Below are 109,630 nucleotides of genomic sequence, written 5' to 3' on the forward strand. Positions count from 1 at the left end.
TGGAATGAGTAGTCTTTTTATTACCCACCTTATCCATTTGTAGCTGTGCCAGTTCTACCGAAAGAGACTGGAGCAGCTTGTCACACCCACATAACCGTGTCAACACAACCTGTAGGGAAAATACAAATAAAAACATCTTATAAGATGATGAATAACTGCACCATATTCTGGTGACAGTTAAGAGCCATATGGCAACTCTGTGAATACTCACGTCTGCATCACTTTCAAGAGGCCTGATTGGTGGGGCTTCCCTGAGATCAGGCTTTGGGGCCTGAAATGCATCAAGGTTAAAATGTTGTTAAATAGTGTTATTTTGATATTGCTTCTTCCTGTTCACCTTTTGTCATTGTGTGATTGTAAATGCAATCATTTTTTAATGTTATTTATTACGTAAGCCATCGCGCTGAATGCTTCAATATTAGACTAAGCTGTTGTCTTTCAAATAAGTAAAGCACAACCTTCAGCCCTGTGCTAAATATCTGTTTCGTAAAGCACAAGATATACTAGACTAAACAATGAGCACTACATGATGTATTAATCACAAATAAAAACTGATAAATGAAGCAGTGATTTTACACATACCATATTACAATGTCTACAAAAACACTGTTGCTCACATAAACCAAGTAGTCCCCATGGTTAGATGTAACATTATTACAATGCAACATGTTCGAGGAGGCATACAAACAACACATTGCAGGTTTAAACATGAATCACAGGACGCCATATGGAACACAGAGCGCAACAGCGAGTGCTGTACCATGACTGGCGGGAGCACACAAACAGATAAATTGCTGCGGTGATGGTGATGATGGTGGTGATGGTGGTGGTGTGGGTGTTGGGGCGCATGTGCAGCTCTCGATGAGGGGGGCAAAGGGGGCAGTAAGTCTGCAGGTGCCCCTGTGGAGCTCTGAAGGAAGAGACCGTATGTAGACGATAAGAGCAGAGAACACATGGCGTTATACAACAGGAACAATGCTACTTTACACTGCTGTTCTTAACACTATTCTGGATGTTTTCCATAAATATATTGGTTGTACTATAATCACCTTTCCTAAATGTCGTCTCCCACTCGATATATGATGGACAGACCCATAGGTAGGTGTAGGCTGTAAACAATCAAAAAGATTAGGTTTGAGTAACATGAGATGTTTGGTGATACAACATTTTATTAAAGAGCTACTGCAGTAATTATGTATCACACTTCAACAGACACATTATGATAATAATTAACCTTGATAACATATCAGGGCTATTGGAGCATAGTTTATGATTAAGATTAACAAAACACCTTGCATAGGTTTGGCCACCTCTCTGTGACTGGAGTATTTGGGGTGGATTTGAACTCCAGTTTAGGTGATGCAGGTGCGTAGTACAGGGTGTGTGGCGCCATGGCCGAGTCATCGTGAGGTCGAATGTCTACCCTTCCCACTGGTGTGTGAGGTCGTGACCCCAGCTGACCTCTTGAGCTCAAAGAACCTGTTCCTATCATTTCTGTCTGCATAGGTGGTGTGTGTTGGCCAGGCAGATAACCTTCCTCTTGGTGTGGACCACAAGCTCGTCTTCTGCTAAAATCAAGAGGGCTGGGTGTTCTATTGGAAGAGAAAACAGAACAGAATTTCAAAGCTGGGACCTTTCTGGTGAGGATTTTCCCTTCAAGTAAACCTCTGGGATGAAATATGTGTCATTCACACACAGAGATGAATTGACGACCTGCTGTTTCTCTGACGCACACTCCGCCTCCCCCTCGGCTCTGAGCGAGTTGTCTCCATCCTCCCGCCAGTGAGATAACTCGGTTCGCTCAGAGTCCTGTTGATGTGTTTGTGTCTTTGGGAGGGACCCTCTCCATCAGAGGGGGGTTTAGGGAAGTCCACTGACTCACTGCTGCCACCTATGTGTGTGAAATCCTGATAACTCGAGCAACGCCTGCAATTATAAGAGATGCAGAAAATAAAGTTAAAAACATATTTGATATTTACTGCACAACACCTCGTGCCCATAGTAAAGTGTTGTACCTGTTTAGTGAGTTGTTTGGCTCCATTGCAGCAGACTGACTGAGGGCTCGGACCCAACCCAACATGTCCTCCTGAGTGTCAGCACTGAAGAAATAAGAGCGCATTCCCTGGTGCACTACCTAGTTTACAGAAATCATTCACAGTGTTACAGTTCATTATTCTCATGATGAACCATCCTTATATTATCCTTGAACTGAATAGAATGCATTAGATAAAACTGAGTTAAAATAAAAAATCTTGCTTGAATTAATTAGAAAAATGATGCACAGGAGTGTAGGGCGGGTAGATTGCTTTTTTAAATTATATGACTTTCGTCTCTCGTAATATTACAACGTTTTCCCTCAAAATATTACTTTATTCTCGACTTCTTAAAGTATTTTTTTGCCTGTCCCTTTTCAAAACTGTTTCCTGGTATTATTGAATTATCCGATGGTTATGTATAACAAACCATCTGCCAGTTTCTGGCCTTTGAAGATGTATTGTAAAATTCCATACATTTAGCAATAGGTGAATAGGGTAATTAAAACAAATACATATCACCATTAAACATTTGTATTACAAGTTTTAGGAAATTTTGTTTATAAATCCAAATGAGGCATTATCTATTGCTATCTTTTGGTGAATTTGGGAGCAATTTACAAATGCAAATAGACAAAGTGTAGTGAAAATGAAACCCTCAATGAATATTTTGTATGTTTACTTTCCGCGAGTCTAAAAGAAGATGTTATGGAAGCAAAAAAGCACAAAACTCCAAATTGACCAGTGCATGAAAAACCCTGTTGGGGTGTCTCCCCTTAATTTGACCTGATTAGATGGGTGTCAGTAAATATTGAGACGCCTTTGGTTTGTTCAGTGAAGTAAACATAATTCCTGTATAAAAAGTGTATTTTTAATGATCAACAACAGGTTTAAAATGTAAGACTTAAAATTAAATGTTTCCAATGCATTTATTGATTGGACGAGTAACCAAATGATGATACCTTGAAGGTGAACTTTCTATTCTTGCATTCTCGTGGTGTGCAGAACAGGATTTTGTAACTCGGGAGCGGGATGCTGCCCATCACAGATTCTTCTCTACTGTCTGGCGGGGGACAGAAAAGAAATGGACAAAAGAAGAGATGCATTGTTCAGTCAGAGCACATGAAAGGATTTCATTGAAGAAAAGCTGCTGGGCTAAAAGCTGTGTACCTTTATAGTAAAACAGACAGTAGTTGGAGAGGACAAACCACCTTCTCTTCCAAAGCTTCAAACCAGAGCTGTCCTGCAGAAAGGAGATCCATTAGGAGCCGCTCTTTGCTTTACTCAGTCAATCTTCTGCATGAACTGATGAAGTAATTAATTGTTAAGCAGGCTATGTTTGAAAAATTACTTTTTTGTTGAGCCATCCTCTGATGACGACAGGACAATTGGGGTCTCTCTTGGAAGCCATACTTCTTTTCCCAAATGTTTGCACCTTTCCATCACTTTCCTGTCACCCGAAGAGAGAATAATACATTAGTATGCATTAACAGTATCGCAGTAAGTCATCCTTACTGCGACACAACATGTGCAAAATGGAAAATGCTAACTTAAAACAAACCTGTATGACAGGAAAGTAGGAAATGGTGGCCAAACTGGATGTTTGGCTGACTCTGTCCTGGTCATCCATTCTGCAGTGGAAACGCAAATACATGTAGATTAAAGCTGAAAACAGCCAGATAGATTCTGGAAAGAAGGATGAGGTATTTAGAAGAGGATCACAGTCGTAAACATGTGTGAGAGACTTGAGGTGGATGCAAATGTCACAAAATGTCAGTGCTTGCACCCAAACTGACGTGAACTTTAACCAGGGTATTTCATGTGTGTTTATAAGAAATTATTTCTTCATTCAAGGTCATACAGTATTTACTTAGTGGTACACACACATATGGCACATACACATACACCAGAATACACAAAATATCTACTGGATTTTTTAATAAAAGCTCAACCAAGTAAATAAAACACATAATAAAAAGATCTACACAGTTAACATATATCCCAAGCTCTGAACACACAATTCCTCAATGCCATACACTTTCCGTAAACAGTACTGAACAAGACTGATACCTCTACACATATACATAAACTGGCTGCTCTGAGTGAGGCTAAGACATTAGGCCTTACCAAAACAGTTTGAACCAGAGTCTCCCTCTGTAGAGCAGTCAGTCACTTCCATGAACAGCACCCTGTAATCTCCGAGCACACAAATGCCACATTCCGGTATAGTTGAGATTTTTCCCCAGTCAACTGTTCATCCTCTCAGATACTTGGTGTTGGGCTCTCCCACTTCCAGTGAAAAACTCTCCCACAATTCTATTCTGAGCCACAACAGGCCGATGCGCATCCCCACCACGAAACTGACAGGTGACAGCTGCATCGCCGTGGTAGCAGGGAGGGGCCCCGGGACTGTGTGAAAACCAATCTGGCAGACGGGACAGGCTGGTATGAGAGACAAGATTTGGAATGTGTCCCGAACTGCAGAAATGCAGAACTACAGCGTGGACTGCTGAAGACATAAAACCCAAATAAAAGCGTGTGGAGTGGGGAAAATAAAATAGCCTGTTGAAGGCAAATGCGTAGGGTGGAGTCCATTGTGTTACAGGTTTGTGGGAGTCATACGGTCTTGTTTATGACCTCAGGTCAACTGGTAGCATGTTTTGTTGCACCTGCACATCTACTGAGCAACCCAGTGTTTTATACAATCAACTTTGTTATTGTTACATGTGTGCTCTGTTGTTCAATTATAACTCACATGTTTGTGTCAGTTTATGTCATTTAGATGCTTGGCCAATATTTTCTCCATGTACAATAGAAATCTACATATATGAATATATATATATATATATATATATATATATATATATATATATATATATATATACATATATATATATATACATATACATATATATGTATATATGCATAACATTAAACAATGATTTTCTTCCCTAATGCAATATATATGTATATATATATATATATATATATATATATATATATATATATATATATATATATACATATATATATATATATATATATATATATATATATATATATATATATATATATATATATTCTTAAATTCCTTCCATGTCTGTTATCAATTACAACTAGAACTAAAATGCCATGTTTTTCACGAATTACAACAAATTAGATTTCTCTACAATTTCTCATTTTATTTTTTATAAATGTATTTAGAAAGATAAATATACTTATAAAATATAAGTTCTTCTAGAATTTAAATTTGTATTTTTGTTACATTTCTATGTTATGAAAATCATATTGTTTTATGTATTTATGTGATATTTATTTAATTAAAATGTGTGCATTATCATATACGTATAAGACATGTTATTTACAATGTTGTATGCTAAATTTGCGTGTATTTGAGTGTATGCATTTGCTGTATTTGTAGTTAGAAGTATGTGTAATAACTTAGAAGTATGTATAATATGTATGCATGTATAATAAAATAACGTAATCACTCACTTTTCCACTGAAAACTCTCCTCATTTAGATTTCAAAACTGTTTGCTGTAAGTTACACCTGCTGTAGCTGCCTGAAATAAGCTTTACAGTGTTTAAATGTAGAATAATTGTTGACCCTCATAGTACAGATGAACTTGAAGATAAAAATTCATGAGAAACATCTCACAAGCACTCGTGGGTGACCCAGAGGTTTGAAATGGTTTAGCTGCCGCAGTCTATGCCGGTGTAAACCACAATCCTCGACAAGAGAGATACGGAGTAAACGAGAGAAAAACAATCAAGTCTTTGTAAGAGATGAGAGCAGAGACAACCTCAGAGCCGCTGGAGGTTACGTGGGTGTTGTGAAATATTTGGAAAATCTCCTCCTTAATCAGCGGGGGTCACTTGCTCGGGGAGGAGAAGACTTAAAATGCTAAAGAGGGATGGAAGAGAGGACAAATGGTGGGTCTGTGTACCACACAGAGTGCGCTTTGTGGTGCCCAAGGACTCTGGAGCATCATGTGAAGTTGGACACAGAGCATGTTGAATAAAATATCCTCCCTCTCTATCAACAAAAACATTTGCATGTCTTCAACATTCCCATGTATTTTAATGTCAACAAAAGAATCACTATGAGTTTGACCTTGATACATAATGTAGTGACATCACTGTCGCAACTAACTGAGAAGATTGCCCCATGAGGAAACTGGATATTTCTTATGACTCTACACATTTAAGTTGGACTAGAGGAGGCTCAACAGTTGCAGGGAAATACAGCTGAAATATATCAGCTTGACAAAGCCCTCGGAGCCCTCAAAGTACTCCAGTGGGCCTTTAATAGTTCAGCCACAGATAACACATGAGAGGACCTGATTCACAATACTGTCAACCTTAAGCAGCAGTATCTTTGTTAAATGTATAACAAACTATACTGTTAATTTATCAAATAAATGAAAATACAGGATTGATAAAGCAATACTAAAATACACTCATAGTTCTATAGCAACAGTTTTTATTGTAAAGTCTACAGACAATACAATTAGACATAAATCATAATAAAGATGCCATATTGCCGTACCTGACTAAATGTGCCCGCCTGCTGGCGGCTTCAAGCTCCATCACTTGGCAGTCTTCCTCACAGCATCTCCTCAGGCTCGGCTGCCCTCTTCCTGGTTTCCAAAGCTCCTGTTGCCCAAACAGTCACGACCCTCTCCCGCTGTATACTCTGCTTCTCTGCTCGCCCGTGTGAACCTCTCGATCTGTTTCTAACTCCTTCTCTCCGTTCTGCCTGGTAGCTGCAGTGTTTTGTGCGGTGATCTACCTACGCTGGCTGTTAACACTCTTCTGTCCTAACAGTGCACTCTCTGTGAGCCCCTTCCCCCCTTTCTCTTCACTGTCCCTCCCTCACCCTGCCCTTGACAGCCTCTCTGTCTTTTGCTGAGTGTGGGTTTGTGACTTTGGAATTTACTCACAAAAAACAGCTGTTGCATTAGTTACATTTCATTTCTCGGCTGTATAAATCTAACTTCATGACGATTGAAGACTTCGGATGCCAGCCTTGAATCATCACCCTTGAACTAGAAATAAATCAGTTTCATTCACGTATTTGCATTCAGTCAGCTCTTACTTCGATGTTGATCTAAATCACAAGAAATATGAAGGAAAGCAGAACAGAGACCGTTTTGTAAATGCAGGTGAGGTCCTTTATTGAGTGAGGAGATCCAGAGGGAAATTGGTCAAAGTCAACTTTGTTGAGTCTGATCTGCTAGAGTCTGATGAGTCAGAGTGCTCTCTCTAAATATATTATATATTCAAGCTGGTACCTGGCACAACTCTACCACAAAGCAGATAGTTCAGCTGTTTCAGTGTCAATGTAGATCCAGGTTCCTGAACATCACTACTGGAGTCATTGGATCTTCTTCTCTGGATCTCCTCACTCAATAAAAGACTTCACCTGCATTTACAACGCTTATAGTCTCTGTTTTGCTTTCCTTCATATTTCTTTTAATTTATCTTCTGTTGTACAGCATCATACTAGATCAATATCAAAGTAAGAGCTGAAACTTGTTAAGCATCACAAGAAGGTCCACCCTCAGTCTCCCCAAAGACGGAAGAGTCTGCTCCCTCGACCTCGTGCCTTGGATCCTTCATAAAGAGGAGCAGGGAAGAGAGCTACCCAGAGCGTACGTACGAAGAGGCAGAGGCGGAAATATGAGAACAATCATGAGGACTCACCACACCCTCAACCTCGGGCCTCGGTTTCTGCACACAGGTCATACCGGACAGGTCCTTTTCATTCCCTGGGATGGATTGATGACAGCGACTCTGATTAGGACTGGCATCCATGTTTGCTGCAGGATTTGTAGGTCCTTGCTTCTGGCAAGGCTAACACAGTCTTTGGTAGCATCTTGCACCAGCCCCTATCTGGAGATGGTGGCAGGCTTGTAAACTGGATGGCTGGCAAAGACCCAGGTTGCCTTCTCTCATGTCCGGGTTTAGTGACATGTCCAAGGGCACTTGTTCCTTGATTTTTTTAAACTAAGCTTTATATGCCTATCAGAGGTAAGTCAATACATTCTAACAACATTAACAAAAACATCCTGCAAATGTGTATTAAATTAATAAGGGATTATGAATCTCACTTTGTTGTACTGTTTCTTTATGAGGCATAGGTGGCTATACAAGACAAAGGTAAATCAAAACTCAATGGCATAACTCCTGAAAGTCTTAATCTCACCAGTAATTCAAATATTAGTGTTGTTGTTAGTTCAGTGTAGGCGGCTGTAACAACAACAGACACTGGTGACAGTTTAACTTTACATATGTGGACAATATTTATTTCAAGGACCTTCTTGAATATGATTCCATTGTTACAATATCATTCCATCTTTGAAGTCAAATTCAACAATACAGCAAAGAAACAATGCTAAAGTTTTACAGCTGTGACCAACATTACTGGTGACTTATCTTCTGTTTCACAGGGCAGAACTCCTTCTTTTGGCAGCTGAGTGGACATCAACCTACCAATCATCCCAGGGAGACTTAGGAGCACAGCAGACCACTGATCCTACCTCAGCTCCCAACTTGAACAATGTAAAATGTAGTTGACAAACATTATTATTTATGTCTTATTATTGTGATTTTTTTTTATATAATTGGGAAAGTATACAGTACGTGTTATATACAATACTGATTATATTACATGTTGATATAAATAAGAAATTATGTTAGATTCTAAAAATGTCCTTATCTAAAGAAATCTTTGGAAAACTGTGTAAAGTTTAAATATAAAATCTATAGTAAAGATGTAAAATGTAGCATTTCAATATCAGACATAATCCTATTGTTTTAAAATCAGTCAGTCAGGGCTTTAAAGATGTCCACAATCATACAAAAACATTTCCCCAGATGATAGGTTCTTTTTTAGGTTTTCTGTTGCACTGAGTCAGTGTCTTGTGGAGTTCTTCTTCAAATATTCTCAAGATAGAAACTGAACCTCGACTTGGATGCAGTACACAAGAGAGACGGTGCTTCACTAATCCAGCTGCAAGAAAACAGGTGTAGGGTGCTTTAAGGTGAGAAGAGTGTCACCGTTTCTTGTCGTGAATAATATCAAAAACCTCGACAGAGAGAAAAGCTCTCAAAGAAACAGTGAAAGCTGATACTCAGCAGTGGGGCCACTACAGATGCCTCAGGAGAGCTGGCGTTGTTGTACAAGAAGAAGATATGAAAGGTATTTTAAGAGCTGTGATAAGAACAAGGCGATAGGAGGAAAGTCAAGTCTAAATATACTCTCACAGGAAAGCAGCCATAAGGCCTGGCTGGTTGGCGGGACCATATTTATTATGCTATACTGTTCAAGCTCAACATGTGCAGCAAATAAGGCACAAAACACCGAAACAATTTCCCAACACTCAAATACTAGTCATGTAATAATACTAATCATAATATTAGTTATAATTAGTGTCTCACATGCCCAGAATGTCTTCACAGGGAACCAATTAGTCTGCCTTCAAATATTTACGAGCTATCCCTTTTAGCATCCGACACAATTAGCCCTGTTGAATTGACAGCTGTGTGGCTACTTATCATCTCCTGTTACACTGAACAATCTGTGGGCCGCTCTTATTTAGTAAGCAGGGACAGTGGTGTCAAGACTCATGGGAAATGTGGTTCAGTCCGACAAGCTAGAGTCCACATTAAGCTATATGGAGCCCACCAAGTGTGATTTTTGAAAATAATAATAATATTAATAATTAAAGTGAACTCTTTAAATGGACCAATATATTATCATGACATTTCATTACAGTAAGAATGATGTATTTATTTAAATAAAATATGTATAATATAACAAAATATAATGCAATATTATATCAACAATATCTATAGTATTTCATTGTAACATTCATGAAACTCATGATATGTGTAAGAGCCACAAGTGTGTTTACAATTTAATATTCATAATTATGCTCACAGTGTAGGAACTATAGGTAAAATATGCTGAAAGATGTTTATGGTATTGACTGACGCTCGAGCCAGGTGATTTAACAACGCCGACGGAACGACGCTACAATATGTGTACACCCTGTTATAACATTTCATATGTGATGGGAAGCATATTGCATACAGAGTTATTGAAATCTATTTCATTATGCAGACAGTCCATACTGATTCATACTGACACTTTTTCATCCCTTACAGTATCTACTGACAGGTTCATAAGTACTCAAATCAATAAGTAGTGATATAAGATATAACATACAGAGACATTCTTTATAATGTTCCAGGATAGCTACGTAATAGCAGAATATATATATATATATATATATATATATATATATATATATATATATATATATATATATATATATATACAGTATGTACAGAAGGCACCTTACATGTCTTGCTTGCAGTAAATCAATTTAAACAGAAGATGGTGATGTTGTCTTGCGTAATGAAGAACGCTCACGACCAAACATAGTTGTTTACTTGGGACCAAGAAACCCAGAAAGACCCATTTGCAATGGTCAAAGAAGCCTTCAGAATGTATTGAAGTAAATCTAAATCTAAATAGGAATGCTTTATATTATATATATTTATAAGTCATTATCGGGTTTTACCTAAAATGCAGTTGAGATAACTATAAAGTAGCATTACATGTAAATACTAAAATACTGTACACATGCCTCAAAATTGGACTTGAATACATGTAATTGGTTGCAAATTTGTACATAGATATACGGAAACAATAAACTAGTGAAGTATTGCCAACATCTATATAAATATTGTTTTTTTAAATATTGTTTTCCTGGATATATGAAAATAGATTCAAAATATTTGCCTCACTGCCTCAATTTTAAGTTTTTCTTTTTTTTATAATGTTAAAATATACAGCATGTTGTGATATTTGGGGTTTGATGATTTGTTGTGGTTAACACATAACAAACAAATTTATATTATGATCTATTTAAGAAAAAAGCATGCAAGATAATTCTATCATAACATATTTCATAATGTGTATGAACGAATCTAAAGTTTATATTTGTGGTTACATATAAAAAATAAAAAAAACTCCCAAATGGTTTTATATGATGACAACACATATTTTAGTATTTGTACTGTGATAATTCATCAGTCCGTTATATATATATATATATATATATATATATATATATATATATATATATATATATATATATATATATATATATATATATGTGTGTGTGTGTGTGTGTGTGTGTCTGCACATACAGAAAGTGAGAGCAACATAACAACTGCTCCCAACAGGCCATGTTGGACTGTATACAGATTGAACGTGGGCCAGTAGCAACATGACAGTAAACTGCCAGCACCAATAGTATCAGAATAAATAAGTGCTGCATATTGTCGATGAGTGTTGGACCGGTGGGAATAAAACCATGGGACCATTGTTTCATTGTTTTCTCATTTGATACAGTGCTATTATAAACACATATGTTTTATAGCCACAAACAAATATTTTAAATCAGATCATTGTAACACACTTATAGTATATAGAGTGGTTAACTGAATAATTAAATATATATATATTTTAACGATAAAAAAATAAGTTTGTATCTCTTCATGAAAACATTTAGTTCCAAGTGAATCTGTATTTGCTTAAAACACACTCAACAAGATGTAATTATGTAATTCCAGCCAATCTTCTTTGATACACACAAACAATGATCTTTTGTTATAATTACTCTGTTCCAATATAATTGTGGAGTGGGAAGACCAATGGGAAGTAAGCCATGAGTAACATTGAGTGTGTTGTGGGCTGGACCACATGATGGCATGATTTATTAAAACTTTGGATACATAGAATTTTGTTATTTATTTAGTATTAGGCTCAAATAAAGTTAACAAATTTTAATTGAGAGAAGATTCCAGCCTGATTTGCCTATAAACTGATAAGACTTTTGACGGCATTGGCCCTATTATTAAAATGAAAATTAGAGCAACATTTTAGGACGAATGGATTAATATCCTAATAAAAACATATCTTATCAAAGTAACAGAGCTATGTTGATTATGAGTGCAAAAAAATGCACGCACTTATAATTAAGGAGTTTGTACAAAGATTTGTCTTGTTTAATCTACACAACAATTGGATGCAAAAAGTTGCCTTCATTTTTTTTAAGTAGATCAAGCAGTGTTTTACTGACTTATGCATCATGGTTCAGATGTATCTATGCATTTCCTATATATTTGTCTAAGTTGTCTGAGCCACACATTGACTTCATTGCAGTATTAAACAGACACGACAGCAGTGAAAGTGCATTAAATACTGGCATGTATTGTAATCACTCACTGGGGTTCTTCCAGCAGTGTGAATGTTCTGTGTTTGGCGGTGCCCCGCTTTCAGTTCCGGTAAAGCTTGTGCTTTGGGTGTGAAGGAGGCAGGAGTTGAGGTCCACCTGTCAAAGGAAAGGAATCTTCAGGCCGGAGCCACTCACATATCAAAGTGAGCCCCTTTGATCCAGAGGTGGTGATGCTCGCTCCTTCTACAAATCCTGAGGGAATCGATGCAGCATGCACTTTACACAAAGCAACCTTATCTGAGCATTTGATTACAGACAGAAAAATGTCTGTAAAAGATATAAAAGCACTTTTGGTTTTCTGAAGAAAATAATATTTAGTGGTCAACAAAGTTAACGTTTTGCAATGGCACAGATATATCAAGTATGACGTCAAATCTTTGCAATCATAAAGGATAAACATGTATACCTTTGTATGGAACCAACTGTTTTCCAACATGGAGACTACGTAATGTATATTTTCTATGACATTGTTAGATGAACTGTTTTCAGGTTTTCCAACCTTTTTTTGAATTTTGTATTATTTGCACTGGACAGTATTGTTTTTTAACATTTTGTTGTCCAGGGACCGCCGATGCAAATCAGCAATTTTGCTAAAATGACTGTGTTATTCATGGCCCCTTATAAATAAACTAATAACTTGGGAGAATAGTATTTTGATTCAAACGTAAAAAGCATACATTTATAGTACTGTTAATACTTTTTTATTTCAGATTTCAAAAAGCACAAGGCACTCAACATGAATGCATATCATAATCAGTACATACATTTCTCAAAGTTAAACTAACTGTGATTAAAAATAGTTTTAGGTATTTAATTTGAAAAAATACAGCAATAAGTGTTACAGTTAACACTCACAAGTCAAAAACTCACAAGTCCACACAGATTGGATCAGTTTTAGTTTCCGCAATTCCTTCTAATCTCTTTAGTAATGTGCATGAAGATTGAATTCCCATCCAGAAACCTGGAAAAACCTTTTTCTTCATAGTAGTCTGAACTTTGAACAACAGCTCCACCTCCCTCTCTGCCCCCTCGCCGGTCACAACATAAAAGCTCATAATCCCTGCCGGCTGGTCAATGTAAACTCCAATTGTGGAGCAGTATGGGATATCGTTTATGTCTTTGTTAATACCGTTGAACCAGATCTCGTAACGTGTTCCAGACCAACACAGACCCCAAGACTCCTCATTTTCTCCGAGGCCGCTCGGCCCGGAACCAACCCTCCGTCCTGTTCCTTCATAGGTGGCTCCAATTACCACCCACCCAGAGAACTCCACCTCCCAGTAAGCCCTTGTGTTCCAGATACTCTCTTTGGACAACACCTTTGAAGAAATGAAAAAAAGGAAGACAAATGAGAAAACAACAATTGTTTCTTTGCACAGCAGTAACTGTGTTTGTATGATTTCTGACGTACCTGAGGAGAGTACTCATATCTCTCTGGTCGATCCAGGACCGGACAAACCTCCTCAGTTCTACGGAAAACCTTCGACCCACTGTCAGAAATCCACAACATCTTGTTGGCAGTCTTATCATCCAAAGTCAAATGCATCCAGTCTACAGGAGAAAATAGTGAAGTGTTTTTTTCTTAACTTTCTAATAAGAATACATTGTTGAACATTACATGATTTGAGGGAAAAAATAATCTGTTCATACACTTCATGAGCTCAGTTCTGCGTGTTGGCTCTGGGATGTCCGGCACATAAACGGGAACTTCTTCTGCAAGGAAAGGAAATTGGCTTGAATATAAACTAAAACTCATCACACGGAGAGTACAGTATGAATGCATACATGTCAATGTCAAATGCCATTACCTGCAATTGTCTTCTCATTCTTCTTTGATTTTCTTTTCTTTCCTAAAAAGGTAAAGGCCAAAGGTTATACTGCAAGGATGTGAAGAGTTGTTTACACATGACATGTCACTCGCGCTGACATGAAACACTCATAAACCTTTGAGGCCAATGGTCACAGGAAACATACATTAATTTCTAATGTAAGAACACACTTCAGAGTTTATAAAAATTGTTAACAGTGTATTCTGAAAAGCTTGCCCCCTCAATTTACACTCATTAGTATCCCTGCAATAGGTGAAGAATTAAACATCCGTAAAATTCTGCTTCTCTGATAATTTAGTTTTTCATTCCAAAATATTCCAAAATAATTTATCTGTTATGGGAACCAATCAAAACAAAGTATTACAAATTATATTAAAAGGTTCAGCCTGCACTGTGGAGTCATTTAAGAGTCTTAAATGATGTATAGCTCATATTTATGTGATAGTGTTGTCACATGTCTCATGCTTATTCCACATAATGAGATATGCAACATAATTAAACTGATTTAACAAAATCACAGATCCAAATCCAGCGTTTGATAAGACCATCTAAGAAAGAACGGGTAGAGGCACCAATGTTAAATGAGAGAAGTTGTGAATATTATTGTATAAAGTTTAAAATACTCTGTTGAGGGACATCTTTCAGTAACTGTCCCTGCCGAGACACATATTACTCAATCATCTGGTGATGGCCTGAGTGATGCCAGCAAGTCAGATGATGGTTCCTGAGTGATGCCAGCAAGTCAGATGATGGTTCCTGAGTGATGCCAGCAAGTCAGATAATGGTTCCTGAGGGATGCCAGCAAGTGCATGGACTTTTAATGTAAATAGAAAAAGATGTACCTGGTTTGTTGGTCTTTGAGACGGTTATTGCAGAATTGGGTCCAGTCGGCATCTTGAGGAGTGCTAATACTCCACGTCCAGGTGCTTCAAAAACCTTTGGTAGGTAAGAGTGCCAAGTCTTTGTCCTCCACTTGGCTTATATACCATCAGTTGAGACGAGGTGGCGGGGCTTGACTGTCTGAAAGAGGAGTTGAGGACAGTGGTATACGGGTGCTCAGCAGGGTTCAAGTGAGGCTATGCACTTGACTCTGACATATGGATACAAATGAGGTTGGCACAGACATCTGACACCCCAGGGGAGTATGTGCGGGAACACAACACGATGGGTGCAAACACGAGTGAAACTAAGATTAAGAAACTGGTCTTGTCAGTGTTGTCAACACAGACGGAAACAGGACCACATGAACTAAGACAGCTCAGTCAAACTAGGATAAGCAATATGACAGATATATGTTTTTCTTTCAGTTACAATATTACATTGACAATGTTGGTATGCTCAGAGCACCTAAGGTGATGAAAATGTGAGTTTATACAGTAGGGCAAACAAGCACCTGTTTACTCTATAGTCTGGGTAAACACAGGTGTAATATATATATATATATATATATATATATATATATATATATATATATATATATATATATATATATATATATATATAAACTAAGTTTCCATTATATGTATCTGTCACAGCCATTGCAGTGAGCCAACATTCAAATAGCAGAGCCCTGGCTCACCTAATTGAAAAAGAGACATAATTCATGTTATCAATTACATCTCAACGCAGTCTCATGGCAGTTTGTGAAATAGTCAATAAATTGAATCTATTAATTTGTGTACACGGACAATAATTTTTTGTTTTTCGGTATCACTTCAAAACAGTGCTTCGGGAAACAAACACCTCTCGAACACCGGTCAAAGTCCTGTCCTTGTTTGACCGATCCACCTCTCTCTCACGGTTCAATGCTACATCACTAGCTCTGTTGAGTAGCTACGTGTATGCCTTTAATTTGTGCGTCTCTCATGAAAATAAATCATAATTGACTTTCCATTGTTTTTGTGATGCTGACGCGTAATGTAAACACATTTCTTGCACACTAACACGTAATGCATTGTCAATAGGTCATAACAATTTAACATAATCCCATGAGCCCTGACTGTTTCTTGACGTCAAAATGGCTGCTGGGAAAAGGCCCAGTTTTCAGTGTAATTCATAAGTCATCTAATAAAGGAAATTAATTGCACATTTAGAACTACGTTCAGTATTTCATATTTTTACTCATTCTGCGTTCATATTTGGAATAACAGACAGAACAACATGTGTCTCACTCAGTGTTTTATTATTTATTTAAACTTTACATGTTGCACACCAAATTAGCAAACAATAATAAACGAGGAATACAAATACATAGAATTATCAATATATAAACCTTGAGTGGTCCAGTGGTTTCAGGAAAGTCCATATAGAGCGGATGCTCAAAAGTGAATCCAGCTGAACCCTGACCCAATTGCATTTAGTTACCTACATTGAAATATACAAAGCTAAGAACTGTATATCTGCCTCAGAGATGCTATATGTAAGGAATATATCTCAAGTGCGATTATGTATTCATTATGATGCCACATGCATAGCGTGTATGCAAGTTTATGGAGCACAAATGTTAACGTGACCTAGTTGGTGTAGTGCCATATTTGGAGCTTGATTAAAAAAGGACAAGATAGTTTCACTCCTTTCTCAACCAGAGTTATGTTCATAATTTTGGATATGATATTGTAATGTAGATTCAGTTCTTTATTCCTCCTTCTTTAGGATCAAACAGTGTGACTGCGGACCCACCCAGAAACCTGGTATCATTTTCTGCTCAAAGGTGCTCTTATACTGCTTCAAAATATGAACCTCCTTTCTTCCTATGCACTCCTCCTCCCCCTTCACCTCCTCCACACCATAGAAATTTAGGACACCAGCAGGCTGGTCAAGATACACACCAATTGTGGGGTACGGAGGAATCTCCTTAATCTCTACATTGTGGCCTTTATGCCAGGCATGATAGCTGGAACCACTCCAGCCAATACACCAGGACTCCTCGTTCTCGCCAAGGCCGCAGAAACCGTCACTGTTCCTCCTTCCTGCATTTTCGTAGGCGACCCCGACCACGACCCACCCGGAGTAGTCCACCTCCCAGTAGCCTCGGAAGCCCAGGATGGCTTCTTTGCAAAGAACCTTTTGGAACAGGGATGGGGATGACAGTGTTATTTAGAGACTATCCAACATAAACTTGGATTTATTACAGCTGCCACTGCGGAGAATTTAGAGCAGCATCACTTTCTCCAACTTGTAATGCCAAACTAGTTGCCTCGGGATTTAAATAAATGCAGGGGGGCAGCCCTCTGGTTCCAAATATCTCTTGCCCGGGTTTTACAATCACATAAAACTCATGACAATTTAATGGCACTCTCATCTCATTGAATAGCATGAGAACATACATATAGATAGCATTGAGTCAGTCCGAAATAATGTTACTCCGTCTTTAACCTGTACCTGTGGAGAATACTCATATCGCTCTGGTCTATCCAAGACAGGACACTTGACATCGTCGGTCATACGAGCAACCTTAGCACCATTCTCTCCGATCCAGAGCATCTTATTGGCTGTCTTGTCATCCAGGGAAATGTTGAACCAATCTGGAAAAAAATGACAAAGAAACAATGATTCAATAATAAATTATGTTAGGATCAAATCTTTGTAATTTTTAAGAGGCAACACTTGGTAAAAGAGTAAGAATCTTACGTTTGATTAGATCAGCTCTGCATTTTGGCTCAGGGATATTTGACTCGTAGGCCGGGATCTTCTCTGAGGAGTGAGTGAGAGGACAACAAGGTCAGACAAGGTCAGGGGAACTGGAGACAAATTAGATTGTTCTCTGCTTTTACAAAACTTTTCAAAAAGCAAAAGCCTGTAATAAGGTGACTGTCTTACCTGTGGGGGCATTATTCTTTTTTTTTGCTGCAAAAACAAATATATGTTATTACCAGAGCAACCTATATTAGGATCAAAATACTCAGCTGTTAGACAGAGGTATGTGTCAGGTGTGTCTCAACAGGTGATGATAAAGTGCAAAAATTGTGTATAATTAGAAAACCATCTGCTTCTGTCAGATCATTACATCAGCAACCACATGCTTCCTGGAGCCAGTGGTTGATTCATGCCAGGCAGTTGGAATTAACAAGACACCTCGCATGCTGGTGGAGTTGGCTTCAGTCATCACGAGGCTCAGAGTAGTTTCACAGATAAAAAAGAACATGATCTGCTCGCACAAATCAGATCAGTTGGGGATGTATACCCAAAATTTGTTTGTTGAGGTAAATGACATTCAGGAGAGTTGAGTTAAGGCCGCCAAAAAAGGACTAATTGCATTTTAATTGCGTCACAATTGAAAAGCAGCTGCTCTCAAATAGAGTTAATGTGAAGATAATGAAGTGTAACATAGGCTTTATCCCTAAATGTAATAATGAGGGGGACTCTCTCTTTAATGAAAGGAGCTTATAATACAGACAGAAAATAATTAAGTCTGCTAGCATTTAGATTTCAAATGAAACTTGATTACAGGCGGCAGTATTGTGTCATAACTTTCCTTGAAATAATAAATGACAGTTGCATAACAGGCTCTCCCCCGATGCCAATTTTTGTAACTAATACTCATGTCGGCATGCACCATCCAGTTTGTTGTTAAGGACGGGGATTAAAAAGAGGAGACACTTAATCCCCACGGCAATAGGATGTCAGCATTGACTAACATAAGTGATGTGTTTTATTTATATCAGCAAGTAATATCAACTCCAAAATGACTTAACCTTTTTCATTCACACATCGACATCGGGTCAGAACTTTAAGGAAGGTTATCTTGGCAAGCAGAAAAAGTAGCAAAAGGTGTAAATGTTATGGAGTACAAGGTGAAGCTCTACATGTATCTACTTGTCGTCATTACCAAATCATTCAATCTTAGCGTTTATTCATACGCCATGCACGCTGTCTAAATGAGATGATATTTATCCGTCTGTTGACGGGAAACCATGTGAGAATGATAAGCCACCTGTCTGGATATAGCACAAGGTGATGAAAATAACTGCTTTATCTGGCCTCATTACAACATGACCATACAAAACATTTAAGGTCATAGAAGCCTCACTGCCTCTCTTTAGAGAGCTTGTTAGTGAAGTGACAGGATCTCACAGGATTATCTCCTCACTGCATCTGCTTTAATGGTGATATGGTCAAATGTAAGTGTGATTATGAACACTTTTTTACTACAACTACAAAGCTCTGTTTCACAGGCAAAAAGCTGGATTCATATCATTAAAAAGCTAACAATTATACCATTGTAAACAACAGCAACTGCAAGCTAGCTGTGAGACTCTATTCCTTTATAAGTTGTGTAACAGGTCTATATGGATCTGTTATCCTGCTGAATGTCACCAATTTTCAAGACGCATGACAGCATGTAAATACATACCGCATGATACATCTTTTTTAGTGCATATGATGTTGATACTTGCCGACACTTGCGCCCAGGCAGCAAAACCATTATGAAGACAAGCATGAAATCGGCCAGAAAAATATTACACTTTCCACACAGAAATTAACTCTAGTGACCCATTAACCCAGGATCTGCCTTAAAGGACAATACAAACTGCAGCAGACACTGACTGGCTGGGGTTATTGAATCAGTTGATCGAAAGCATCGCTGATAATAATCCTGTATGCATCAATATATGCTGCAATATTCTTGATAGGCTTAATTTGACAGAAAAATATATTAACCTCTCAAACATTTAGATAGAGCTGTTCACAGATTGGAAAAACTCTCTTAAATTATATATAAAAAAGTCCTGTATTCAACTAAATTATTCTAAATGGCGTGAAATGTAAAAATTAAAGTTCACCTTTATCTGACATCTGGGTGTCAGAAACGATTCTGTTGGTGGCAGGCATCTCGATACCGGCTGTTAAAGATGAAGAAGTGAGCCCGGCTCAACCCCGATGTCACTGGTCTCTCTGTTGGCTCCACTGTGTGGCAGCTTAATGCCACTCTTATATACCTTTATTGCAGGACAGGGGTGAAGGAATGAGAGTCGGTGGCGGGGACATGAGTGTGAGATAAAACGTGCCAATAGAAAAGACGGGGAGGCAGGAGGCCTGTAATTGGAGCAGTGTTTTTCCTTAGAGGGGTTAAATGGATGGTTGAATTTCTGTAGGACACCCCCTGGTACCAAGTGAACCACACCCCCTTCCCTCGCCATCACTACCGCTGATCTTGCCACATTGCACAGTGACAGCACTGATGCATTGATGGTGGTTGGGGTGATTGGGGTATGCAAACACACACACATATCCAGAAACAAATTCTGAGTATGAAGCTTTGAAAGAGATAAAACATCCTGGTGTTTGGCAACAAGCAGTATGAGGTCCAACAGGTGCAAATGTGTAACATATTAAAGAAGTATAAGTATCACTTTGTTCTACTTTAGAGCATTATCAGTGTGATGTGATACATGATATTCCTCTTGCAGCAACATATTTAAAGCCTGTATTTACCGGTTTGTCCTATTCTTACGTTGAACATTTAAATGTAAAAAACAATTTACGTAAGAATAGGACAAACCGGTAAATGATTTGATAATGTCGATATATATATATATATATATGTATATATATATGTATATATATATACACATATATATATATATATATATATATATATATATATGTGTGTATATATATATATATATATATATATATCGACATTATCAAATCATTTAAATATTTCAATTTAAATATTTACATATATATATATATATGTGTATATATATATATATATACATATAGCTGCAGGTTGAAGACGGCAGCAAAGCCGGTTTGGGTATGTTTGCTAGCTGCCAGAGGCCCAGCTGGAGTCCGAGTTGAAGGAATCTGACCCGATGGCACCAACGACAAGCATTAAGAATAACTAAATATCCAATCTTCATATACAGACATCAGAAATAAATTAAGACAGTTTTATAACCAGTTAAAAGTTGAGCTGCATTTAACACTCTGAACATGAATATAGCAGCAAACAATTAGTTATGTTTATGTAAAGATATAGTGGAATAATGTCTACTGAGCAGAGAATTAAGTCACTCTCCATCTGTGTGTGTCGTTATCAGAGCTTCTCCTTGCTGTGCTGCCGTAGCCGCGTGCTCTGCACTGTGTTCATATGGCGGTTACAGCTTTTAATGCCATCTCGACCGACAGCGTCGTCACTGAAGACCCTCCGATTCCCCCTCAGGAAAACAATGTTAGTTCTGTCTGCACTTTTTCTGTAGTTTGCAATGTTAGCGTTGTTAGCACTGTTAGCTATGAGCCGCTGACTTGCTGTCGACATATTGAGAGCCGTTGAGAGTTAATTGAAACTATCCTAATCATCAATATTGCATATTTAAGTGATCACATTAAAGTATACATCTTTTTTTTAAAGAGAATAGGTTACTTTAATATAACATTTTTTTCTCATTAAGTTCATACATCTATAGAATTGTACATATTTGTAGACACTCAAAATTAAATTAATTAATTTGAAAGGACATTTAGGGTATGTAACAAGTCCAAATGTATACTGTATACAAATATCACCTATAAAATAACCTGCCAACTGCAAGTGAGTTGACTGAAGGTATGTCAGTTCATCATACCAGGTTTACCAACACACTTGACCTCCATTATCACATCCACCATTCACCATCGCAGGCGCTTTAATGCCCATGGCCTGGGTTAAAAGAAAAATCAAGTCACTGGCCGTAAACTCTTCCCTGAGATATGCCCTCCGCTGTGAGCTGCGTGTCTCAGGTGTTTACGGCTCTGGCACCCTGCCAACCCTTTAGTCAAGGCTGTCCCGTCCTTCTTGTGTTGCTGCCTGCCCAAGCAGATGACTGGCCGAGGCCGTGATTGCGACGCAACCAACATTCTAAACAGTAAATACCAAGAGTAGTGACGGAACCGCCCCAGACTGGCCAATGGGATTTATTAAAAATAAAAGAGAGGGGAGTGTGGGTGATGGGTTATTTGAGTTCTTCCAATCTCCTCTCATGGGACTATCAGAAACCAGGGGCAACAGACTTTCAAAACATTGCTGACCGAAAACTGATCTCTGCAATAAAGGCCAGGGTGAGCTCTGACCCTGCTTAGTGGTTGCTCTGCATGGTCATGCTCAGGTCTTTAGGTCTAAATATCTTTGTTTCTAACTTTTTAGATTATTTTTTCACCAGCTTCTCCTGTCCACATGTCGAGGTCTCCTTAAGTGAGACACTAAACCTTATGATGTTCCCCGGGCGCTTCATAGCAGCCCACTGCTCCTAAATTCTTATAATGGCTTAAATGGCTTGAATGCTTACAGATGTCAATTTGTATGTAACGTGTAATGTATGTACCTGTAGGTATATGACAATTATAATACAGTTTACACACAACATTCAAAGTAAAAAATATATCACAACTCTACGTGGCTGAAAACTTGATATTTAAATGAAACCTTTTTAGGACAATATCACCAATCAAAGATGGGCTGCTTACATTTTGGATTACATTTTTCAAGCACAATGCCGACAGAACATTGCAGTATACAGTATATTGATATGCTCAGGTGACACAGAAGCATTGCAATTCTACAGTGTCGTTCAGTAAGGAATCAACAATCTATTACAAGAAGAATGAAAGGACATAACAGGATTGATCAGGTGCATTAGTAAAACTACTTATACAACTTAAAATGCACAGACAAATGAACTCTTCTCCAAATGGAAACAGGTTTCTTTTTCCTCCATCACCAAAGGTCTCAAAGAGCCGATAAGCTGTTCTTCCGGCCTAGCTTGACCCCTGTGTTCTCCACAGGATTACCTTATTCCTGTTTAGGTATCAACTACCAAGATGTGAGTATGATGACAAAGAGAAGAATTGTCAAAATAAATACCGAACTACTCTAGTATATATGGGTTAGCGGGTCAGATGCTGGCGCTGATCTGAATATCCTGGTTTGGCAGGCTTGTTGCATGCCAATTAAAGAGCTGATTATCTCTACATACCTTACCAAAACTTCTCTTCCAGATCCCCAGGGCCCCCCCAAAACCTTTACCGCCTACGCCCATTCCTGGGGGTATATAAAGAAACCGCTCACATTGCTGCAGCAGTACGCCACTGAACGACGCCAACATTCAGGAAACCTCAACACGGCAAAAAGCGATAAAGATGCCAATCAATGCTCCTAATATAAGAATTATGCCAGCCTCCGGCAGACGTGGTAAGTAAACTCCCTTTCTTCTCTTACGCAGATGATGCAAGCTAATTTAGAATCCTGCAGTTTTGCATATTGTTAGTATGAAGTTGTCTTTCAGTGAACCAAAGTAAACAATAGGTGGAGCTGGCAGTCATATTGGTTTTGTACTTACAGGTAGACGATCTAAAGATCTGGCTACTCCTGCAGGTACGATTTTAAAGTAAATTACAGAAATCACAGTATATAACTCCAACTGTGAACTCCATGGGGACCATTGAAAGGAGTATTCAAATTTTAAAGACAATACACCGGCCTCTGCTTGTTATTGTATCATCTTATACCCACATTGTAATTTTTCCCATCACTCAGAGAGTAACCCAAACTACGAGCCCAACATCCCTGAGCCCACATGCAGAGCTGATCTTCTGAAATGTAAGAGTGGACAAAAAAAATCCTCACTTTCATGACTGATAGTTTCTATTCCTGAATGGCACATTTTCCACATCCCACAGATTGGATTAGCCTTTCCCTGGATGACAAAACAGCCAATAAAATGCTGTGGATCACAGAGGGTGGATCAAAGGTGTCACGCATGACCGATGAAATCACTTGTCCCGTTCTGGACAGGGCAGAGAGATATGAGCATGTCCCCCAGGTATGTTTTAAACAACACAAATGAATTCCTATGCTCAACTAATTTAACCATTGTCTTTGTTCTTCAAGGTTCTTTGCAAAGAAGGCATCTCTGGCTTCCGAGCTTACTGGGAGGTGAAATGTTCAGGATGGGTGATTGCCGGAGTCGCCGATGAACGTGCTGGGAGGAGGGGATGCGACGGACAATGCGGGCTGGGAGAAAATGAACAGTCCTGGGGTCTTGGGTGGGGTGGATCCCACTACCAGATGTGGTTCAATGGCATTAGTACAGAAATCTGGAATATTCCCCAGTACACCACCATCGGGGTCTACCTTGACCATCCAGCCGGTGTCATCAATTTTTATGGAGTCGAAAAAGCAAATGAGGGAGAGGGGAGCAAAGCCAGAAAGGAGATCCGACTGCTGCAGAAGATTAAGAGCTCCTTCAAGGGGACAATATTGCCAGGTTTCTGGGTGGGACAAAAGTCCTCATGTTTCTTGGTTAAAACAGAGGAATAAAGTAAATTGTGTGAGTTTTCCATTTCCATTATCTTACATTTCCATTAATACCTAATTTACAATACATATCTAAAACTTGGAATATGCCTGCATGTATCTGCAATCCATATGTTGGGATAATGCAAGACAAACTATTCTAAATCCAAATCTCTGTATAAAGAAACACACTTGTATCATCAAGAAGCTATTTGCCTATACGTTTGTGTATCATTACCGTGTTCATTTTGTCAAAGCCTGAATGACCGGCTGACTTTTAAGAGAATAAACACACTGAATATAATCATTCATTAAAAAAGTGTGAATTGTTGTGCCATTCTACATTCAACCGTGAAGATGTTAAGGGATATAAGGTAATATGTGTACTTGTCTATATCATTTTAAGTAAATGTGTTTTAAACCTGCCTCTATTCAATACATTACTTTTTTAATTCAAACTTTTTTCCATTATCTGAACCACTTATCCCATTCCAGGTCCCAGTTGACATTGGGCAAATTTAGACAGGTCACAAGTTTTATCATAGGGCACATATAGAGACAGTCAACCATTCACACTCACGGGCAGTTTTAGAGTCTCGTGTGACTTTGGAAGGAAGCCAGAGGAAACCCACGCTGCCACGGGGAGAACGTGCCAAATCCACACAGAGGGACCGCCCGGGATCAGGGATCGAACCCGGGGCCCTCTTGCTGTGAGGTGACCGTTCTAGCCACCGCACCACCGTAGAGCCTTAAATTCAAAGTACTGCAATTTTACATTTACAAAACACCTTTCAAAATGAACTACATAATTGCATCCTGTTTGACTTTTGTAACCAAACATAAATCAGCACATGCGTCTAAAAAACTATGGCACCTCAACATCTGCAAACTCTTTAGGTTTTCAGGAGTACTGGGTGGCTCGATAACTGCTATTACAACATCCCACATAAACCAAATACCCACCGCAACAGAGAGTATTTATTACAGAAAGAGTATATAAGAGAACGTGTATATAAAAGAAACGTATGATATTGATAGACGAACAAATGAACAGATAAAGTTGTTATGCCAAATGCTTTGAAGGGAGATCAAACAAAACAACACTGCATTGCTTTGTGGTGTAAACGTCAGGGGATAAGTCTTGATTTATAAATACAAGCTTACGGCGCAGGAAAATGAATCCATCACTGCCAAGTTGAGCATTCAAACTCGACCGTACCTTCAGCTGCTCTGGGCCTTTCATTCTCTGCCTTGCCCTGTTAACGCTGAGCAGGGGGTCCAGAGGATTAAACTGGTGACATGAAAGCAGATCCTGCAAACCCATAAACAAGTTCATATGTGAGCACACACATAATGCCAATGAGGGTGCATGGAAGGAGGAAACTTGATGAAATATAAAAGTGCAGATGCATGACTTAGTTAATTGATAAGAATTTAGACTTGTTTTAGGGATACAGTTTTCCACAACCCACACACACAGCAGAACTAGGACAGAGGGGAAAGAGTGAATATTAATTGCAAAATGCAAACAAATACTATGATTTTTCATTGTGCACATTTTAGGTATGATAGTGCTCTCAGTGAATTTATAAACCGTCTCCAGTCAAAGTACTTCTTGAGAATGTTACACCTTGTCTCGAGGGCAACCTGAACCGCCTGACCTTAATCTCTCTGATAATGTCCAATGATGCTTATTAGAATTTAGCCAACATGAACCATTTTGTTGTCATCAAGATGCATGTTGAATATAATCAACAACAGCGAACGTACAGTAGACCCAAAAAACACAACAAAGAAAGAATTGTCTTCATTCACAGTAATTAACTGGCAGCAATTGACAAGTAACTTTGGGGAGGGGGAAATCAGCAATAGATTTTAAAACTTGTATGCAGTAATTAGTTACTGTAATTGTACACAGTGCATTGTTGATTACTGGCATTTTCTACAGCAGCGATTTCCCTACTGTAATTTCCACATCTGATCACTATCATTTTCAATTTAATACTGTATGTATTATCTGGCTTGTGAACATTTCAGCTCAAGCGTATAACTTTGAGCTTTTGGCTCCCACCAAAAACATATGCAAATATTTATCCATCTATTACATTATTGTTGGAGACAAGACTTTAACCGTGGGTTGAGTGTCACTTTCCTGACCGTCTGTAGTCCTGATTAAATAAAACCTTGTATTTATCTCCCCCCAGCGACGGTCACCAGCATAACAAGCTGTGGAAAGCTGCCTGATCCTTCCCTCCATCTCTGCCTGTCTGCTGCCAGGAGGGCGGGGTGAGTTTCAACGACGAGCGTTGATTCCCACCCACCCTGATTTGATTGGTTTAACTGTCTAATATGGGCAGGGTTAAACGTTGATCTAGATTGAAAGCTAACTTTGAGCATTGAGTGTCACACATTACAACAGGATAACATCTTGAGGAGGAGAGGACAACACATTCATATTCAGTGGAATATGTCAGCAATGCCACACTGTGATGATAATCCAACAGAGGCCTGCATAACAACTCGTACTTAAGTAAAAGTACAGTATTTATTTCATTTTACCAAAACTAAAAGTACTCATTCTGAAGAACAATTGGCTCATTCAGTGTTTTACTGGACATGATGTTACAACACAGCCTTAAACATACAGTAAAATGCATAATATTCTAGGCACTTTTGAGATGCAATAGATTACACATTACTAGTTACCCTGCTAAAATGTAATATAACTAGTTTAATTATCAAAGTATTTTCAATTTTATTTGATTACTTTTTTAACAAACGTTAAAACTGGGCAATACAGCTGAAAAGTCTCAAAAACATAAACCTAAAAATGTGTAAATCTCACAACAGTAATGGCTACTCAACACTGTCAAATTTGGAATAAACCTGCAATATAACTTGATTGAAGATTGGAACAGACTGAGATATTCTACATATGAGCTCCTTACTGAATACAAAGTATGTGTCATAACCAAAACTTCAATTTGAAGTCTTTAATAGTTAATTTAATAGTAATTGTATGCTTTTTTTATCATTGAATTTGAGGATACATAGTTTCCACTAGACAGGAAGTGTATAAAGTATGATAATATGAGAAGTAACATGTCATTTAAGATGTTAAACACTTTATCAAAGTCAAACTTTGCAGAGAGAATGTTCACATATTGTGCTATGATTTGGGAAAGGTTTAGACCTTACAGCTGCATCATTTCAAAGAAATAATTATCCTGAAAGTGCTTTTTTTCTCTGCAAACCTGAAACTTATATATATATATATATATATATATATATATATATATATATATATATATATATATATATATATATAAATATTTTCTGTGTGTCATCTTCATTTACTCTTAACCAGAAACATATACACTGATATTTGCACATCTGAAAAAAAATCTCACATCTGTAGCATTTTATTATAACACCAACATTATTCAAATAGCCCCCCTGGTGGTTGCAGAGATGCACCCTTTTTAGTTTGGGTATGCAATTTTCAAGCAGAGGCCTAAAAATAGGTTTGTTTTATAAAGGTCAATGTAGAAAATAAGTATAAAGTAGCAGACAAATGGAAATACAAAGGAAAGTACCTCAAATTTGTAAGTAGTACTTGAGAAAATGCACTGTTACACTGTTGATAGTCTTGCAATACATGTCTGAAACCCAAACATATACATTTATATATATATATATATATATATATATATATATATATATATATATATATATATATATATATATATATATACACACACAGTTGTGTGAAAAAGTGCATGCCCCTTTCCTGATTTCTTATCTTTTTGCATGTTTGTCACACTTAAATGTTTCAGATCATCAAACAAATCTAAATATTAGACAAAGATAACACAAGTAAACACAAAATGCAGTTTTTAAATGAAGGTTTTTATTATTAAGGGGAATAAAAAATCCAAACCTACATGGCCCTGTGTGAAAAAGTGATTCCCCCCTGTTAAAACATAAATTAACTGTGGTTTATCACATCTTTGGAAAGCTGAGTTCAATTTCTCTAGCCGCACCCAGGCCTGATTACTGCCACACCTGTTCGCAATCAAGAAATCCCTTAAATAGGACCTGCCTGACAAAGTGAGGTAGACATCATGCTGCAAACTCTAATCATTCTTGTCTGAATGATATTGGTTGTGTTTTTTTTTTTTTTTTTAAAAAACATATACAAAAAAAAAGGTATGTATATTTTCGGGGCTGTTATCTGAAATATTTCTCGGCCTATTGGGGGGGAGGGGGTGCAGTAAAAATGGTACTTCCTGATAAGACCACAAGATGGAGCCATGGTTTCATACAATAATTAAAGACAAATGCATATGGACAGTGCTTTTAAAAAAAAAAAAAAAAAACATTGACTTGATTTGTGAAATCTTTAGGATTTATCGTGGAAGTGCTCTTCTAAATTGAACACTTTAACATAAGCGCCAAATGACTGGGTGACTGATCAGCTGTGTGCTGTATTAATATTGGTATAAATTACAAATGCATTTTTAAGTAGTAAATCCAATTAAAAGAATATTAAATGTAATTGTGGTGGATTATCCATTTAGTCGGGGCATGGTGTTTGTTTGTAAATCTACAAAACACATTTTTAGCTAAATAAATCTAGTTAAAATACTGTGCCATAAGGGAAAATGGTTTCATAGAGCATTTACTAGTCAAACCACACTATTACAAATAAGACTTGAAGCATAGACATAACTCGATATACAAGCGGTATAATACACAAATCAATCTGATAACTATATTGACCACCAGACAGTGCAATAATTGGTCAGTCTGTGGTGTAAATCAAGCTGTCGCAGTGGGGAAACACTGCTGCTGAACGTTATGTTTAAATGAAGCCATCTAATTGGAGAAGGAATAAATAAGACTGGTCTCTCTGCGGTGAAGTGTATCCAGTGTGAAGGATCAGCCAGAGAGTATCAGTTCCTCTGCAAGTCAAAAAGATGTTCATCTTTCAGCACATGAATCTCACAGTTTGCAACTATTTGTGTGCAGCTCAGAGCAGTAACCATAGTGGGGTTACTCGCAAAGCTCCCCCCAACAACCTCAATACACTTCACAGCAAATGCAATCAAACCTGATTAAAACAAGGTCATAATTTGAGCAGGTGTTAAAAGATTTAAATGTTTAAAAAAACAAAAGGTTGAATCTATAAAGATTGTGTTTAAAGCTGTGCTTTCCTGCAAATGATCTCGTGTTACTGTCTCCCCAGATATTTATAGTTGCGCTTCAATTCCCTTATCAGATTGTAAGTGGGAGCGGCCTATAAACTTCTCAAATATATTGCACCATGACAAAAAGTCACAAACACAGTCAAGTCTCCTCTTGAAGGCTTCCACAGATTGCCAGAATCATCTACAAACTTGCTAAAGTGTCTGATTAAATATATACAGTGGGAGGCATATATGCTGTATGGATGGAGAGATTACAGGAGTGGACGTAGATATGTAATACAACCCACAGAGAGACAGTAGATAAAAAGAGGAACACTGGGGACCACAATATGTCACTTAATATGTCACAATACAGCCTACCGTTTCCTGATAAACCTTGTGAAATATATAAGGAAAGAAATACGACAAGAAAGTTAAAAGAAAAGTTAACAGGCCTACTAAAAAGCAATTTATCTCCGCCATCGTCTCGAAGGTTTTGTCAGTGTTTCAGCTGCTCGAGCCTGAAATGGACGTTTCAGCATTTCTTTTGAAAATACAACAGCAAGAATTCTTCCAATGAAAAGCAACATTTCAGTTAAATAAAATAAAAAATGTTACCTGCAGACGCACCATTAAAGCGTATCTTTCCAGGTTCTGGACTCCAGGTTCTAATCACTGACTTGACTTAATCACGTTAGATACACAGGTTGCTATCTGTGGAAAAGTTATTTTCATGTTGGCAATTAATCTTTATCTCATCACTATCTATATTTTTTTGAGAGGCTAAACCGCTCAAAGTATTCTTTGAGAAACTTGATATCGACACTGCCCCTCCCCATCTGTCGCCCTCTCTCTTTGCCCTCACACACTCACACACACATCTTTGAACTTGTATCTTTGTGAGGACAGTCACATACATCATTTATGCATTAACCCTTACCGTAACCATCTCAACTAAATGCCTGCAAAAAAGACGGGAAGCAGGGGGGCTGGCTTGGGGGCTGTCGGAAGTAAAAAAAAAAACAAAAAAAAAAAACACACCTAACAACACTTCTAAAGCTCTAAAGCTGAGCTGTAGGTTGGAGATTACCAGCTCTTCCCCCTGCTTCCAGACTTCCTGCTAAGCTATCACCTCCTCGCTCTAGCTCCGTACTTAACAAAGAGAGAGTGTGTAACATCAACCTTCTCTTCTAAATCTCGACGAACAAAGCTAAGTTTAATTCACAAAAAGTTAAACTACTTTCACGTTTTACAATGCATTCTCGGAGTGTTTAAAGTAGCAAATGCAATACCACATTCCTCCCTATAGAAGATCATGTAGTGTGTGACCTCCTGTCGCCAGTCAGTTACAGTATGTAGTGTGAAAACCACCAATAAAAAGACAGAGTCAAGAAGCGACTGAGTGTCTGCACCATCGTTTTCAAAAGGTCTCCGTTTCTGACCGTCCCAACTCAAACGCAACTCCGGAGTTATCAAACTAAAACGGGGTAGCACTTTATAATAACTACACACTATTTAGCATTAGTAAAGCATGAGTAGAGACTTAGTTCATCATTTATAAAGCTTATTATTAGTAACTCATTTGTATGCAATTCATAAACACAGTTATAAATGTTTTGTTCTTGATTAATAAGCTTGACTATGTGTTTCATGATTGGGTTTTCACACTTTATGAACTATGGATTCGCTATTTGTAAATTAAGCAATATATATTGCAAACCAATTATTTTTAATTATTAAGATGATGCACTATACACATTAATTCAGGTAGTTACTAGTCATTAGTTAAGTATTTGTTAAGTATTTTGTGTGACCCCATCTAAAGTGAGAACTATCTATGCTTTACAACACATCTTCTCAACAGAAAAGGGAAATAGACACAACACAAAGTAATAAAGAACATAAGAACATTCATATATAATGGGGGAGGAGGGAGGGGCACATACATACATATTATTGATTATGAGTACCTAGCTAACTCTAGCAAGCTTTTCACTAACTAGAGATCCTGAGCCAGCATGCGCTACTAATGCTTTACTAATGCTAAATAGTGTGTAGTTGTCATAAAGTGCTACCTAAAACGGCTAAAGCAGCATTTTTGTACATCTCCTTCCAAGGGTCTAGTGTGGACGATAGGCATAAATTTAGCAAAAGTTATGCGTTTTAAAATGTAGTGTGGGTGTAGCCTGACTGAATGCACTTGGTTGCATTATTTTGTGTCTAAAGTAGTAGCATGATAGGTTGGATAGTTAATATTTAAGGCCTGAGAGAGTGAAGAGACTTGGGATGATCATGAACATATTAAACCAATATGTTCCTTTATGAATAGTTGCATCAGAGTCCAACTCGCCATCTCCTGCACGATACATGTTGCTTACTCTTTCTATCCCTGTTCTTTTTCAAGAGACATTTCAACCCCTGCAGCTATAGATACACCCGTCTGGTGGTCCCTGTAGACTGACATGCCTTCCAAATTCGAAGAATCACACTTTGACCCCAGCAGGGGGACTTTTCTCCAACGTGGCTCCTGCTGCTGGCTCATGCACATTTCTGACAAATGAAGGAGGAGATGACGAACGGTAATGAAGACGTGCCGAAGACTTGAATATTCACCATGAGATGCCAGGGAGAACGAGGCAGACACTTCTGCACAGAGTAACATGAGGAAAGTTACAGTTACTGACTGAGGCCAGCTGACCATGTCTGGCTGTCAACCGGCTTCAAATAGGACCTTAGAAGTATTACGGCTGCATCCGGGAAATCAAACAGAAAGGGTTGGATGTAACTAAGTCCTTAAATGACTCAAGAACTGCACCGATGTACAATTTGGAGCTTAAAAAAAGTTTAAATAATAAAAATGTGTTTTTACTCTAGTTCATCTATTTGACCGCTGAGGCTACTTTTCTGACAAATATATTGCATACTAAAGATTGTGTGAGCTTCTAAATGTGATGAATTATTATAGATTAAACTACCAAACAACAATTATTGATGCCTACAATAATCACAGTCAATTTAGCTACATAGGAATTTCCTGTCGATACTTTAATTTCATCTTGCTGATTACATGTATGTACTTTGTCTTAAGTAAGACTTTGAGTGCAGTACTTTTACTTGGAATGGAGTATTTTTAGTTTTGTTATAGTTTGACCTAAATTCATATTTTTCTACAATGCATGTATCTGCTCTCTCGCAGAGATGTGAACCCTAACCCCGGAACAAAAACATATGATTGGTTTCTACTTCGCTGCGTCATTTGAGCTCGATGTTTTTGCAGTGCATCACACAGAGGCAAGGGCCGGGCGTCAGTTTGTTGCTTCATGTCATCATCACTTTTTGTGAAATGACTTCACCTGTTGCTGTGCTCAGAGCGCTATGAACACATACAGTGGGGTGAACTTTGGGCCATTACGTTCGCCGATTCATTAATAATACAGTAATGGATGCAAATAATATGCAATGTTTGATAACCTGCCCCATGTTTGATCAGATGATGCTGTGTCAGGTGTGTCAAGCATCAATCATAGCACGTATTATAAATTGATTTTCAAATACTTAGTTGTCTGCGTATCCAGTATGCTAGAAGAAACCACAAAACTACTTGCAAATCCTGCTCTTAATGTGGGTTGAAGAGGTGATGATCCAATCATTAGTGTAACATCAGGCACCGGATAAAGTGTCAAAATGTAGTTACTTGTTGGTCATCTCAGTGTATTCTCCATTTCTGCAGCAATTAGAGCTTAACAGGTTTAGTCAGTCCATTAATGTCATCATAAACCGTCTAGTCTCTGCATTCACGCTCTCAGAGAGTGCTTCTCTTTTTCAACTCCTTAGGGATGTCGTCAGTGTCTCTTGCAGTCCTCGCTCACTGGAGGGTGTGGGTGACTTGAGTGCCAGAGGAGATTTGAATATCAGAGAGAGGGAGAGGGAAGAAATAAAAGGAATAAGCACCACAAGCTCTCCGTCTTGCAGCAGCAAAGAGGAGACACAGGAATAATCATGCCTGAGCCAGTCCCTGCAGGTATGCAGATACTTTTTGTGAAAGCATAATTCATTTTAATTAGTTTAGAGTTACAGTGGTAAAGTGGATGCTTGAATATGGGTTGCCTGGTTTGTTTGGAGATATAGTTGCTTGCAATAGTTACATATTACTTGTATATCTGAGGATGTTGCAGAAATTGATGGCTTATATATAATGTCAGATTTCTTAAAAATATTGTATTGTGGTGTAACTCTAACATCAATTATTTATTCATTGTGTGTATGTATAGTTTGTAATAAAAAGAATGAAATGATGCAAATACATATATGTATATTTCGTTTTGAAGAGGAGATTATATGCATCTGAGAGCGGGATGCCTGCTGTTGTGGTGTAAGATACAAACGGATCAAAGTTGATTAGTTTAATATTCACTCTAGCATGGAGGCAATAATTAGCTTTAGGAGCATAAGACTCCCAGGTCATAAGACTCCCCATCTGAACCACAAAAGTGTTTTGCAGCCCAACTGAAGCAAACAAAAATATCAGATGACCTCAACGCTTACTGTCACGTGTTCAATTTCATTTTTGCAGACAGTTTCATACCCCTTCTCCTCATCTGAGAGCAGAAATAATAGTTGTAAACCGCGTTTAACAGACTAACTAAAATGGTTTAATGTAAAATTAGATTAAAAAATAAAGTTAAAGTTTTGATATCACAATGGCAATGAACCAAAATAGAACAAATACTTTAAAATATGATCTACAAATGATAAGACTGTTTATTTGGCTCATGCTGCTAAAGATTCATGTGGCATTTCAATGACTGGCTGAACAGATTGGCCATCTCATAAAGACACACATTCTGCCTATTTGGCTCCTTGTTGTTATCTGTTAATGAGGAATATGTTAAAGGCCATAAATTAGCACAACCAGCTGATATGACATCATCAGTATGTTAGTGACATCTGCCCAGAGAGGGCTACATCATGCTGAAACGCTTCCACAAACATTATACAGCAAGTACAGAAGGTACCACTGCTGCCTGCAGCTACATGTGTACTATTTCTGTACTGTATGGCGGGCCAGTTTATGTTTCATGGGAGCTATATTGCTGACTAGCTTCATGTACTCTACAGAAGTCAATACTATATAATTTTTAATACAATATTCACAGTGGATTTTGTTTTAATTCTGTTACTATGACTTTCTTTCCTGAATTACAGTACAACAGTTTTTGATGCTTTTTAACAAAAGTCAACATTAGTGGACTAATAAACATGTTAATGATTACATTAACCCTTACCCCTAAACCTGTATTTTCATAGAAGTGTGATTCATAAAATGGTATATTATATTAAAAAAGGCAAACAATGGCAAACAAAAAAAAGTTAAAGTTTCATTTCATATTATTTTGCGGATTCATTTTCCTTTTAAGATAATATATATGTATATATTTTTTTCAATATTCTTTCTCCCATAAAAGTGTCATTTGGCAGACAGATAAGCGAAAGTCATAGCAGATGAGTTTGTTAGAGAAGTTGAGTTTTACAGGCCAAGCTTGTGGGAAGAGTGTTGAGCCCAAACCCCTCCATTTAATCCCTACACCGCCCATGCTGTAACAGTAAATGTTATGGGCTTTGCTGGACTTGTTTTGCTGTCTTTGCGCATTGCTCCCAAATTGTACTGTGCATTATTTGGTTGTTTTTTTTCTGTAGCCGTCCCGGCGCAGATCGTTTTGTAAATCTAAGCCAGGTCCTTTTTATTTTTAACCCAGAAACATTGCCAGGCACTACTTTTATTTACCATATACAGCCTCAGAGTTAATCCCTGTAATGTGGATATGATCCCACTTTCCTTGTGTGTCAGCACCTCCCACCTCTCTTTCATTCCAAGCCAAACTGGGGGTCAGATAGCCAGCCACTGGGATTTAAACAGCTCAACAACTCTATGTGTCTTACACTCCCATGAAACATTTTCACCCTTAACTTAGAGTCTAACACCACTTATTTTCCCACTCTATGAACGATGTCTGTATTTACAAGCGAGATGAGAGGTTTTCTGTCCTGCTTCACTTAGCAGCCAGATCCCGCCCTCAGCTAACAGCTAAAAATACTCACCCATGACCTTTTTCACGTTTTTATTTTCCATTCCTCGTACGATTAGAGTTTCACACACCCGAGTGTATTCGGTTTTGTTGTAAGCCCCTTGCAATTTCATGTTAGATAAATCATTACATGTAAGACATCTATCACTTCCATCCAGAAAGTTCACTCATGGTCATCAGGCCCTCAATGCGATGTTGTTCCAATGTACTCAATCAAGCACATGACAGTTTTCTAGTCAGTGGTTGGAAGCTATAGGTGTGATTCATGGTTGCAATTCCTTCCATCACTATGACCTGAAAAAACACGATGAGGGCAAGTTGAACCAGACAAGTTCTGAGACGTTGTTTATCTTTTTGAGGATACAACAACTCTGACATGATGGAACAATGAAGCCTCTCTCAGATAATAAACCACAAATAAAGGCAATATACAAACAGAAAAACCCATCACAAAAATTCAAACGTAAGATGTAATGCTAGTTCTAATTGTTGTTGAATGATGACTATTAATAATGTTTGTCTGATATCGTTCTTCACATTAAATACATCTCACAGCTATAACCCATCACTTTCTTTATTCAAAATGAGGCAACAGTGAATGAAATATAACATTTGATATAATGAAGGTATGGAAATTTAATATGAAATACTAACAATAATAATAATATAATAACATTTTCTCAAATAAAAGTTTATATTTTGTGGCAAAATGACGAGAAAGGGCGCTGATTTGGCAGGAAGTGTTTTAATGAGCACAAGGCAACATTCAACAAGTCCAATGTATTAGAACTTTCAGCGTATTCTTATAGTGTAAATGCAGCCCTCTTAGATCACTTTCCACCAATCTAACCATTTGGTTGAAACACACACCTTCGGGGTCCAGTTTACAGAAGAACTTGGCCACGCATTTGATTTACTTCGGTTGGATCATGATAACCTTTTGGCAGAACACACAATTCTGTTTCACGACGCAGTCATTCTTCTTTCTACGAATCGCCAACTTCCTAATCTCTAGGAGCTACCTGTTATGAAACCAAAAGTTCATCATAACAAGTTACATAAACTGTTTTCTCATGAATCCAAATGTAGAGTAATCAAACTGTTATATGATGATTTTCTTCAACAGTATTATATTTAAAAGGATATATTTATGTTCTAATCATAATGTCAGTTTTACGTCATGTAACAAACACTTAAAGCTGTGATTCTCAAAACTTTTTCTGTAAATAACATAATTGTGTGACTTATCTGTGCTTTTATCAATAACAGAATAAAGACAATTGCAATCACTTTCAAGTAAATCAGATTGCCCCATCAGACAATGTTTTGTGTAAGTTCTATCTGTGCAAAAAATTACTCATATTTAGTTACTACTAAATAGGTCATTGTGGAAAACAATAAGCTTTTGATTTTTTTTGCCAAACAGAATGAGTGCAGATATGTGAGCCATCAGGTTGTATCAGTATTAGTGGCTGCAGTGAGCTGCTTTCCTCGACACATATGTTATAAACGGGGTTGTAGATTTGATACGGCCTCTCTCAATTCATGCTCAATATTGAGCTTAGATCTGTTTTTTTATTTTGAGAAACGCAACAGCAGGAAAAGACGAGCTCACGGAGCTCACGGCGTCGCGTCAAATTGCGCATGCGCAAGCGTAACCTGTTAACGGCGTACCCATTTACCCGAAAGTACAGGCATTTGTCCATGTATTTATTATTGACTTAGTCTTTTATCCGTGTACTTTGTACTTTTGTAATATGTGAAGCCAGCAGCTCATTGTTGGGAGAAGACACGAGCACTTGGTCTCGTTTCACCTGGAGCAGGAGAGCTGCTCCAGGTTCAGAGAGCTGCTCCGGTGCGAGGAGAACTCCGCTGCTCCTCACAGGAGAGCTGCTGTTGCATCTTCACCCCGGGAGCGTTTAAAACGCAGATATAGTGGTCTACTTTTCACGCGACATATTTTTCGACGCTCTCTGTCCGCTGGTGTGTGTGCTCAGCGATCACCTGTGTGCGCGCGCACGTATCTGTGGGCAACGGGGCGGAGAGGTTTTTTGTGTGTGTTTTTGAACGATGACAAGCCGGAGTGAAAACAAACCAAAATGAAATAGTAACGAGGCTATTTTTAAAATGTAGGGAGTAGAAAGTACAGATATTTGCGTGAAAATGTAAGGAGTAGAAGTAAAAAGTCGTCTGAAAAATAAATACTCTACAGGCAGAGGTGTCAAATAACAAAGTACAAATACTTCGTTACTATACAATTAATAAACAAATAAAAGCAAGATAGCTCAGAGGAAATTCTCCTCTTATGCCGTGTTCACACCGGACGCGACGCGAATTTGCGGCGCCGCGTCCACCGCCGAAGTTTACTCGCGCGAGTAGAAAGAGGGTGTTCACACCAAACGCGAATTTGCGGCGCGACCAAAGGGGCGTGGCTTAGCTCTGTTGCTTGCCTCTGTGAGAGACAAGCGACGAAGCTTTCATTTCCGCTATCGACCATAGAATAAATAACCACTAGTTCTGCTTTTTATCTGTTGTGGAAGTCCCAAACATGTCGGAACATGAAACGCCTTCGTATTTGGGTTCATAACATCATCCGTAGCCGCACACAGCTCGGTGAATTTCACCGACTCCTCCAGGAACAGCGTCTCGCGTATCTCCGTAAAACGATACCGATTATGCCATCCACCATGGAAATAACCACCAGTTCTGCTTTATACTTTTTGTGTAAACTCCACAGACGGCGGTGGTGACGGGCAGAGCTTCTCAACGCTGATTCTCAACGCTGATTGGCTGCCGCAACTTTGCGTCACGCGATTTCTCCGCCAGAGTTGGGATAATTCAACTCACGCGAATTCGCGCCGCGTCCTTCGCTTTGTTCGCCCCAGGTCAAACGTTCTGTTCGCGCCGCCTCCAACGCGTCTATCTCGCCGCACATTCGCAAATTCGCAAATTCGCGCCGCAGCGCGTCTGTGGATTGACTTAACATGTAAACTGGTCGCGCCGCAAATTCGCGTCGCGTCCGGTGTGAACACGGCATTAGATCTAAAAAATAGAATAAGGATAGCTGCAGAGAGAATTGTGAGACAAGTAAATTGTGTGTCAAGTAACGAAGTACAAATACTTCGTTACTTGACACCTCTGCCTGTGTCACACTCCAAAGTGACTACAAACACACACTACAAACTGTTGCTTATAGCAGATAAAAACTATTAAATGATGTGCTGTGATATCTTCATAAACCGTTTAGCATGCTGTCTAAAGACACCAAAACATATTCAACGGTCAGACTGCCCCATACCTTTTTTATGTCTGGGTCATTACACACTTTGTAAATCAAGCTGTCAGTGGTAAACACGGAAAGGTAAACAAAGTGAGGTCAAGACCTGCAGTACCTCAACTGAACTCAAGAATATATTTAGGATGTAGTAGAGCAACTACAAACAATATAAAACACATGCATAACTCATGCTTCCAGAAATAAACGTAACATCACTTTAGATAAATATGAACAGAATATAATACCACAAAGAGCTTGTTTACATACATAAACAAAATAAGGAACAGGGTAAAAAAAAAAAATAGCCCACAAGGAAACAAACAAATAAACAAAAAACAAGTATATCTACGAAGAATCTACAGCACCTTTTACAACTTTGCTAATATATGAAACCATGGACAGTCTCTGAGGGGGGGCATTTAAACTGTGAGGAACAGCTCTGCAGAAGTTGATAACCAAAAATGTGTTGGAGATGATCACCCCAAGTGCATTGACTTAGCAGATATTAATGCAGATTTACACTCGTATTTATACCAAAGTCTTCAAGTTCCCAATGTTTTCCTTCTTTGTGCAGACAAAGCAACAAGCCAATACTGTTTTGTTACTTAGTGTTCAGAGACTTCTGTTCTGTAAGAAGCCATATGAGCTAAACATAGTTGTACACAAATGTATAGCATCAAACACAGCGCTCATAAGATATCAGCTGTCTTCATGAGGACGCAGGTGTGCAGAGTCTGCCTACAGAACGATATATATAACTTGTCTAACTTTAGCTAACAGCCAAGTGAATACATTGTAAATTCATGTAATTTAAGACAAACCTTAAGTGACCAGAAAAGCAAGCAAGGTCAAGTGGGTTGACTATTCAAGGAAACTGTTCAACTTGAAAGAACGTGGCATGACTTCAGGGAGGTCATCAGACACCGTCCCTGGCCTTTAGCTGCTACTGCAGTGGCCCCCAGAGAGATACCTGAGGAGTGGGGTATATTATGTGCATCTATTTCAGTTGAGAATTTCCTTTTACCAGATTTAGGCCTCAACTACCCCACCCACTCATCCTCTATAGCTGGGCCATAGAAACATGTCTCGCCAACAGGTGAAGATGGGACAATGAATTTATCAAATAAGAGGCAATGCGGCTTAATAGAATTTTCAAAGATTGTCGTCTCACTGAATGTGTCCTCTTACCTGGTTGGTAAAAGGCCTATTGTAGATGTATGGACTAAGATTACCAGTTTCAGATGTACTCTAAACATTCCTGAAATAACAGTTTTATATAATGACATCAGTTTCAGACAAACATCCAGTTAGATATGATGAACTGAGAAAAATATGGATCAAGATCCATGACCACTCAAAATGATTTAAGATAACAAGCAAATTCTCAAAAAACTTAAAACAGATATATTGTTAATATGTGTAAAAATACAGTTTCTAATCATCTCCTTATTCTTTTTCTCAGATAAACCGGAGGGGCAGGGTAAGTCAGCTGCTCCACACATTTGCCTACTGACCTTTTATGGGCCATCACATAGTCACTTGATTTTGGCTCTCACATTTTCACTCTTGCTCACATATCATGTCGACTGTCCGTGTCAAGCAAACACTCTGACTCTGAGGGTGTGTAATCAGCATGCACCATTCTTCATCACACTTTGAATTGAACTAATGTATGCCATGCATATGTTTCTATATGTTTACCTTCAGGCATTTTCCCAGAGAATATGTTGCACTGTAGATCATCAGGTTACTGAAGCTGTTAACTCAGCTGTCTTCAGATGATGGAACAGCACAGGCGGCACAATGGGCAAAAGGCGTTGGTTGTCACAAGCCAAATTTGAGTGTAGTCATGTGATACCAATCTGTATTTTATGTTACACACTGACGCAATACATTTGCTCAGCTGTTGGGGTGTATTAATATATATGTGTTTTCCAAAGTGGCTACCGCGGTATTACTTTCCCTTTTATGTCTAACAAAAATCCGTTAATTTTAGCCCCAGAGGAGCCAGCGGAAGAGGGTGAGGGACAATGATTGGCTTTTTCTTTTCTCCCCTTTTTTGGGACTTTGAGTGATTCAGTGCATTCACATGGTGTTATTATGTGACATGGAGTGGGTTTGAGTTGAGTGTTGTGCATCAGTCTGGGTAATTATCTGAATAATACAGAACAAGTGGTTTTGCTATAGATAATAAGTAGAACAATTACTGAATCAAGGTGATAGGCCCATAAGTCAATCACATCATACGAGACAACATGAAGCCGCTGAAGGGGGATAATGCAATTATTATGCTACTTTCATTCAGCGTGTTTGTGTTTCTTAGTGAGCCTACAGAATGTCACATATGAAACTACATCTCGAGTGTGCAGCAACAGATTGTATTTCCTCAGTTTGTTGTAACAATCTAATGTCATGCACTCTGCACATGTACGTGTCTTACAGTGACAATCCATGTCTTTCTGTTGTGTTGTGTTGATGACCTGCCCAATGGGAATTCATTTTCTTGTTTCCTTTTTGGTGTTTTTTGAGTGGAATTTCTTTTTGAGTTGTTTTGCATGTTGGACTTGTTAGATTGTACATACATTATCTATATGTATGAGACAGACAAGACCGGCCATCTATATGGATTTTAATACTGACTTACAAAACAACCCACATCTGTGAATGCTCACAATGCCCTTTAGGTTGCATTTCACTGTGGGCATGTAATGTATGATCACATACAGTATCTGTTTACATGTTTTAGTGGAGTTAATCAGGAGATCCTCCTGTTTCCAATCACTTAACCATGATTTGTATTTGCCTGAACTGCAGGAAGATAAAGATGGTAGGCACTTCTTAGTGTCAGGGAATAATACACTTTTTCTATTACGTTTTGCCTCAGCACCCTCAATTATGACTAGATATAGTGAATAATTGCAGTCATTCATTTTCTTTAGATGAACTCCCCACAGATGGAGGTAAGAAAGAATCCTGTACTTTGAATGTTCTGGTTCAATATGTCCGTCTATATAATCCATCAGATGTATTCACATATAAGTGCATACATGTGCCACTCGGTGTGACAATTACACTATCTGCATGACTGTTCAAAGCTCCTTTACGTTTGACTCAGGTGACCTGCATACCGTTTTGTTATGTGTTTTTTAACACCCCAAAAATACATGAATTCATATACAAACTGAATGTCTTTGAATTAAATGAAAACATTAAAAATATGCTTGTCAATGACTGATATGCTGCCATGACATACATAAAATAACAGGATTAGAAATGTCGAATGCCTTGTGTTTTTTGTCATCACTGGACTGAAATATACTTTATAGTATATGCTATGTGTAAACGTAACCTTGGTTTGGTTTTCTATTTGCAACATATATGTATACATGTATCATATATGTATTTCCACGTGCAGTATACAAGTATATATTGTATTTTAAGTTCTGGTTTCTAGGTGTTTCTACTGTAAGTGTAGATATGTCTGTGTTGTATTCATCAACGTATATATTTATTATTGCATGGAGTAAATGTGTCAAAGTCAACTTTTTATTAAATGTGATGGTGCATGGTGCTTCTGTTTTTTTGTTTATTGGTCTCTGTTGCAATTGTACGTCACCTGCAAAAAGCATTTGCTTCCTAGCTGCTTTTTTCAGTTGAGTTTGCTTCCTTGTCTGCAGCAGATTCAGAAGCTGATGGGGATGGTAAGGAAGAGCAATGTTTATAGTGACATGTCTGTCAATTATTTACTTTTGCCCTTCCAAAAGTATGGTTTGAGTGTTTTCCGTTCATGTATAATTTTGGTATTATGTGCTAGTCAAGATGTCACATAATATATGAAATGCTAAGTGGACCTCTTATTTGAAATATGTTTGACTACTTCAATTTGGACTGAAATGACGGCATGAAAAACAGTTACAATGGCTTTTTACAAGAAAGAAAATGTGGTTCCCATAGTTATATTTAAGCCTTTTTTGGCTTCTGTGAAAACAAGGTGCTTAGTTTGCTCTGTAGAGAACTTTTACATTTTCTTTTAATTGTTGACTGACTGTTACCAAAGATAACAGCAATTGTGTTTTGTTTAAGTCTCTCTCTGCAGTGGTTTGTCACAGAGCTGCTAGCTAGCATAGCTGCTATACTATAAGCAGGTTAGCTCCGCTTGCTTCAACCCTCATATCTTACAGATGCCATGAAAATCTCCCCAAAAAAGTTGTTAGCCTCAGAGTAAGCAACACCTCAGGCCTACAACTCACCATATCCTCGTCTGTGGAAAAAGGGAAACAAGATGTGGACTAACGTGGTCTCATCTGTAGTTTAGTGTGTGATGTTAGTATTGTCTCATTCATACATCTCACTGACAAATTATGCTGTTAATGTCCTTTTAGCAATTCAGAATTGTTTCCCCATGTGAAGAGTGCTGCTCATCCCATTCCATCTGCAAGCTATGATACCAGCTCTCATTTGCCTCTGTCCCTCTGGCAATTTAAACAATGAGAATGGAAACACAGCTGTGCTTTATTTGGAGTGTGTATTGTGGAACAATGGCAGCTGTTGCTGCAAACATACCAAGTGTCATCTGATTAGATGACACTTGTATTATCATTGTGTTGCACAGGGAAATGGGAAGGAGGGCTCAAGCAGTGAGGTCATCCAAGATCTCTCAGTCAGTACATTGATGCTTCCATACTGCACTGTAGGAGAAGACATATTGGGTCAGGTGTTATCCTCTATCTGATGGCCAAAGACTAAACCATGGTTGTAAATCACTGCAATGCAGTGTGATTCAGAAGTCAGCCATCCAAAAATGTTTATGCAACTCAGGTTTTACTAGTGAAATTCAAGAACTTTTATTCATGTTACAAAGTTGTCCTTCTCTGGCCAGGGTCTTTCAAGGCCACAGCTCTCAGAGTGATGTGTTGGACTATCTGCCATTTATCTGGACTGATAAGGGGTGGATTGAATGGAGAAAGGTTATAGATGTGCCAAGACATCAGGGAGCTGAAGGCTGCTAGTTTCTTGTGGTGCCCTTCAAATTGTATGTGAAATGTCCTGTACCTGGTGAGCCTTAGGGGAAAAACTGACAATAATAATCTTTTCCCCACTTTCTCCACTGGGAGAGAGATGTTGCATTCTTCGGCTCTGTAGGCGAGAGGTGGGTTTAGCCAAAAACTCTTCCAAAGGCAGCGTAGCTGGTTTGTGTCCTCACAACCACACCGCTATATTGGGGAGGTGAACTGAAACTCACCCTAAAATATGACCCGCTGAGCAAAGAGAGATCAAGCAGTCAGGGTGAGATCACCAAATGTTAAGTTCGGTTACTGCTATGGATGTCACATCCATAAAGTATTTGTGGAATGAGTCCTGTGATGCGTCTGGGAAGCTTTATCTTTTCTTAGCATTTATGTGCACATCTCACTGCGCGCTGTTCCATGAATGCCCTTCACGAAAGTCAGACTCTGCAAGCTCCTCCTGCAGTACAGAAGCATTGGGTGCCCCGAGGAGAGAAAGGTATACTGTTCTGCAGATGTACCAGGCAGAGCTCAGCATAAGCTGCGACACATATAGTGAAAAGAAAAGACAAGCACGTTGGCAGCGCATGATTAGAGGAAAACTGGAGCATGAAACAAAGAAGTAAAAGGGCTCAGCAAGTGGAAACACTGCACAGTACAAACACCTTGTGGTTGTCTCTATCGGCCATGAGCCTCCCACGGTGGGAGCACAGCTGTTTCTCTTTGGCAAGCTTTGCAAAATGCTAATTTTACATGGTGCGGAAATTTAATTCAACACTATAGCGATTCGCTAGCAATGCTAGCACGCACGCTAGGCTTAATCCAAAAACAGCAGCTGAGGAAAGTTCAGAGGGAAACCTGAGGAGACTATTATTTGGTCAGAACTCAGACCAGTCTAGATGCCAGGCCATTCATATCCAATTTTAGTCATGGGAACCGGCTTATACAAATACTAACCTGCCTTTTTGGGGCACCTCAAAATATCTTTAGAGCATCAATGTACAGTTTGCCTCGTCTTAGGGTATTTTGAGAGGGAAAGCCGACGAACTTGATACAAAGTATTATATGTCTGTCTATATTATTTAGACAGCCCCGGGTGCTCTGTATGAGGTAAAGTAATTGCCGTGTTAGTGACAAGTACCCTTGCAATATCAGTCCAAAAGAAGTAATCATGGTTATTTCAATTTATCACAAGTTTGGTGACTAAAAGTGCAGTAATCAACACATTTGATTACTTTATGTTTTGATTGATAACATTCACGTTTTCTTTTTTTGGTTTGTATTTCACTGTGTGGTGTATTAATGTAATAATTCGACAGAATGATCATTCTGTAATTGCTGTTCACTTGCCTCAAGAGTTTTACACAGACTTATGGTACAGTATAACTGCAAATTGTTATACTTCCATATGTTGAACAGGGATGCTTGTTTTTCCTAAAAGCAAACCCTGCAGCGGAGGGTAGAGTGAGCTGGAGGCACATATACTGCATGCAAATGTGATGTTATGAAATGCAGTTGTTATGTATTAGTCAAAAGTCATGGCAAATGAAAATGTCAACTGTTTGGATTTGTGAGGCCAAAGAATGAACAGAGGGATTCTTGAAAATCTATAAATAAACACTTGCACTGTAGAGTATGACTTCAATTGGATAACAATGTTGATGGCATATGGAGTGTTTACTGATTTGCACCTTGAATGCTAAATCTTTGATATGGGAAGTAAGTGCTGATGTATGGAGCCCGACAGGTGCACTTGATCTTGCTAGAAGATTTATATTTAGCCCACTAAGGGTTCATTAATGCATTCTGGACCTTCTAATTGGTTATGATACTTTGCTTAAGCAATTATGTGTCACTGGAACTGTTGCTTGCCTGAATACATGAAACATATCCACGTTGCACTCTTGAAGTGTTTTCCTGGTCATATGACTTTGTGTTCTGAAGCATCAAATGTCCAATGGCTCATTTCTTTTAATTAATTTGCTACTGTACATACAGTAGAGCATGTCATCTTATGATTTTGGGGGGGGGGAAATGTATGGGAACAAGTTACAAAATGTACAGGCAGCATACAATATAGAAAAGTAACCCACTATAAAGTAATGTGCCTTTTATTTTAATGCAAAAGCACAAAACAATAGCCCAGCACATTTACTTCACATATTTGTAATGTAATTTGTCAAGAAAAGTCAGAACATGGCTAATTGTGCTTAAAATCATGTACAAAACTATAGGAAGCTGTTACATTTGTGATAAGCAATAATAACAGTCAATGCATTTGTTGGGAAGATAAGCTAAACTTTTGCTGCACGTCGGTGCAGTGGCTAGCACACAGCAAGAGGGGCCCGGGTTTGATCCCCGACCGGGCGGTCCTTCTGTGTGGAGTTAGCATGTTCTCTCCCCGTGGCAGCGTGGCTTCCCTCCGGGTTCTCTGGCTTCCTCCCACAGTCCAAAGACATGCAGCTCAGGTTAATTGGAGACTCTAAACTACCCGTAGGTGTGAATGTGTTGTTTGTTTCTATGCCCCATGATGAACTGGCGACCTGTCCAGGATGGACTCTGCCTTCGCCCGATGTCAGCTGGTATTGGGTCCAGCGACCTCAGGACCCTAAATAGAACAAGCAGTTTGGATAATGGAATGGAAAAAGCCTCACTCTGCAATGATACAACGGGTTTTGATATATTTGATACAGCTTTAATAGAAAGCTAGTTTGGGAATATTTGGTTGTAACAATAATAATACGTATTTGTAGAGCAAATAAAAAAGGTACTTAAATGCACTTTACATGGTAAAAACCGAAACAATAAAAAAATACCAATACTAACAAATCAAGACATAACAGTAAAAAAAAACAACATAGAATTAAATGACCTCAGTAGTATATTTTTCCAGAAACATTTTACTTGTCAAACTTCTCCATCTGTCTTTTAGTGTTTTTTTGCCAAATGTTGCTTATTATTTAGTGTGTATTGTGTGTCATATATATTGTATGTGCGCAGTCTGTGTGTAAGTCCTGTGATTCAGATCTTTTCATAATTGTTCATAAAAATGTCCCAAAATGTTACTGTGTCATTTGCACTTTGGTTTGTTGCACACTGAGGACATTGCCAATAACAATGAAGGGCTTTATTTTCCAGAGTAAGTGAACTAATGTCTTTCTCCTCTTTTTCAGAGTCCGGGTCGACTGAGCTCACTGGGCTCTTCGTCGAGAAGCCATCAGAATATATAGCCGCTGTTGCAGGTTAGAAACGCGAATGGATAGAATACGGCATATGATGAACAGGCCCCCTCCTTAGAGTCTGGGAGCAAAGGAATCAGAAAAAAGGAGCTATCCATACAATGTGTGCTGGTTACATAATGTCATATGACTTAATTGCTGTTTGTAAATGGCAGGAATGGATCTCACTATCATAGCCAAAGTTGATTCGACCACCCTGACAAGAAAACCCACCATGAAATGGCTGAAGGGAAAGTGGCTGGACCTCGGCAGCAAGGCTGGAAAACATATGCAGTTTAAAGAAACGTATGACAGGAATACTAAGGTTTGTGTTCGACAGAGAATCTGATTCTCTTCCTTTAGAAATAACTAAGACACTAAGAAGTAATTAAGCAATCTCTCCCCCCAGATCTATACTTATGAAATGAAGATCATCAAGGCGAAAGTTGGAGATGCTGGGGGCTACAGGTGTGAGGTCACGGCAAAAGACAAGTGTGACAGCTCCAGCTTTGAGATCTCTGTTGAGGGTGAGTGAAAACGGACTCTGTCCTGCCATGGCTGCTCACAGATTCCATACGTGCTGATGTTTTGATCTGATCCAGCACTAATGTGCGCTCTCTGCAACTTCTCTTGTTACAGCTGCACAGGAGGAGGCGCAAGCCGATATTTTTTCTACCTTCAAGAGAGCGTAAGGCCACCTCGGTTTGCATTTCAGCCTGTCCCAGTGGAATATGTGAATACACAACATGGAAAAAGCATACATAGACTATTTTGTGTGTGTGTGTGTGTGTGTGTGTGTGTGTGTGTGTGTGTTTCAGCACAGGTGGTAGATGACGGTATAGTAAAGTAAATGTGCCATGTCAGATGGTATGCCTGATCTTGTTTACACTCTATGTATACTGTATATTTATTTACACACAGGGATGCTGGTGAGGACGACGGAAATCTGGATTTCAGTGCTCTGCTGAAAGCCGCGAAGAAGTGAGAAGCTAGGCACTGTTTGCAAATATAGCGAGCACACAATATGACTGTGTCCTTGAAGGAAAACAGTTGTGCTTCTCCAGTATCAATTGCATAACTGTTCCTTTCTCTTGACTAACAGGAAGAAGGTAAAAGAGGAACCAGAGATCGACGTGTGGGAATTGCTTAAGAGTGCCCATCCGAGCGAGTATGAGAAAATTGCCTTTGAGTATGGCATCACTGACCTGAGGGGCATGCTAAAACGTCTGAAAAAGATGAAGGTCGTCGAGCCCAAGCACAGCGAGGGTAAGTCAGATTTAACCTCAGAGGATGTGGAGAGGTAAGGACAGCTGGGGAGGGAAACGGGCAAGAGGAAGGGCTCCATGAAACTGGACACAGAAAATAAGAGAAGCAAGGTTTTCACTAACTGATGAGTTTTTTTTCTTTTCTGTCCACAACCACAGCTTTCCTGAAGAGGCTTGACTCTTGCTACTCTGTGGAAAAGGGCAAGAAGATCGTCCTGAGGTGTGAGGTGATGGATCCGGATGTGCAGGTCAAATGGTTGAAGAATGGCCAGGAAATCAAACCCTCAGCCAAGTACATTCTTTAAAGCACAAGCACACACACACACACGCACACGCACGCACGCACGCACGCACGCACACACTATAAATAGTCTATGTATGCTTTTTCCATGTTGTGTATTCACAACATGGGGGTCTCCGTGAAGACGACACACTCGTAGATATTTAAAAGTAACAATAATTAGATTTAGGTGATTGTACACTAATGAAAATATAGTGAATATTATATTCCATTTCTGCCAAAAGATACCCTAAATCCTTCATGCTGGCCCTTTAAGCCAGGCTCAATGCCAAGGCATCGTATGCCTTACGTACACCAATGCAGATACACCCCACAGAAAAAAACAACAACTAATTTCATTGCATTTGAAGGCCTGGATGTGAGAAAAATCTATGGCTCAGGTGAAAATGTGAACGTAGCAACACTGCCTAGCGCCAATACTACAACAGTAATGCACGAGGGCCAGCTTTGAGTGCATATCGATGAATTCTTTTTCAAGCCCATAAATAAATAAAGATATTAGGTTAGAGGCAATAGGTTGTCTTGTATTACACAAGCACTTATCAATAATAGGCGGTTCAGTACCCAAACATGACATCAATTGGACTCAGGACAGGTTTAGATTAATGTGACACAGCAAGAAACTACGACAAAGAGGTAAGATGAAGCTTCACTGTCAAATGACACAAGCAGCAAACATTTTGGAGGTAAACAACTTGCAAAATGGGCTCACTGCCCTCAGGTGCTTGTAAACCCTGAGTACTTTAAACGCAACAAATATAGGAAATATGTTCTTCCCTGACTGCTACACGTTAATAATATTGGTGTTTACCGCAAACCCAGAAGTGATAGGACCAAACAAGAGCTTCAGTCTAAAAATTTTATTGTTAAGTTTGACACCAAACAATAAACATACCTGTCGCACGTAGTTGGCATTCCCCATGATAGGTAAGTGATATGTGACTATGCCTGTTTGTATATGTCCTGTAATGTGGGGGGAGAGTTAATACACCTGCCCAAATCCTCAAATTGGCTACACATTAGATGTGTCAATCTTTAAAAAAAAATCCAACATCACCTTAAGTTAGGCCTATATTTCAAATAAGACCTACATTTTTTTTTTCTCAATATAATTATTTTAAAAGATTTGGTCTAAAATATATCACTGGCTTGATAAAGGAATACTTCTAATTTATTTGTTCCTTTTTAAGGTACATCATGGAGGCAGTCGGGAACGTCAGAACACTCACCATCAATAGGGCAACCCTGGCTGATGATGCTGCGTATGAGTGTGTGGTTGGAGAGGACAAGTGTTTCACAGAGGTCTTTGTCAAAGGTGCAGCATCTTTTCTTTTTGACAGTTCATCAGCAATAAAAATGTGTAATTCATGTGAGGTTGTAAACCTTTTAGAAAACCTTATCAATAGCATTGAGTTCCTGTTAAATGCATGGATCATGACACCCCTCTCTGCTCCTCCCAGAGCCTCCTGTGACCATCACCAAGCTGATGGATGACTATCATGTGGTTGTTGGAGAGAGAGTGGAGTTTGAGCTTGAGGTGTCGGAGGAGGGCGCCCACGTCATGTGGTCAGTATTTCTGTAATTTAGCAATTATGGCGCAATCGAGTTTGGCGCACACAGATATCTTTCTTTCACTCAGTTGAATATGGAAATTCATATGTTCCAAAGCAGATTTTAACAGCCACTAAATAGTGGCAACCTCATCAAATTTACATCAGACTCATGCTTGCTGTTACTATGAAGCATCAAATATTTAGGAGTGACGTGTTTAAAAAAAGATGTGCTAATTTTCTATTATTTTCCAGGTACTTTGAGGATATAGAGCTTCTAAAAGACAAAGACTCTGTCAAGTATCGCTTTAAGAAGGATGGAAGGAAGCACACGCTTGTCATCCTGGAGGCCACGCTGGACGACATCGGAATGTACCATGCTTGGACCAACGGGGGTCATACTAAAGGAGAGCTGGAGGTGGAAGGTAACACTAGAAAATATTATATTCTAATTTGTGTTTTAGTGTATGAAGAGTTTTAAAAACAGACTTTATTTTATATAGATTTACTATGGGTTTTCTGTCATTTAAATGCAGTGCTGAGGATGCAGCTGAGTTTAACTGCTGGCCCAAGGCCTTAAAGCCTCGCTTTACAAATCAACTAACAACTCATGGCAGTGGGTGTCAAGATGTTGCAATCATGAACCTTATTCTCCCTCTCGCCACTACCTGCATACACTCTTCTCTCCAGCCTGAACTGTTCTCTTGTGGTTTCCAATGTCTTATTCAGAAAAACAACTGGAGGTGTTGCAGGACATTGCCGATCTGACAGTCAGGGCAACAGACCAGGCTTTGTTCAAGTGTGAGGTGTCTGATGATAAGGTCACAGGAAAGTGGTTCAAAGACGGAGTGGAGGTCTTGCCAACCGAACGCATCAAAATGACTCACATTGGAAGGTACAAGGACCAATGAATATATTCAAATGTCTTTTTGGGATATTTGTCTTGACTAAGGACCAAACACATTTTGAATTGTTTGCCTGTATGTCATTCTTTCCTTTGCACCATATCTTCTGTGTTTCTTGTTTCAGGTTTCATCGCCTGCTTATTGAGGATGTGAAGCCAGAGGATGCTGGAGACTACACATTTATTCCTGACGGATATGCTCTGTCCATATCTGCCAAACTCAACTTCTTGGGTGAGAAAGAAAGAATGACCGCAAAGGTTTTATCTTGGATGTGTTAATTGATCATCAGCAGCCTACATAATATTGTCAACTCCTTTTTTTTTCTCAAAACAGAAATTAAGGTTGACTACGTGCCAAGACAAGGTAGGTAGGAGCCTTGCATTACCTCACTTCACAAATATATGAAATCTCTCTTAACTCTCTTATCGTCATATCCGAAACCCAATTCCACATGCACTCTTTCTTTGTATGTTGTACACAAACCAGATCCCCCAAAGATCCACCTGGACACCACCGGAAACATGGTGTCACAAAACACCATCATTGTGGTGGCAGGCAACAAGCTCCGCCTGGATGTGGAGATAACAGGAGAGCCAGCACCCACCGTTGTGTGGTCGAAAGGAGATAAAGTAAGTACGGGACAAGTAAAGGGTCACTTACCTTTTCACGACCTTGTGATTCTGTGCTCTTTATCTCCTCTCCCTCTGTGTCTCTGTCACTCGGCTTTAGTTTAACTGCTACATCAGCCCGTCCAATGGGAATGTTTGTGCCCACGGGCAGTTATATGGGCACAGGGGTGCAAAAGAGACTGTCTGTATTCAGTCAGACTGCCCAGGTGCCCTTTTTGGAAACAGGATATGTCTGTGTCCTAGTGTGATAACTCCATGCTTCATAATTTGCCTCAGTTTCACATCACTATAATGCTCTGGCAACCTCTGGTTAGCTTAACTGCTGCCATCGTCTCCCTCTGGTCAACTCAACTGTCTCATGAATGCCCTTTTGTTATTTGCCCCAAAGCCTCTCTGTTTAGCCAGTGTGCTGCTCTACGTGGCTTCTAACCTTAATTTAATTTTCACACCTCAACCTGTTTAGTTCCTCTGCTTGACCAAGAAGTTGCTTCCTTAAGATGAAATTGCGTATTGATTCTTTAACACATCAGATTTTCTGTGCCGATTTGAATGACGAGTGCAAACTTACCTAAGGCGCTTAGACTCTGCAATTTCCCTTTTGTTAGGCAATTACAGACACCGAGGGGCGCATGAGGGTGGAGGCCAGGAAAGACCTCAGCTGCTTCGTGATAGAGGGGGCAGAGAGAGAAGATGAGGGCAACTACACCATCTGTGTTACCAACCCTGCTGGAGAGGACAAGGCTATGCTGTTTGTGAAGATTGTGGGTAAGTGAAGATCTTAAAGGACAATGTCAACTGGCAGTAACTGATGTGCCGCCATGTGGTTTACACATCACCAGTTTCAAATAATTGATATGTATTTTAAACCTTTCTGATGTACGTTAAAACTAACTGTCATCTTATTTTAGATGTGCCTGACCCCCCTGAGAATGTGAGATGCACATCAGTGGGAGAGGACTGTGCCAGCATCCTTTGGGATCCTCCTGTATTTGATGGCGGTGCACCACTCAAAGGTAAAGTGTACACTGTGTCTTAACCTTTTCATATGTAATGCACTACTAGGGTTTATGGGTGTCTTAAATTATGTTTCTGTTTTTTCTCCATCAGGTTATCTCATGGAGAGGAAGAAGAAGGGCTCCTCCAGATGGACAAAGCTCAACTTTGATGTCTATGCATCGTCTGAATATGAGGCTAAGAGGATGATTGAAGGTGTTATGTATGAGATGAGGGTGTTTGCCATCAACAGCATTGGCATGTCTCAGCCAAGTCTCACCTCCAAACCCTTCATGCCTATTGGTACGTAATCGCAGGCATCTTTACTGAGTCTCCCTTAGCTTCCTCCCTCTGTGCAGCCCTCATCTTCTGTCAACTCAGTGATTCTCTTGGGTCTCTCTTTCTGTCACCCTCAGCCGCAACTAGCGAGCCAATACGTCTGACAGTGCATGATGTGACAGACAACACGTGCACCCTGAAGTGGCAGGCCCCGGAGAAGATCGGAGCTGGAGGCCTGGATGGCTACATTATTGAATACTGCAAAGAAGGAGGTGATGAACCCAACAGTTCTGTTTGCAAAAATTTGAGTATTCACGTATAATTTAAATACATTATTGAATCAAATTATAACTTAAGGATATGTTTTTGACAGCTGAATTTATATGCATAATGATATCATAATGATAATATGTAATAAGACAACAAAAACCTCCAAAGCAACAAGATTGAATTCCCAATTACTGTGATTTACTGCATGTAATTCTTTTTTATTTCAGACACTGAGTGGGTGGTGGCAAACCAGGAGCTTTGTGAAAGGCAGGGATATGTGGTGCGTGGCCTCCCCGTGGGAGAGAAGATCAACTTTAGGGTGGTGGCAGTAAACATCGCTGGAAAGAGTCCTCCAGCTGTGCTGGGACAGCCCGTCACCATCCGTGAGATCATGGGTGAGTCAGTCAGAATAAGTTGTGAACAGTATACACATCATATTGAGTAATAGTTTGTATAGGCAAATGCTTCATACTACAATGTCTTTTCATGCGATAGAGTATCCTAAGATCCGCCTCCCTCGCGAGCTGAGAACCAAGTACATCAGGAAAGTTGGAGACAAGATCAACCTGACTATCCCCTTCCAGGTTTGAAACATCTTTCATAACTTCATCTTTCATAATTGCATTGGAAGTTGTGTTACAATGTACACAAATAAACCACATGAGTGGAATATACTTAAACAAATATAGGCACCATGTCTTTTAAAGGGAGACTGTTTACAGGTGTTAATGCATATCTGAAAATGGTTTATAAAGGCTTTTGTATCTCCAGAGGGAGCTGCATTGAAGAAATTACATCTCTTGTTCAGTTGCTTTTTGATATTCTTTTTTAATCTCCACCTTTAGTCAGTGTTAGTTCAATGCTAACTTGAATGAGAGTGCCCTTTTTATGACCCAGCTTACTTTAGTTAGTTTAGTTAGTAGTTAAACTATTAGAAACAGCAGATTTTCCTTTTCCTTTAACCTTTTAAGCCCCGAATGGACCTATATAGGTCCTTTTTTAAATTTTAATTAAACTGTGTAAAACATTACAATAATCATGAACAAATATATTGATGCTACACATCAAATTAAACAAGAGAACATGGGCTACAATAATTAGTCAGCCATTTCAACACAACTCAAACACCAACTAAAATAATTAATAAAATAAAATAGTTATAATTTTGTCACAAGTCAGCCCACTATCAGAAAAATGCTATCAGAAAAAGACAAATAGTAAAAAGCAAGACAATTCCACACAGATTCCAAATCTATTCACCAAATCCCTCTGCTGCAAAGCATCACTGAGATATGAACCAAAGTCAGCAAATTTTAAAAAAAAATTGAGAAAATAGCAAATATAAGAAAAAATGCATTTCCCTCAGTAAATCCCCACTAATGCAAGTTTATTGAACATCATAAGTCATATACAAGTGAAATAAAAGGTTTGCTAAATGAAAAAATTCAAATGTCACAGATGCGCGAAAATATGCGCAAATGTGCCGAAATGTGCCGAAATGCAAATTTTGGAAACCTCGCCTGAATTCTCTCTGTACTTTACCCAATCTGACTTTGTTCTGCTTCACTTTTTCAAGTGAAAACAGTGCAGAGAGACTGTTCACATATTGTGCTATGATTTGGGAGAGCTTCAGGGCTTAGTGAAGCATCATTTCAAGGAGATAATCATCCTGAAAGTGCTTTTTTCTATAGGCGGACCTGGAACTTTTATTTTGTCTGTGTTTCAATCTTTATTTACTCTTAGCCAGCAACATATATACTAATATTTACACATCTGACCAAAAGCTCACAAGGGTTGCCTTTATTATAACACCAAAATTATTCAAGTAGTCTTTGTTGTTGCAGAGATACACCCTTTTTAGTTTGGGTATGCTATTTCAAGCTAAATCCTAAAAAATGCCTTGGGGCTCAACAAGACTTATAGACAGAAGCCTATAACATACACAGTGGTTATGTTTCTGTGTTGTATTGTGTCAGTTAATATATTAATAGGTACCATCTAGCTCTTAAAAACAAAGAGTGTTTGACCTCAATCATTTTGGAAATTTAAATATTGCATCAAAAGCTATCATTCATCCTGATTAATGGGTTACTTTTCTGTCTTATAGGGTAAGCCCCGTCCTATCGCAACCTGGTACAAAGATGGTAAACCCATTGACCCTGCGATGGTCAATGTCCGCAACTCAAACGTGGACAGCATCCTCTTCATCCGCGAAGCAGAGAGAGAGCACTCTGGAACGTATGAGCTGGTGCTGCAGATCGAGAACATGGAGGACAGAGCCAGCCTTGTCCTCAGAGTTGTGGGTAAGGTTGTCAGGCCTCTACATCTCGGGATGTCCGTTTCTACTTTATCTGTCAGTGTCTGCATTTCAGCGAGAACTATTAGTTTAAGAAATAATTCACACCCCTTGGACAATCTGAAATGAATCAAAACTGAAATTCAATTAACATCTGTTATTCCATTCAGATAAACCTGGACCTCCTCTGAACATGAAGGTGACAGACGTCTGGGGCTTCAATGCAGCTCTGGAGTGGGATCCCCCCAAGGATGATGGCAACTGTGAGATTATTGGATACACCATCCAGAAGGCAGACATGAAGACTAAGGTAAGAGAGGAAGCAGAGGTAGTAGATCAACACTACAGTCACTTGCTTTTAGGGCCTGCAGCTCAACCATGAAGCTGAGATCACCTCCTTGCCAGTTGACACTTGGTTTATTTTATATGCTCAATTTGTGGTTCACCTTTTCCTCTCTTTTCAGGACTGGTTCACTGTTTACGAGCACAACAGACGAACAAACTGCACAGCCTCAGATCTGATCATGGGCAATGAATACATGTTCCGCGTCTACAGTGAAAACCTCTGCGGCCTGAGCGACGAGGCACGCTTAAGCAAGAACACAGCTACCATTGTCAAGACAGGTGTGTGTGTGTGTGTGTGTGTGTGTGTGTGTGTGTGTGTATGTGTGTGTGTGCGCGCGCGCGCAATACAAGTATTTGTTTGTAGTGTGGATTGCACTTTACACCGTTATTGGAGATGTCAAGTAAAATGTGCCACGTCTGCTCTGATTTATGGGGGTTGACCATGTTTTCCTTCCCTCGCACCCTTCTCCATAGGTATTGAGCTCAAAAGAAACCCCTACAAGGAGAAAGAGAACTTGTGTGTGCCCAAGTTTACTCAGCCCCTGGTTGACAGATCCGTAGTGGCCGGTTACAGCACCGCCATCAGCTGCTCCGTGAAAGGCTTCCCCAAGGTAAACATGCATGTTAAAATAGCCTGGGGGAGTGTGAGTTACAAGAGGAGGCTGACAGTGCCGGTTCTCATAAAGAAATTAAAGTCTGAAGTTTCCTGTAAAATGCAAACAGTCGCCTTTCATATCAAACAACCCTGCATGAAAAGAAAATATTCTATCTAAGAATTAGATTTGTTGCACCTGATTATTTACTAATTTGGCTTTTGTATCACGTCTCAGCCTAAGATTGTTTGGATGAAGAACAAGATGATCATCGGTCAGGATCCCAAGTTCTTGATGCGAAACAACCAGGGAGTGCTGACCCTCAACATTCGCAAGCCAGGCACCTTCGACGGCGGCAAATACTCCTGCATGGCGGTCAATGAGCTGGGCGCGGACGAAGTGGAGTGCAAGCTGGACGTCCGAGGTAAGAGGGGATGAGAGGCGGATGTGAGGGCAGAGATGATGGAGGAGGGGGAGCATTGGTAATATGAGTGCAAGATGGGTTTCTTTTGTTGGGTGGAATGGAGACGACTACGTGGTTAGTTTTGATTATGTGATACACACTCAAAGCCAAAAGCTGACGGTGTTATGACAGCTGCAACATAATTGAATTGTTTGAATGTTGATATGAAAAACAATACTTGCCATTTAATTTAGGATTATTTCTACGAAATCTAACTCCCATCGTCTGTCCTGTCATCCCACAGTTGCCACAGACCCAGACAAGAAGTGAGAAGCCGAACAGCAAAGAATGTGAAATGATACGAGCCAAACAGTGAATATGTGTACACTGTCAAGGGTGAATCTAATAAAATTTAGTGATACTTGCTATAAATAATTGTTTATTTTGAGTATGTTTAATTTTTTATGTATATTGTTTTAGTCATACACACATTATTCATAGAAGAAAAGAGTTCACAACCCCTCCACACACAACTAATCAGGAACAGAAAATGTAAATAAATGGCACATTATTATTAGAGAAGCACCTTTCTGTATTTTTGGCACATGTGTGTGGCAGTCATCTAGACTACACCTCCCTGGAGTAGTGGGCTCTCCTCCTGCGGATTGCCACTCCTATGCTGAACAACAGTGCCACTGCCAGGAGACCTACAGCCACTGCAAGAGTTGTTATGACACCTGTGGGAGACAACAATCCTGTTTAGGTGTATGTATATGTGGAACATTTGGAATATTTCCAAAAACCAAGATATTTTTAAATCAGGCATTCTCTGCTGAAAATCCCACACACTGGCCCCTGAAGTAAATATAGGAATACACATATTACAGTGAAGCATTAACCAGGCCAAACATATGTGTTGAAATAGAAGTCATGGGAATATTTTTTTTTTTTACCTGTGCTTGACAATCTGGTCCTAAACCCACACTCAGCCTCCCAGTCGTCTGTCACCACGTCCCGCACCAGCTCAGTGAACATGGACAGAGGGCAGGGGTTCAGCCCGTTGCATCCCGCCACAGGGTTGGGGTAAGGGTCGCGCCAGGAGTCATTGCGGTAATGCAGCTCCAGAGAATAGGAACTATAATAATAATAATACATTACATTTTTATAGCACTTTAAAATGTACTCAAAGGCACTTTGAGAACAAAAACAATAAAAGCAATAACAATATAAAGAAGGCAATGAGATGACATTATAACAGTAAGAAATACAAAATATCAGGTTGAAAGCAGATTTAAAGAGGTGAGTTTTAAGTGCAGATGGCGAGTGACGGAGACCATCCGAGGTGCTTCACAAAGGTATGGAGGGGTGAGGTTGTGAAGGGGTTTGTATGTAATGAGAATCTTGAACTGTATTATTTGCTGTATGGGGAACCAGGTTTTGAAGAACAAGACTGAGGTGATGTGATCTCTGCTGCCCGTCTGGAGTGGGAATGCTGTTGCAGTAGTCCAGTAGAGGGGTGATGAAGACGTGGGATGTGGATGCGATTGCTCAAAATATGTCCATCTGACCTAGATAGTGTAGTTAAATATGCAAAGGGAAGGCAGGACGTCATTACCCATCATACTCCTGGTAGAACTCAAAGAGTTGACAGGCAGCATAAGGAGGAAGAAGGCCGTTGTACACGTCCAAAGCCGCCTGGAGGGTGATGAGGGTCGAGTCATGCTGGAACAAGACACAGCAAGGAAGGGACGAGATGCAGTTTGTGAAACAGTGGTTTGCACAATAGATTAGGAATGTGTATATGTGCCTACAAGTTTAACTTACAGCTGAGTACATAATGAATTTGAGAGTGCTCCCTTGCTCTACAGCCCTGGAAAAATTCCTCAGAATGGCATTCAGCAGCACCCCTGGTAAATTAACACATACGTGTCAACAGTGCACGTATATTTTCCCACCAACACAATTGTTTTGACCTTACTGAGCATCATGTCTTAGTGCTGTAACCATCTTTGTCCCATTAGCTCATATGTGCTAATGTGCTTTTGGGAGGCCTGGCACAGCACCGTCTGAGGCATAAACAAAGCCTCTGCCAGCAGTCACAACATTAGATGCACTGAGATTTCTTTATTCAGATAAAAAATGTTTTGCACAACAATGATTTAAATGAATTGCCTCTAATTGGGGTCCTCACCTCCCGAGAGCCTGGCCTTCTCTTTGCGCTTGTGACTGAGGATGCTGTACATGACCTCAAATGATGCCATTCTCTTCAGGGTGTCCAGAACATCTTGGGTGGCCCAGCGTGGGAGAGTCAAGTTATGGATCCGCTGCACAAGGAAATAACATTCATTCTCATACATCACGGTAATAATCCCATTGCACAACACGTGAATCCCGACAAAAGGGTTTTAAATGGCTGCATTTCATCGTTTCTATTTTTAGCGCTGGTCTGAAGATAACAGATGCTCATTTTGCAAGTGTGAATGAGCATATTCAGCCTAGAATCCACCCATCCCATAATGCTTTAATTATCATTTCAATATGCTGTTCTATTCATGTCTTACTGTATGTATAACAATGATTTCCCCACGCTCCAGGCCCCTCTCCATCTCTCTGCAGAAGTGTTGAAGAAAACAGATCCCTTCTCTTTCCCTTCTTTCTGTTTGACTCTCACTGCACTGCAGCTGGTGTTTTGATCAGTAATTGAAGCATTTGTAAACTGCAGAACACAGGGAGTATATTTGTATTTATGTGTGTATCGATGTGTGAAACATCAAGTATACCTGACAAGTAAGAGTGTCCAAGACCCTCCATATCTTTTTGCCAACCAGTTTGGAGACAGGGTAGCCAGTGTGGTTGGAAAGTCCCTCCACAAAGTACTGCGACGTGCAGAAAAGGAGAGAACAATACATTCAAAAAGGGGTGGGAGAAATATTCAGATCCTTTACTCCTTTAAAGTTTATAAACAATGATTTACAAATACTCCATCGCAACTAAAAGAGCAGTCAAAATCACATATTATAACATTTTACTGTTAAAGTTGGCCCAAGGTGGAGCTAGTTTTCACTACTTTTTATACGTTTGGTAGTTTAGTCCAGTGGTTCCCAACCTGGGGGTCGGGGCCTAATAATATACATCTGGCAGGTTACGAGGGTGATTAATGATAGTTCATTTTTTTACCAATATTATGGACTTCAAGTTTTGCTTTTCTGTAAATGACACGACACACTTTAAATCATTGCAATCAAAAGCTGCGAGAAGGTGAGAGGGGAACATCTGAAACTTGACAAGGGGCTCAATTGAGACAATTAGTAAGGGCTCATAGACTTTGGAACGCTCTGCCTGCACAAAATGGTTTGCTGTTTCAGTGATGTCTTTTAAAAAACAACTCGAGACTTACCTGTTTACGCTGGCGTTTGTTTAAATACCTGATATGACCTGTTTTATTCTTTTATTTTTTATTTCATTGTGTTTTTTACTCCTCCATCTTTTAATGTGTTTTTTACTGTGTGTTTTAATTAGTTTTAAATACAGCACTTTGTCACCTCTGTGTCTGTGAAATATGCTTTATAAATACAATTATTATTATTATTATTATTATTATAAAGTAAAAAAGGCAGGAACCCACTAATCTTTAACACTACATTGTATTGTATAAACTTGTGATTTTCTGATGTAAAATCGCAATTTTTCTAAGTAGCCAGCTATCAAATAAATATAGTGGACTAAAATGTACAATATGTACAAAAAGTGTAAAGCACCATAAAATGAAAATACTCAAGTTAAGTATAAATATCTCGAAATTGCACGAAAGTACAGCACTAGTCACAACCTTCAGCTCATTATTCTCAGGGAAAATGTTTAAATTACCATTTGTGTGAATAATGTTTTTGCAGATGCACTGTAAATAATTACAGATGTGCAGACATTAGTTGGCTAGTTGAACGTATTCGTACTGTTTATTGATTCAGTGCTGTTCACTTCAGCCTTTGGTCAGTCAACACAGTGAAAAATGGCACCATTTTGGTTTCTGCATCCCACTTGCAGGTGCTGTGCCTCCAGCAGAGGGTGTGAAAATTCAATGCAGGAGGCCCCGATCTCAAAACACCACCTTAATAGGCAGCACATGGGACTCTGTTTAATTAAACCCTTTCATTGTAATTCTTAATCTAATTCAATCCAGGCGTTAATTAGCGTCTCTGAGAATGTGAGAGAGATTGCACAGTGCAGCTTTTTCGAGGCTCTGGAGTCACCGTGCCTGAGAAAAAAACCTGAGAGGACATGATGTCTGCAGCATAACTGACACGTCCACTGGAGGTGCCGATAGCATTGGCACCAGCAGCTGTGAACTATATATGTCCCTTTCTTACACAAATGTGCATTTCACAGCATTTGTTAATTTACAAATCAAGGCACAGATCAGCAGAAAAGAAGCGACCGAGGTGAAGAAAAGTATTTTTTACTGCCATTGTGGTTATATAATTCTGATGAATAAAAAAACAACAGACTAGCAAACAAGTTTTTAGTGGTTAACAGGCACATGAATCATGGTGTTTGACACTGCGCTGTGAGCAGAACGTTCACGTCATAGAACAGATACTGAGATACTGAGATACTGAGGATTCTATAGTTGAAGTGTATTTCGACTGTCTTCTTCTGTAGTTTGTCCTACCTGGTGAGCCCTGAGGAACCTCTGGTAGTGCTCGCTCTCAAAGGTCTCCGTCATCAGAGCTCTGAACCTTGGACAGTCTTTGCCTGGAGCCTTCAACAGCTTGAGAAATTGAAAACAACACAACATCAGTTGAAATAATGCACATTTACTGCAGGTACTGCAATCTTCTGGGAACAACTAAATGTTCATTTCACACTTTAAAACCGAATTTCAGCATGGCAGGTTCACAGCTGAGGTGAATGCAGGCCAGGCAGCAACACAGAGCTACAGAGAGTGACTCAGATTAAGTTGTACAAGTTTCTATTCGGAGTGCGGCTGTCATGTGAAAGGAAATATTTATGTGGCTCAGCAGCGCACCTTGTCCTGGGCCCTGGGGATGGTGTGCACTGGAATAGGCCTCCACAGTAACTGGGGCATGATGGGAGGCGGGCGTCTCGTTGGGGGGAACATCCCAGCAAGGCATGCCTGGGTGCTCATCAGAGTGCGGTCGTAGTCGGTGCTCCTCACATATAACTGTTGGAAACATGGAGGGAACATGGCAATAAAAAACATCCATTTGTTGGTACTGGACCAATGCTCTGGTCTTCCAAATGGGACAGCCAGGCTCATATTTTGGAGAAAGTGAAAATGCACTTGGAAACTCAGAAGGATTGCATTTGGAAAGTGTAGCAGCACATATTTCTATATTTATGTATTAATAAAGATGCACAAATAATTGTACCCAGCAAAGCAGCAGTGCATCATGAGTTAACTGTAAGTCAACTGAGGTATTCCCTTAACATGAAGAGGAGGAGGGGATGCAAACGGGTGAGAAAAGGAGGGGGAAAAGATCCGTCCTACTGTGATCTCTTCTGACAACAGCCTTCGCACATCTATATCTCTCTGTCACCCCGTGTCAGGTTTTTGCACACAGTAAATCACACTGATAAGGTTGGATGTTCCTGTGATGCCAAGAATGCTTCTTTTTTTACCCTCTTTTTGTCAAATTAAAGCAGACATGGCAGCTCAGTGAAAGGTACAGTGCAAGTTGACGGAGTCTTGGACGACAAATCGCCAATGACAGGTACTGAGAAGCGCTGTTATGTTTGTGATAATTGCGTGTTATTTAAGAGATGGAGAAGAGGACTAGAAGCAAGGAGACAGTGAGTGTAGAGAAAACAGAGACATGGTGGAAAAAAGCATAAATCAGATCTTAATAATGACAGTACGCTGAACATGCAGCCCAACATGCTTGTTGCCAGCTGTAGTGTAAATGGTGCTCAGGGGTAAAATTACCCCACATGTTACAGCATAATAAAGGCCATGGCAGTGATATCACCAACATGAGTCATGCTCATTAGTTGAGTGTGTGTTGGAGGAGCTAACATGATTTCAGATGTTGGGGCGAGCTCACGTGCAACAACAGCATTAGGTGACACTGAAGCACATAGGCTCAGGGAATTACACACACACACACACACACACACACACATATATAAATATGTCTCTATACACAAACAGCTACCTCTTTGTTGTTGTAGTCATCGCTGAGAAAGTTGCCATAACGTCTCCGTAGAAACCTGCCCAGCTCAAACTGTTGTTTCATGCCCAGCTGAAAGGAAAATTGCCAGCAATGTTAATCTTTGTCAAATCTGACCTTTTTTTTGCGGCAGATTTGAACAGATTTAAGGTGAAATTCAATGTATTTACATAAAATAACACATTTCACCTATTATATAGGGCCTCCAGGCCAGAACAATGTCACAGTATGAAGGACTTTAATTATAAGTCTGCAACAAGCATTTCTTTCATCTCAAGATTTTGTGCTGCACAGATCAGAAGTGAAGCAACGTGTGACACCAAAGCTAATGTGTGCCTTTGGTGTATTTACTCTGTAAGTGACTTTCTTGTCAAATAATGGATTAAGATTCATTTTCCTTGAGCATTTTAGACCATGAACTTGTACGGTCAGTGTGTCACTGGCTCCAGTGTAGGGGCCCTGAGGTGCAAAAAAACCCCAACATTTTACAAAACACAACTATTTTGATATAAACTACTCTGGTTTTGGGTTTTATTGTTTTTGGTTTTGTAAGTAATCCTGCAAATGTGATGGATTGTATACACTATATACAGTATCTAAAAGTTCTTTATATTTGGTTGGTTGTTTGCCAAATCCTGCTTGTCACTCACACACACACACACACACACACACACACACACACACACACACACACAAGCAGAGTAACACCCAGTACCTCAGTCAGCTGTCCGAAGCCTTGAGCCCACACTTCCTCCCCATGAGGATCCCTGGGATACGACTCAATAGGCGATCGATCGCCATGTCGGAACACCTTAAAAGTCATAAAAGATAATATTACATGGATTCAGGGGCCATGCTGCTGAGCCAGCCATTTCCCTGTGTGCTTAAGGAAAAAAGTCAACCCTGAGACGGAAGCCAGGAATAGAAACCTGTGATCTTGAACAGTTCAGCCTGGATTTGAGACAAAGAAGATGCTGAGACACAAATGCTGGAGCTGCTCTGTTATTAACCTGAAGACTCACACAGGTTGACCAAACTGGACAATGGATACATCTGAGTCACTCCTGATGCGTCACTGGGATCATGAACACCACTACCAATTTGGAGTTAAAACCACAAAGTCAGGTCAGCAAAGCTGTGGTTTGCTTTTAGAGATAAATGTTATTTTCAAAAACTCAGTCGTTTTTGATGCAAAACAGCCTCCTGAGTTTGAACATGAACAGAACTAACCCAAATTAAACTTGACACACATTAGATTAGTTCAAACAAATGTAACAAACAATAAATTGTTGGAAAAAAAGTATATTTTGACATGAAATAATATAATTGCCAAAGATAATAAACAGATTCATGAGACAGTTAACAATACAACTGAACACCTAGACTGCATAGTGAACCTAATCCTTACTTTGGCTTTAGTAACTAAGTAGTAAATAGTAACTTTCAAGCTACAGTATGTATGTTGTGTGTGTTTGTGTGTGTATATTTATATATAAATATACATGACTAACACACTATTGTAATATATGAGATCGCATCATAGGAAAAACATTTGTGGTTTCACGGAAATCCCTCAATTGTTCATTGAACTGTGCTGTAAAAGAAAGATATGCAAAGAAGTAGATGAACGGCGCAGCAGTGTCTGGGTGAGATATGCCTCACACTGTTGAGTTTAGGCTAAAAGTAATCCTTCGTCAAAGAAATGTGTAAATATAATAATGCAGAAATAATGCAGAAAACACAGTGTAATCGGAGACCAAGTGCAGTAGTTTCAGTCGTGTGTGATGTAGGAAAAGAAAGTGGGAAGCTGGATGATGTCAGAGTGTTAAGGCAGCTTAATGAAACTGGACAGACTTACAGCTACGACAAACTTCAGCATCCGGCACTCATTTAAGCAGACGCAACAGAGGAGCAATAAACAGCCCAAACTTCTCTGGGAGCTCCACATCTTTCTCACTTGTCGATCTCGACCTCCTTCACAGAGTTCCCCTACTACAGGAGGGAGAAGAAACATGTCTTGAAAGTTTGTAAAAGGTCATTAGTAACAGGATATGATGAACACTTGTGTTATATTTTAGTAAGGCAATGGTGGTGTGAAATAACGCATAAAATGTGTAAGTTTGGTCATCTTTTTCTCCCGTGCTACAACACTGTAGTGGTATTTATGTCATTAAGATGGCAGAGTTCATGTCCGACAAAATGAATTGTCAAAAGAGATTTAACAGATCATATTAATGAACACATGTACTTACCTCAGCACACTTGTTCACACATTTTGCTGTTTTTAATCAAACGAGTTACAGACAGAGGAGGACTGCTGGGCATCCCAAATCTTCAGTCATACCCGGATGGACATTAAGTGCATGTTCCAGTAAAAGAAGGAGTGCTTTTATAGCCCTCCTACCTGACCTCGTCTCTCTCTCTCTCTCTCTCTCTCTCTCTCTCTCTCTCTCTCTCTCTCTCTCTCTCTCTCTCTCTTTCTCTCTCTCTCTCTCCCTCTCTCTTCCTCTCTCTTTCTCTCTCTCTCTCTCCCTCTCTCTCCCCCCCTAGGATTTCTGATCCCAATCTACTTCATCGTCGACTGAAGTCTAACTCGCTGTCTCTGCCAATTCCCCGCTGTGCAGTGGCATGGCTGCCCTCCACCCTCGGCAGACATATTTGAGTCATCTTTTAATATTAAGGACACATATTTGGCTCTTTAATGTGTATAACTCCACTGTAAAGCCCCATATTCTCAAGGACACTTTGGCTTTAGAGTAACAATATGACAACGAAATGGGTTAAGTTAAGATGTGCCCACCTGGCTTCTTAAATTGTACTTCACAAGCATAAGCACACACATACACACACACTTACACACTGGCTCGGGGCCACAAACACTCATTATAACTTGCTATGTCATCCGCCGTGGGTTTGGCCTCAAAATTACAGGGCCTGCAGTGTTTTCCCTGACTCGACACACATGTAAGTATCTGTTAGTATCAAAGCAGCTTTATGCGATACAATGGGATTAGCGAGTGTGAAGATGTAGAGCCATACAGCGGAGACATTCTATTTGATAAGTGTAAGATAGGATCTATTGTACTAAGTAATACACAGTACCATATTCACAAGGGGGACTTGTCAGTGTAACATGGATGTTTTGAAACATTAAATTAAGACTAAAATTACATTGATTTGAAGCAAAAGAGCAAACATGGTCACTCACATGCAATTTTACTCAATCACTTTTACTCAATTTAAAGTATAACACCAGAAAGTTAATCCAAATTGTATAATTACGGGATATTTAATTTTTCTTTATTTTTCTTATTGTTTTTCTTATTGTCAGCAAATCCCCCTTTGGCTGATATAGCTTATTCCTCTGTGCCATCATCATCCACTGTTTCTTTATCACAACAAACATGGACATTGTGTTTGTTTTGAGTCATTCCCACACACGTGTCCTGTTGCTGTAAATACTCACTAATGCACCAAATGTGACTGAAAACAGTCCCAAACAAATATATTATGGATTTATGTTTGGTTAATGTCTGGTAACCACTACAATGCCTAGCTGTTTAAAATATATATATATATATATATATATATATATATATATATATATATATATATATATATATATATATATATATATATATATATATACATAGATTGTACTATATATATGTGTGACCCGTTTACATCTTTGCTAGGAACGTATGGACATTTGGGGCTGACAGTCAAAAGTATTTTTGTAGGATTTGTGTACAATAACACAAATAAAGAACATCAGCCTTGTGCTTTCAGCAGAAGTACAGCAGAAAGTCAGACGTATCATACGTTCAAGTTTAGCACGTGTTATTGGAACTGATATTAAATAAATTATGAAAAAAGTAGACGATGAAGTAGAATAAAACACAAATCGTTACGTAAAGTACAAGTACATCAAAGTATAGTACTTGGGGACATATACATAGTTAACTTTCCACCACTGTGCAGAGCTCTCTCGGCCCATCTGTTTTAGTCTTTCTCTTTATATCACAGCAGTGCACAGTAATGCTCTTACTGTCTATAGCACACACACACACACACACACACACACACATACAACACAGACGTGTGGTGTACTGTTGCTGGTACAGGTTGGCTTTATAAAACCATACGTGTGTACAAATGGGTCAGTGAGTCCACCTACGCTGATCTACAAAACAAACACACATACTGAGGTCTGAGTGGCGGAAAAAAGGAGTTTCACTGTATGAGGCCAAGATACACACATATACTGTACACACACATTATCATACTGTATGCACATGTGTGCGACAGTTGATACACACCAGTTCATTGAAGGGTCACTAAACATGCACACACAGACTCACAACTCTGCATCTCTTTCTCTTTTTCAGACCAACATAGACACACACACACACACACACACACACACACACACACACACACACACACACACACACACACACACACACACACACACCATCCTTTTTCCTTCCTCTCCCCCAAGTGACTGTAGTGTTTTTGTCTTTGTTGAAATAATTGCAGTGATTTTCAAGACTGTTGTCATGGCAACACAGAGGTTGATGCATGTTGACAGAATCTGTTGCAGGGCGACCGAGAGACTGAAAATGGGAGATAAGAGGTGGGAGGAGAAGCGATGCCCGTGTACGTGTGCACTCATGTGTGTGTGCGTGTGTGTGTGTGAGGGACATGATGGTGGCGGGTTTTTTTTAGGGGGGGGCATGTACTACAATCCATATGATGAATGGAGATGAGCAGGATGGGACATCTCAGACTGACAGAAGGAGGCCTGAGATCAGGAATGAACAGTTATTAGTGTGTTGTGAGCAGAGGAGAGGGCGAGGGAGAGAAGGAGAGAGAGCGAGGAAACCGGGGTGCTATTTCAGTCCGGGCGTTGTCATGGAAACTGCAGCCTCACTACAAATGGAGACATCCAGAACACATGGACCGTCAAATAAATGGCGTGCGTAGGGCCCAGCGTGGAGCGACGCCGCGGCTGTGCGACGCCGCGCCATCTCAGTCAAACCCCACCCACGCTGGCACTCAGCCCTCCGGTCAGATAAGGCGGCGTCTTCTCCATCGCAGGGGCTGAATATCAATGGGAGGGTCGCTTTTTAGGGAGTGAGCGGTGGAGGAGGGGGACAAGCGCTCAGAGTCAGGGGCTAAGTGACAGCCAGTGTTGTCCATTCAGGCAGTGAGTCACAGCCACTCGCCCTCCGTCTTTAATTAACAGTCTTTTCCACACTTCCTTCCCTTCTCTCCTCTTGTCTCTTCTTCTGTCTACCCCTTCCCTCTCTAGCTGTCTCCCATCCTCTCCGCCTGCCTCTATCTCTCCGCCTCTCTCTCTCTCTCTCTCGCTCTCTCTCTCTCTCTCTTCCCCTGCGCTCTGAAGGACGGAGGTATTCCCACATTTCTCCGTTGCTATAGCAACACCGCAGCGAGAACAGGAAAGAGAGGACGCAGGGAGGGAGGAGGAGGAAGGGAGGATGGAGACGGGGTGGCAGGGAGGGAGGGAGGGGGAGAGGTGTGGAAGCAGCCTAAGATGAGGGGATGTGTGAAAAATGCTAATGCTAACGCTAGCAGCAGCATCAGAGCAGCCAAAGTGTCGGTTCCCCTCAGCGCACCCCGCTGGGCGCACACTCACATGTCACTTTCATATTTGCATAATTGCTAGCAGGAATCTATTTACTCAATATGTTGCCGTGATCATTGACGTCTTCCCTAAAAATGATACACGAGAAGTGTCTCCGCTCAGACATCTGACTCTTTTTGTTTTTCTCCTTGACATTGACCAACTCCACAGAGCTCGAATCCAATTTCGTGATTATCCTTGTGCAGTAAAATGAAACAGACCCGTGTAAATCTAAACAGAAGGCAGTTTGGAGCTGAGGTCATCTGTTCTCTTCTTTTCCAATAATTCAATCACCTCAAATCAATGCAGGTCAAATAAACACAGCAATGGAAAGACAAGAGCTATTTCATATTGATGTCATCATCCCATTTAATCAGGACTCAATGCAATCTCATTATCTCCACATGTATATATCGTAAAGCCTGAGAACAAAGCAGTGTTGCATCAATATCCCAACATGTAGCGAGCAGCAAAACTCATGTGGCCTGCAGAGGAGACAGACGCTCACTTTCTCCTCCTCTTTCCTCAGTACACGTGTTTGTCTGGCTTGACATGTACAAAACGCAATAGATAAGCACAGGATGAAATTATATTCCTCCATTCATGCCACATCCACGTATGCATGTTTAAGCTTCTCGGTACCTATGTAATCTGCTGCATGTCAACTGTCTAGCTTTCTTCTCCTCTCAATCAATAACTCATCTGTTGACATCAACAATGTTTTCCCCCATGGGACAAAATGCCCTTCTTTAGGACAAGAGGAGGATAAGCAAGATGGGAGGAAGGGGATGTGAGAAATAGAAAGATGAGTTTGTTCTGCCATATGTCATCGTTTTATCCATGCAAGGAATCTCCATGCATTTTATTTTTCGTGGCCAATGTCCATTGAAATAACCACTGATGTCATCCTGGGTAAAGCAAAGCTAAAACAATGTTGAGTGACAGGGCTGCTTTTGAGACATTGCTTCATATATTGTGAAGCCATATCTTCCCATTTGCAAAGCCAAATATGAGTAAAGGTAATTAAAAAAATAGCCACAGGAAATCCATCCTTTTGCTTTTTGTTATTGGCAAGAATTCTCCTCTGAATTCAGCACTCACCTAATCGTATACTTGATTAAACCTATTTTTAATGCCAAAAACACACGTATATTCTGTTAGATGAGAAGATTGATACTGCACAAATATCGTGCTTGTAGCTAAATATGTAGCCATCAGCTGGTTAGCTTAGCTCAACATAAAAACTGTAAAAGGGAAAACAGCTGCCTGAAGTGAATAATCTACACCTACGACACCTCTCAAGCTCACTAAGTAACATATTATATCTAATTTATTTAATCCGTACTGTACAAAAGCTAAAATGTAAAAATAACAGGTTATGGTTTTAATTAGGGGGATATGTGTCAGACCAGTAACTCTTCTAAGTTACTGGTCCTATTTCTTGGACAGGGCCAGTAACTTATTTGAGTCTTGTCGTCACTGTGAGGTTGTAAACAGAAGAGACTCCACATGTTGTTGATTATTTTGTTGTTTGTGCTTTTGTCCAGATTACCCAAAGGAGATATGAAGTTAATTAGAATAGATTTCTGGCCCGCTGTTTCCAGTCTTTATGCTAAGCTAAGATAACCTGCTGCTGGCTCGATATTTATAAGAGTGGTTTCAATCATCTCATCTAACTCTCAGCAAGAACCACCATATTTCCCAAAATGACAATTCATTTGACAATGAGTTCCAGAGCTGACCATGTGACCATCACTGAAGCATCAACAGGGTAAGTAAAAGTCACGATATAATTTAGAGTGCCATAAAATGAAGACACCATTACCACACACACAACATTAACCAAGCGAAGTGTAAACATTACCCCTATCTGCAGTTATGGTAAATCAATACTCAAGTCAGTAACAACATCAGCACAGTGCCTGAAAAGTGTGTTAGTGTGTGGGAGTGTGTGGGAGTGCATGCACTGGGGAACAATATGCCACATACAATCCCTCCCTCCAGTAATTACAAGGGAAGTGTCTGTTCATAATACATTTTAGAAAATAAATATTCATAGGAAAGTAATTACTTTAAATCTCCCTGTCTACCATTGTCCTACAGTGAAACAAGCATTATTGATGAGATATTGATACAATGATTTCTTTTTTGTCAATTCTGGCAACATATATTATGATTAGATATGTAAAGTAACTCATTATGTGTTTGTTTTTTTTATTATTATTTTGGCATCAAGAGGGATATTATTGTCTCTCACCTATTGGAGTAATTTATAGTGTTAAATAATAGGTCCAAGTTCATTAAATAACTTTAAGGGTGAACATGTAAGTTTTACAATAATACATGTTAACAAATAAAACCGATATTTATTACAGTAAAATCCATCTAAGTCCATACACGCCACCATATACAACAGCAGCTGTATTCCACACACACCTCAGCAGCATTTAGTGGGAAGAGAAACAAACAGCTTTTTTTTCCGGGTGACATGCCTTGTTGGTCAGGTTGAGTGCCTTATCCCCACAAGAGGTGAAGTATTGTCTGGGGTTACAAGGGCTCCTGAGTGCTTTCTAAGTACACTACATACATATAGCCTCCCCAAAGTATGTTAGTTTATCCTCTCTCTTTGGATTATTAATTGAGATATTTGGGTGAGGAAAGAAACAATATTCCTAAATCCAAATTATTTTCTGCATGGCTCTTAGCGATATTGGGAGAAGAGAGGGAATCTAAATATAGACTGAAACAAAAGCAAAGTATGTTCAGTACAGAATGAAAAAGCCCTCTGAGAATTCAGCAGCAAGCTCATAATTCACCAACATAGTTTCATGTAATAACAGTCAAAGGCTGAATCTTTGAAAAAAAAGCGGAATTTAAATCAAAAAGCTTCTGGTTTCCCTTTTATCAATCTACACAAAGTAGATCCAACTGGGTCATTGTCATCTTTTCCTCACACTTTCCATAAGACTTTGGATTCTCAGTCCGAGCTAAGCCTGCTAACAGTTCTGTGTAGTCCATGCTCATATAAACAATGCCTAAATAGGCCACAGAATCTATACTTAGTTTGTTATGCTATGACTGTAGCCCACGCGGCTGTATTGGAACACACTACTCTCATGTTAAACACACCTTTTTTACTGCAGCCTTTAAAATGTGAAGAAATATAAGGCTGTCACATTTGCATGGATCCTGGATCAGCGGAGATGCAGTCCACAGACTGACACCTTTGCTTCACAGTGGAGTTTATGTTCAGTCAGGTTCCCCACAGACTGCAGTCTGTCTGAGGGCCAGGGGAGCTGGGGAATCCCTGGAGAAACACACAGCTGGGAGGTTATTTAATTTGAAAGGAAAAGAGAGCATAGGGAAAAGGAGAGGCTAGTGAGAGTACAGTGGATTTCTAAAGAAATGACTGCACCATAGGCGTGCTAAAGTCAATGAATGCAGTGTTACATTTTACAAACAGAAATAAGGTTTTGCTCTTTTTAATACACTACGTAGTTTGGAAGTACACAGTGGAGTTTATGTTGATAATCGTGTCTCCTGTGGATATGCTCTCATGCTGCAAGAGCTAAATCTGGCATTTTTAAATTTCACTTTTTTTTTTAATTCAAAATTCCCCTTCTCCATCACAATACATTCATGTCTAGATCACAGAATGCACTATATGTATTTCCATTTGAGCATGTCTCTTTCATCTTTAGTGCATATTAATGTATTTTTTTTTCTGCTGCGCTCACACTCTGTGCTCACTTCCTATCCCTCACTTCATCTCATCCCTTTCAAACATAGCATCTATTGTATGTTTGCATGTTCAAGCGGAGAAACAGCAAAACGCTGCAAAACAGAGATATTAATAATCTGTTTGAAAATGAGCCACCTCAAGGTGTTACAGAACATTTATAGTTTTGTGTCAATCCTTTACCTTTGGGTTAAAGTCTTCATAAAATACTACGATGCAACCATTATATACTCTAGCTGTCTTTTCTATTGCTATTTCAGCACACAGGCCTTTATTTCCAAGAAGTCTCATGGGGACTGAGCTCTTTGGGGACCCAAGTACAAGCCAAGTACAATTACATTCATGAAAATGACTTTACATAGTGCCCCTTAAGACATTTCAAATTCAATCCCTGTGCTGTAAGGCCCAAACATTGTATCTAAACATATCATTCAAATTCACTGTCATGGTTTATGGCTCATACATTTGTTGTTACATGAATCCCTTGAGGTTGCTGTTTCGTAACGAGGGTTGGACTTGTACTGCGCCGGGGACATCTGTGATAGTCTTTCACCGCACCTCGGGGTCCAAAATAAGTTTAAAAATATCAACTCTGGAACATGCAGATGAACTGAGGAACAGAATACAAAACAGTGAAGCAAAGATAAGAACTAGTGATAATGTTATGTTAATGAATTCCTGCACATTAGTAGCCGGCATAAAAATGAGTTATTGTATTTGATCTGACATGTCAGGAACAATGCCCTGAATGGACTGAGTTGATTTTACACTTGCTGTGCAGAGGAACAGTTTATCTATTCACTAAAAGTATTTGATGTGGTGCCTTTTACCTATTTGTGGGATTTGCAAATCCCCACCATATGCTAATAATAAAAAATGGCACTGCGGGTTTATGTACAATTACACTAATGTAACGTGATGGGCCACATGATTTATTAAGGCGGTTGTCATGCTGCAGTGATCAGAGAATGTTATACTTCTACAGCCGCCGCTCTGAATCAATTTGTTATTAGGATTTCAATCAGTAAGATCAGTACGTGTTTGTTCATTTTTCATGAAAAACAGATGTTTACACTTCAAGAAATGTATTTACACCATCGGAAAACTGTTGACTCTTTGACAGTGTGTTAGCTGCTGGCCCTTTTTTTTTATTCCCCGGCTGCATTTTCTGTAGTTCTGTAACATTTGTTTGGGCCTTTATAAAACAAGCTACTAGCTATCACAATATAATTGTGGACAGCAGGAATACAAGGGGCCACCTTATTTTGAAAGTGTGTTTCATGTTTCCTTATTTGATAAATAAGTGTGAGAAGACAAACAAAATGAAGTAACAAAATACAGTGTAAACACAGTAAATGTTAGGACTTTGTTCATTTTGTTTTATAAAATTTCACGCAATAACTTATTTGAAACATCATTATGTTAAACTTCTGATTTAGTTAGTTGTGGGGCTCTGCTGGTTGACATCACAACAAAGAATGAAAGTGGCACATGTTTCTAATAGCAGAATAACTTCTTACTGAAGTCACAGAAGTAGCAAACAATTAAATAATATACCTCTCAGTCATTGTATGACAGTCATTGAAGTGCAAGTGCAGCACATGTTGATTTTGCTATAATTTAAGAAATACACTCTTCCGCCACACTGTGTACCTGGATGAAGGCATGAAAAAAATGACATTTAATGACAATACATAAAGACCCAAATTGATAATATCACATACCGAGATACAACCAACAACTCGAAAATAAAAAAGGAAACAAAAAAAAGACAAAATTACTTTTTTTTTATAATTATTTTGGAATAAAGAAATCTAATTTCTTCTCGAACTTAACACTGCCCTCTCTCTCTCTCTCTCTCTCTCTCTCTCTCTCTCTCTCTCTCTCTCTCTCTCTCTCTCTCTCTTTCTCTTTCTCTCTAAAAGCTTTCAAAACAGACCCAGGTCAATTGTCACATTATTTTATCAAACAGAACAGCTTACCTTTAAAAGACCAAAAGTTCAGTCCATTTTCTCGCCTTGCAATTTGGTGTCTCAGATTTGATAATCCTTTTCATTAAGGAGCTTTGCTTCCAACAAACCAAGAAATGTCATCTGGGCTGAAGCATCCATTATAAGCAACGGATGTTGCAGAGGACACACATTATGCCAGTACTCCGTCTGTAGCCAAGCCGCATCAATTCAACACCATATACTATATAAAACAGTGAGGTACAGTTGCCCAATATGCACATATTCAGATTCTCGTCTCAAGCTTGTGATCTTCATTAAAAGGAGTCATGCATCACTGCTGCAGAATGAGCCTCCTTTTAAATCGCATCAATGTATGGCAGCCACTATACTAAGATGTAACAAAGCGCTTCTGCATTTCTTTTAAAATGTTAATAATAGTGATGATAATTGTGCGTGTTGCAGATAACGGATGTCCAGAGGTATGAAAGGAACATTTCTGTGCCCAATAGGTGAGTCACCATTGTAATAAAACACTGCCACAGCAGTGTTCAGGTAAAAGGATTTGTACCACAGTTAACATGCAGCAATGCACCCTCACACGCAGCACACAAGGAGGTATCTAGTATGCTCTTTCAAATCTGTCGGCAGAGCCACCGAATGTAGCACATCAATGGAAGCGGCCCATATGTTGTGTCTTTAGCCTTCATTTATATTCTATTTGTGTCTCTGTGGGGCTACAGTTGAACCCTGCCCACTAGATCTGTCTGTGGGGTTGCAACACATTTACATTTACTATGCTTCTCAGTGAGATTCACAACCAAAAACACCAGGTTGAGAAAACTGTAATTTCAACATTTTCGACAATTTCGACAGTTGTTTGATCAATCAGTTTACATTTGGTATCGCAAGTATAACAAGGCATATTATCATAGATCATTAAACATGATGAACGTGGTGTGCATTGATGCAGAAGATGTTCCTTTCATGGAACATGAAATGCTTTCAATTAACCTCTGTGACAATCTGGGTGGGTTTTGTCTGATACCACCACTCATATTATCATCACTATTATTACTACTCCTCAGTGTCCTCTTCTTCCAATAAGTGTGGACTTGTTGTTGATAAGAAAAACCATCATCAATCACAATAAAACAGCTCCTATAGATAAGCATTGCAGTTGTGAGGGAGGGGTGCAACAGAAACAATCCCATACAGAGCTGCATTACAGTCGAAAACCTTGTTGATATGACTTTGTTAATAATACTGTCTCAGGTACATTTATCTGGAATAACTGGTCCAGTTTGTGCTCAATTGCAACAAACATTTTAGGTTCCTGCTTGATGAATATAAAACAAAGAGATAATTATACTTATTTTCTTCTTCTTTCTACCCATTTGCAGACTAGCACAAAGGAACCGCCATGGGAGAAGCATACTGGGGTTGAATTTTAGACAAAAGCGACTTCATTAAGAATAACTTATCATGTAGTTCTGTTAAAAACACTCATTTTGCAAAACTAGTAATGTCTGTGGAACATCTAAAAGCCTGTCTGAACATGTTAATAAAGCAGCACCTATCATTACCAGGAGGACTAATGGCTAAACCACAAACCATACATTCAATCTAGGTTTAGCACAGAGGCCTGCATAATGTCTCACTCTTTACTAATGTGGTTGCCATATTGACCCGCCACAACCCAATATATGATTGATTTATTTCACACGTAATGATACATGGCTAGACAACTGTACACATTATATCAAACTAACAAAAATAAAGAAATACATAGTTGAAACGCAAGAAGCGTAAATGGCATTTAACATATGAAAGTTACACAGTAAAAATGTGGATCTTACAATTGTCATACAACCAGACATTATTATTATTAATATACTGTACATTTCCATTCATTCCAATCATCCTAAGATGGATGTTTAATCCCTTCTTGAATGTTGCTGCAGATAGATGTCTAATCATCCTTATGACAGCATTTTATGGCATGATTATGGTAACCATGAGCAAGGAGGTCATATCAAATTCCTGTCTAAAAGCAAATATCTGGCTACTGATCTGATTCAAATAACACATTGTCAACACTTTATTTTACCCATACAGGTCTTTGCAATGGGTTAGCTTTCCATGTTTGTGGAACATCGTTTTAACAATTATTTGATGCTGGCATTTAAGTATCAGAATTGTCAATTCAAATACCAAGTAGCTGGCTTTTACAAAATACATAATACACTCTCAGAACACAAAAGTTTGTAATGATTATTACTGAAGCAACAGAAAAAAGTTTATCAAACAGAGATCTGCATTTACTGTTCTACAACCTAAATGGACTTTATGTCACAAAGCCAATTCAAAGATTCACAATGAGTGTTGCAATTGAGCCCTTATGTTTCTGAGAAGTAGCCAAACTTAAAACATGTATCATAACCAACCTCCACTATCACCGCCCCTGATTATCCACAAAGAAACAAATTACATCCACCCCAAAATATCTCTGCATCGGAGTCTGCAATGATACATATTTAAATGAAAATATATTTATATAATTTGTGGATTTTTCACAGTAGTTTGTACTGCACTGTACCTTTTTGTCCATCTATTTATGCCTACATAATTGTCACCTTGAGGGAGTCTATTGAGTCACTTGAGAGAGAGTGTGGCTTGTGTGGAAGAACAATGTCTCTTGGATTTTGTTCTGTAATATCTCCAATCTTCAGGGTGGTAAGTGCTGTGCATGTCTTTCATCTCTTCTGGCCAACAACGATTTGGGGACTGATTACTCTGAAAGGCTAGTTTTTCCCTATGAGAACACAGCTTGTAGAAACTGCAAAAAAACATTTGCTTTGGCACAGATTTACATTGTAGCGATGTCCATTCCTTGATCTCCATGGCCATGATCGTTACTACAAACACAAGTGGCCCATTGTGGTAATCCTTGGCTCAGTACACTGTCACGGATAAGTCTATGTGTTTGTGTATTGCCGTGTCAGTCTATCCTCTCTCCTGGTGTAATGTCAATGCACTCTAGTGTCTAATCATTCTGCGCATAAACCCAACATCAATCCCCTCTCTGTCTCCAACTCTTGCTCACTCTCACTCTCTCTCTATATACTCTCGCTTTTGTTTTTAGATCTGAGTCTCTTGGACGTTTTCCTTCGAGCTCCCCTTGAAGAGAAGTGGCTCCATTTGGGGATTCTGGTGTTGGCCCATGAAACCCTTGATCGATCCGTGTAAGCCCATGGTAGGCATGGGGAGAGACATCGGCAGTGGTGGGGACATAGAACAGGGGTTGATGTTGGTGCCATTGCCGGATGAGGAGAGCATATTAGACGTAGAGATTGGAACTGAGGTACAGGAGATGGGGATATCCTGGATATGTTGGTTCTTGCTATTGAGGATCATTCCTTGTCCCATCCCGTCGGAGCCGATACTGAGACCCATCACGTTGTTGTTGAAATGGTGGGTCTTGTAGTAATGGTTGAGAGTATCTGTACGACCAATGTTGGGGAGGTTGACTATTTCTGGGCGATGTATCCTCAGGGTTCCTTCTCCACTGCCAGAATTCATTGTTGAACCACCTGAGATGCCACTCCCGGCCCCGGCTCCAATCTCATCTTCTACGTTGACAATCTCGATGGCTCTGGCAGGGCCGTGGTGCTTGTGTAGCTGGTGCTGCTTACGCAGTTTATAGAATACAACCAACATTACAGCTGCCATAAAGGTAATGGCCACGAAGCAACCTATGATGATCTTAGTTGTTTTCATTACATCATCTAGGCCTGGAATGTTAGTTACATCCATTATGGACACAGTCACTGCATGTTCAGCTCGTGGGGACAGTGAGGAAAGAGAGGAGAGAGAAGGTGATATAGTGATGCCAGGTCGGCCCACTAAAACTCCTCTTTGAACAGTAGGATTAGGAAAATCTATGAAAGTTTCGTTAATATACTGTCTTGCTGAGTTTTCCTCGTCTCCTCTCACTGTCTCCACTGTTTCCACAGTGACAGTGGTGAAATAGCTGTAGCTGTTGCTGGGGTCTGAAGCAGACACATTAAGAACGGCAGTCGCAGTGGTGTTTCCCGCGGAGTTGGTTACCATGCAAGTGTACTGCCCTGTGTCTTGCACGGTCACGTTTGTGAAGTTCAGCGTTCCGTCATGAAGCACTGAGATCCTAACTCGGTATGATCCATGGGTCATCAGAGTGCCATTCGGAGTGAACCAATTCACAGAGGTCATCGAGGTTCCAGTACGACATTTCAGCTCAGCAGCCATTCCCTCAGTGACATTGAGGTCAGTGGGTGGCTCAACAATCACTGGGGCATAGCAGGTGAAGTGGCTCTGGTCGAGTTCCCCAATGTATTTGCCTTTTATACCTGGGGGCGCGTGGCATCGAGCACAACACGTGGTGTTGCTGGGGACTGTTTCTTTCAGCCACCAGCTGAGCCACAGAACATCACAGTTGCACACCCAAGGGTTGTGGTTTAGATGAACCCTTTCCAACTGGTGCAAAGGGGTGAAAAGGTCATGGGGCAAGGAATGCAGGGAGTTGTGGGAGAGGTTGAGCTCCTCCAAATTTTTGAGGTCATCAAAAGCATTGCGTTCGATGACTGACACCCTGGAGTGCATTAGCCACAGCTTGCGAAGCGACACTAGGCCCTGGAAGGATCCAGGACGGACTATCCCCAGCTGGTTCCCTGACAGCTCCAACTCCTCTAGTCGTACGAGTGGGGTGAGGTTGGGGATGTCCTTCAAGCCGCACATGCCAAGATTCAAGAAGCGCAAGTTGACCAGACCTTCGAATGCAGCCTCTGAGATGAAATCCAGCTTCCTGAGTTCCCCTAGATCAAGACGGCGTAATGAGGGAACACGGTGAAAGGCAAACGCCGGCAGTGTCTCGATGGGGTTGTTTCGTAGCCATAGTTCCCTTAGCTTGCTGAGGTACTCAAAGGCTTGTGATGGTACCACTGTAAGACGGTTGTCAAAAAGCTCCAGCGTGTTGAGGTTGGGAAGGCCATTGAAAGCTCCCACCTCGATTTGCCGGATGTGGTTCTTGGAGAGCTGGAGGATTTCCAAATGCCGCAGGTGTTTGAATGTGTCAGACTTGATCACCTGGTGTGGAAACAAGAGCATGGAGGCATGTTGTAACAACGTCAGAATTACTGCTGTCCACATATTTTAATTCAATCTGAATGCATTGTAGGTTTGAAGACGAAGTCACATTTACCTGGATTGTGTTCTCTTGCAGATTGAGGTATCTTGTGTTGTCCGAAATACTCTCTGGGACTTGCTCCAAACTCTTCCTTGTACAGATGACACGGCTTGCCTGATTGGAGCAGGTACAGAGGGAGGGGCATGGGGGTGCTGCCTCTGCCAGCTGTGGTCCATGGTTGTGAAACCACAACAAAAGCTGGACCAACCAGAGGAGGGGGGAAGGGGTACAGGGGCTGGTCACCATGACAACACGCATGGCAACTGAGTCATGACCCGCCCCTATGCTATGATGTTAATAAGTCACCTCCAAACAGGGGTATTTAAGTGCTTATCTTTATATTCATATTGTATGCTTGTATTCTGTTTTTCTCTTTCAAGCAGTCACTTTAAAAATGGAGAGGGAAAAGTGTAATGTTATATTAAACACTCTATTTATCATTAATAGATTCTTATTTTACTCTCATGCTCATGCTTTTTTAACTATCAAACTCCTTGTTCTTTTCAACAACTCATTTTAGGGAACTCTGTATCGTTTATTCCCATGACAATTATTAGAATAGAAATCCAATTTGGGGGAGGGTTTGCTCTTGGATCTGTTGTCTCTGTGGATGCTGTTGCTTCTCACTGCAGGGGGAAGAAAGAAAAGGAGAGAGAGAGAGGAGGTCACGGAAGTGCACAGTGCAGTAGCTTTAAAATATTAGCCTAACACATGCAGAATTTAATTTACATCTCAAAATATTACAATGCCCTGTCACCAGTGTGTGACAAGCTGGGTCTGGATTGTTTTTCGTAAGAGGTGCCTCTCAAATTGTGGCCTGTAGACGAACTGGTGAGTCAGCTGCCATTTTCTTTACAGGTTGAACTTAACATCTGGGTCATGGTCTGAAATGGCCACAACATTCTTCAACAGCAAGCTGGGTCACAAGTGCTGAGGCAGGCCCATTAGGATGAGGCAGTCTCATCGTCCACTTTATGATACTGGTGTGCTAGTCCGATACATACAAGTAGAGTCTCCTATTTAAAAATCAGGTCTAGATGTTGAATGCAATTACCACTCCTGTTGGGATTCATCTAGACCTAAGGTTAATGCAAACATTTTTGCAATCCATCACGAGGCAGCAGCCGTAATCTAGCAATTAAGATATGAAGGAATGATTTTTGACTCGTGAAATGTTACTGCAATGCACATGCTGTGTACAATAAACAACACAAATTCAGACGAGATCCCTAGCAACTAAAGTTGATGAACCGAAAATGAAAATGACAACTAGATTGTGAATAAAGAAAAAAGTTCGGTGAAAAAATAATTTTCTGGCTTTTGTTATACCTAAATGAGTATCTTTCTGTTGTAGAATTATAATAATTTACTATAACTCATGTTTGCTATTAAATAATGTCTGTGAAAAATTACGACATTTAGAAGAATGTAAACAATAAGGTGTAGCGAGCCATATGCCAATGTGTATTCGTAAGATAGCAGAAAGTCACATTTAGTTTTTTACCACTTAGAAGTATTTCAGGTATGCACGGAATGTGAGGCAAGATGGTCTGTGGTTACTCAAAATGGAAGCCAAAGATAAACACTGCACTAGGTACGCGCCAATACTGAATAACAACTCCTTTAAAAGGGAGACTTGCGCTCAGCTACAAAAAAGGGTGGAGTGATGACGTCAAGTACCGGAAGCGAGGAGGCACTAGAGTACCACCTCTGAACCAACCCAAATGCTGCTTCTGCCGCTGTTAAACTTTTAGCCAATCGCACGCTGTAAAGCTAAGCCAATGAGAGGCCAATACGCCCAATGCACTGAACTGATATACACAAATGTAACTTGGAGTTCGAGGTCCATAAGTCAAGCGCGGAGACAGTTAACTGTTTACGGTCTGTGGACGCTGTGGCTTATGCACCCTCAGCTGAGAACTTTACACTGTAGCACCACTGAATGTTTTATGAAATCTGTTTTATTATAACTCACCGAATCTGGACTTTTTCTTCGAGTTCATCCAAAGATTTTTTAACACAGCAGTGTCTTTGATTAAGAGGGTATCGCACAGAAATGGCAACAAGCATCAGCAGACTCTCTACATTTAGAGAAAAGGTCGGGCTGGTTTTTTTTTTAGGATTAGAACAGGAAGAAAGTGTTGATTGTTTTCAAAGCACGTTAGGTTTGACTCTCACAGTCACAAGCCTGTGCTGTCTGTTGAAAGCAAATAATATCTCTGATACCTGTCACTTATATAATCGCTGTGTTGCCTTATTGATTTTTTTTTACATTATAGTCTTGGATACATTTTGCAAATTATTTTATTCTCTAATAAACAGGTTGTTTTTCCAAAAGGGCTCCATGGCGGTCCTCGGCATTGCCTCTCCTTTGCAGCGACGATGCATGCGCTCCTAGAAACACGGTTGCTGTGGCAACCTGCTCCCTCACCATCTTGTGTTTTTACTGTCCAGTGCCCTATTCCACATTACTGTGTTTAGCAGAGCCAGATGAACAGTTGCATGTTCAAAACTGATCAGCAGCATGTTTGTGGTCCAAATCAAGTTATATTTGACTTCAGATTTAAGGATAACACTTGGTGTTAAACTAGATATAAAATAAATTGTTGTTTACTCAGTAGATACCTTTATATTCATATAAGTGAAAGAAGACCTGCGAACGCACACATTTGAACCTTCAATATCACAACAGAAGGAACACATTTGACGTCAGTCTTCATTAAAAACATAGCTCTGATAACTTTTAAAGCACCTATTAAAGAAGCTCATACGGGAGTGTATGCTAAATATATACTTTTTAGATGTTCTGTTCATCCCACAGACTCTCTCTCTCTCTGTGTCACTGTCACTAAGAAATAACAACATATTAACTCCAATGACAAAATGTAGTTTCATGAATACAAATGCAAAACCTAAGTGTTGCTGGATGCAGCCCCTTTGCAGCACTCCTCATTATGGTGTTCTTTACACTACCGTCCTTCCCTGAAGAGTCTTTCCATCCAGCAGGTTATTATGCATTTCAATAATCTGACTAAATAGAAAATTAAATGTTTTCTCTCAGACATCGGAATTGTATGTGATCCAGGATGCCGGTTTGATTGCTAACATTTAGCTCCACAGAAAATGATTCATGGAAACATGAAAACACAATGTCATTAATGTCTAGCTGCAAGAATTGATCATACCAGTGCTCTTATTCTTTTTTATTTTTGGATGGGGCTGTCTCAAAATTATAGCGTTTCAAGAAAGCCATTCCCTAATGTATAGCTACTTCCTCAAATTTACAATTCCAGAGGTAATGGTTTGTTTTCCACATATGTAAATATAAGATATGAGGAAATGTATTCAGCAACAATGCATTCTAATGTTGCAAAAATGAAAAATTGTTTACTCCATTGCATCAATATAGGAAAGATGAATTTCCCATCAGACAAAAGCCTTTGGCAGTTGTCATCAATGAGTTGTAAGTACAAAAAGGACATTGAAGGAAGTGAGCATCACTTTTTCTTTGCATAATGTAGCAAAAGTCACAGGGGACGAATAGTCAAAATAATCTATGTAAATAAAATTTGTTTAGAGGGAGAGACCTTGAATCTGCCATCAGGACGCCTGTTGCCTTGACCTCCCGTCGTCAAATTCTAAGAACAACAGCATACAACAGCTATATTTTTAGATTATCACACCTTGACTCATCTGAGGGCTAATTCCTTCACCAGAGGCCTTCATGCTCATCGTTGTGCAAAATTTGTTTCCTTTGGGTTCATGACATGGTTGAGACGCTGGCTACATTGTATTTCTTCAAACCAATTTCACTCGAAGGTATTTCTCTTTCTTGATCTCACTCGTTTTCCCATGTCAAGAGCAGATTGCAACCATGTAGATATTGATTATTCAATCAGGCCTGAGAAAGCGCTCAGTCGTGAAAAGACAAATTAGCTGCAAGCTGCTGACCAATTGCTACAAACCAATCACATCATCCTAAGCGCCCGATTGTGTTAATGCCTCGCTCTCCTCAACAGAGTCATCAAGGTTTATGAAGAGGCAACAACCGTGGTGTGGTTTTCAATAAACACCGAGGCTCAGGGCTGTGGGGTGCTTCCTGTTTGCCTACACAAGGCCCAATTAGACCTCATGCATTTAAAGATGGTCGAGATGAACACAAAGCAACACAGGTGCAGCAGGGCCAACATCACCTGCTGTAACTATGACAACACTAGATTGATTCAGGACGTGGGAATCAGGGTAGAATGGGACACATTTTTACCAGTAACAACTGGCACTTTAAAGAGAGGAAAATTGCAGGTTCATGTCAAATATGTTCTCATACTTTCCTCGTTCATTTTCATCTGATGACAGTTTTATTTTCCAATTTCTCTGATATGGAAAAAAAACAGCCATAACTTGCCCATTTCTCCGACAGTCGCAACCTCTAATCTGCAATCTCTGCTCATTTTATAGCCTCAAGCATTATATCTCCTAAAATTCGACAGAATGGCCTTATTCATCTATGCAGCTGCGCTCACTACGGCGCACCTTCTCGGGAACGCAATTGAAATTCTGAATAGGCCTAATTTTGCACATGCTGCATTACAAAATGGCTTGCATCCATTCTCTCTTCGGCGTAATGACAACACGACTGCACCCAAAAACAATCCATAGATTAAGATTTTTTTTGTTGTTGTTTTTTCGTAGACATGTGAAACACGCAGGGTTTACATAAGGAAGCATGTTATTTCAATACAATTGCAAGTACTACCACAGCTTTATTCCACTGGCATCGACTGTATCTTTTTCTGATATAATTTATTTACTTACGTTATTATGAATCTGTGCAACCGTTGCCCAATTCGTTATCAAAGCGTTGTCGTCTCGTGATTTATTTCAGCATCCGTGCAGATTAGGTAACATATGCAATAATTACTCCGGCCATTTCAGTCCTTTCTACCTGCACAATATATATACACGTACCTTAATGTTTTGGCGGCTGCGGCGTAAGGTCGATGTTTTCTCTCCACTCGTCCCTTCTCCCGATCTCCAGTTTTCCAACCTCGCTATCTATCTCTCCTTTTCTCTTCTCTAAATTGATTCGCTTGTTTCCACGGCTGTGAGCTGCCTCTTGTTCTTGTCGGCTATTCCGCAGCGCCAACGCAACGCGGGGGGCTACAGTGATGGCAGGTTAAAGATGAACCCAATCCACACACACACACACACGCATACACACGCATACACACATACACACGGCAACAACAAAAAGAGAGATCAGGTTAATGATCGTTGGAGAAAATGATGTTGGTAGTATCACATTTAGGGAACGAGGTCTTGGGCGAGTGCATCCATGCGCCGTATCATCCTTGGAGAGAAACGCAGGCAGCAAACGCGACGGCGCCCGGTGGGCAGAGCATTTTGCGTCCAGCATAAGCGGCTCTTTACGCACATTCCGTATGTTTCAGTCTGAATCCCACTAGGGAAGCGTCAGAGGAATAGATGGAACGACGACTTATATGGATGGAGATAATTAAACGTTTTCAACTCTGCATCGAGCTATGAATGTTGCATTTTAGTCTGGTTTGTTTTAGAGGCTTTTATTTTAGCTGTTTCTCTGGTGCAACATGAGATATGCATGTAATGAATATGGTATATGACTCAGCAGCACTGATTGAGTGAATTGAGTCAGTGTGTTTCTTCTTCTACTTTGAAATGTTATGCATTCGTGTCAATTTTCATGGTTTAATCATGAAATAGACACCTGTTCACTGTGGAAGCAACAGGCCAAAACATCTGCAGTAACATACATTGCTGCTCCATTGAGTTTTAAAGAGTTTTGTAGGCCGAAAATGTCCAAATGCATAATGAGTGCTAGCACATCAACGGCCATCTAATGAGGTCTGTTTTCTTCATTTTTCACTAAAGCAGTTCTCAATGATGGATTTAAAGCTGTACATAATATTGATGGCATTATCCAGACGTTGAGAGCAAACACTCTGCCGCCCTGTGAGGTTTTCACAAACCTTTCACAAAAGCCTGAAAAATGTCCATATGATGGATTGAGATAAGCAGCGAGTGGGCTGCTGCATGTTTTAAAAAGTGAATATTAAAGAATGCCATGCAAGTCATTAGCCAATAAAGAACGCTTGAGTCAGTATTTCTCTCTAAGTGGCCTCCGCATATTGATCTTCCTCATGTGTATGTCCACATGTGGCAAGTGCTTGAGCTCCTATATCATCATTTGCCCTTCACAGGCATTTATTTCAGCTCAGAATGGGCGCAGAAGAAGAGGGACATCTCTTGTAGCCTTGTGTCTGCGACCAAAGACTTTGTAGGTATAAATAAATCCCAGTACATCTTTGCTCTGTCTCAGCTCACACTAAAGGTCAAAGGACAGAGAAGGCCAGTTATGCTTCAGAAAGACCCCCGAGATATACTCTCTCTCGCTCCTCCCCTCCCTCTCTGTGAATGCCGTAGTGATCATTGTTCACGACCACTAGCTTTTGCTGAAAGCTGCACAGCAATGAGGTCTCTGTGCCTTTCGCCTCGCTCTTCCTCTCCCCTCCCCCTCCCCTGCCTCTCTCTCCCTCTCCCACCCATCTACCTCTCTCTCCTTCTCCCTCTATCTCACTGCCTCTATTAAATTTCCAGTCACACAGTGGTGCAGAGGATATTCCTCCTTTCCCCTCTTTCTCCCTCTTCCCTCGTTCCCTTTCACTCACACTGAAATCTTAGCCCACATCCAGTCCCTCGCCCGACCCTGGCTGCCTTTCAGTGCCACTCTCGGCGTCTCCTCTCTCTGTAAATTTTTTTGCCATCCAACTCCCGCGCCATTTAAAATGATTCCCCGTCGCCCATGACAAACCCACCCTGTGCCTCTGCTCGCCTTCCTCCCCTTCTTCCTCTATGTCCTCACTGTGTCATTGTACATTGAATCTGATATTCCCCCTATGCATGGTATGCTTCTCTATGTGTGTGTGTGTGTGTGTGTGTGTGTGTGTGTGTGTGTGTGTGTGTGTGTGTGTGTGTGTGTGTGTGTGTGTGTGTGTGTGCGCTGGCACCCTTGAGCGTGTGTGAGAGAGCGTTGGAGTGGAGGGAGGCAGAGGGACATGCGTCTGTGCACAGTAAATGAACAAACACTCATCGCCGTATTGCTTGTGTCATCAGTACAGGAAGGCTCTTGGAGTAGAAATACAGCGGAGAGAGCTAATCCCACTTTCCAGAGGACGAGTGCGTGGCATTTCCAATACAACCCAAACCCCATAAACTCTTAATGCTGTGTTAGGAGCCACGGGGGAGAGGAGGGGGAGGGCGATGAGGATTTGGCAGCAACATGCTAGTGCCAAGACATATGTGGCATGCTGATAGCGTCAGAGAGGTGCAGCTCACGCTGTGAAGAGGCTTTATAGGGGCGCTGATACACATCCATCACTTCCATCGTTTCGGGATACTAGCTGCAGGCCTCGCCACTCTGGAAGTGGGTGGTTGAGTAATTGCACACAGTTCAAAGCAAAGATTAAAAATGTGGATAATTTCTGTAGCAGTAGCGCTGATTTGGGTGAAGAGCATTAGTGATCTGTTTAAGGGCCCCAAGCGTCCAGTTAGGGTTGTGAACAAATTGATATTTTTGATGGTTATTTTTAGAAATGTTGAAACATTGTGCTCATTGCCATCTGTGCAGGAGAATAAAGTAAATGCAAGGGAGAGTTTCGAGTTATTCATGGTGATATGACACGTGTGTGTGTGTGTGTGTGTGTGTGTGTGTGTGTGTGTGTGTGTGTGTGTGTGTGTGTGTGCGTGCGTGTGTGTGTGCGTGTGCATGTTCGAGAGACAGAGAGGGACAGAAAATAGAGAGAAAAATCCTAATGTCACAGTATCTTAGCAACTGCCTCCATCTCCTTGGAGACAAGAGCTGACATCATTTCCTGTCTGAGAGAACTTACTTTTGGTTTGTACACAGTGTGTTTGTGCGTAAAAGCGCACGGACGTGTGTGTGTGTGTGTGTGTGTGTGTGTGTGTGTGTGTGTGTGTGTGTGCGTGTGTGTGTGTGTGTGTGTGTGTGTGTGTGTGAGAGAGAGAGTGTTGTTCTGTGTATTGGCCTGTGTCCATGTTCATATGCAGATGTGGGCCTGCAGTATAGTGCACCAATGCAAACAGGATGTATTGCGTTTCAGTCGGGGTGCGTTCAAAATGTCGCTATTTGTCAATGATAATTTGTAAAAATTCTGTAATTTCCTTCCATAAAAATGTTACTGACATGGATTTCTACTTTTAAATACTTTAAAGTCTGTTTGTCTTTGAATTGAAGTAGAAAATATTTTTAAATATTTTTAAATGGAGCTGTGAAATCATAATATAAAGACCAACACTAATATAGCTTCCAGTTCTACATGTTTTTTATTTCTTTGAAACAACTGGAAAGCCATTTCTTATCAGTTGAAGTCCAGTCAATAACCATAGCTTGTACCTTGTATTAAGACAAATTTGGCTGGAGACATAATGTCACTAATGTGTTATATGTGTTTGGTCCTTTCACAGCCAAGTTTGTGGACATGTGTGTCAGTAATGGAGTATCTACAGTCTGCTGCTCACGTGGGCCGAGCAAGCCTCAGTGTTTTAATGCAGAAAAATTGTCATCTTCAACTGCCATCTTGTGAGCAGAGGAGTGAAGTGCAACCAGAAATCAATCCTCTCTCAACTGTTCATGTCACTGTTATCTCATGTGATAAGCATCAGCTATTTTGTTTAATCAAATTATAAAAATGTAGATAAGCACTAAACTACTGTATTGTAATGTGATCAGCCTCGTTCTCTTGAGTTACCACTTGCTGGCGGTAGATTTTAAATCGGCAAACAGATGTGAGGATTTCTTTGAGAAATATGGGACTTTTGAAGGCTGACCTTTTCCTAAAAGGTCATGACACATGGACGCATGTAAAGCTGAGTGTTCTTTGATCAACAACACAGCAGCCCCATAGAATTTGCCTCTAAAGCAGAGGTCTAGAAACAGGGTCCGCGGAGGTACTGCAGGGGGGTTGTGACATTTTTGATTGAGTAGACCATTTTTCATACTATTTCACTAATGGACATCTCACTAATGGGAATGGGCCTATGTGTGCCATCCTCAGTGCTTTGGGATTCACTGTCCCTCTACATGTGTGTTTAAAAAATGAATCTGAATCTGTCCATTATTTTTAAAAGTTCAGTATTGTATGCAAGATAACAGGTTTGTTTATGCATGGCAGTGGCATTCAGTCAGCACAGAAGTGGGGGGAGCGAAATAAAAAAGAGAGGGAGTCCTACTCTTTGCAAAGAGCGCGATCAAGTACTCTTTGTCTCGTTTCAGGAGAAACTTTGCCGAAATCGGCGGCGACGCACAGGCGCACAAACACGTCTGTCGTCAGGACTGAGCACGAGCTAATTGAGCATTCAACCCCAACGTGGGGATTAAATCCAATTCTTCAACGGTGAACTCGGGCTCGCTGGCCCCGTGGCCTTCAGAGAAAAGATCGACGAGGTTTCCCGGCACCGAGGGCTCGGTCGTCTGTTGAGCGAGCGCCCCTGCCCACGGAACAGCAGTCAAGGGTCAACTCGTGTCTCAGAACACCAGCCAACCGCACTCGGCTCACGCCTATATGCCTCGAACAGGTCTCCACAGACAGAACACCTGGTTTTAATTGAGGAGTTGGACTCTTTCACCAAACACCCAAAATATCAATAAAATATGCTCGGTACTTACGAGAGGAACAACCTTATTTATTTATGCCATCAGTGTTATCAAATACAGAACATAATACATTTATGACAAACTCTTGCAAGGGTATTTAACCAAAATGAATCCCTCTCCTGGCCTGTAGACACACAGCAATGATACACAATGATCTCTCCCTAACCCTTACAGAGGTGCTGAGGGAAATGGGCTTTCTCAAAGCTCCCACCTTTCTGCTCCTCTAGACTTCTCCTTTTTAACACCTCAGTTTGACAAGCCTCGTCCTCGCTCATCTTCACAATCTTCATTCTTTATTAAAAAGCACATGGTATTACAGAATATAAATTAACATTTGACATCGTGTTAATACAAATGTATTGAAGAAAGACAAGAGTTTTCATCTCTTCCTGTTTCACATTCAAATTTGCCAAGTATTGATTATATGTAAAGAGTACTTCCTCAATATATTGCACTTCTATGCAAGGTGGATAACGGTCTCTAGTAGACACAGTCTATTCCCAAACCTGAGCATCACTATATCATATTAAAGACATAAAACACACGTAACAAAATTAAACTTTAAAATAGCATAACCCACCTAAACCATCTGCTGCATCTCCATATCTTAGTTTATGACCCTCGTACCTGAGAAAGTCCTACAATAGACTCATGGACCTTTTGGTACCACATGGAGATCTAATCGTGTCGCAACATCTTACATCTTGCATCCTGCTGTCTGTACCTCAGGATGTCGACAGGTCTAAACTAACGGTTGTTCACCATTTATGGCTCTTTCTCCAAGACAGTTCTGATTTAGGTAGATTGTGTCAGGCACTTGCTTAACAACAGGCCTCAAACGTTTGTTACTTTGTCTTTTGTCTATATAAGGGATTTAGTTATCTTACTCTGAAAAATGTTGAAACCTTCTCAGTTAAAGCTGCAGTGAAAGGCAAGCCCCCTACATTGATGAGCTATTCACATAAAATTGCATGTCATCCAACACATTGAATGTGCTGTAACTCTGTTACGTTGTTCATTCTGTAAACATCTATTGCTTCTGTCCATCTGGGGAGAGGGATCAGTTTTTCCTGACCCGATGTGAGGTCCTGGGACAGGGATGTCGAATGTGTACCGATTGTAAAGCCTTCCAAGGCAAATTTGGAATGTGTGATTTTGGGCTAAAGTATTCACTGGCATTCAAAAAGCTGTTCTCACATAGAATAGCATTATAGCAGATGCAGATGCATTGAGCAGGAACTACCAAAAACACATGGAGATTGATGACACTAAAGTGTGTGGCCAATATTGTATTTACCAGCTACAGAAACAGAAAATACTAAATAAAACTAAAAGGCCTTATTATCAAAGACCAATAACAATGTTCTGCAGAACGAGTGACTCTACTGGGATTACAGCAGCGGATTCAAAGATAACTGACAGCTGACTCCAACCAGGCAGGGCCTTGATGTTGCAGGAAGTACATTCCAGTGAAAACAGCATATGAAAGCCAAGAGGTGCACAAAGCATCATAATCTAATGTCAGGATGATTTTTCATATCATGGTTGTAAGATGCTAAAGATGCACGGAATAAAAAGGCAAACAAGAGTTCTGGCTTGCAAAAAATCTGGGTCAATAATACATAAAAGAATACAGAGCTTTAAATTGTTTAAGAGCTTTTAAGGCCTTACTATTCCAGTCTCGTATGAATCAACAAAGTCAGCAACACAAAAAGTCAGAGCATCATACGATATAGAAGATATCCCAGGGGAAGCGGTGTCCAACATTGTGCCAAGCTGATGCTTCAGCAGAATCTGTACACGTCAGCATAGCATTCTTATTCAAGCACACAATTTCATCATTAAAGTACCCTCGATCAAATGGAGCAGAGGGGAAGTTGAGGCAGCAAAGATGTGATGCAAACTCAAAAGCATATCATGTTTTACAATAACCAGCAAAAGGAAGCGTCAGATGAATGATAGGCTCAATGTAGCTGCAGGGGCTTGGGCTCTGCGGCTCTACATCTGGTCTCCTTTCCAACGGGTCTTTGTGCAAAAGCAGCGGATGACAGAACGTTTTAAAGGAGCTGTCTTTAACATTCTAAACATTAATATAACAGAACAAAACCATTAAAGATACAGTCAAGTAATGTCCACCTGAGCAGAGAACGGAGCTGGTTAGCTAACGGCCATCAGCAAACGGTTAGCTGGTGGGGTTAGCTAATGGCTGCTACTCTGCACTGCTCTCATAAGGCGGCAATAGAGAGGCGAAGTCCTGTCTCGGTTGACCACCATGGGACTTAATTATGGAAAGAAATACCTTGAGTAGGGAACAGCCAGAGACAAATAGTTTGATAGCATTTGAATGGTGCCATGAATTACTCAAATGATGTTTGTCAATGTAAAAGATAATGTTGCACATCCAGAAAGTTGCATTGTGTCGTAAAACTGTTGATGGATAGGACATAATTAGAAAGACGACACACGCAAAAGTTGCGTCAGTTATTTCTCTGGCTGAAGCTACAATGCCTGTTTCGTACCAGGATGTACTCACAAGATCAAAAGGGTCTCGTTTGTTCTTTTGCTTCCTGGCTGATAAAAAGAGTCCCTGGATAAAACCCGTCAGGTGAGATGACGTGACATGTGTGCATAACGTGTGTGAGATAACGTGACATGTGTGTAATGTAACGGTCCTGCATTGTATACGAAGTGAGAGATGATCGCTGATCGATTTCACACAAAACTAAACAATTATCAATTCAACAATTCAACAATTCAACCTCATTTCTTCCGAAATAAGGTCACCGGAAGGACCGTGACTTTGTCTCTCCAGGCCATACCGACGACAGAGTCGTCACAGAAGCATACCACCCAGCCAGCCCTGGTTCCTCCTCAGGAAAACACATAAGAAAATAAACACATATATATGGTAAAGGGGGTTATCATTCTCAAACATGATAATGAAACATGAAATATTTCATTGTTTTGAGCAATAACATTTTGTCAACTTAGTGTTACCACTTCAGTACTTTCGATATTTCGCTATATTATATTTCGCTATTATTACACAGGCGTCTGAGACCCCAAACAATGAGGTAAAGCCAATGTTTACACACAAGAGTTAACTTGTATTGTCCTCATCATTATCAACCTTTTTATTAACCCACAGCGACATAAAAGGTTTGACATTTTATTTTGTTTTTGTTTTACAAAAGGCAATACAATAAGTAGATGCAACAAAATCACCACATATTTGTTGACTTGATCACCACTTTACCAAGACTTTGCTCTGTAGCATTCATCGTATCTTTAATAATTGAAATATACACTATGTCGAGTCAACTTACTGTTTTATAATCTAAATGTTTTTCCGTGATCTGTCCGCTTCGGAAGTTTACAGGAAATCCAGTGTACATTCTTTTAAAGCTTTCACTTCCGATAAGATTTTAAATAGAGATGCATTGCAGCAATCTGACCAGCAGGTGTCAGTGTCGTAACATTGTTGGGATGTAGTTGCTGTTATTGGACCTAAACGGCAACCCAAGCCTATATCTAATTCAGAATTAAAGATTTATATCACAGCAGATTTGTTTAGGTGTCTTCTTAGTCAAAACATAATGTGTGGTGACACTCTACATAGCAGCTCTCTACCTCAGATTGTTACAGGACCTACAATCTTCTTTTCGCCACAGATATCAAATGTACTGGTATATATTTCTGGCTTCAGCATTATTAAGTTTAATTATTAATTATTATGTTCATACTTTGAGTATCTGGACGACTAAACCACTTGACTGCCTGCGGTCAGGAATAAATCATTCATTTGAAAAGTCTCTTTCAAGCTGCATTCACACTATAACACTGAAACACAAACATCACAGTGACTGCATGTTTGTCACTAAACAAAACAGTGCAGTGTGTGCACAGTTTCTAAAAGGGGTTGTAATCTGTATCCGTGAGAGTGATCCTTCACTCTGTAATGTAAAGTTGTCTGGGTCGTCTGTATCTGCACCGAGTGTGACAGGACGAGCTGCCGCTTCCTCCTCAGGCTTCACTTACCTCTGACAAATGAGCAGCAGAGCTGATGGAGTGGTCAGTGGGCAAACCGTGGCCTTTATTCTGTGATTTCCAAAAGACAAGCAGCAATATTAAGGACATTCAGCTTCCACAGACACACAGTTTCTTTTGACTTCATGTCATGTCATAGCAAGCTCCAGTGCAATACTTCCTGGTTGTAAAAAACAACTTTTTCTTCAAAAATGTAACATTGCTTAGTTGGTTAACTTCAGTATAAAGGGCTTAAATCTTTGTTCTCTTTGGAGTTTCTTTATCTTTAATTGTGTTCTACGGGGCTGTATGTCCTTTCCGATATCATCTTTGTAACACGACATTGAAATGAATAGTTCCTCATTGTTCGTCAGTCTAAAAAGGATGACACTCTATTCTGTAATAACCTAAAACAAGACATATGTTCTGTAAATTAAACTAAGGTTAAGCGGATTTCAGCAACCCCAATAAAAAAACAAGCGACAGAAACAAGCCGCACAGTCAGCAGAGGTGATTATAACATTTAATCACTGAGCACTATCGCCAAGCTTTGCAGGCTTCTCGCCCCGAGGTTTGATTTACCCGCCCTCTTCCTGAGGAAAAATCTCATTCACTAGACGGATTGCTGAGCGGGCCTCTGCGACTGGCCCCTATAAATCATTCTTTAATCAGAGGCCTCTGAGATTGGGCGCAGACACCCGCGGGAGCACCGCTGTGACACCTCAACTCCTCCCTGTGCGTCTCTGCAGTCCGGGGAGTTTTTATCCTCTTCTGTTTCCTCCCCGGGCTTGTCTGCATGTGTATCAGTCATGAGGAAACTAAGAGGGATGATCGGCCCGCACTCTGTGCTCACAACAGCACCCCAACCACCTCCTTGTTAAGGAGGGCAGCAATGCTAAAGGAGACCTGGGACGAGATCACTGGTTTGAGGCTGCAAGAGTCAGGAGCTGGATTACTAACTCGGCAAAATGGGAAACACAGAGTGGGATGTTAATAGGGGCCCATTGTTTTGTACCAGGGTCCCCCAAGTAGGGTAATCCGGCCATGCTCTGGTTTCCAAAATGGGTGGGGGGGGTCTACATGAAATTCCCAGCAATTCTGTTGCTATGACTTAATAAATCACTAGATGGTGGACATGGTAGTTTGTTCTTGTTATCTGCACTCAAGATAGACAACAAGATATTACATCACAGGAAAATAGGTGTTAATGAAACAAAACCTTCGTCACAGGAAGTTCATCAGGTGTGGGTCGCGGATTTGGAAACATTTCAGTTTGTCTTGTCTTTTATCTCATGTCATGAGTGGAAATATATTTGTTTTTTATGATAAAATGTCCGACAGATAATGAAAAATAATATAGTTTGTCAAAATATTTGTTACAAAAAATTTGATCAAATATGATGACAAAAAAACAGGGCATATTATAATTTTAAGATTGAATCAGGGAATTTCTGGGCATTGTTGTGCTTGAAATATAACTTAAACAATTAATCACTTCCACTTAAAGTAAATGGGGATTACTTGTTGCTTTATTGTATAAGCTCAAAATATCAATAATGACTACATTTTAGCTGATAACCTGAGTCCTATTCTGAGGTCCAAGGTGTATTTTTGAAACAGCAGCTGAGTTGAGACACCAATCTCACCAATCTTCTATTATCGTGGGAATTCTCGAGCTTTTGATCAAATTGCATGATCTTCATCAGCAGATGGAGTTCGCCCAGTTGTTGAATTATAGATGTTGAACTACTGATGTTCAAGATTGAATTTTTCTAAGCACTTCAAGCTGAGAAATACTGGCTCAAGTACAACTCAACTGTCAGCTAATTGTTTGAGTTCAATATTCAGAAACATAACACAAACAGAAAAGAGGAAACTGCTCTGGATAAAATAAAATAATCCTTTATTAGTCCCGCAGTGGGGAAATTGCAGGATTACAAGAGACACAAAGTAAATGAAAAAATCAAGTAATATAAATAAACAGTAAACAGTAATACAAACAGTAAAGAAGAATATAATAACAATATTAAATATACAGAAGGAATTCAAAAAAGTATATAAAGTGTTTAAATTGCACCAGATTAACGTAATAAAAGTGGCCAACGTGATTAAAGCGTTATAAGTGTTTTGTGGTCTACTGTGAGCTCAGCTTGTTATCCAGCCTGACAGCAGCGGGAAGGAATGACTTTCGGTACCTCTCCTTCAGACACCTGGGATGAATCAGCCGGTGGCTGAAGGAGCTGTGCAGGGCTGCCAGTGCCCTGCATGGGGGGGGATTCATCAGGGATGAGAGCTTAGCCATCATGACGCTCACGATGCAGGTCACGGTCATGCAATTATTCAGAATGTTTATGGATGTGTTGCATCCTGAAGTTTTGGGCTATGCTGTTTGCTTAAATGTGTTTTAATCCTTAGATCAATGTTACAACTCTGATGTGTGTTCATACTCGTCACCATCAGCCACATTTAAACTTATTCAAATTGTACGCTGAATCTCATCTTGCTGGAAAAAACATGGTGATGCATTTAACTGGCAAATAGCATATAGTAAGCTTCCATGTAGTAACCCACATGATGGAAAGTGAGTACAGTCAAATGAATGAGAAAGAAGCTGAACGCTGTTTTTTTTATGCAAAGATGCTGTGACGTCACCGTGTTGAATTATTCTTGTGTCGCTCAGTCGGTGTGGAGCTGTCAGACTCAGAGAGCGCACTCCTACTGCTTCTCACTCGTGCGTGGTGACCATGGAGAAGTCCATGAGCTTTACAGCAGGATGTCGTTTCCAAAGTCAGTGCGCAGCGAAGGATGCGGTTCAATTAGCGAGCTGAAGAGATGGGACGCAGATGGATTGTGTTAATGTGTTCCGCGAGGAAGTGCTGCAAGTGGTGACTACCAACTGGCAAGACGCAGAAGTTGTCTTATTTTTTTCTGCTCTGGAGACAGTGGACACTTCAGCCACTTTAACGACTTAAACAATCAGAAAGGACGGAACGCGAAATCAATTAGAAAACCATGCACTGTTCATATCCATGGAGAGATGGCATGCGTGCTCCTCTTCAGTCGAATCCTTCCCTTCTCACACCGGCTCACAAGAACATCCATTTGCTTATTGTCGATTTTCCTGTCTTATCTGTGCTACTGTGCACTATTCCCCGCCGATACCATCATGCAAAAGTCAGGTGATCCGACGCCCAGCTGTCAGCGCGTCCTGGCCGATGGAGCCAAAAGGCGCATTCAGAAACCACCGTCCTGCGTTTTGCCGGTGGATGCGAGACCGAGCAGTGTTGAGGCATCTCGGCCGAAAAGCGACCAGAGACCTCCTTCGACTCTCCACATCGACACGCCCAGTCCTCCAATGGGAAACCTAAAGTTCGGCAATAAAAAGTTGCCGAACGCCATCATAGTTGGTGTGAAAAAAGGAGGCACCAGAGCGGTTTTAGAGTTCATCCGGATTCATCCGGACGTGCGAGCGGCTGGCACCGAGACACACTTCTTCGACAGGAACTATGACAGAGGCCTGGAGTGGTACAGGTAAAAACATGCCTCACCTGCACAGGTGTATGTATGTGTGTAATCAGACGTTAGATGACATGCAAATAGCACTGCGTGTGCAGTAATAAGCATAATGTGCCAGGAAATCCGAGAGGAATTGTGAAGGTTTCTACTCTTGGACAGTTAAAACTAAATTACACCAGTGACTGTTTTGCAGTTTTGTAAACGAAATGAGTAATTCATTATCAGCCTGAATTAGAAAAAATATAGCCCTGTTATGTGCCTGGGGCTTCTGGGAGTCTTTGACTGTCAGCTGTGCATGTGTCCTTTATCGGATGTATGTGTTTTTCTTCAACCCGATTTAATGACTTTATATCAAATGGTAATTTGATATACAATATTGTCAAATGACCATAAAGATTATGACGACATTTAGCCAATACATATGTCTAATTTAATTTGAAATGTCTTTAAATTACATGTAAAAGGAGTTAATTGTAGTTATAGTGGTTTTGTTCTTTTTAAAATATTATAAATAAAAAATGTCTTTAAAGTCCATTTATTTCTGAGGGTGTTCCCAGACAAACACTTAAAGTAATTTAAAGACAGGCAAAAGCTGAGACAAATGGTGGCCTTTAATTGCCTTCTGCCAGTTCCAGTAGTGCAAGTGAAAATCACATTAAATCAGCTGCTTACTGTCATAAATGTGATGTGTCCCCCTCCCTCCCCTCTGCCTCTCTGTGTACATTATCTTTTGAGGTGGATAAACAAGCTGGATGTGTTTTTTCTGCAGTCTCACAACTATTCATGTTCTTAATGCAGGAAACTGCTGTTTACATCAGCGGAAAAGTGGCCCTCATGTTTTGATGTATCTACTGTAGAGAAATTCATCAGATTTCTCATCACATCCAACCTCTCGAGGCAAACGGTATAAACTGCAGCATGCAGGCCTGCTGTCGCTGGCAGACCCCTGAGCCAGTCTTGTTTTTGTATGGCAATTAAACTAATCTCAAAATGAATGTCAAGGATTTAAGGGAAGCCTATTTTACTATGTGCAACTTACTAAGACAGTTTCAATACATGAAACATCCGCATCATTATTTATTTAGATCAGAAATGTTCTGGTTTAGTCATCTGTAGTTCTGGTCCTACTTGCATGCACAATAAGCACACTCACTCGTGTTAATGATTGGCTCTCGTGCAGCCGACATAAGGGATGTGTATAAGTAGTATCATTGTACCATTATAAACTGAAATAATCCCCACTAATTGGCACTTTTCAGGGAGGTTTGCAGCTGAAGCCCTTTTTACCTCAGATGTGTCTCCCACTCGCCCATTACCGTAGTTTGATTGTCAGCTGGCGAAGCTGGCGAGAAAAGGTCAAATCCTAACTCACTGACTTTTGAGGATTGCTTTGAAAACAACAGTTGCTTCTCAGGAAACATTCCTCTGAACTCTTATCAATAGAGAGCAAATTATTGTTTTAAATAGTTGCAGTCTCATTCTCAATATGCTAATGAGTAGAAATGCAATAATGACTCAGAGTTGGCAGCGCTGGAGTGGGAACTCGCACTCCAGTGGAGAACAACACAAATATATTTCACAGGTTCTTTTGGGTACAAGAAACCTTTCAAGAATGTAAGCACAATACATCTGTACCCTCGTCTATGAGCGGTGACCATTCTGATGCTCCAGTATTCCTTTTGTATTCAAACAACTTCATACTGTGGTACATTGTTGTACCACCTACATCAGCAGCTGTCGTGGTTGGAATTCAGGTAGCAGGAGAGGCAGATACAGAAGCAGGCTGACTGGTGCAGTCATATGATTTATTAAACAAAAGGCTTCCATGTTGAGAGTCTGAGATGAAGGCAGGTAACGGGTAAACAAAACGCTATGCAGCAACAGAAGATACCAAAGGAGAACTGACAAAAACAAAAGAACAGAAGAAAAGGAGAGGGTGCTAACGAGGGACAGGTGACAGCAGCGCTGACGAGCACCAGGTGAAACTCGTAAGGGCGGCCGCCAATCACACAGGCGGGAAACAGACAATACACAAGAGGAGAAGACCTTCAAACCAAAACGAGAAACAAACTAGAGCGAAAACCCCTTTGACCATGACACCAGTGCATATATTAGATTAGAAAACTGTGTTAATCCCCAGTGGGGAAACTCATTTGTCACCAAAATTCATACAGACAACAACAGACAAAGTTCACAGTGCACAGCAGACAATAAACACATTACAAAAAACAAACGACACCAGAAAATGCCATATGAAACTTGACCGACATTAGAAAGATGCTAAATCTAAAAACCACAACTAAAGATGTTCATTTAAAAAAAACGAACAGTGTTAGTTTATACGGAAGCGCATTGCGTTCACTGGATAAAAAAAAAAAATAGACCCCTTTTCTCGTAATTACGACATCCTGATCTCGTAATTACGAGATCTTTTCTCGTAATTACGACATCCTGATCTCGTAATTACCAGATCCTGACCTGATTACGAAAGGTGCCATACTGGCCACTGTATGGCATGTATGTGTACAGGCGTCTGTATGCATGTATGTGTACAGGCGTCTGTATGCATGTGTGTGTACAGGCGTCTGTATGCATGTATGTGTACAGGCGTCTGTATGCATGTGTGTGTACAGGCGTCTGTATGCATGTGTGTGTACAGGCGTCTGTATGCATGTGTGTGTACAGGCGTCTGTATGCATGTGTGTGTACAGGCGTCTGTATGCATGTGTGTGTACAGGCGTCTGTATGCATGTGTGTGTACAGGCGTCTGTATGCATGTATGTGTACAGGCGTCTGTATGCATGTATGTGTACAGGCGTCTGTATGCATGTGTGTACAGGCGTCTGTATGCATGTGTGTGTACAGGCGTCTGTATGCATGTGTGTGTACAGGCGTCTGTATGCATGTGTGTACAGGCGTCTGTATGCATGTATGTGTACAGGCGTCTTCTTAGACGGTTCCGTTGCCTTAGCTACTCCTTGGGGATCTAGGATTTTTAACAGGTGCCGCACAGTTCTTTGAGTCACTGTAGCATCCCCGGCAGAATTATAGTCTGGAGTCTTTAAGTGATGGTTCGTAAAGGTTTATTGAACTCACCATAAGAACTATGAAGAAAAACGGAAATAGCAGTTGGTTAGCTTAAGCTCTGACACAGACAAAAAACGTAACAATCTAAAACAATATTTTCTCAAAAATGAACTTGAACAGGTGCAAACCTTGTGCCCATATCAGCCAGGTGCTAAACTAATACATCCGTAACCTTTTTATCACTGTTTTCCGTTGTTATGGCAACTTTTCCTTTCTGCCCGTTTCTTACTAACAACTTCCGTTTTTTGTACCTTCAAAATAAAAGCGCAACCGGAAATGCACCAACTGCAGTAACAAAACGGACTAAACTAAAGGACAAAAAAAAAGGAACAAACTATTACAATACTTTAAACTCTCAGAGGTCCGTTACAGTCACCACCAAACCAGATTGGATGCATTTCAAATGCATGAATTTGTATCCATGAAGCATCCCGTGTTGGTTCAACTGCTCCTGCAGAAACAGAGCGAGATCCAGCACGTCAGACTGGGCTTTCCGCCTGAACAATCCTAACGCCTTGAGATGCCTGCACAGTGTTGACATATCAATTTAATAACATCCTCATTTTTTTTTTTAGAAACATCAGTGTTTCCCAGTGTCTCAAACCGAGAAGGTAACAATAGCAGATTAACTGCGATAGCGCCATAATTGCTACTGAAAGAGGATTTACAGACGTTTCCTTTTTCTTTTTCTTTTCTCGTAATTACGAGAAAAGATCTCGTAGTTACGAGAAAAGGGGTCTATTTTTTTTTATCCAGTGAATGCAATGCGCTTCTGTAAGTTTAGACATCCATGATGTATCGCTCGTTTGCATTTTCCATCATTCAAATTCACAAGTTATTTAAAGCCACTGTGTGTAGGATCATTTACATTTCTAGTATTTCTAGTATCAGTATCAATATCAGTATGCAATGGGGATGTAAACAACACACAGACTGCACCAATCGTTCTTGTTTTTCTTTGAACAAAATAGAGTCCTAGATGCTATAAAAGAGCAAAAGCACGAAGAGCAGGAGCTTTAAAATACAGGTAGAGCGATTCGTTGATTAATTAATTAGTCAATCAACGAAGTATTTGGGTGATTAATTAAGTAATTTAAAGCCAAACATTCTCTTGTTTAAGGTTTGGAAATGTGAACATTTTCTTTTTCCTTATCTCAACATTATAGCAAATTAAGTATATTTAGATTTCTGCTTTCTTATAATACATAGACCAAATTATATATTGCTTGGTCAAGTTCACGAGTCTATTCATAATTGTTTAATCTGTCATGTATTTACTTGACAGATTAATTGATTATGAATAGACTCGTTAATTGTAGCTCTATTGACAGGCTCTTTTTAAACTCTGTCCTTGGTCGTGGTTTCCCATCACACTTCAAACTTTTACTCTTAAAGCATACCTGATCAATTATTTCTTTCAAAGACAATGCTGGCCTAGTTTGCAGACCCAGGAGTAGCCTAACGGAGCCTCTCTGCTGTATGTGTTCTGTTTGCATTCATAGTGATTTATTACTCTTGAACCATGCTGGGCTGATGCACAGGAGAGCTGTCTGCGAGACAAGTCTCCTGTGACAACAGACTACTGTGACTTTGTGTCCTATTATCATTTACATCGAGAAACTGGGTTTGTGTCCAAACTGAAGCTTCTTAGTTATAGAGTGGTTTTGTGCCTTTGAAAAATTACTTTTGCAATCCTGCCCTAAATAAACATCTAATACACATGTTCCTTTCAACGGAGTGAATGCAAGGACGAGGTGTCCTCTGCCTCTGAATCTGTTAGCCTTTGTACTAATGTGAGGAATTCAAACCAGCAATAAAATCGCATAAAAATACCCTTAAAGAAATGTGAATGTGAATGAGAAACCTCTCTCTGACTGACATTTTCACTTTGTGTTTCTTTCAATCAGAGGTTTAATGCCAAGGACTCTCGAAAGCCAACTCACGATGGAGAAGACACCAAGCTACTTTGTGACAAAAGAGACGCCGCAACGGATCTCTGCCATGTCCCGAGATGCCAAGCTCATTGTGGTGGTGCGTGACCCTGTCACTCGTGCAATATCTGATTACACTCAGACTTTATCCAAAACTCCCGACCTAGCGAGCTTCCAGGATCTGGCCTTTAGAAACCAGAGCCTGGGCATTGTGGACACGTCCTGGAACGCCATTCGGATCGGCCTGTACGCTCTGCACCTTGAAAACTGGCTCCGCTACTTCCCTCTGGCTCAGATCCACTTTGTGAGCGGGGAGCGTCTTATCACAGACCCGGCAGGAGAGTTGGCTCGAGTGCAAGACTTCCTTGGGCTAAAGCGCATTGTCACAGACAAACACTTCTATTTCAACCGCACTAAGGGCTTCCCTTGCCTTAAGAAGCCAGAGAGCAGCGGCTCTCCTCGCTGCCTGGGCAAGTCCAAGGGCAGAACTCATGTGCAGATAGACAGAGACGCTATTGAGCAACTGCGAGACTTCTATAGACCTTACAATATCAAGTTTTATGAAATGGTGGGTCACGACTTCAAGTGGGAGTAGAGGTTTATGAACATATTTTTAAATGGCACAAGAAAGATTTATGTATTCCACAAAACAAAAAATGTTTTGCGTGCATTAATAGGACATGGTTAAGCCGGATAGCTAACTATCAGCCGTCTCCAGACAATTTGAGTGAAACTGCAAAAGCGGTATAATTTCTTCAATGTGACACTAATGAACTTGGCTAAATTTAAGATGACTTTTCTTATGCGCTGGTATTGATCCGCCAACATCAGCATCCTGTTTGTTGCCGGGTGCAACCATCATTTCAGCCTCAGGATCCCATGATTTATTTTCCTGTGTGTTATTGCTGACTAGATTCCCCATTTGCTGACTGGTTTATAAAAAAAAGGGAAATTCCAGGAAATGGGATTAGTTCCTCTTTAAACCTGCTTCACTAATCACGGCAGGGCTTGAAAGCAAGACCTTGGAAAATGTCAGTGAAGTCTTCAGGGAGAGCAGAGTTAAGCTGCAGCACTGTGGTGGTAAATCTGAAATGTAAAGCCATAATGCAAGTGTGAACCACCTAATATCACATACTGTTGGTCTCATCAGTTTCCATACTGGGTGGAAGATTTTCTGTGTCATTCTTTCCTGCATGAATTGGGTAAGTTAGTATATGCTGTAACATGCAGCCCTTCACTTTGTTCTCTGTGCTTTCTTTGCAAAAAAACATGTTTATATATTTGTTACAAAACTATTTAATCAGTACCTTTGCCACAATGCTTCTCCATCAACTTCATTAGATGAAACAGAAGCACAAATCTTATTTTGTCTTATCTGAAACTTTGACCTTGATGTTAAATCACTTTTTCAATCCTTGAATGAGCGCCTCTTCGAAAATGGTTGATTCTCTTCTATACCTCCCTTTTCATATCTAGTCTGTTAATTCCTGTTTTCAACAGATCAGACCCCTGACAGTTCTTACATCCGTCGCCCGTGTTGCTACTGAAAACATACCCTTTGAAGGTTTATCGCATTCTGTAAGGTTTGTTGTGTGCCTCGGTGTAGGTGGAAGAAATTTCAATCACTTTTCAAAGACAAAGCAGGGAACACCTAGCCGTGGCAGGTTATCAAATAGAATCTGGGAATGCATTTCATATGATTGCAGAGAAAAGTTTGGATTTGGCTACATGGTATGAATACTAAAGACTATCTGAGCTTGAGCCAGACTGATACAATACTGTTAAAACAAATGGAAAACTACTTTGTGACACTGGGATATATAAGAGATTGTCTTATTATTTCAGGCAGTGCATTGTAAAAGATCCAACAATTTCCACATCACATATCATGATGGTGCAGGTAACGCTTTAGATTGCACTTTAAATTTACACTTGAAATTAAAGTGTTATTATTTACTATACACGGTACCAGTGCCTATTTAAGTACAAGAGGAACGTTTAATAGTTTAGCCCTTGCTAACCGCAGCTGTGAGCAGAATGCTAAACTATTAGCAACATTAGCTCAAAACCCAGTCTCACTCCCAACGCGCTTGGTCCGTTCTAGTGCAGCTTACTCTATGGTATGAAGTGCATGCCCATGCACTAGTTCTAGGTCCGCTCTGAATGTAAATTTATGACCTAATTATTTCCTCTACTTCTCTATTACATAATCGGTAAGCATTTCAGCAATGATTATATCGGTATCATTAGATTTTAGGCAGACATATTGAAAGAGCATACAACCGGAGAGGGTTCACTTAAGTACAGAAATACAAAACAGCAGAAACTTCCTCTGCATTTTATCTTTTAATATCACAAGTAATAGACGTTGGAACATTGAACTCTGAGAATCTGTTTCCTTAACTAATAATAATGATTTGGCTCCTAGTGAAATGTAGGACATGATGGTCCTCTGTGTTATCTACATACCTCAGAAGTCTAGTACTTTTATCTGTTTGAATATACTTCATCTGAAGCACCATTGAAATTCGTGTGTTCCACTTTGAAGAATTCTTGGTGTTTGACATCCAAATAAAGAGAGCTCGGGAAGCCTAAAATCTGCTTTTGTTTTTACTCCGCTATATTTTCAGACTCTCCTCAGTCTTGGCATCATTTGCTCACATTCTTAAGAGAAATATAATATCATGCTCCATTCTCTGTGACCCTCGCTCAGCCCAGACGTCTGCCTTTTGTCTCTCTCTCTCTTCGCTGCTTCTCTTTCACCTGCCGCCTCTCTCCCTCTCTGAGCATTCATTAAGCTCTCACAACCTCCAGGTGGAGTATATAGGCAGTGTGGCTGCACCACCGCTGGTGCCCTTCTTGTCATCATACTAGCCGGTATCTCATTTCTCTGGCTTTCTGAGCACACACAGGTGAGCTTATATCCAGTCGTCACTGAGAGCTGCAACTCTCTATATCGTACACATGGGTCCTAATTAGGCCGGAGGGCTGGAGAGGAGCAATCCTCGAGAACAAGCACCAGTCAGAGTCTGATTAGACTCTGCAAGTGAGCAGCCCTCCAGAGATTGTGTGCAGGTCAAAACTCTCTCTCACTCTCCCTTTTCTCTCTCTCTCTCTCTCTCTTTCTCTCTCACATACTCTCTCACATACACACACTCAGCTTTATTTTCAAATATGAATTCCCACAGGAACCAGCCAATGCAAATCACGAAATCCTGCATTTTGAAGCACTACAAAGTGACCTATTTGTACTCCAGCTAATTAGGTGTTTGTTAGGCTTAATGAGTATTTGCTCAAACTGATGTGTTGATAAAAAAAAAAAAGTTCTCCCTGACATTAAACAATATGGCAATTTTCCTAATATGTTATGTTTAATGTTGTGAACATTCAGATGTTTTGTATATTGGGATTCCTGGCATTGCTATAGAGCAGCCTGGTCCTTATTTAATGTTTAAAATACCTGAAGGAGCTGAAGGGAGCAGAACTACGATGCGCTGTTGATGAGCAGTTATTGATAAGTCTTCAAGGACAAGAGCAGGCACATATTATTGTTCTTTTTATCTTCCACGGAGTTTTGTGATCTGCTTTTGATGCTAAAGCAGCAATGTTGTTTTTGTACTGGTGGGGTGAAAATCTAAATAGAAATGGTCTACTTTTCTTCAAAGCACTAAAAAAAAAGACTGACTGTATATTCAAATGTCACACTGATTTTCCTCATACACATCCATCATGCACATAATGTAGTTCATCTGAAGAATCCCCGTTGGTCAATGTAGCTTCAAACATTCCTTCTTTTGGATTTTTAATGATCTTAGAAGTGAAATACAAGCAGTGGGAAAGGAATATTTCGAAAGAAATCCTTTAATGAAACTTTACTGTTGCAGTAATTTATTTGATACTGTTAATGCAATACAAAATGGTTTGCATGCCTACAGGAAAATGCATTTTACATGCATGCTCTATTTAGGCTGCACGGAATTAAAATAGTACACATTGGCACAGCATTCCCTCTCCTCTGACATGAGATAGAATGAGGTTCCCTGGTATCCGAGTGAGACAGCAGCTGACACTGCAGAGGCCAAGATTCAGCAGTGCACCTCGTTCAGTCCTAACGCTTCAGAATAGTTTAACTTCTGCAGCCGACAGGATGTCCCAGTGATCGAAATCCCCAGTGGCTTAGTAGCCAAATTAAAACGAAGTGCTGACAACTGTGGGACAGTCTCAAGTACGTAATGATACATGTTCCAACTATTTGCAGACCAATGTTGGAACTGCCTTCTGTAGGGATGACGCTTAACAAGCTTGTGCCTGTGCTGGTCTCAAGCTCATGAAGGAAAGGGAAGTGAAGAAGGGAAGTATTTCAAGTCCAATGTGATTCTACATGTAGGCCATTTGACGAAACAATGTCATGGGCCAGTGTAGAAGAAGCAATTTTTGTTTTCATTTGCAATCCGATTTTTGCATTTACATTTACTGCCACCCCTTTTTTGTAACTCTTCTCCAGCTGAGACTGAGAGGACTGACAAAAATGTGCGATTTTTCGCGGCGCATGCCCTTTCAAGATTGACATCTGTAAAATTCTGCAAAGTCGTCCAAATCGGAAACAGTTGTTCAGTGCCATCTCCTCGTTGTTGCATCCGTTTGTCAGATGAGCACGAGTCTGTTTTCTGTGGAGCAGCAAAAGTGAGGTAGAAAGCTGATTAGATTGGAGGAGTAGTCAGACCTCAGCGTCTCTCTCACCAGGAGATGTGTTCTAATTAGAGATCGTGCCTCATGTCTCACGGAGGAGAATAACAAGCCTCATCCCGAGGCTGCATCCAGATGAACCTCTCATCCACAGCGAACCAAAACACGTCTAATGTATCAGCACGACCTGGACTCCACACCACACCTGAGTCGACATGCGGTGCATTAGGGTTTTGATGAGGGTTTACATCGTGTGGCAGCGCTCGCGAAGCAGGAGGCCAAGCAAAGCTGGAGCAACAATGAGGGACACCAGGTAGAGATGCTCTGCCCAAGCAGTACTTTCAGGTAATGAACACAGATTCAACCCCTAATCATTAGCAAACTGGACATAATATCAGCAGGGCATTTCTATGCTGCATTCAACTAAGTGGGGTTTGTTTTTCCAACATATGAACATGGATGACATTGTGGGAGCTTTGATCATGGGATGATCCTGCAGAAGCCGTCTCCAATGTGGAGCTATTTTAAAGTACATGTCAGTCTTGGTTAGTTGTGCAAATGCCTAGACACATATTTAAATACAAAATTAGAGACTAATTGTCTTGTAAAGAAGAATTACATTTGAACGGGGAACTTTTGTTTGAATTGCAACCCAAATTTGGTGAGAAATATACATTTAAAACACCAAAAATCTACTAAAATCTACTTGGATTACTGGACACGCGCATCGAAGCCTCGACACGAAAGGGCACATCACTAATGCACAGTAACATATAAATAAATCACAATATTTACAATATTAAAGCACTTTTGTTATTGACAGGTCTACAACTATTTATCTTATAATATTTGATTGACTGGCCATTTTTAATCATAATTATTGACCCTGGCAGATTCATTCAAATATGAGCTCCATTAACTATTGCTGTGCCTATAAATCAATCTAAGATATGAAGACAATCTAAGATAATCTTTAGTACTTTTGGAAATACTCCTGCAGTTCTCTCTTTCACAGAAATTTTAATTGTACTCTGTCAGACAAAACATTCTTTGTTGTGCACATACACATCAGTGTACACATGCACACACTCGCACTCACAGTGGAGGATGGTCCAACCTACCCAGGCGGCTTGTCTCAGATTGGGTGTCAGATGCTGGAGACAGCTGCACTCATCACAGCTTTTATGAATACATTACCTTTTATGTTCATCCAAACACTGATTTATCTTCCTCTGAAAATCAAACAGGACAGATATTCAGTCACCAGTTTCAGAAACTAAACAAATATCTGCGGCCAAAATAACTGCAAATATTACAGGCGGGTGTTAATTCAAACTTTGTGTGTGTGTGTGTGTGTGTGTGTGTGTGTGTGTGTGTGTGTGTGTGTGTGTGTGTGTGTGTGTGTGTGTGTGTGCAGATGTTTGTGCCTTTTTTTTATATAGCAGAGATGGTTTATGAAATATCAAAGTGTGTTATTTGCCTCCATGAAACTCCGCAACATCAAAGACTCCCCTCGTCTCCCACAAGAACCCAAGGATCCTGGAGTTGTTTTTTTCTTTACCCGTGCAGCCTTGCCTGTCTTCCATCTCAGCATTGCTCAAAAGGCAAACGCGTCTAATGATACAAGATACAAGATGGAGAGACTGCTGCCAACAAAATGGGGAGGGGGAAAAATCATTTTGGGTGATGATTGACATCTCTGCATCTTTTTATTATTCCTGTGATGTTCGTCCAGACACAGTGATGCCAGAAACTGTGGCCTCACACTTTGGCTGATGCAGCAATCTGGTGATATGCGTCTGTCTGTCTGCCAACCACCTGGCTGGAAGAAGCATAATCAACCTCGCAGTCAATCACTCCTTGCACAGCCAATGGTGTAGGATGAGTGTCAGAGGAAGCGTGGCAGACATGCGCTGGCTGTAAGTCCAACTTTGACACTTCGCACCTTGCTCTCTAGCATCCTGATGAGTCCTCTGTATTGGCAAGGCCTTGGGATTCCAGCTACCCACTACTGTGCATTATGTAGGAGAGATGAATGTGCAGCAAGTGGGAGGAATATGGCTGCTGGGTCCGAGGCATTTTACAGGTTGCGGTTTCAAGTATATCCTCTGCCTTCTTAAGCAGAAACAGCCTAAAATGTGTAATGAATTAATACATGAAAGCACTGAAGTTAAAACTGTCTTCCAATTAATTAAAGCTGCGAGTTGGTTGTATTCTGTATGATGGCTAGATTGCATAAATAATAGCTTTTGTGACCCCAAATGCCTTCTGAAAGATACTACGGCGATTATTCCTAACAGTTCATGGGATTTGCCTCTGGCCCACAAACAACAGCACAGTCTCATTGGGTGTTAAAGTTGTTTTCAAGGCACCACTCGGGGTTATGTAATTCAGTCGTGGATGTCCCACATGACACGTCATGTATATTGCATTGCCTAAAGAGCAGCTCTCTCCTACTGCACTCAAGGCTCGCTAGATATTTCATCTCCAATTAAAGGGAACGAAATAACTGCATCACTAGACTCAAGAGAAGAGAAATAATTGACATGCTCGCTCCTGAAACAAGTGAATAATTGAATTTGTTTTTAATTCGGCGGAGAGAAAGAGAGAGAGAGAAAAAAGTCTCACATCAAGAAGAAATCGAAAGAAATATAAAGACAAATGTGGTCATTTGGTAAATGTACTTTTCAGAATACTTTCCTCCAACTCTGAGAGGAAAATGAAAAGTAATGAAAGAAAGCAGGAGATCTCGGAAAGAATCTGTCTATGCTATTTATGAGATTCTTTCTGTTTTATTTTAGTTGTTGCAAAGTGTCAGTTGCTGGACGTATTACGACACTTAAGTGGACAGGGAGGCTAATAGATTT

At 40.1% G+C, this 109,630-nt stretch overlaps 8 protein-coding genes and 1 long non-coding RNA gene across 11 annotated transcripts in view; 3 read left to right on the forward strand and 6 right to left on the reverse strand.

The window, feature by feature from the left end:
* Positions 1-1,425, reverse strand: part of plekha4 (pleckstrin homology domain containing A4) — a 7,457-nt gene extending 6,032 nt beyond the window's left edge. Inside the window, exons 1-5 of the mRNA XM_079237722.1 lie at positions 1,292-1,425; positions 1,050-1,109; positions 761-910; positions 212-271; positions 29-109 (exon numbers count right to left, since the gene is read on the reverse strand). Of these exons, the coding sequence (XP_079093848.1) occupies positions 29-109; positions 212-271; positions 761-910; positions 1,050-1,109; positions 1,292-1,393 (453 nt within the window). The 5' untranslated portion in view covers positions 1,394-1,425. The remainder of the gene's footprint in view (positions 1-28; positions 110-211; positions 272-760; positions 911-1,049; positions 1,110-1,291) is intronic.
* A 1,545-nt stretch (positions 1,426-2,970) lies between these two features.
* Positions 2,971-4,268, reverse strand: LOC306753310. The gene is made up of 5 exons (XR_013771235.1): positions 4,161-4,268; positions 3,595-3,664; positions 3,385-3,483; positions 3,204-3,276; positions 2,971-3,096 (listed from the first exon to the last, which is right to left on the reverse strand). It is a non-coding gene; the product is annotated as an uncharacterized lncRNA (long non-coding RNA).
* An 8,773-nt stretch (positions 4,269-13,041) lies between these two features.
* On the reverse strand, positions 13,042-15,193 carry LOC306753305 (tripartite motif-containing protein 16-like protein). The gene is made up of 5 exons (XM_079237178.1): positions 15,020-15,193; positions 14,157-14,198; positions 13,999-14,061; positions 13,760-13,899; positions 13,042-13,667 (listed from the first exon to the last, which is right to left on the reverse strand). Exons 1-5 carry the CDS (start codon positions 15,069-15,071, stop codon positions 13,215-13,217), a joined length of 750 nt encoding a protein of 249 aa, XP_079093304.1. The 5' UTR covers positions 15,072-15,193; the 3' UTR covers positions 13,042-13,214.
* A 1,149-nt stretch (positions 15,194-16,342) lies between these two features.
* Positions 16,343-20,121, reverse strand: LOC306733345 (tripartite motif-containing protein 16-like). The gene is made up of 5 exons (XM_079214568.1): positions 19,961-20,121; positions 17,997-18,023; positions 17,808-17,870; positions 17,559-17,701; positions 16,343-17,240 (listed from the first exon to the last, which is right to left on the reverse strand). The coding sequence occupies exons 1-5, from the start codon at positions 20,007-20,009 to the stop codon at positions 16,812-16,814; spliced, it is 711 nt and encodes a 236-aa protein (XP_079070694.1). The 5' UTR covers positions 20,010-20,121; the 3' UTR covers positions 16,343-16,811.
* A 3,141-nt stretch (positions 20,122-23,262) lies between these two features.
* Positions 23,263-24,872, forward strand: LOC306733164 (stonustoxin subunit beta-like). Of its 2 annotated transcripts, none has more exons than XM_079214362.1 (5): positions 23,263-23,349; positions 23,500-23,532; positions 23,695-23,757; positions 23,838-23,980; positions 24,049-24,872. In XM_079214362.1, the coding sequence occupies exons 1-5, from the start codon at positions 23,298-23,300 to the stop codon at positions 24,475-24,477; spliced, it is 720 nt and encodes a 239-aa protein (XP_079070488.1). In that variant the 5' UTR covers positions 23,263-23,297; the 3' UTR covers positions 24,478-24,872. The 2 variants fall into 2 exon arrangements, with proteins under 2 accessions (XP_079070488.1, XP_079070489.1); XM_079214363.1 differs by having other exon boundaries at positions 23,838-23,908.
* An 8,747-nt stretch (positions 24,873-33,619) lies between these two features.
* mybpc2b (myosin binding protein Cb) lies at positions 33,620-57,506 on the forward strand. 2 transcript variants are annotated; one of them, XM_079237171.1, is made up of 29 exons: positions 33,620-33,663; positions 40,468-40,485; positions 41,945-41,965; positions 47,185-47,253; positions 47,406-47,554; positions 47,639-47,756; positions 47,869-47,917; positions 48,151-48,210; positions 48,332-48,495; positions 48,654-48,786; positions 49,986-50,110; positions 50,256-50,361; positions 50,601-50,770; positions 51,075-51,240; positions 51,375-51,481; positions 51,584-51,613; positions 51,737-51,879; positions 52,485-52,644; positions 52,788-52,892; positions 52,987-53,175; positions 53,289-53,423; positions 53,649-53,816; positions 53,917-54,005; positions 55,529-55,724; positions 55,888-56,027; positions 56,182-56,341; positions 56,537-56,673; positions 56,893-57,079; positions 57,363-57,506. In XM_079237171.1, the coding sequence occupies exons 1-29, from the start codon at positions 33,642-33,644 to the stop codon at positions 57,386-57,388; spliced, it is 3,342 nt and encodes a 1,113-aa protein (XP_079093297.1). In that variant the 5' UTR covers positions 33,620-33,641; the 3' UTR covers positions 57,389-57,506. The 2 variants fall into 2 exon arrangements, with proteins under 2 accessions (XP_079093297.1, XP_079093298.1); XM_079237172.1 differs by lacking the exon at positions 41,945-41,965 and having other exon boundaries at positions 33,627-33,663.
* A 179-nt stretch (positions 57,507-57,685) lies between these two features.
* On the reverse strand, positions 57,686-65,194 carry LOC306733063 (testicular acid phosphatase homolog; the record flags this gene model as incomplete). Its single annotated transcript, XM_079214252.1, has 11 exons — positions 57,686-57,795; positions 58,012-58,193; positions 58,674-58,780; positions 58,883-58,965; positions 59,250-59,382; positions 59,839-59,934; positions 61,728-61,826; positions 62,085-62,240; positions 63,232-63,318; positions 63,962-64,057; positions 65,105-65,194. 11 exons carry the CDS (start codon positions 65,192-65,194, stop codon positions 57,686-57,688), a joined length of 1,239 nt encoding a protein of 412 aa, XP_079070378.1.
* Positions 65,195-77,722: 12,528 nt separating this feature from the next.
* On the reverse strand, positions 77,723-80,063 carry lrrc4bb (leucine rich repeat containing 4Bb; the record flags this gene model as incomplete). The annotated part of the gene is made up of 2 exons (XM_079214092.1): positions 77,723-79,705; positions 79,821-80,063. 2 exons carry the CDS (start codon positions 80,061-80,063, stop codon positions 77,723-77,725), a joined length of 2,226 nt encoding a protein of 741 aa, XP_079070218.1.
* A 16,490-nt stretch (positions 80,064-96,553) lies between these two features.
* LOC306732764 (heparan sulfate glucosamine 3-O-sulfotransferase 2-like) lies at positions 96,554-102,672 on the forward strand (the record flags this gene model as incomplete). The annotated part of the gene is made up of 2 exons (XM_079213923.1): positions 96,554-97,074; positions 102,054-102,672. The coding sequence occupies exons 1-2, from the start codon at positions 96,581-96,583 to the stop codon at positions 102,670-102,672; spliced, it is 1,113 nt and encodes a 370-aa protein (XP_079070049.1). The 5' UTR covers positions 96,554-96,580.
* Positions 102,673-109,630: the final 6,958 nt, after the last annotated feature.

This window comes from Taurulus bubalis, assembly GCF_910589615.1.
Source record: "Taurulus bubalis genome assembly, chromosome: 2".
In the NCBI taxonomy this organism is placed as follows: Eukaryota; Metazoa; Chordata; class Actinopteri; order Perciformes; family Cottidae; genus Taurulus; species Taurulus bubalis.

Bases quoted from the DNA above. Each gene is read 5' to 3' on its own strand.
- LOC306733345 (XM_079214568.1), bottom strand. From the start codon at position 20,009: ATGCCTGCCACCAACAGAATCGTTTCTGACACCCAGATGTCAGATAAA. The intron at 18,024-19,960 runs GTGAACTTTAAT...TTGTTTTTGCAG, and splicing joins CACCCAGATGTCAGATAAAG to CAAAAAAAAAGAATAATGCC. The intron at 17,241-17,558 runs GTACAGGTTAAA...CTGTTCCAAAAG, and splicing joins GATATGAGTATTCTCCACAG to GTTCTTTGCAAAGAAGCCAT.
- LOC306733164 (XM_079214362.1), top strand. From the start codon at position 23,298: ATGCCAATCAATGCTCCTAATATAAGAATTATGCCAGCCTCCGGCAGA. The intron at 23,350-23,499 runs GTAAGTAAACTC...TTGTACTTACAG, and splicing joins GCCAGCCTCCGGCAGACGTG to GTAGACGATCTAAAGATCTG. The intron at 23,533-23,694 runs GTACGATTTTAA...CCCATCACTCAG, and splicing joins AGATCTGGCTACTCCTGCAG to AGAGTAACCCAAACTACGAG.
- mybpc2b (XM_079237171.1), top strand. From the start codon at position 33,642: ATGCCTGAGCCAGTCCCTGCAG. The intron at 54,006-55,528 runs GTTTGAAACATC...TCTGTCTTATAG, and splicing joins ACCTGACTATCCCCTTCCAG to GGTAAGCCCCGTCCTATCGC. The intron at 56,028-56,181 runs GTAAGAGAGGAA...CTCTCTTTTCAG, and splicing joins AGGCAGACATGAAGACTAAG to GACTGGTTCACTGTTTACGA.
- LOC306753305 (XM_079237178.1), bottom strand. From the start codon at position 15,071: ATGCCGACTGGACCCAATTCTGCAATAACCGTCTCAAAGACCAACAAA. The intron at 14,199-15,019 runs GTACATCTTTTT...TTACCTTTTTAG, and splicing joins CTCAAAGACCAACAAACCAG to GAAAGAAAAGAAAATCAAAG. The intron at 14,062-14,156 runs GTAATGGCATTT...CTTTCCTTGCAG, and splicing joins GAATGAGAAGACAATTGCAG to AAGAAGTTCCCGTTTATGTG.